Source organism: Euleptes europaea, chromosome 6, assembly GCF_029931775.1.
Source record: "Euleptes europaea isolate rEulEur1 chromosome 6, rEulEur1.hap1, whole genome shotgun sequence".
Taxonomy (NCBI): Eukaryota; Metazoa; Chordata; class Lepidosauria; order Squamata; family Sphaerodactylidae; genus Euleptes; species Euleptes europaea.
Window position 1 is genome coordinate 24,136,387 of NC_079317.1, and position 121,896 is coordinate 24,258,282.

Consider the following 121,896-nt stretch of genomic DNA (forward strand, 5'->3'; position numbering starts at 1 on the left):
CAGCCCTGCCTATACTAAACTAAGGGAATCACTACAAACCTCAACCATGGAAAAAAAATTACAGGACATGCTAACTAAACAAACAGAGGCAACAAATAAACAGTTTGAACAGATGTCTACACAGATGGCACAGTTGACTTCTATGATGACAAATCTTGGTCAAGCATCCCAAGCTATTAATCAGAAGTTGGATGTGGTTACAGGAGACTTGAAAGAAGTAAAAACTCAAATGACTGTCATGAAGACAGATATGCAAGCGATGGATGCATCAATTAAGAAAGTGATGGATGAGCATAAGGATACAAAGAAAAAATTAACAAGTCAAGAAAAACAGATTGAAACAATACAAACTGATCAGATGGCGGCAAAAAATCAAATGGCAATGATGGAGATGAGAGTGAGAGAGACTAACCTTCGTATACGCAACTTTCCAGACATGATGGGAGACAATAAAGAAACTGCATTACCAAATTTGGCCTACTTATTTCAGATAGATGAACAAGAATTAAAATAAGCCATTAACAGAGTATACAGGATACCATTACCTGCTAGAATGAGGAGATCTAAGCCAAGAGATTTGATGATAGTGTTTTATGACACTAGAGTTAAAGATAAGATAATGAAGATTCACTATGAAAATCCAGTGTCAGCAGGAGATTCCCCTCTCATATTACTGAAGGATATTCCAAGGCATCTACTTTCACAGAGGAACAACTACAAAGATTTTGTGTCTACATTGAAAGCTAATGGTATCAAATACCGTTGGATCATGCCACAAGGTTTGGCTTTTACCTACAAGAAAGTGAAAACGACAATTCTATCTCAAGCAGATGTGGGGAAATTTCTGAGAAAGTATAAAATGGACCTTAAAGAACTATCTGGGGAGAAGGAGGAAGAAGAAGAGGAAGAAGAAGAGGCACAAGGTGCAGAAGGAGGTACCAAATTATAGACTTTTTACTGTTAAAAATACTACATTATGGCAAAAGCAATTTCTTGGAATGTAAATGGACTGAATGAGAAAACTAAAAGGGCTAGAATTTTCAAATATCTACAGAAATATAAATACTCCCTAATTTGTCTACAAGAGACTCACATAGCTTCAAAGCATAAAAAATATTTGGAGAAACAGATGCTTGGACAAGCATTTATTGCCTCAGCTAAAACTAAAACAAAGGGAGTGGTAATTTATGCCCACCCCAGTCTTTGTCCAGAACTATTATACAAAGATAATGAAGGAAGAATTGTAATTATTAGAACTAAAATACTGGGACAAAGGACAATAGTGGTTGGAATTTATGCACCTAATGAAGGGAAAAAATCCTTCTATGAAAATCTACATGATTTGATAGCCCAACACGCAAAAGATCAAATCTTATTGATGGGCGATTTCAATGGAGTTATTCTCCCATCATTGGACAAAAAATCAAAAGCAAAAGACATCAATGACGGATGCTTACCTAAAACTTTTTTTACCATGGCTTCAGAATTAGAACTACAAGACATTTGGAGAACAATGAATACAACTGCTAAAGAATACACTTTTTATTCAGCGAGACACGATTCACACTCCAGAATCGATATGATATGGGCCAGTAAATCAATTTTCACTCAGTTACGTAAAATCCATATTTTACCCAGAACTTTTTCTGATCATAATCCTGTTACTTTTGATTGGAACAATAAACAAGCATTTAGATGGCGAATGAATGATAAACTTCTAAAAGACAACAAGATACATAAGGAATTACAGGTTTTAATGAAAGACTTTTTTGAAATTAATCTTAATGGGGAAACTTCTTTAAATACAGTTTGGGATGCATTCAAAGCTGTTCTGAGAGGCTTTATGATACAGAAACATTCGGCTTGGAAGAAGACTCAATTACAATTTACAAACAATTTACTTTGGAATTTACAAAATTTGGAACAGAAATTGGTAACGGTAACACAGGAAGAGGAGAAAAGAGAAATTCAAATAAAGATTTCTGCATCTAAACATCAATTAAATTTGGTAATAATGGAGGAAATGAATAAAAACTTGAAACTTGCTAAACAAAAGTATTTTGAATATGCAAATAAACCAGGAAAACTTTTAGCAACACAATTGAAGGACGCATTCCAAAAAAAGGTTATAACAAAAATCCAAACTGTTAAAGGACCAGTCTATTCAACTTCAGAAATTCAGAAAGAATTTGTTTCATTTTATTCTAAGTTATATCAGAAAGAAAATATTCCAAAACAGAAAATAGATAAATTTCTAAACTCAATACAGATGAAAGCTTTGTCAATGACCCAGAGAGAATGTATTGAAGCTCCAGTAACAAGGGAAGAAATACAAGAAGCAATACTGAGACAAAAAATGGATAAAACACCTGGACCAGATGGAATTACTGCACTATTTTACAGAACATTTAGTGAAAATTTAGTTGGATTTTTTGGCTTACTTTACAATGCAATTTTGGATGAGGGAACATCCCCGGAGACTTGGTCACATGCATTTATATCATTGATACCTAAAGAAGGAAGAGATCCAGAAAAAACATCCAATTATAGACCTATATCGCTGTTAAATGTGGATTACAAAATTTTTGCTTCGGTTTTGGCATGTAGGATAAAACAATTCATTAAGGATCTTATACACGAAGACCAAGCAGGTTTCATACCAGGAAGGCAAATAAAAGACAATGTAAGAATTTTACTAGATTCACTGGAATATTATGACCAGAATATCCAACAAACTGCGGCTTTTGTATTTTTGGATGCAGAAAAAGCCTTTGATATGGTCTCCTGGAACTTTTTGAAACGGATTTTGGATAAATTGAATTTTGGAGATCGTTTTCAGAAAGGTATATCGGCTATTTATACCTCCCAACAGGCTAAAATTTTGGTTAATGAATCAATGTCAGATAATTGCCAAATCACGAAAGGGACCAGACAGGGATGTCCCTTGTCTCCACTTTTATTTTTGTTGGTGTTGGAACCGCTATGTGTGAAACTAAGAAGTATGGAGGACATCCGCGGGTTAAGAATTAAAAAACATGAATTTAAGTTGAGAGCATTCGCGGATGACCTACTGTTAATTTTGGAGAACCCAACACAGTCAATGAATATACTTCGGGAGACTTTGGACGATTTTGGGAAAATATCAGGCTTTAAAGTGAATCAAGAAAAAACAAAGATAATATTTAAAAATCTACCGGAAACACAGCAACAGGAATTTATATCATATACTGGTTGGGAGAAAGCCAACAAAGTTAAATACCTGGGAATTTGGATTACTGCAAAGAATAAAGATTTGATAACCAACAATTACCTCAAGTTATGGGGTAAGATTAAAACTGATATGATTATATGGTCAAATAAAAAATTGTCACTAATGGGACGTATTTCAACGATTCAAATGAATGTTTTACCGAGGATGCTCTTCTTATTCCAAAATTTGCCAATAATATCACACACTAAATATTTTGATACTTGGAGGAAAGACATTTCAAACTTCATCTGGCAAGGGAAAAAACCAAGGACTGCATATAAATATTTGGTGGATCTAAAAACTAGAGGAGGTTTAGCACTGCCTAATTTTCAACTCTACGCTGAAGCGGTAGCTTTAGTATGGCTAAAAGACTGGATGAATTTGTCAAATATACGTTTGCTAGACCTGGAAGGTTATAATAACTTAAGTGGATGGCATGGCTATTTGTGGTATGATAAAATTAAGTTACAAGCAACATTTCGTAATCATATAATCAGGTCCTCTTTATTTCGTATCTGGATGAGATATAAACACATCTTGGAACCAGAAACACCGATGTGGATATCGCCTCAAGAAATGCTAACATTGCGCCCACTTAGACCAGACAAATTTATTACTTATCAAGATCTAATTAATTGGGACGGAAAGAAATGCTCACTAAAAGACTTTAAACTTCTTAAGGATGATTTACAATGGCTCCAATACTACCAAATTAAATCAGTTTTTGTACAAGATGCTAAAAAAGGTTTTTCTAAAGAAAAATCTTCTTTTCAAAGGATTTTACTAGATAATAATACAAAACTGATTTCTAAAATGTATAATCTCCTTTTAACAATATATTGTGAGCAGGATACGATTAAACCAACTATGATCGATTGGGCTCAAAATGTGGGACATGATATTGCTTTAAATAAATGGGAACGACTATGGTCCAAAGATCTAAAAGGAATAAAAGCACAGTCAGTGCGAGAAAACATTTATAAAATGATGTATAGATGGTATTTAACACCTAAGAAAATTGCAAAGATTTATAAAACAATGTCCCCTATCTGTTGGAAATGTAACAAAGAAATTGGTTCCTTTTATCACATGTGGTGGACCTGTGACAAAGCTAAAGACTTTTGGGACATGATCTATAATGAATTGAGACTAATACTACAAAAGAATATACCCAAAACATCAGAAATGATGTTATTGAGTATGATTCCAGACGACTTATCAACACAAAGAACCTTTTCGATTTATGCCACAACAGCTGCGAGACTGCTTTATGCAGCGAAATGGAAAGGGTTAGAAATTCCTGAGAAAAAAAGACTGGATTGTTAAAATGTTTGAAGTGGCAGAAATGGCAAAACTCACAGCTATTCTAAATGAAGAAAATGACGCTCGGTTTCTGGGGGAATGGGGGGCGTGGATGCATTATTGTGAATATGAGTTAAAATTGGGAAGAATGGAAGAATATTTTCTAATCTGATCCAGAGGATTATTTTTGGTCTTTTTTATAATGAATAAGCATAATTATATTTACTAACAGATTATGGTTTTTTTTCATATATAGTATTGATAGTTTATTAAGATTAGATTAACTACGACGGGATGAACTTTTTATTAAGAGGAAGATAGAGGTGAAGGGGAAGTCAAAAATTTTCCATTTCTTTTTTTTTTTCTTTATTATATGTTATGGAATTATAACAACTTTAGGTTAGAATTGAAACTTTATATTGTCATAGATGTTGTTTAATGCAATGGACATTTTTTAGTATAAAACCCAATAAAATTTATATATATATAAAAAAAAAAAAAAAACACTGTTGGCTTCCCTCAAAACACCCTAGATGTTACACATGAGGGAGAACTTCCAAACTCACTTTAAGAAAACTAAGGCAACTTAAGGATGATGTGAGCCCGTATGCAAACTTTTATTACTTACTGAAACTCCAAGTCCTTCAAACTTGTTTGGCTGCTTTTCCTGAGAAGGAATTTGCGTTTAATTTCACTTTGGATGTGATTCTGATAGCAATTCAAATGAAACAATATGCTCCAATGGATAAAAAGATGGGCTTGGATCCAGCAGTGCACAAGCAGAAATGTAGAATGCCCAGAAATTGCTTGCACATAGGATTATCACCTCTGGAGGAGAGGGACTTCAGTGGGGTATAGGGCCATTGAGTCCACTCTCCAAAGCTGCAATTTCCTCCAGGGGATCTCTTGTAGTCTGGAGATCTGTTGTAACTCTAAGACATCTCCAATCTCCACCTGGAAGTTGACAACCTTACGCACACAGCCTCTTGCATGAGTGGAAAATAATTCAGGGTACATTGTATGTAAATTAGTGCAAAGGGCTACTGTGAGGGGTTTTTCTATACTTCAGCTTGAGCTAAGACCCTAGCGCATGCAGAAATCTTCTGGTGGCTCCAAACCATTGACTGAATCCTGAAGACCTAGCTGTCAATCCCATCTCTGCTATGAACTAACTGGCTGTAATCCAGTGATGGAGTGTGCCCCAGAACAAATTTATGGAAACCACTCCTCCAAGATATTTTCGGTGGGTTCAGATGATGATGTGGATCACCTGATACAAAGCCAGAAGGATGGGGAAATGGACTAAAGTAACCTTGTATTCTGCCTGCTACATACTTCCCTCACCAAATAGGTGGTCAGAATTTTCAAGAGCTGTATCCTTTGGGGAATCTCTTTTCTGTCAACTTCGTGTAATGCATTTAAAGCATTTCTTCCTGCCTGTGTACTGGAGCTGCATCAGGTGAATTGGGTAGCCATAAGCAAGTCAAAATAATGATGGAGTGCATCTGGATTGGGATAGGAACAGCCCAGCCCACTAGGGTTTGTAGGGTCTTCTCTTTACAGCTCAATTTTTAGTCCATTTGAAGATCTACAATTCCCATAATCCCATAATGCCTTGGATGCAGTGAATATGTGTTAAGACCATGGGAAACCTTCCTGAAATGTATGACCCTGCTGCGTGCATCCTGCTACTTGAGCCCCGCCTCCCTTCTGAGGTGCATGCTGGGCCCAGCAGGTTCTGAGGCCATTTCTGGTGTGTCTCTGGGTGCGGCCTCACCCCTATTCCTTTCTCTGTGGCCCCTGGCTGGACTGTCTGACTTGGTGGTGTGTGGGTGAGGTGCCCACCACCAGAGTTCCGCCTGCCCTGAAGGTTCATTCAGAGTGGATGATAGCGGGGTCGCCACCCCCAGACAATTTTCAAGGCAGCTATTAGATGACCCTGGTGGTCCCTTCCAACTTTATGATTCTACTGCAAACTCGACATTTTGTCTCCGGCAAACTTCACTATGTCAGATTGCTTCCCTCAACATTTCTTCCACAGGAAAGAAATACAAACAGATATTTCAATATTTGACAGTCAATGCAAATATTATTTTTACTGAATGTCTTTGACATGGATTCTTTTTAATAGAAAAATCTATTTGATTTTCGTAGGCTGTTTGCTTGAAATGAAAAATGTCAAAATACCTTTGCCATTTCTTTTCAAGCATTCTATGTACACATGAACAGTTTTTTTCTTACACACACACACACACACACACACAGATCCACTTGTAGATTTAAGGTCAGCTGGTTGGTGCTTCCTACACTAGCCAACAAAATTAGCCTAGACCCGTGTTGGCGAACCTATGGCACGGGTGCCACTTCCGGCACGCGTAGCCCTTTCTGCCGGCACTCACGGTTCCTCCAAGCCGCTGGCCTTTCCGGCTCTGCCCCACCCCGGATGGGGGAGGCTGTAGCCCAGGGGTGGGGAACCTCCGACATCATTGGCAGTGGCCCCCGGACTCTCCCACAGAAGCTGCCGTCATTGCCGCCGCTGGAGCGTGCGCGGCCAGCCAGGCGGGTGGGAGAGCGGGGAACAGAAGCTGAGCGCTCACACTCGGCATGGCCGGCGGCTTCTCCGGCGCCCTCTGGGCCTGTGCGGGCGGAGGGGCATGGCTGGTCGGTGGGTGTGAAGGAGGCGCCCTCTGCCCCACCCTGCTCGCCTCTCACAAGCCTGCCGCCGCGCCCCACCAAGTGGCAAATCCAAGGCAAAACCTTCCATGTATAAATGGCCTCTTTCTTTTTCTGTCTCCCTTTGTCCTTTTCTTTCTCTCCCTTGCTCCATTTCTTTCTCCCTTTCTCTCTCTTTTTCTTTCTTTCTCTCCCTCCCTTCCTTCCCTTTCCCCCTCCCTTCCCTTCTTTCCTTCCTTCCTTCCTTCCTTCTTTCCCTCCAGCAGCTTCTCCGGCACCCTCTGGGTCTGTGCTGGCGGAGGGGCGTGCAGTCCTATTCCACCTTTGAAGTGCCCACAAGCTATCCTCCAAACACCTTTCCATTTGTCTTGATATGTAGAGAGAAAACACTAAGGAACTAGTTGCCAATCTCCAGGTACTAGCTGGAGATCTACTATTACAGGTGATCTCCAACCAATAGAGATCAGTTCCCCTGGAAAAAATTGCCACTTTGGCAATTGGACTCTATGGCACTGAAGTCCTTCCCCAAACCCCGCCCTCCTCAGGCGCCACCCCAAAAACCTCCCACTCATGGCGAAGAGGAACTTGGTAACCCTAGCCTCTCCCTCTGGGCCCCCTCTGGGGGTGGTATTCAGGTTACATTGCCGCATTGGCACTCGGCGATAAATAAGTGGGGTTTTGGTTGCAGTTTTGGCACTCGGTCTCTAAAAGGTTCGCCATCACTGGCCTAGACCTATTTCATTTATCGGCTTAATTGTTTCATATATGACACACTTGACCATTAGTCAAGCTATTTTTGAATTTTGTATTCCTTTGCAATATTGAGATTTTAAAAATTATATATATATATTAAGCATGCTTATTTTACTCTCTTTAAATTTGCCAGGTATCTTCATGCATAATAGCAATCTCAGTTTTATCTGTATTATCCTCTTTATTTATTCTATTTTTCCCCTCCTCTATTTTTATTATGTAAAATAAATAAATATAATTTACAAAAATAGCTGGACCAGAGAACACAGTTATGCTTGATCAGCAATATTTGTGCCACTGTATGGTTTTTGGCTTGGATAATCAAATAAGGAATACTAAAGACTGATAGTACTCATAAACATGGGCTCCATGGCCTATTATCTTCAATATATCTTTAACCCAGGATCAACTATAATGTATATTTTGAACAAACTTCTGTCTTGGACTCTGAATCAAGTTTTTTTTTTTTTGTGCCTCTAAATAACGCTGAAGGACTACATCATATATCCTGCAAAGCAAATCAGCAATGACATAACTCTTATGTGACCATCCTCTGAAGGCATGAATGTAACAGGAGCTATTTCTACCATCTTAAGAAAAGCTGACTCTGCAAATATAAGAAACCAAAAACATATCACTAAGGTCTTGAGTCTGGCTGCTGGCATCTTGTGTCATGGTTACTTGTAGGGATTTTAATTCAATTGATTGATGAAACTCTCTTTCTCATGACACACACACACACACCTACCCACTGTCATATCTGAAAAATCCCTTCAGTTTCATAAGTAGCACTGAGAGCTTCTGTTTGAGAAACAGGAGCTGAAGAGCCTCTTGAGTTCATTGAACAATCGGTCTTTAAAAAAACACACTGTCTGTACTAGTAGTAATGAGGCGTAGTGGTTAAGGTGTCGGACTAACCCCTGTCACACCATGGAAGCCTGCTGGGTGACCTTGGGCCAGGCACACACTCTCAGCCCTGACCCTGGCTAGTATCTGGATGGGAGTCTTCCAAGGAATACCAGGGACATGACGCGAAGGCAGGCAATGGCAAACCACCTCCAAGCGTCTCTTGCCTTGAAAACCCCACCAGAGGTCACCGTATGTCAGCTGTGACTTGAAGGGGGGGGGAACCCCAAAACTGAATAGCAAAGAATTCCATAAGTCTTTTTCATGGGCCTTGCCTGATGCCGATCAGTTTCATCGGACAACCTCAAGTCCTTATGTTTCAAATAATTTCAAGGTACATCATGCACATTTACACCTTCTTCAACCCCCTTGTGCAAAGGACGCACAAGCACAGATTAGCACTAGTATTAAAAGCTGTAATGGGAAGGATAGATCCTGTTTATAATGCTGTAACTCAGCTGAGAGTTTTTGATGAGTGTTATTAATTATTGAATAATTTCATGTATTATTCAAGCTTTCTCTGCCATTTAAAGTATCATTAAAAACACATCTTTAAGTAGTGGAATCAATCAGCTACCATGCTGTGGGTTTGCTTCCAATATACCGGGTGTCCTACATGGCCAGAGAAGGAATTTTACTGCCTGTAAAAATTTTGCTCAGTGTTTTCCCAATATCCGTTACCATTTGATCAGCTCTCAGAACAACAGATACACATCCACTTTACGACTTCTAGATAGCTCCACTGATGTTGCCTCATGGTCTCCTTTCCACCCCCTTTTGCCCATAAAACAATGACTAATAAGGTCCTGCTCTGACCTGGATGGCCCAGGCTAGGCTGATCTTGTCAGATCTCAGAAGCTAAGCAGGGTCAGCCCTGGTTAGTATTCGGATGGGAGACCACCAAAGAATACCAGGGTTGCTGTGCAGAGGAAGGCACTGGCAAACCACCTCTGATAGTCTCTTGCCATGAAAACCCCAAAATGGGGTCGCCATAAGTCAGCTGTGACTTGACGGCATTTTACACACACACACACACAATAAGGTCTTACACTAATAAGGCCTTACTGCATTCTAGGCAATAGGGATGCTTCAGGCATATCCCAATGCCTTTCAGCCATAGGACAAGCTACTTGGGAGAATCTTGGCGCATCCCACTGTAAAATGGCATTGATGCTCATATATTAGCAGTGAGAGGGGGGTTGATGCTGAGGGTGGAAAGTGCTGCTAAGTCAAAACCAATTGATGGCTACCCCATAGGGTTTTCAAGTCACGAGATGAACAGAAGTTTTTTTGCCATTGCCTACCTCTACATAGTGATCCTGGATTTCCTTGGTGGTCTCCTGTCCAAGCACTAACCAGGGCCAACCCTGCTTGGCTTTCCAGATCTCATGAGATTGGTCTAGCATCCCTTCCAAAGTCTATGAAGTAGTGGTTCCATCTGAGTGGTAGATGGTCTGTGATGGGATCTTTCCACCATTTTTAGCACAGAAACAGTAGCAACGTGAGGCCCATATTTAAAACAGAGCTACAAGGAGGGAGAGGGACTTTATTCTTTCACTGTGACATGGGTTCACTAATTAAAACCAACTACCCACCCCCGGCTGAAATTAGCCTTGGAAGGAAAAGGGTGTGTACCCATCTTCTTTGCCTCCAAGACTAATGCCAGTACAGGGTAGGGGTAGGAATGTCTAGTTCCATTTTTAAAATGCTGAGCAAATGATCTGATTGTGGATCTCATGCCTTCTTAACCTAGTTAGGTTCTAGATAGCAATATTATGTGAATCAGTGTCAAGTATTGCATCTAAAAACTGATTTCAGGGTAAATGGTGTACTTATCTACATAGTCCTTAAAGAAATGTCAAATCATAACATGCAAGTCAAACCAAATAGTCCCAGATTTGGCTGCCAAATTCCACTTCAACTTTCATGCAGCATTTTTTCAATGGATTAAATGGGTTTTGACAGTCCAGTCTGGAGTGTTCACTTGCATGTAATTATTTGGCATTTCTCAATGGACTGGCGGTGCAATCCTAAACCAAGTTATGCTCTTCTAAGTCCCTGGAAGTCAATGGGCTTAGAACAGTGTTGTTGTGTCAGAGGCTAGTTTCTTGCCTGAGGCAAGGGCTCTTTCTAATGGATTTGTCTGATCAAAGGAAGCTCAACAAGGCAAGGTGCCGTGGTAACACAAAGATACTTTAATTGCAGAAAAGAAAACAAACTACAGTATATATAAAGAAGGTTCCTAATATCTCTTTAGTCTCTGGGGGCTTCTTACAGGAGCACTGGTTTCCAGCAGCTCCAGATTTCCAAGTCATAATTAAGCCCTCTTGCTACCATTTCTGCTTTCTCTTTTATAGCCGGTTTAGGTGCAACCTCTTAGCATGGTTATCACCTGGCAGGCATGCTAAGTCAGGTTCTTGTGCTTGTACCTGACATCCCATTATTATGAATGGAAATGATCCTGCACCCACTTGGATGGATATAGCTGTCAATATGCTCTGAGCTCAGATAAGGTTCCCTGACAACACCACTCCCTACTCCTTCTCAAGGGGTTCTTCAATGATGGCGTAACTCTTTTTAGAACTGCGATTTGATTTCTACAACCTATTTTGGATTGTTTGGCATCTCTAGCATTGTATCAACACTTGGTGAATTAAACCCATCCCTTCAGTACAATGGGTTGCATTATACTACTGTGCTCAGTTCAGGGAGGTGCATTCCATTGGCACAGGGCACACTCCACAGTGGGCCAGCTTCCTGATGGCAAGACACAGCTTGGGTTGGTGAAATGTACCGTTCTCTCCAAGCAGAGAGTAAGGTTTAAATCTTGCCAAGTGATTCCCCCCCCCCCCATTGAGCAGGTTCTTAAGTCTTTCCACGGCAATCAGTGGGACTATATATCAGGTTTTCTTATCCTACCCTTCCTGCACAGCACTCAGAGAGATTTAAACCTTACTTCAATATTTGGATAAGGGTTATTTACTTTTCAAAGTGTCTTCAGACACAAATATATTATTAAAGAAAGTGGATTAGACTTAATATGTGTGTGTTGTTTGATTAACTCTCTCTGTATTTCTATTGGGATTATCACCGTTGAAGGCACTGCTCTGCCTCTCTTGTGGAACACGGACAATTTGGGGACTCCCTGATCAAGCTGTTTCTCTTTCATTTACTTGACTCTTCAGTCCTGCCTGAAGCAGGTCTCTCAGCATAATCAACCAATGTAGTACTATTCCTTATCTTGCTGAGAAAAAATAAAGTGCTAAATCATCACAGTCTGTCTATGGAACACCGAAATATGATTCTGTCAGCTTCCATTATTGAGTTAACTTGAAAATCTGTCTCCACGCACTCTCGTCTAATTCTTTTCTCTAAGCACCCAGCTGCCAAGGAAAAATTCATCTATGCTTTCTTAAGGACTAACGCACCCGAAATGTGGAATTTCCTGGGAATTGTGTTCTACTGGTCTATTGTAGCAGCCATTGGCTATTCCAAACCAAGGATTGACATGAAATACAAGAACTATTTTTAAAGTTCGTGTTTTATAACATACCCTCACAAGAAGTAAAAAGAACATAAGAAGAGCCCTGCAGGATCAGACCAGTGGTCTATCTTTTCAGGCATCCTGTATCACACAGTGGCCAACCAATTTCCCCAAAGCACCATCAAAACAAGGCATAAAAGCCAAGGTCTTCCCTAAATGCTGCCTCATAGTACTGCTGTTCAGAGGTTTACTGTCTCTGGATATGGAAATTCTCTTTTAGTCGCCTTGGCTAGTAGCCATTGATGGACCTCTCCCTTATTAATTTGTCACCTTTTGAAATCATCCATGCTAGTGACCATTACTATATCCAAAGGCAGTGAATTCCACAATTTAATCACTCACTGAGTAAAGAAGTGGCCCTACCACCTGCCTCGATGTGATCACCTGGTTGCCTGCAGGGTGCAACCACACAGAGGAAGTGGCTGCATCTATACCCCTTCCCCATGACCAGCAGCACTGCTTTCCATCTGCTGCTGATCACAGGGAGGGAGAGCTCACATGGTTACTTCCTCTGCATGATTGCCTCTGCAGATGACCAGGTGATCACATGGAGGAAGGGGTTGGAGCCAGCACGTTCATGCCCACTCTCTCTTCCCGTACATTCAGTGGACATGTCTGGTTGTTGTCTGTACTGGGTTTGAGTGTCCTTAGGCCAGTCTTTCAGTCTAGCCTACTTTGCTTCTTTGGTGTCCCCACTATGGGAAAAAGTGAGATATTTGTATATAAAGTGCTGTCACGTCACAGCAGACTTGATGATGATGACCCCTTATGCGGTTTTCAAGACAAGAGTCTAACAGAGGTGGTTTGCCAGTGCCTTCCTCTACATAGCAACCCTGATATTCCTTGGTGGTCTCCCATCTAACCAGGGCTGATCCTACTTACCTTCTGAGATCTGATGAGATCAGACTATACCATGCTGCCTTCCCTCCCAAGTGAGATGTAAATACATATAAATAAAAAAAATGAAATCCTAGTTAAAGCACCAAACAGGCATACAAAAATAACTATTTATTCAAACCATAAAACACAATTCAACAGAAGCAGGTGGAAAATTTCACGTACGTTTTAATCTGTAAATTCCCTATGGAAAAACAGCAACCTTTAATAGTATCTTCTACCTGTCTGGCATGGATCTTCTCAGCAAGGTCTTGTTCTTTTTGCTGGTGGCCCTGTTTTGTGGAATGGCCTGTCAGAGGATGTCTGTTCAGTACCCTTATTTATGGTCTTTTACTCTGCCTCGTGGCTCAGAGTGTTAAGCTGCAGTACTGCAGTCAAAAGCTCTGCTCACGACCTGAGTTCGATCCCGACGGAAGTTGGTTTCAGGTAGCTGGCTCAAGGTTGACTCAGCCTTCCATCCTTCTGAGGTCGGTAAAATGAGTACCCAGCTTGCTGGGGGTAAAGGGAAGATGACTGGGGAAGACACTGGCAAACCACCCCGTAAACAAAATCTGCCTAGGAAACGTCGGGATGTGACGTCACCCCTTGGGTCAGGAATGACCCGGTGCTTGCACAGGGGACCTTTACCTTTTTACAGAATAGTAAGAACATATGAGAACATATAAACTAGCAGTTTCATATATGGAGATCCAGTCTTTCAGGTATGTAGGTCCAAGTTAATGAAGGATTTAAAAAGTAAGGATCATCACTGACAACTTATAAATATCACCAGTCCTATCTAAGATCCCTTGGAAAACATTGGGAGTTTATTGGTTGCTGGATCAGGACAGAAAAGAAATTATTGCTACCAGATGTGTATGGACAAGGAAATCAATTTGCATACATTATCTTCTCGTAATCCTTGCCAACAGCTGCTTAACTCTGCTGAGGACTGCACTGTCAGTATGTTTAAAGCCAGCATTGGCTTCAGCTGGAGTGAGAATCAAGTTGCTGGTTACCAATGTTCTGGAGATGTTGGTAAGGCATTGGTGTCCTCTGGATACTGGAGACCATTTCTGTAGGTGTGTTAGCTGATTCAAGCAGCCTCTTAGCCCAGCCTAGCCTGATCTCAACAGAATTTGGAAGCTAAGCAAGGTTGGCCATGATTAGTACTTGGAAAGAGACCACAAAAGGAGGATGTGGTTGTTTTGCAGAGGAAGGCATTCTGGTTCTATCAGGTTCCAAAATCTTCTTGCAAGGAAGTCCCATCTCTCCTGTGTAGAAAATGGGGCCCAAGAATAATAGTGAAGGCACAGTGGGGAGGGGCTGTGATAGAGCATCAGCTTGGCATGCAGAAGGGCCCAGGTTCAATCCCCAGCATCTCCAGTTAAAGGGACTAGGCAAGTAGGTGATGTGAAAGTTATCTGCCTGAGACCTTGGAGAGCCGCTGTTGGTCTGAGTAGACAGTACTGACTTTGATGGACTGATGGTCTGATTCAGTATAAGGCAGCTTCATGTGTATTCATGTGAAATATGTGTCCGTTATCCAGTTACACAAAGGATGAGAAGGCACAATTTTCCCACCCAGTCCTGGAATGCTTTTGTGACTCTCTATATACAAGTCCTGTGCATTGTGAGGGAGCATCTTCCTTCTCTCCCAAGGGACTCATGAAGCTACTCCATGATCCCAGTACAGATAAGGATTTTGTATAAAGACTCAGCACCTCTCCTCAGCCTTCAACCAACCTGCTCCTGTGTGCTCATAAGATTACCATTCAGAATGACAAATGCATTGTTATTTGTAACCTAAACCAGTTTTTAATTTGCCAAACGCATCACAACCTGCATTTGTTAAAGCTTGTCACTAACAATTGCATTTTACAGATTAAAAAACAACAACTGAAGCTTAGAGATGGTGACCCCAATCCAGAGTTCCTGCTGAGCATGAGCATTTTTTCCTCTAAACAGATGGTCAGCACTGTCAGCTTGGACCACGGCCGCTTTCCTATGTCAGGAGGGAAGTCTGGAATCATTACACCACCTCTTAAATAGAAATAGCAACAGCATCCCCAGCTTCAAGCATTTGTTCAACAGGACGCATATTATCAAGAAGCACCGGGCAAGAATCCTGGGGAAGCTGAAGGTTGGATTCTCCTCCCCTCTCTAAACTCTTTGGTGCATATGAACCCACAGCTCTTATGACATTAAGTCACTGTAAACCCTGAAAGAAGGAATAAGTGCTGTAGTTTTTGACTTGCCCTAAAGCTCATCTCTCATTCTGTTAGGAATCAAGAACGATGTACACAGAAAGTACAATTTATTATTTTTGTACTGTGACCAAGTGCAGAAATACCTTCAGGAAATCACCAGAAAGCTTGAAAAGCAGTGCTTCTCTTGGCTTCGTAAGATTATAATTGAATCAACCACAATCTATTAAGTGCTGTGTGTCGGTAGCTGAGTGTGTGTGTAGGGGGAGAGGAATTCTACTTTTACAGCATCAAAAGAGATAGATAGATAGATAGATAGATAGATAGATAGATAGATAGATGGATAGATAGATGGATAGACAGACAGACAGACAGACAGATAGAAAATCAACACTTATAATCAGGTTATCATAGTAGCTGTGCCTCTTTAATTATTCTGTCCTCACACCAAAATGTTTGCTCAGAAGCACGTTTGTATATTTGACTAAACCGATTCCTTTTGTAATTCTATTCCATTCCATTACTCTGCACTGCGAATATTTGTCTTATTTTATTACCATCAGTTATATGGCACTTCAAGTGTCCAAATTGCTTTACAGTTATGGATTGCATTCCTGCATTCACGCTGAGCCTGACACAGTATTAAAACCTTTATCCTTACACCAAGCGAGCTTCAAGGCAACAGCAAAACAGTGATCAAATTGTGTGTGTGTCTTAGTGCTATTATTAGCACCAGCCCTATTCAGCACTAATTACATAATAGCTAGTCCCCAAAGGGTAGCTGACTCCAGGGGGGACAGCTATTCCCCTGCTCATCCTTCTTTCCTTAACTAGGGGGTCCTTTGCTACAGTGGCTGGCTTGGCTAATCCACTCACCCTTTTCGCATTATTGGCTTAAGCCTACACAGGGAGCAGAATGAATTAACAATGTTCTGAGGAGGTAGAATGGACTGCACCACTTCAGAAGGCAAGTAGGGAACTGTTAAATGTTACCACGTGTAAAAAAAAAAATCTAAAAGATAGAAGAGGAGCTATAAATATTCTCCCTGATGTTCTTGATTTTGTTTTGCTTATTAGCAGGAGGTGTTTTTGTGTGGAGAAGCCTTAAAAATGGTATCCTCCACCTTCAACCGGAAGTGGTATAGTCCATTCTACCACCTCAGGATTCCACCACCTCATTCTGCTCCTGCGTTTGCTGCTCTGAGAACTTCCCCTGCCCACCCTTTTTCTCATAAAGAGTTCCTGCTGTCACCTTTGCCGCTGTTCTACAGAGAGTGGGCGTTTTCTTTTTCTTTCTTTTTTTTCAAAAGGGCACATGTCTGCATACAGCGCCAAAGTTCAGAGTACATATTTTAATTTAAAATAATCAGAGAATAACTGGGTGGCATTGGGGAGTGGAATATAGCTCATCACTAGTGAGTCATTGTAGAAAGGGTGATGGTAGAAGTACAAGCAGGTAACAGGGGGGGAAAGGCTGGATTTTGCACTGTTACCAACCCGGTAATGAACACTTGAAGTCAGACCACTGGCTCATGAAGGTCCTTATTGTCAGCTCTGAAGGGCAGCAGCTCTCCTGAAGTTTTAGGTGGGTTTTTCACATCACCTACTACCTGATCCTTTTCAAATGGAAATGCCAGGGATTGAACTCGAGACCTTCTGCGTGCCAAGCAAATTCACTGTCACTGAGTCACAGTAACTAGATTGCACACTACCATCAACAATCCCTTTTTATGATGAACAATCTGTATTTTCTGGTACTTCTGATCCTAGTTGGTTCACATTTTTGTTGTTTTGGGAACGATTATGGTAGCATGAGTTGGTACCGTAGTCATTCTTCTGGGTTCACCTGCCTCCCGAAGATCTGACTCTGAGGGGGGATTCATCTTGTCTCAAATACCCATGCAGGTAAATACAAGTGCATAAATAGTAAGCCACTGTACCGTATCTGCCATGCCACATACAGCAAGTGCTCAGATATGTTTTGAACTGTTTGTCGCTTATTGGCCTACTGAAGAAGCCTACCTTGGCATTATCTGCTAAACCTCGGAGCTGGAAGGAGAACCATTCAAGCATGAACACTTGTTCTGACAGGAAAATTGTGGGTCCAAGATTGGTGTGGCAATCCTCCTTAAAATTCCCACCTCTCCTCCAGGTCTCTGAACCAATCTTTTTGATTTTGGCTTCGTGAAAATCCAATCAGAGCCCAGGGAACTCTGCTGCATGGGAGGGGGGGGGGACAAAATTTCAGCTTAAGCGGGGGGGATGAAATTTCTTCCCCTTTGGGTAGGGATTTCATGGCTCTGGAAAGGTGCTTCAGTTTAGCCAGGCTTTTATTTGGCTTTTAGTTAGGGTTTGGGGACTGGCTTAGGGAAGAAAGCTGATTTTTATGTGACAAATCAGCATCCTCTTAAGGGCCCGTCATGTATAGGCTCAGTGAAAAGGTGCTCTGTGTGAGAAAAGAGCAGCCTTGAACCTGCTGAGGTAATCGGACAAGAGCGAGGGGATCAAATCACCCTTCAGGGTTCACTTACTGCACATGAGAGCCAGTTTTACTATATATATTGAAGTCATCCACAGGGAATATTTAGCTTAATAAATACTTTATTTCCTGTTAAATAAATCTTTGTTGTTCGTCTGTGTCTTGTCTGTTGAGTTAAATATCCAAGGGAAAGTGATCTCTTTTTACCTCACATATAAATACAGCCTTGGTCTAGCAGGCTTCCAAATAAAGAGACCATTAGGGATTACACAGTTTACATGCTACTAGGGCTGTCAATTCGGTTCGGCCCGAACTGAAAATCAACCGAATTTCCCCTGATTCGGTGCTTTTCTGTTCGGACGGATCCGAACTCAAAACTGGCGGGCAACCGGGGGGGGGGGGGCGAATTCAGCGAGTTCGGGAGTTCGCGAATAAATTTGGCAAATTCGGCCGTCAGTAAGCAGCATAACTGTCAGTAAGCAGCATTCTCCTCCCCCGGCCAATCGGTGGGCAAGCTGGGTCTTCTTCTGGCCAATCAGTCAGGATTGAGTACTGGAGGAATCAGCTGATGTGCGGCCCGGCCAGGAAGAGAGAGAGAGAGAGCGAAATCCTCGTGTGTGTGTGTGTGGGGTGCTTGTGCACATTCGCTCCTTTCTGTGGCTGCAGGGGGCGCATTTTTTGGGGTACAGACACAAAAGTTTCACTGGAACTTCAGATGAACCTTCTTAAGGTACCCCCCAAGTTTTGTAAACATTGGGTCAGGGGGTCCCGAGATATGGGCTCCCCCCTTTTTCTTTCCATGGCTGCAGGGGGTGCATTTTTGGGGGTACAGATCCCAAACTTTAAGCGGAGTTTCAGACCAGTGTTCTTAAGATACCCCCCAAGTTTTGTGAACATTGGGTCAGGGGGTCTCGAGATATGGGCTCTCCCCCTTTTCCCTCCCCCCCTTTTCCATTTATGTGGCTGCAGGGGGCGCTTTTTTGGGGATATAGCCCCCAAACTTTTAGCATAGCTTCAGTGAATTATTCTTAAGATACTACCCAAGTTTTGTAAAGATGGGGTTCAGTGGGGGCAGAAATATCGCCTCCCCCCCTTTTCTCTTTCCATGGCTGCAGGGGGCGCATTTTTGGGGGTGCAGATCCCAATCTGAGCAGAGTTTCAGACCAGTGTTCTTAAGATACCCCCCAAGTTTTGTGAACATTGGGTCAGGGGGTCCCGAGATATGGGCTCCCCCCTTTTCTTTCCATGGCTGCAGGGGGCGCATTTTTGGGGGTGCAGATCCCAAACTGAGCAGAGTTTCAGACCAGTGTTCTTAAGATACCCCCCAAGTTTTTTAAACATTGGGTCAGGGGGTCTCGAGATATGGGCTCTCCCCCTTTTTCCTCCCCCCTTTTTCCATTTATGTGGCTGCAGGGGGCGCTTTTTTGGGGATATAGCCCCCAAACATTTAGCATAGCTTCAGTGAATTATTCTTAAGATACTACCCAAGTTTTGTAAAGATGGGTTTAGTGGGGGCAGAAATATCGCCTCCCCCCTTTTCTCTTTCCATGGCTGCAGGGGGCGCATTTTTGGGGGTGCAGATCCCAAACTTTGAGCGGAGTTTCAGACCAGTGTTCTTAAGATACCCCCCAAGTTTTGTGAACATTGGGTCAGGGGGTCCCGAGATATGGGCTTTCCCCTTTCCCCTTTTCCCTATTGGGATGAATGGAGCAGCCGATCCTGTGAGCATCTCCTCTCCAGAGCAAAACGTTCTGTGCCTAATTGGAATCATCTTGGATTACAGCCCCTCCTGATGGAACAGAAGACAGCCACAGTAAGACCCCTTTGGGGGCTTTAATCTATAATTTTTCTCCTGTGTATGTGTGTGTGTGGGGGGGAAAGCAGAGTCTGTGTGTGTGTGGGGAGGGAGCAGTTTCTGTGGGTGGGGGGAAGCCAAAGGGGGCTTTCGTCGGTTCTGCCTGGGGTGTGTGTTCCCCCTCGAGTCTCTCGCTCCCTGGTTTGAGGGGGGAAGTTTCAGTTGTGTGTTGCAAAGGTGTTGTTTAACAAGGTTGTGTTTGCAGTTGTTTTGCTAATTTCTCCGCTGTTGTCGGGGCTGGGAGCTTTGTGCGTGGGCGACAAGCTCTGCTGAGAGATGCACATTAAGGGTGGGGGGGACCCCTTTCAGGGCCCATATCTCAGCCCCCCCTGACCCAATCTTTACAAAACTTGGGGAGTCTTTCAATAAACGTCCTTTGAAGCTCTGCCAAACGTTTGGGACCTCTAAGCCCAAAAATGACCCCCCAGAGCCGCGGAAAGGCGCGGTTGTGTTTTTAATGGCTTTATTCGGCAGAACTTGTTTCTGAACTTTGAATTCCCGCCGAATTGAACGGATCCGAAGTGGGGGAGTTCGGACTTCGGCACGTACCGAACCCACAAGGGCTAAATTCGGCCGAATCCGAACTGTACCGAATTTGTTTTTTGTTGACAGCCCTACATGCTACCAATACTGTATTCAAACCTTGTGTCCCCCTTTTTATTCGATTGTGGGCAACTGGGGTTTAAAGAATCTATAGGAGATGCTAGAGTGAGGGACTGGGTATTCTTCAGTCCAGAAGGCAGTTGCCTCAGAGCCTCTACCCCCCACCCCCATAGCGGCCACAATAAGGATGTTTAAATTGTTTATTTACAAACATATGAACAGGAAGGAAGGAAGGAAGGAAGGAAGGAAGGGAGGGAGGGAGGGAGGGAGGGAGGGAGGGAGGGAGGGGCTTAGCCTGTGGGCCAAACTAGATGATAATGTGTCCTTGAGTCTGCCACAGGGATGCAGCACCATTCTAAAGGTTGTGTTTTAATTTTTCAAAATGCCACAGGGGCCCAATTCTGCTAGGCATCGTGTCTAGCTCCTGTCTCTCCCCCACACACACACACACCCTATTTTCAAGAGCCAAAATGGCCAAGTGGCAGACATGGGGTCATGGTATCATCTAGTTGGGCTCTCTTCCCTGTTAGTCCACGGTTCTATCTCTCCTTGTTTTGTTTTCCAATCCTTCATCTCCTCTAGGGCCGCCAACCTCCAGGTACTAGCTGGAGGTCTTCTGCTATTACAACTGATCTCCAGCCGATAGAGATCAGTTCACCTGGAGAAAATGGCCACTTTGGCAATTGGACTCTATAGCATTGAAGTCCCCCCTCCCCAAGCCCCCCTCCTCAGGCTCCCAAAAACCTCCCACCAGTGGTGAAGAGGGACCTAGCAACCCTAATCTCCTCATATCCAATCTGTACTCAGGACCTTTTCTTGAATTTCCAACATACTTCAATTCTCAGTAGCTCAAAAGTCAATATAGTTGTGCATATTGCAACCAAGTTATGTTTTACTAGTATATCTTTAACCAAAAAAAATCATTCTTTTAGCAAATTCAAGAAGGAAAGCCATGCTTGTTCTGTTGAGGAAAAAACAAACAAGAATCCCGTGGCAACTTTAAGAGTCTATTAGTTTGCAGTCTGTTAAATTTTTAAAGTGCTACAAGTTTCCTGCCTTAGCTTTTACATCAGTGGCGGTGACAGCATATTGTACACAGTTAAAGGTTTTCAACAGCGTACGATAGTGAAGAAATTTGTGAGGTAATTTTTGGTATAAGGATAGGAGTATTACACACATGTCGCTATTTTTTTCCTGTCAAATGTTTGGGGATTAGCAGCCACATTACAAATATACAACAGAACTACATCAGTTCACACCTGAAGGAACTGCACTACAGATGTAATGGAAACTCTAAAAATAACTATAAATATGCTTTTAAAAATGGGGCAGCACTTGAGAAGAAAAAAAAACCAGAAATGCAGTAGCTTTGGAGAAATATTGTCTTGATTCCTGGGAATAAATTAATGAGAGAACTACATCAATATGGTGGGAAAGGTTACTGTGAAAGCACACCCGTTTTGTAAGTTAAAATCAATGTTATTCTCAGTGTAGAGATAAAGAACTGATGCTGGCTTTGATGCCAGTTCCACAGGCAGTTTTAGGCACAGGACATCTGGGGCAGCTGTCCCAGGCCCCATTCTGGGGGGGGGGGCATTGTCGTGAAATGATCGTAATGGTGGCAGCTTCCCTCAGGTGACACATGGCGATCCCCTACCCTGCCTGAGACTGAGGAAATGGAGGGAGACAATCAGCTGGATGTTGGGGTAGGGGACACAAGCTAGCAGCCTGAGTTGAGTAAGGAAAGAGAAGGTATTTGCCCAGCCAAGCCCCACACAGCTGGCTGGACAGGTAGGTGGGGTGGTTCTTGAGTCCCTCCCACAATAATTCTGAGGCCCCATTCTCTACTTCCATCTGGGCACCAAAGAATCACTAAGACCACTTTGGACAGCTTTTCCAGATCAGAGTTATGTACTCAACACACTGAATTATATACATTCTCTTCCTTTGGAAAACTCAAAACAGATTACTATGCTGGGGGAGGGTGGGATATTATTATTATTATTATTAATAATAATAATAATAGTTACTGTTACTACTACTACTACTACTTGGGGCTGTCAATTTGTCTAATGTGGCAGACTGGAGGAATCACCTGCTGCCATTATGGTGTGATCCAGAGGGAAGCCGGGATGCTCAATCTCCCACCAGTTCAACTTATGGTCTGTTCACCATTTGCAATCAGCACAGGCAAATGTTTAACAAATAATTTGGTTATTTTTGAACAGTTCACATACATTTGATCATGCAAACAATGATTGCATGTATGTTACCACATATTGCTTCCCCATAGCTTCCCTCTGCCCCCCATCTGCTATGACCAGACTCCTGTCTGCAGTTTGTCATATTCTTTGTCACAACAAAACATACTACACTACTGTTCGTCATAGTGCACGAAATATTAACACTTCACATTGACTTACAGTTGTGTAGTGTTTCAATGTCCCTTATTGCTGCCTGACGCATTGACTTTTAATTACAAAAGTGGGTGAACTATGCAGATCTAGATCAATTTGCATGCACACATTCTTGCACTGCCTCATAGGGATTGTAGTTGATTGTCCTACGCACACCTCCATCTACCACAGTCTCACTGTTAAAACTTGTTTTAACAAGTTTAAGATGTGTGATCCCCATGTTTACTGAATGTGCATATTTTGCATTTCAGTAGTTTCCAACCAAAAATCCAGTGGTCAGTTTGCATGTAGAGAAGCCATATATGCATGAAAATACATTACCCCTGTTCAAATATTCCAATGCATCACAGGTTGCGTGCACTCCAGATATGTAGAGTTGCTGGAATATTAGTACACATTGATGTAGTATCTGAAAAGGGTTGTGTGGAGAAATGCCTATATCCTAGAAATCACAACAATATTCCAAAAGTTGCAGTTGTACTCTGACTATGAACTGGAGCCTGAATGCAAACTCGTAGCAGGCAAAAAGTAGAGAGGAATAAGTCATCAAACTCCAATTACACAGCACTTCAGTGCTTATAGATCCAGCTCTGCCTGGATGGAGGCAAAGGGCTGACCATCTAACACCATGCTAGAATGTCACACCTAAAGAACAAAAGCAAAAGGGCTGTGCATGTGTGTATTGTGTGGGTTAGGTGCCATCAAGTTGCTTCTGACTTATGGCAACCCTATGAATCAACAACCTCCAAAATAGCTTATCGTTAACAGCCTTGCTTAGGTTTTGCTAGCAGAGGGGGGAGGCTTCCTTGATTAAATCAATGCATCTCATGTTGGGCCTTCCTCTTTTCCTGCTGCCTTCAACTTTTCCTAGCACTATTGTGTTTTCCATTGAGTCTTGTCTTCTCATAATGTGACCAAAGTATGATAACCTCAATTAAGTCATTTTAGCTTCTAGGGAGAGTTCAGGCTTGATTTGATCTAGCAACTTATGATTTGGCTTTTTGGTAATCCATGGTAACTGTAAAACTCATTTCCAAATGGGTAGATGGTATTTTTTTTTCCTTTGAGGGCAGGAAGATTAGGAGGAAGACAAGGATTATAAATTCTCAGGTCAAAAGGAAGAAACTCTCTTGCTCTTATTCTTACACCGACTTACACTGACTCCAGCCTCTATCCTTTACCTAGAGACTCTATCTTGACCATGTGTTGAGGGATAATGGGAAGTGGTCTCAAACTCTGAAAACCAAGATAATGGAGGATTTTTTTTAATGCTGCAACTTTAAGAGCTACGAGCCTATACTAATTTAACATAGTTTAGGACTAGTATAGTGTTAATATTAGAGGACTGCATGTTTTCACTTTTTCTTTATATCTTTGCTCAGCCTGATGTGTGTACAGACCATGTGTACTCTTTTTATTTGTGTATTAAATGTCCTTATATTTTGAATACTCAAAACTCAATACTCAAAACCTTTGAAGGCAGTGCTGATACAGAGTGCTAGATGTACAAATCCATCTAGTAGAAGATAATGTTTCAGATTTGTTGGAGGCAGCAGTTACTACACAGAGAGAAGTTGCTATCCTCCTGGGAGTATAGGAAAGGGTCATCTCACCAGGTGGAAACCCAGGCAGCCACAGAGCTTTTACAAGCTCTGGACCAAAGAGGGAGCAGGCCTTGTAAGACTGTTCCTTCACAGGCTGTATTTGCACTGCGTCTTCATGGAGACCATGATCACAGACACAACATAAATCTCAATCCAGGTTTATGTTTCAGATTCAAACTGCGATCCTACACACGTTTACTTGACAGCAAGCACCACGAAGTCAGTGGTATTTGGTTCCAAGTAAGCGTAACCAGGATTTGGCTACACAGTTTGTATGTTTAATGTCAGCAGAGAATGTGACATGAAAACTGCTACTCCAGCTGTCAACATAGCAAGCTATTTGTTAGCATCTGTAAAATGAGATAAATTTAACTTACAGTAGCAGCCACCGCTAACACAAGACAGCCTTCCCGGCAATTTGCTCATTAACAAGCTGGCTAAAAGCTCAGCTTGTTTTCCTTTTCTACATTTGCTCTGTTCAGTGTTTGTAATGAGGCAAGACTGGTGACACTTTAACAACAAAAGACTGCTATTCACTTCCCAGCAAACCCTGTTAAATGCTCCAGCATTTGCAGCATTACAGAACAGCCATGCAAACCAGTGTCACAAAGTCGCTTTTCAGAAAACAAAGGAAAGCTCATGGGAGGTTGGGGAGAGAAGAGAGTCAAGGATAGGAATAGTTTCCATTCATCAATAGGGCCAATTTTTTTGGCAAGTCAGCCACAGATCAGGTCCAAAGTATGGGACAGTGTCACTCTCTAGCACATATGATAGTGCCTGGTGTAGTAGTTAAAATATCAGACTAAACCAGAAAAGGTTGAGGGGCAAATATATAAGTAAAAATCAAATCCACTCTTCAAAATCAGTATACGCCAGTGTGGTGTAGTGGTTAAGAGCAGTGGACTCTGATCTAGAGAACCGCGTTTGATTCCCCACTCCTCCACATGAGTGACGGAGGCTAATCGGGTGAACTGGATTTGTTTCTCTACTCCTACACATGAAGCCAGCTGAGTGACCTTGGGCTAGTCACAGCTCTCCTTAAGCTCTCTCAGCCCCACCTACCTCACAGGGTGTATGTTGTGGGGTGGGGAAGGGAAGGTGAATGTAAGCTGGTTTGATTCTTCCTTAAGTGGTAGAGAAAGTCGGCATATAAAAACCAACTCTTCTTCTTCTAATATAAACAAAGCATCCTTTAATAAACGAACAAAATATCTATCACCTGTGGAATATTCCTGTTATAAACATTCGAAGACCAAACACATTTTGACATATTGTGTTTGGTACAAAGTAGATGAGATGGAGGGGGAAAGGAATGCCTGATCTTGTCAGATCTCGGAAGCTAAGCAGGGGTGGTCTTGGAAGGGAGGCCACCAAGGAAGAACCTGCAGAGGAAGGCAATGGCAAACCACCTCTGCTTTTCACTTGCCTTGAAAGCCTCCTGCAGGGGTTGCCATATGTTGACCATGACTTGACAGCACTTTACACATACACAGGAGATGGGCATCCCCTAGTTTGCCCCGAGACTACGGATGCCAACCTCCAGGTGGGAACTGGAAATCCCTTGTAATTACAGTTCATCTCCAGACCACACAGTAGTCTATACTGAGTGGCCCTTTGTGAGTATTCCCTTTACAAAGCTTTTCTTAGACAATGGTTCCTTTATAAAAGATATGAAAAAGCCATAAACACAATACACAAAAAGTTAAAATATCAAAACTGCAAATAAATTGCCAATATCTTACTGAAGCATGTTCAACCAGTCATTATAGGCTTATTTCTAGATAGGATTATTTCCAAAGATCATAGCATTATCATTCCACTAAATATCAGCGGGGAAAATATGTGTTGGCAAAAACTAGTTTGCAATTTCCATTTAGTAATAACTCAATTAGGTTATTGGTAAGGAGATATATCTCCAGATTTACAAGAACCATGTGCGTGTATTGCAAATCTCTAAAAAGCCTGCATTTTTTTTAAAGCTTACATAAGCCAAATCACACTGGAAGCAGACTCTGAAAACCCCCGGTTTCTGGCATTCTTGAGGCACTTTCCAGGGCTGGTTCCCTTTGGAGGTCAGAGCACTGGAGAATTCCTTATGGCATTTTGCAGTATTTACTTTACACAGGAACTCCTGCAGCGCCGTGAATAGGGTTGCCAATCTCCAGGCAGTAGCCGGAGATCTCCTGCTTTTAGAACTGATCTCCAGCCGATAGAGATCAGTTCACCTGGAGAAAATGGCCGCTTTGGCAATTGGACTCTATGGCATTGAAGTCCCTCCCCTCCTCAAACTCCACCCTCCTCAGGCCCCACCCCAAAATCTCCAGGTATTTCCCAACCCGGAGCTGGCAACCCTAGCCGCAAACCTGTTCCCTTACATAAGAATCTCAGAGAGAAAGTGAGAACTGGTATCTTCCTGGTGCTTCAGTCAACTTAACAGTCATATCGGCATGTTACTTTCTGAATCTAAACTGCTCTTTGTTTACACACACCACTGCCCCCTCCCTTTAGGGGATCCTTCCTTCTGTCTCCACGGGGTGCTTAGACAAAGACCTAACAAGGAAGGACCTCTGAGGAAACATCTACAATTACTTAAGATGAACAAACATTTATCTTGCCATAGGCTTTGGCTCCTCACCAGGCCAGGCATGCCACCTTGGCCACAGATTAGGCCTATTTATGGGCAGCCACACTTCAAGCTCACAACATGGCTATTTCATTGGCCCCTGCTTCCATCCCATCCAAGGAACAGCACTGGGGAATTGTGGTTCTGTAACCAATAAAACTGTAGCCATTTTGTTTCCCATATCTGTTGTACTGTGTTTTATTTCTGCGGTCATTTCTGAAGTGGAACTACTTATGCCCCTAGGACTGCAACCAAGTGTGGCATAAACTAGCTCTGTACTGTCCCGGAATGGAGAGAATTCCACTGATCCAGCTCTCTTTCTTTTCATTTTCTCAGAACTCAGGTTAGAAGCAAATCTGCTGCCACCTTCTTATTTAGATGCCAAATATCTTGTTATCCATCCTGAGAGAGTTTATGGCTGGGGTGAGATTTATCCTGCATATTTACCAGTTCCCGCAGTCCCAGGCTCCCTTATTCTTCAGAGTTCTATTTTGCTAAAATGACGCTTGAGGCACAGAATTGGGATATGCTTTTAAATGCATTGCTGGGATCCATTTGTCCACATTAAGAGAACAAAATGGGGATGGGAGAGGGGATATTCTTTATAATGCAGACTGGACAACATGAACGATTGTTCACAAGACACTTAAGAGTGTGCAAACTCGATTACAGCATTCATCTTTCTTTAACCTTACAACTTTATGAAGCAGGGCATTACTATATTATTTTCTTTTCCCAGATAGCATTGAGAGAATGGCTTTGCCAGCAAGGGATTCGAACTCTGCTCTCTCTTGTGGCTATAAGCATTTTGGCACTCTGGGCAAAATATTAAAATGACACAACTCTATATAGCCATAGAGGAGAGACTCAGATAGTAAGCCTAAGCATGTATACTCAGACATAAGCCCCATTTTATTATGCGGTAGGGCTGTATTACAGTGGTAGAACATCTGCTTTACATGCAGAAGGTCCCAGGTTCAATCCCCGGCATCTCCAGTTAAAAGGGTCAGATAGTGATGTGAAAGATCTCCGCCTGAGACCCTGGAGAGCTGCTGCCAGTCAGAGTACACAAAATTGAACCTGATGGGCCAGTGGTCTGACTCAGTAGAAGGCAGCTTCATGTATGTTCATGTGTTTGCAGCCTCAGGGGCCTACTTGTGTAAAATTCGGGCAGCTGCCAAACTCCAGAGATAGCTGAAGGGGTCACTGAGCCAAGTGTTGGGCCCAACCAAATCTCAGGAGACCAACAGGGAAGTTGGATTCAGGTGCATGGAAGATCGTGGTCAGGGGGAATCCTAGCACAGCTTGTTGTGGCTCCCTTTGACATACTTCATATACAGTCTCAACCGGAGCCTCTAGATCCCGCAATCTATTTCATCCCCTTTTTATACCCCACCCCTTTACCTGTTACCTGACTCGCCTTTATTCTGTACACGTCAGACTTCCAGATTTCTTTTCAGTTTTGCTATTTCAAGCCACATGTGTGGAAACGCAATGCTGCAGTGGGAAAGTGCAATAGCAAAAAAATGTTTTAAAAAGTCATACCAGCTAGGCTTCTTGAACTTAGCCATTATAGTGAAATAGAATCTCCATGGAGAGAAGCAGTCTACCAGATGCCAGGGACAAACAGCAAGGAAAGGCTATCACCTTCCTGTCTGGCTTATAAATGGTCAGAAGCACTTTTCTGGCCTGGATCCAGCGAGGCACCCCCTAGGCCCCTTCCACCCTGGGCTGCCGGCCTAAACACCCACCTGGCAATCCTGGGTGGCGAGAAAGGCCGGCCGGATTGTAATCTGCCTTCCCAGCAGGGAGGAAGCAAAAGGGCCAGCGTCACAATGCCCAGTGGAGCGGTTCTCCCCATCTCAAATGTCATCCACTGAGACTGGGGGTGGTGGGGAAGGAGTCAGAAAACCTCCTGCCTAGAGGCATTGACACGATGGGCTCGCTAGATGGGCATGAAAAATCACTGCAGAAGCAGGAGGTGGGGGGGGGGGAGAGAGAGATTAAATTCACAGGCGAGCCAGGGAGCCTTTCTGGCTTGACTCAAATACTCTTTCCACTTCTCCCCCCCCCCCCCCCGGTAGTTTTGCAAGTGCAGCTCTTCTGGTCCTCTCCAGCCGCGTCGGCCTCCTCTTCCTCCCTCCCCACTCTTCCCCATGAGTTCAAATCCTCCCCCCCCCCCCGCCCCGGTCGCCGCTGCTCGGAGGCTCCGCAGGATGATCGACAGCTGAGGATCTGATGCTCAGGCGAGCGGTGCGAAGGGACCGGGGAGGGAGCCCCGACCAAGGCTACTTTTCGCAGGAGGAAGGGCAGCGCTGCGCGGACCGGAGCGCGCTTCGGGAGAGGTTCGCGGCCGGGGGAGGAGGAGTTGCTTTCGCTCCGGTTCCTTGCTCGGCACTTCTTCTTTTTTTTCACCACCCCCCCCCCCGGCCTCGGGGAAAGCGGCGTCTCTGTCGTCGCCGTTGCAGAGGAGCCAGGGAGGAAGCGGACTTGGCATCCCCCTTTGGGGAGGCTCGGAGCCCCGGGGGCGGGCTGGCACTCCGGCCCCCCTGGCGCGCCTGCCCTCCTCCCAGCAGATCCCCTTCTCTTTGGGGGGGGGGGAACCCAGCCCTCTCCCTCCGAGGCTGGGATCCCTACGAGAAGGCTGGCTTGGCCCCACCGCGCCTCGGGTCGCAGGGGGACCTCTTCCCAGCACGGAGTCTCGCCGCTCCCCCGGGAGGAGGAGCAGCAGGAGGGGGACTTGGGCCGGATTCGCCCGCGGGGAGCGGCCAGCTCGGCCACGGAGGCTGCCGCAAACTTTTCTTAAAAAATTACCACCCGCTCCCAGCAGCTTTCCGTTCCGGCATGCTTAGGAAGGCAGCGCCGGCCACGGCCTCTTTCTGCTGAGACGCGTCCCTGCCTCCCCCTACGGGTAAGACGCCCCCCCCTCTCCCGCCGTCAAATGAGACTTTATAGTTTTGGGGGGTTTTCCAACACCCCTCGCTGCAACCGCGGCGGCAGTAAACTGGGTTCGGGCCGGCTCGGAATAGCGCGCGGTCGTTCTTGGCTCTGCAGCGCCGGCGCCCACCCGCACCTTCAGCCCGGGGGTCTCGGGGGAGGAGGAGGGGGGGCTAGGCTCGTCTCCAACATTTAGGAAAGACAAGGTTTTGTAAATATATATATATATATATATATATATATATATATATATATATATATATATATATACACACACACACACACACACACACATATATATATATATACACACACACACACACACATATATATATATATGTATATATATATGTATATATTTACAAAACCTTGTCTTTCCTAAATGTTTCTTTCCTATATATATATATATTTGTGTGTGTGTGTGTGTGTATGTGTGTATATATATATATATGTATATATGTGTGTGTGTGTGTGTGTGTGTATATATATTAATATATATATGTTGTAAGTGCGTGGAGGGGGAGCTTGTTTGTTTCGTTTGTGGGGAGGCAGCTGCCGCGCTGAGCTCTTTCTCCCCCCACTCCCATCAGATCCAAGCCGGGCTCACGGTTTCGGGGAGGGGAGGCACCGGCGTCCTGGGAATGGGGTGCGATCCGGTGCCACTGCTGTCCGATTTCTCTCCCTCTCTCCCTCAGTTACCCAGGTTGCGAGGAGAAGGAGCCCCCCCTGCGCTCGGAGGAGTGATGCTCATCCGAGAAGTCTTGCTATTCCTCCACTGCTTCTGGCCTTCTTTGCTGCTGCACTGGACCCTCCATCCCATCTGGGGCTTCATTCAGGTAACACCTTGCCCCCCCTCCCTCCGTCCCTCCCTTTTGCCAGGACTCCTTCCCCCGCAGGACTCCTTCCTGCCCGCGTACCATCTGCTCTTCTCAGGAGAAGCAGAAGAGAAATAGTTTTCTACCGCAGAAGTTCTTGCCCTTCTGTTATTATTCTTGGTTACAAGCAGGACGTAGACCCAGGGCCGGTGCTCCCATTAAGGCGAACTAGGGGCAGACCTCAGAGGGCCGCAGAACTGGCCTGAGGGGCACCCATTTTAAACAGATTAGTTTCTTAGAAAAAAACGTAACTGTCAATTTTTATTTTTTTATTTTAAGGTAAGTACCACAAGAGTGCTATTGGAAATAAATAATTATAACGTCTTATCAAAAGTTTTGTAGGAATGCACCAGCTTTTATTTTTTTCTACAAGACATCTGTTTTTGAAAATTGGTTAGCAATGGGGGGGGGCACAAGTAGTTAGCCTTGCCTAGGGCGCAAAAAAGACTGGCACCGGCGCTGCCGGCTCAGGCACCAGCAACTTTTGCAATGGACGACTTCACTTCTGGAGGGAAGCAGGCTGACCCTGCAGACAGCCCAGAAGGGAAGTGAGTCAAGTGTTGCTGTTGGAGAGTGTAAAATGGGATCACACCCTGGAGGGGTCTGCCTGCTCAAGTGAACGCAGCAGCTGCTGCTGCAGTAGTGGCTTGACTTGAGATGCTCAGTGTGGAAAGGGGAGATGTAGTGACCTGGAAGCAGTGATTGCGGGTTTGGGGATACAGCGTATTAAAAAATGAAGAACTGCTCGTTTCTGTGTTCGGGCTGCTTGGTGTTGCTTATGATGTTGCAGAAATAGGAACTGGATGATGTAGGACTGTATCTCAAGAGTCCACGTGGCATAGTCGATAGCGTCTCAGACCAGCGAAATCTGAGTTTAAATCCCCATCTCTAGAATGGAAGCTGTCTGGGTGACCTGGGAAGCTCTCTGAGGGCCTGTCAGAAACCCTCAGCCTGACCCGTCTCACAGGGTGGTTGTTGTGAGAAAATGGAGAAGGGGAGAATGATGTTCTAAGCAGCTTTGAGTTCCGGCTGGGGAGAAAAGCAGGAAATAAATAAATATGTAAATGCATCGAGGTTTGGTTTGTATAGCTCTGATCTTTAGTTCTCACTTTGGCGGTTCTGTTTCTCTGCTATGTGTAGGCATTGCCTTCATATCCATAGCATGAAATCAGTTGAGTACCACAGCTCCTGCTGCCATAGTTATTATCTGTGGCACAAACTATATATGACAAAGGCAGGCCCATGTTTTTAAATGTGCATCTTCTTGATTAATGTGTAAAACCGGCGGAGGCGGGGAGAGAGAAAGTGTAATTTAAAAGGCCAAATGGAGGTGTGTACAAGGGTGTGTGGAACTCTCTTACTTTATAGTTGTTTCTTCTGGCGCTTTACTCCATACTCTGATTTGGTATCAGAAGCGAGCACAATTGGCAGGGGGGGAAACACATACAAACCTTGGCGTGAACTGCAGGGGGGCGGGGAAGTCACAGGTAGAAGAAGAGTTGGTTTTTATATCCCGACTTTCTCTACCACTTAAGGAAGAATCAAACCGGCTTACAAGCACTTACCCTTCCCCTCCCCACAACAGACACCCTGTGATCTTTTATGAAGGGACATTACCTGCGGTCACCCCCACCCCACCGACTGCTTCGGGGCTTCCCTTTGATTATGCAGGCGTTTTGCCACCGTCAGAGGTTGCCTCTCTCTCCCCCACCATTTTGCCCGCATTTTCCAGATGCTGCTTTAGCCCGAATATTGAAAATGTGGGGAAAATGCAGGGGGAGAGTGAGGCAACCTCTGAGGGTAACGTCCCTGCATAAAAGGCCTGTGAGGTAGGTGAGGCTGAGAGAGCTGTAAGAGAGCTGTGACTAGCCCAAGGTCAGCCAGCTGGCTACATGTGTAGGAGTGGGGAAACCAACCCGGTTTACCAGATTAGTGTCCACTGCTCCAAACCACCACTTTTAACCACTACACCACACTGGTGGAGGGAAGATCCTTCGCCCCCTGCTTGTATGCCCCTTTGCAATTTGAATTAATATCCATCACCTTTGATGTGAGCAGAATAGGGCAGATCTGGGTGCAAAGATGCTCTCAAGTGTAATTTGGGGCCTGCACTGCCACAGCCCTTTTTCACCTTTTGAAAATGTATTTGAGTATTGAAACCGGTGCTTTTCTCTTTAATGGGGACCCAAAGCCCCTCATTCTCTGCACCTCCATTTTATCCTCACAACAGCGTCATGAGTTGGACTATGCTGAGAGAGAAAGAGAGAGGGTGAAAGGCCCAAGGTCACCCAGCAGCGTTCCGTGGCAGAGTGGAGATCTGAATCCTGGTCTACCAAATCCAACACAATATACTGGGGCTGTGCTGCAGTCCCATGCAGCTGCTCACTTGGAAGTTTAATTTTCTTGACTTATGTGATCTGTTTTTGGTTCAGAAATCAGGTTTTTAAAAACAAAAAAGCTAGAAGAGAGAAGGCGTTTTGGGAATATGGTTTAGGCTGAAAGAACTAGCTCTTACTACTTTTGAGGGTGGGGAGCATTTGCTGTCCAAGTTCAGCTGTGCTTGCTGAGAAATAATAAATACTATGAAATAATTTCGGTACTATTTACTGTCAAGTTAGGATGCAGAGCCTTGCTGCTTAAGTGAGAACTTGATTATGGTTTCTAAATGTCTAAAAGGCTCCCATAAAGAACCCACTGGAGGGCAGGAGAAGAAGCACTGGGAACAAAACAAAGTAGATTTAGGATGGCTCTCAGGAAGATTCCTTCCATATCAGCTGTGAAGTGAGGGGCCCAGGGAGCAACCTTCCCTAGGAGAGATGTTTTGCACAAGGATGGCTTTAGAAAATCTTGCCACTGGAGACTGTTGGTTTAGGATGATGTGTAATATTCTTTTGTGGTCCAGAACAGTTTAGAGGTTTTAAGATTTTCTTGTTCAGACACAATGTGCGGTTTAGAGTTTCAAATATTGCACCAATGGAATCCCTCATCTTTGCTTGTTTCTGTTTTCCTGTCAAGCTGACTGCTAGTGGCTGTGGAAGGTGGCTTTTTCGCTTGCCGATCAATATGTTGCATTGAAAACTACTTCATGTTTCCATGATAGAAGAGCCTGGTTTTATGTTACGTACGGGGTGTAGGCGGAGGATTGTCCATGAGTCCTTAGAAGTGTCCTTCTCCTTGTATACTTTGGAGACCTAAGTGGAGAAATCTCACAATTGGAACAAAAATCCTGGTACGATTGCATTCTACACCGTACAGTTCTACAGTTCTTTTTATAAACAGATATTCCATTTATGAGTCAAGTGCAGATTAACACAGTGCCAGTATTCCAGACCCCAGAGACCTAACAAACCAACCTGGCACTTTGGGGAGGCAGCATTTTGTGATGCATGAATTAGTAAACAGTGAGCAGCGACAGATGTGTTTTTATGATCATTTGGTGTGCTCAGTATATGTGTGTGTGATGTCCCTTCATGTATCTTGTATTTTTACATGCAAATATGTTTGTTAGAAATTTCTCCTTTGGAAAGGATGGTTTCTCAAATAGAATGTGAGCCACATTATCTATAGCTGTAGCTGCCTTATTAATGACAATCCAAGTTGTTCATGCTCTAAAGAATTCGAGCCTTTACCATTCCATTCAAATAGTCAGCACTGTTGAGCTTGGTGCCTATGAAATCCAGCTTTTCCATACAGGGCAGGACGTCATTCTTTTCTAATGCACTGGCGTCAAAGTCCAACGACTGTATGTAGGCAAAGCAAGAGCTCTCCAATAGCCTAATGTTGTTAGCAATTTGGCATTGTGTCTGTTGCTACTATGAAACCACTGGATGCAGGTGGAATCTGCTTTGCCATCTCTCAGACTCCTGATTTGCGGTGCAAGGTAGTAATATATGGAGAACCAGTGATCATTCTGCAGATACATCCAGGGGTAATAAATAGTGAACTGAGCCTAGAAGCTAAAATGACTAAACTGAGTCTGTCGTACTTTGGGCATATTATGAGAAGACGAGTCACTGTAAAAGACAATCATGCTAGGAAAAGTTGAAGGCAGCAGGAAAAGAGGAGGACCCAACAAGAGATGGATTGACTCTATAAAGGGAGCCACAGCCCTCAATTTGCAAGATCTGAGCAAGGCTGTCAAAGATAGGACACTCTGGAGGACATTGATTCATAGGGTCGCCATGAGTTGAAAACGACTTGACGGCACTTAACACACACACTCACACACACACACACACACACACACACACACACACACACACACACACAATAAATAGTGTAAGCTGCAATTGTACTACTGTTAAATCTGTGTGACGTCAGTGGTATTTCTGCTGTCTAATGTTGTGCAAGAATGCACCTCCAGTAAATAAGGCTGGGTTCTTCCAATCCAGGCGACTGCAGTGAGTAAAAGCCCTAATCAAATGTACCTTTTTGATAACTGTGCTTATAACTTGGGTGTCGAAGGGAGTAATTGATAACCTGAGTACTGTACGTACAAAAGGGGGGAAATGCTGCCCTTTCCCTCTGAGCTAAACTTGGCAGGATCCACATTTTGTTGTTGAGGCTTTCTTGGCTTAACTTTCTTTTTGTGCCTCTTGCCTTAAAGATCTGCCAGCCATCCAACTGCAAAATCGGGATCTCATTCTGCCGCCCGCCTCGTTCTGGAATCTGGGTGGCTAAACTAGCTTGTGTAATTGAAACTGTGTACGTTTAAAAGCAAATGTAATTATGTGAAAAGAGCTGCGTTTTGAAACCTACACCCTCCAATCAATCAGTCGGTCGCCATGACTTACATAAGCACCCTTTATGCAAGCTTTGTAGGTGATATATGTGAAAGTCAATAACACATTAAATTAGATGGTTGAATTGCATAATTTTATAGCACAGGAAACTACATTAATCTGCCAGGGGGTATTATATATTTGCCCTTTGGTCCTCAAAATGTGTAGTATTTACACATGCCTCAAAGTATATAGAAGTGTTGTAAATGGTTGTTAATAAGACAGAAGGTGGGCCTTTCTGTGCATTATACCTTGAGAAGATTTGTTTTGCATCTTCCATATACAGTGCTAGCAACCAGCATTATCCAGATGAAAGCCACTGTTACATGCATAATTGACTGTGTTGCCAACTGGCCTGGAGAAAATTTCCTGCCCCTTTAATAGAGGCTTAAGATGCAGAAATGGGGACTTAAAGCTTGTCTTGGCATGGAGATAAATATATCCTGGTAGATAACATCCCGTTATGAGACATTTTATTCCAGGACAGTTGGCAACCCTCAGTAGGCTCTCAAGACAAACCACCCGTGCAAGCGGATTAAGCAAAACTAGTTGCTAAATGACGTCAGCCACCGTGCTGCCTTCAAATGAGATGTTTATTTATTTAAAACATTTGTTAGCTGCATTTTTGCTTTGCAGAAGTCCAGGTGGCTTACAAATATAAATAAAACAATGATTATAAATAGCACACAAAAGACCACAATTTAAAATCTACAATGAGGACTGCCAATAAATAAAAACTTAACGCAGTCCTAAATAAAACTGTCTTCTGAAGATCTTCCTGAAGATCGAAAGTGAGGGGGCCAGGCACACCTCCCTGGGGAGGTTGTCCCATAATGGTGGGGCTGCCACTGAAAAGGCCTTCTCTCATGTGCCCACCAGACAAGCTTCTGTGATTGGTGGGACAGCCAGGAGGGCGTCTCCCTGTGATCTTAATTCCCAGGCAGGAATATATGGGAGAAGATGGTGCTTGAGCTGCCCTTGTCCCAAACCAAAACCTTTTTTGCTGAGATCCATGTTACAGATTCTGCCAGGTTCTGTGTGGCCATTGGGAGGGAGAGGGGGGAGCCTAAAAAATTTCACAACAGAGGATTTCAGCTGGTGCTGTTTATCCTGTTCCAGTCCTGCTACACCAACAGAAACCACATCTGCCAAACCTCTCATTTTTAAGCAACTATTGGAGGAACAAGCACTTTCTCCTCCTGGCAAGCTCAGTCTATGATTGTCATATCATCAATGGTGGCTAGAAATGTGATCCCAGAAACCATCAGGGAAAGTCTTCTGTCTGTTCAGTAAGGGGAGTTCCATGTCTTGTTTTGGGATGCCTCATGGACAGGTGGTGAGGGGCTACAGCTCCTTGCTGGGCAGGTGCTACAAGAGGAATAACAGGGAGCAGGAAAGGAGAAAGCTGACTCTCATTTGCTATGGCAAAAAATAATTGGCTACCAAGGCCAGCCACAATGTGTGGAAACTCTCTGCCCTTGATTACAGCCAATCATAGAATCATAGAGTTGGAAGGGTCCACCAGGGTCATCTAGTCCAACCCCCTTCACAATGCAGGAAAATCACAACTACCTCCCCCACACACACCCCAGTGACCCCTACTCCATGCCCAGAAGATGGCCAAGATGCCCTCCCTCTCATGAACTGCCTAAGTTCATAGAATCAGCATTGCTGACAGATGGCCATCTAGCCTCTTCTTAAAAAACCTCCATGGAAGGAGAACTTACCACCTCCCGAGGAAGCCTGTTCCACTGAGGAACCGCTCTAACTTAGAATTTTTTTCCTAATGTCTAGACAGAAACTCTTTTGATTTAATTTCAACCCGTTGGTTCTGGTCCGACCTTCTGGGGCAACAGAAAACAACTCGGCACTCTCCTCTGTATGGCAGCCCTTCAAGTCCTTGAAGATGGTTATCATATCCCCTATCAGTCTTCTCCTTTTCAGGCTAAACATACCCACTCCTTCAACCTTTCCTCATAGGACTTGGTCTCCAGACCCCTCACCATCTTTGTTGCCTTCGTGGTCTAATGCTTATGACAGATATGTTGCCATCTGTGTTTTGTTGAACTGACCCATTCCAAAGAGAGGTAAAACAGAAAAATACACCTAATCACAGCAATGAAGGGCATGTTTATTTGTTTGTTTATTTATATACATATGTACATTTTGTTTGTTTATTCTCAACGTGGCCAAATCTGTGGATTCTTAAATCCAGAGACTGGAGCTGTGAATAGACAAAACAGATCTTTTTACAAATCTGAAAAACACCCTGGGTTTGCAGAAAAATTGGATATTTTTTTTTAAAAATAGGGCTCCCCAAATAATAGAAGCAGCACCGGCAACTTTAAGAAACAAATGCCCTCAGTGGATGTTGCTAGGCAACCATGCAAACCTTTAAGCCTTGATTTCTGTTACTAAAAATCTGGGTGAGGGAGCAGGGCCCTTTCCGGGTCTGTTTTGGCCTTTGAGAGAGGACTAATTGGGGCCAGGCCTGGCAGCAGCCACTGGAGAACTTGCTGCCACATGACTTGTCTGAGGACAGTTCAGGCTGGGCTGTGAGACTTAAAAACCATCTCTGGCACTCCTGCCTTGTAGGATCTGAGGGTGGGCATAAAAATGGGATTGAAGGTATGGGGCCAGAATAGGGTTGCCAACCTCCAGGTGATGGCTGGAGATCTCCTGCTATTACAACCGATCTCCAGCCAATAGAGATCAGTTCACCTGGAGGAAATGGCCGCTTTGCCAATTGAACTCTATGGCACTTAAGTCACTGCCCTCCCCAAACCCTGCCCTCCTCAGGCTTTGCCCAAAAACCTCCTGGCAGTGGCGAAGAGGGACCTGGCAACCCTAGGCTAGAAGATTCCAGGAAAAGCCATTGCTGGTTTCATCACCCCCAACTCCATAGTTCTTCACAGCTTTGTCTGCTTCTGCCCTTCTCATCTAACTTCTCCCACTGTTCCTTGTCTTCTGTGATGTAGGAACATGTTTTAATCACAAGTGTCTGTCAGTTTTATGCCACGTGGTCTGTCACGAAAATCTTGAGAATTGTAGACCAATCAGGAGAATTCTCAGTTCGAGTCCCCATATGCTCTACACCTCTCCATCCACCCCATTCCTTTTACACAGGATGATAGTTCCTAGGATTTCATGGGAAAGGCTAGGTGCACGTAGGAAGGGGAATGAGGAGGGCGAGCGCTGAGATGGACCTCTCGCTTTTAGATCATGAGTGGAGGATACTTGAGAACCCTCCTCTGTGTTCAAAGATTCTAGGCAAATAGAAAACCAGGACAGCATGCAAAGAGAATTGGTAGAACATTTGTTCTTGCTGTGTTTGTTTTCTCTGTGTGTGGAATTTATGGGGCAGAAGGAAGCTGGAATCCCCCCCACACACACACACACTGTGTGAAGGGATGCAGTCTATTCTTGCCACCCCAACATTCTGCCATCTCATTGCCCCACCCAGTTTAGGCATGCCCTCTGTCTTATCTTCTTGTCAGTCTGATTTTGCAATCAAAGAATGATTCTTTCTGTTGTAAATTATGGAAAGCTTTTTGAGCAGGTAATGCCTTTTCTTGTTGGAATCAACATGTTTTGCACCGCCATAAAGGTGCTCTCTCTCCTGCCAAGATTTAGTGTACTTTTCTTCACTCTTTCAAGAAAATAGCCGCCTAATGATAACTCAAATATGGTCAGTTATCAATTATCTATTCAAAATAATTCTCAGGGAGAATGAATGCTATTGGTTTGAGTAAATACCCTCTCAGATGGATGGTAGGTATCCCTACTACCAGGAGCCAAAGTGGTAGCTTGCATTGGGCCTGCTTTTATCATAATTCCACTAGAGCACAAAAGTCCTGTAACTGCTTCCCGGTTTCCTTCACACCTGCCCCAAAGCGTTTCTCCCCTGCTCCAATAGAGCCGATTACATTTTGCGTTGTACCTTTGTATCCTGACTCCCTTCTTTGCAACACCACTCCTACCTTCTGACTGGGATATAAGGGCTCAGGGATCCCCATTCTTACTTGTATCCAATAGCGGGAGCTTTGATTCTCAAATGCTTATACCCTAGAAATCTTGTTGGTCTTGTTAAAGGTGCTTCTGAACTCGAATCTCACTCTTTACTTCTGTAATTTCGCATCAGGAAGAGTAGAAATGCTACCGTGGAACTGTCTGTAACTGTTCTTGCTCAAATACAGGCAGAAGAGAATATGCATCTGGCTCAGTATGTCTTTTTTGGCAGCGACATCAGGATGAAAAGTAGCTGCCTCTCTCCTTCAGTTCTGAGTTATTCGTAGTGGCACATCTGAGCATTGAAGCAAAAAAAAAAATAGAATTCTTTTTGTGTTAATTAAAGTAAGGTATCATCACTCTTAGCTGTAATTGTTGGCTGATCTACACAGATAACCTTTATGTTTTTTCTCACTTTTGAATTATTTGACTAAATTTTTCTACCCAAGTCTGTTAATGTCAAGGGAGTCTTAAGTATTTTCTTTGTGGTAAGGTACAGAGATTCTTAATGGCTTATGATATCATGAAAAGAAGAGTGGTTTTGTGCTGCTCATCCCACCCAAGGGAGAAAATCCTGATTCTGCACACAGTGAATAGGAATCCGTCCTAAGGAGTTAGCCATCAGGTGCAAGGGTTTTATGGAGATTATCCTTGAGATCGATGTATCATTTAAAAAACCCACAAATATAAAGTTGTCTTGTCAGACGGCCTCACAGGCTGGACCCAAAGAATTGCCATTGGAGATCAGTTATCATCAGTGTGGGACCTATCCTGTGGGATTCCACAGGGCACAATCCTATCCCCCGTACTCTTCAATCTTTATGTAAAGCCCTTAGGCCAGATCATTTGTAGATTTGGGGTTGGATCAATATGCAAATGATCAATATGCAAATTATATAATTTGCATATTGATCATTTGCATATTGATATTATATATATATAATTTGCCTGGCTGTTGTGGTTAAATGGCTAAGAGGGAACAATTTGAAACGAAACCATGAAAAGACGAGTAATGCTGGTGGGGAAGGTAGAGGTCTTGAATGACATGCTTCCCACTTTCAGTTGGGTTCAGCTGACCTTTGCCGACTCAGTTAAGAGCCTTGGGGTTATACTGGACCCAACATTACTGCTAGAGAAGCAAGATAATGCAGTTGCAAAAAAGGCTTTCTTCTTTTAACTCAGCCTAGCTCAAAAAATGGCCCCTTACCTTGATGCAACTGATCTGGCCATCTGAATCCATGCCACAAAGACTTTGAGACTAGACTACTGTACATTGGTCTCCCCTCAAAATCAATTTGGAAACTCCAGTTGGTGCAGAATGCCTCAGCTCGGCTATTATCAGGAGCTAGATGGCGTGTGCATATCACTCCCATTCTACAGTCACACCACTGGCTGCCCATCAGTTACCAGGCTCAATTTAAAGTATTGGCTCTCACATACAAAGCTCTTCATGGCCTTGGACCACATCTGTGAGACCATCTCTCCCCCTATGCTCCACCATGACAGCTTTGCTCATCCAAGCCAGGCCTTCTGCAGGTGCCAATCTGTAAATGGGCAAAGTCAACAACTGCCCATACATGTGCTTTCTCCGTTGTAGCCCCCACACTTGTGGAATGGCCTGCCTGAAAAGGTCAAGAAGGCTCCCATTCTCCTGGCTTTCTGCAAACTATGCAAAACAGAATTATTCAAGAGGTCTTTTCTATGCATGTAATAGGGTAGCACTGTTACAAACGGCTTCACAAAGTTATTTGGATAAATTATTGGTGGGGACTGTGGTCTGTACCACTGTGTATCGTATGCTAAAACTAGGATCTTATTATGGAATTTTGCATCATTTAATGTTTCATGTTAACACTTGTGCTTTGTCCTGTTTTTAGACTTTGGGTTGGATCTGCAACCCAAATCCTATTTCATTGTTTATTGAATGCCCCATCTTGTTGATTGTATTGACTCACTCTGTGTAATCCGCCTTGAGATCCAATGGGAAAGGCAGACTATAAATAACATAAACAAATAAATGTAAATAAATGTATGCCCTTTTTAACTTGCTTGTTTCTTTCTTATAAGTTGCTTTGGCACCTCAGGATCTTCTCAGGGGTTCTTCCTGGTTGAATCGTCCTTTGGAAATGTCTGCTTGGCCACAGTATGGGCCCATGGTGGCAGCTCCAGCATTATGGAGTGCTTTCCCCAAGGAGGTATGGAGTGCCCACATATGAAGCAGCCTTATACTGAATCAAACCACTGGTCCATCAAGGACATCATTGTCTACTTGGATTGGCAACGCCTCTCCAGGGTCTCAGGCAGAGGTCTTTCACCTCACCACCTACATGAGCCTTTTAGCCGGAGATGCCAGGGATTGAACCTGAGACCTTCTGCATGCAAAGCAGAGGCTCTTCTACTGACCCATTACCCCTCCCTGCCCTTGTGCTGTCTGTCTTCTGTAAGAAATGTAAGGCCACTTTTGTAGGTGAACATGGAGTTCATTTTAGTCAGGAGGGTATTATTTTGACAGAAGGTTGTATGGCTGTGTTTTTGTCTGTTTTTTTATTTGTCCTGTGGATCAGGTTCTTTCCTAAGCTGTTGAGGAAAACTGCATTCCAAAGTGTTTATATCCCTGGCCCTGTGCCATCTTGGATTTATGGGAGCCAAAGATATAATTAAACAGCAAATCTGAGATATAGCCCTTCAAGTAGAGGGAGCGTAGACGCAGACTTATCTGGTGGTAGGGAACCATGGAAAAAACTTTGTTCCAGCAGACTATATTTTTTAGAATTCCTTAAATACCAAAGAGCCTTCTCCTTGGCCCACTTTAATGCTTTCCCATCAGCTCTTTTGGAAGGGAGATACACATGTATCCCTTACTGTCAATATATTTGCCCTCTGCCAATTGGACACAGTCAAAACAGTCAACCATTTGTTATTGCATTGCTGTTTGCATAGGGACATTCAGTATCTATACATAAGTCCAATCTTATTCCATTTTCCAGGCAGACCCGATTACTTTTATATATTCCTTCCTCCTTTAAAGTGACAAAATTTTGTGTCTTGGCATTCAACAAGGTAGCAGCTGGTCAATTCAGCCTATTATGTAGTTTTGAAATGTTATTGTATGTAGAGAGGGGGAGAGGGGGAGAGAGGGGGGGTGCAGGCTCTTTCCTAAGCTGCCTTGAAGCTACCGTGATCATTGGAAGGGCAGCATATAAGTATATACATAAATAAACTAAGGGTGGAGCATTTGACAATAATGTTGTTTAGTTGTGGAGATGATCATGGATTAAGGCAGGGGTGGGGAACCTTTTTTCCTCCAAGGGCCATTTGGATATTTATAACATCATTGACGGGCCATATAAAATTATCAACTTAAAAATTAGCCGACCAAGCCCCAAACAGGCAGCTGCTCCAGATGACCCCCTCAGCTCGGGCAAGCAGGCAGGCATCTAACTGGTGGCACAGTCGCCTACCTGGTGGCACAGGATGGTTTGTTGCACCAGCCCAGGCATAGCCGTCCAGCCACTCGCTGAAGTTGCTCCTGCTCCGCATGGTCAGGGCCAGGTTCTACAGCCGGCTCCTGCTACCTCCACCTGCAGGGATGAAATGAGGACACACTGGCTAAGAACTGGGGGCCCCACGCATTCTGGCCCTGCCCCCTTTAACCCCTCCATTGTTGCCACTTCCACCCCCAGCCCGCTTGTAGTACAGAGGGAATAAGTTTCTCCATGGCCTGGGTAGGAAAGGGTTAATACAGTTTATTGGGTGGTCCTAGCAGCTTCATAGCTAACAACTCTTCTGCTAGGGAGAAAAAAGGTTCCTCTTCCTGGCAAAATAAACTCACATCCACCTTGAATAGAGGCTATTCCTGTCCGCGGAAGGGGTTGGATTGCCAGTCTTAGATTCTTCTGAGCTAGAGTTCTGCCAGGACCCATAAAGGGCCAGACCAAATTATTTCGTGGGCCTTAAACATCCCCCGGGCCTGACGTTCTCCACCCCTGGATTAAGGGTTAAGAACCATCAGAAGTGTGCATTGAGGCTTCAGTTCTGGCTCAAAACGTTTTGGATGAATCTGCCACAGTGATGATGAAATGAAGCTGTCAGAATTCTGATTTGAATGCCACAGTGTGGATGAGCTCTTGGAGATAGAGTGTGTGGTGGAAAGATCCGTCAAGTTGCAGCCGACTTACGGCAATGCCATATGGTTTTCAAGGCAAGAGTACTTAACATAAATATACAGATACAAAACAGGTGTCAGATTAAAGTACAGAACACATAACTTTGCAGACAAACTGCAGTTTTGTCAATTGGTGTCCCCTCCCTCCACTAAAGGCACAGTAACTTGAAAAAAGGCAAATCCCCCCCAAAAAAACGAGCTAGACACAGATGTGTCTCTCTTCCTATCTTGATTCCTCCCCACCACTTTGAGTGAGCTGCTGTAAAAAGTTTGTAGATCGGAATTGCCAGAGCACCTGCTTCACTTAGCAAAACAAGTGTTCTGTCCTAAAGCTGTTGTTGTTGCTATTTATTAGACTTCTATCTCACCTTTCCCATCCAAGGCCAGGCTCAAGGCAACATTGTTTATTTTATATTAAGACCAACCTTCCCTTTAAGAACCCAGCCCCACATGCACGCATGCCCCACCCCTTTATTCTCACAACAACTCTGTGAGATAGGTTACTATCCCAAGATACCCACTGAGCGTTACGGCAGAGTGGGGATTTAAACTTCAGTCTGCCTGATCCTCATCTAGCCCCTCTTACTGTGTTATGGACTTTTCGAGAACATTCATGCCTGCTAGGTACTAACAGCATGTGGATAACCATGTTTTACTGAATGTACTAGGACAGTAGGGTTGCCAACCTCCAGGTGGTGGAGGAAAAAAGACACCTCTGTACAAATATCCAGAGGATAAGAAAATCAGTACAGGAGCGAATATTATTAGAAATCAACAAATTCTTATTGTGAATCAACAAATTCTTATTGTGAATCAACAAATTCTTATTGTGAATCAACAAATTCTTATTGTGCCAGGTGGTGGCAGGAGATCTCCTGCTATTACAACTGATCTCCAGCCGATAGAGATCAATTTACCTGGAGAAAATGGCCGCTTTGGCAGTTGGACTCTATGGCATTGAAGTCCCTCTCCTCTCCAAACCCCACCTTCTTAAGCTCTGCCCCCAAAACCTCCTGCCGGTGGTGAACAGGGACCTGGCAACCCTATAGGACAGGGGTGTCAAACATAAGGCCCAAGAGCCTGATCTGGTCCCTTGAGCACTCTTATCCGGCCAATGAATGAGCCAAGGCAGCCACCCCCTCACCACCTCCCTGGTTATCAGCGTTCATTTGCTGCAAGGAAGTGCTTAGGGATAGAAATGGTTGTGTGAGCTATTGATGGAGAATGGAGCAAAAATGTGAGGAGAAGGCAGTAGGAGGCTGTGTGAGTGAATGTGTTGTGGACATGGTGTGTATGTGGATGGGATCTGAATGGCATATGCTCACAGTGTGTGTGATATGAATAGGCACAGAGAAGATATTTGCAAACAAAGCAATTGCATCAATGAATGCTTGTAGGATTCGGCTTCTTTTAATAATGGCAGCTATTCAATAGGACCAGATCGAAGGTTCCTTGCTGAATCGTAGAGGCTTCTGACTTATAAGTGGAATGAAGTGAGAACAAAACCAAATTCTCGTCTCATTGGGCACTATGAATTGTAACAAGGTGTTACTGTCACACTGCTTGGCAGAAGCTGCCTTGAACCCACAAGAAGACATTAAATCTGTCACACACACTTATCTTATTTGCACAGGATTGAAAATATGCCATTGAGACTATTCACGCAGATTGAAGAGTAATCGCCTGCTGTCACGCACATACCGAGATAAACTTCAGCTGCGAAGTGCGCAGATGGATTATTGCGTGTCTCCCTGCTTTCCTCCTCACACAAGCACACCTGCTTGCCAATGTGCTGTAAAAATGTGTTGCTGAAATGATAGTTGGTGCTTGGAAGATGACGTGTTAAGATAATGCGGAGCATAAATGACATGACTCACTCAATGGGGGCAGAACAGGGACCCCCGGAGTGGCGCTCCTTTTTCTGCTCATGGCATACTAGTGTGTGTGTGAGGTGGGTTAATCTGTAAGGGGGTTGATTTGTGTAGATATAGCAAGGATTGTGTCTTTTTTAGGCTCCTCCTTATCTGCAGTTGCATGTTGCTGTTTCACTTAAGCTGGGTCTACACATGGAGCTGCCTTGGGAATGAGGTAGTAGGCTGCTTCAAACTACAGGCAGGAATGCTTCTTTGAAATGTTCTCCCTGCACACAAGAAGTCACTCCACAAAGGAAACTAACTCATTTGGGAGAAACACTGTGGCCCAGCACTTTCCCTGCTATGCCCCGATTTTCTCTACCTTTAAGGAGTCTCAAACCAGCTTACAATCGCCTTCCCTTCCATTCCTCACACTGGACACCTTGTGAGGTAGGTAGGGCTGAGAGAGTTCAGAGAGAACTGTGACTAACCCAAGGTCACCCAGCAGGCTTCATGTGTAGGAGTGGGGAAACCAACCCAGTTCTCCAGATTAGAGACCACTGCTTAACCGCTACATCATGCTGGCATTGTAGAGAAAAATGTTCTGTCCTAGCCCTTTACATGTTGTGCTGTTTTCCCCTCTTATTAATGTAGGGGAATTTTGAACAATGTAATCCTTCCACTACAGTCTGGAGTGTACAGTTTGGCCTATCACCTCGGTTCCCTTCCACCTCATTCTGCTTCATGTGTAGACCCGGCCTCTGGGAGGGTAAAGGGACAAAAGTTCACAGCCATTTCCTCCCCTGTCAGGAACTGACACTAAAAAGACCGACAATACTTTCCAGGCAGCAAAGTCCAGAAATACCCCCCCCCCCAAAAAAAAATGTTTGTGAACAACCTTACACAAAGAAGTCTTTTTTGGTGCAAGAAGCTAAATGAAAACTAGTCTGATATCAGTCTAGCCCTTACAAGGCAAAATGAACTGGAAAATTTGTGACAGACCTATATTTAGCCAGATCTTTCATTGGAGGGCAAAGCTTTGTTGCCTTCTAATCTGCCAAGCAGAAAGGCAGCTTGTACATTCACTACTAGAGAAAGAAAGAAAAAAAGCAATTACACGTCGTGTGAGTCATCATACTTTGTGAGAGCAACAGACTTTCCCCACATTTCCTAATAATATCAGATGTTCAGTTTTGTTTTAAGACGCTCATTTCTTAAACAGTCTTTCCCCCTGTGAAAATATTAATGGGAGCCTTTTCATGTTTGTGGGACAAAACATAGTATTTTGATGTAACTTGGAACCTTTTCAAGGTCTTACACTAGTAGCGCCGAATACTAATTGTTCCAGTTGCCCTCAGTTCCAGCACCTCTTTCAAGCACCGTTTGGTGCTATTTTCCTATGTTCTATACTTCAGCTTACCAAAACCCACACTGTGTCCATCATCCCTCCAATTTCATAGAATGTTACACTATGAAACCTTGGGCTATTTAATATTTGGTGTTTTCATCTAACTCCCTTAAGACTGGATTGGTTGCCCTTAGAACAACAATGTTGGCTAACAATTATTAGAATGAGTTATTTTTGGCTTCTCCTTAGCCTTGTGAACCCAAATGAGCTATTACAAAGAGAAATTTAAGTATGCCTGTATGGGCAAGCAGATTTGTTGTTAGAATTTGCAACAACAGACCCAATTCGATGAATGAGGACCAGTGTAGACATAACACTGCCAGTCTTGCAACCAAGATTAAGGCATTGGGAGCTAACTGCAGGCCCACATACTCCCTCCTTTTCCTGCCTCCCCTCTTCTCTATGAATTTTCCTTTCCTAATGGTTCACAGTTCCATCTGCAGTGATGCATACCATGTATAACACTAACCAAGGTGCTCAATCAAGATGTGGAACCCAGATTCAAAGCGAATTTGTAAACCCTGGTTAAGAGGGAGTCTGCATAGTGCAGAACTGCACCACTTGTGACTGGCCAACCTGAACATAGCCCACTGGCCATACACGATGACCTACCATGGACCTGATAATCATCCTGTTTTTCTGCCTATCTGAGGACTGCTGAGCACCTTTCGGTTCGATCTGTCAGCCAGTTACAGATTCACCTAAGAATTATAGGATCCAGACCACACTTTACCAATTTGTCAACAAGAATATTATGTGGAACCTTATCAAAAGCCTTGTTGAAATCAAGATAAGCTATGTCTACAGCATTCTCCTGATCCAGCAAGGTAGTAACTTTCTCAAAAAGAGAGATAAAGTTAGTCTGACATGACTTGTTCATGCTGATGTCATGTTGATATCACTTCTGGATTTTAGCCGGAAGAAACATTGGCATGCTGACTGCATCTCCCTTCTCACACTCATTTAAGCAGCAGTGGAAGCTAGGAGGTGGCAGCAGGAGATTGCCTTCCATATCACGTCAATTGCCAGCCCTACTGTTAAGAATGTCCTGTTGGCTGTTTTCTGGCATCACCACCCTTATCAAGGCATCAGTAACTTCCCATGTGATGTTAGGAATGGGATTTCCATTTCTTCCACCTTTGAAATATTGGTGAACTTTCTGTGGAGAATAGTGGTGGAATATGCAGAGAGTGTCTTGTCTGGGGGAAGAGCAATGGGAAAAGTAGTCAGGGTCTAGGGATTAATCTTGCCTGTGTAACTTGCACCAGCTTCAAGGTGGGGCCTGAAATGCTCTGAAATTACACCTGATATATCCAGACTACCGAGAACAGTCATCCTGGAGGAAATGGTAGCTTTGGAGAGTGGGCTCTATGGCATCATATCCTCACTGGGCTCCCTTCCCTCTCCAAACTTCACTCTCTGGAGTCACTGTCTCCAAATAGCCAGGAATTTCCCACCAGATTTGCCAATTCTAGCTTTTCATACTGTTATCAGGCACTTTTTAAATAGCAACTAATAAAATACAACTTTTGATAGCTTGGATTTTTGAAACACATCGTTATTTACTGTACATCGTCCCCCTGGAACTGTACATTTTGTGTCTGGTTGCATGTTTTAAAAGGCCATGAGAGGGAGGATTCATATTGAAGAAAGCATGAGGGATGATGGGGGAGTATACAAGCATGTAGCTCGTTCTTGATCACTTAGTGATGATTTATCACAAAATATTACTGCCTCTGGTGGCTCTTGTGGGCATTTCTGGTTATTTATTTTTTCCCTTGGTCTTCCTTCAAGAAGCTCAAAGAAGCACACATGATCCCCCACCCTTTCTCCATTTTTATCCTTACAACAATCTTGTGCTACAGCTTAGACCGAAAACGTGACTGGCTCAACACTCATGAGTAGGGTTGTACATATCAATATACCCAAACCGAAAATAAACCCAAAATTAGCTGTTTCTGCAATATTCGGGTTTTGGTTTTACTGAACACCAAAACCTGGGGATTTCCCTAAGCCGAATAGGTGATTCCCAAAGAAGCCGAATAATTATTGTAAGGTCTGAGTTCACCTGTCAAATCCCAATCAGCAGATGACCAGACAGAGTTGTCTAAGAAGCAGTTTATTTGGGAAGCATAAGGTGTATAGTAGCAACTTACAGGAAAAGGTACGAGGACTCAAGTGGGGGGAAGTGGGCAGGTTGAAACATATACATCAGAAAGGCACTGTTGGATACCAGGTTGAGCCTGGTTCCCATGATAGATTACAGTTATCGCGCCGGGGCCAGTCTTCTGGAAGCGTAAAACGAGGGGGGGGGGGAGAATGGAATTTGGATTTTGCTATTCGCCTTTGCTCAGATGCATGCTGTGTGCTTTCTCCCATTTTTCTATTGTTTTTTTGACTGGTTTTGCTAGGGCCCCATAGTTGGGGGCCTTTTGAGGTCAGGGTTGTGTAATCAGAGCCATCTTGGTCTGGCAAACCATTCAGTGGGTTGATCTGGATCAAGCATAAGAGTTTTTTAAAAGACGGGGCTCACCAAGTCTCGCCCCGAGAGATATACCCTCCAACTAAAAAACCGGCTTCAACAGCTGCTCACACCACCAGGCTTCCAAAGGAGACTCCCTCTCCCACGTGGATGAGCAATCTCCTCCAGACAGCCCCTGTGGTCAAGACTTCAGATGATATCACCCCCCTTCCCGAAAACCTGCTTTCAAACTGAAGGTCGCCCTGAGTAGAGGCTTCATTTCCCCACACTGTGACAATCTCTTGAAATCAGATTTTTGATGACCACAATAAAGGACTGTTCACAGGATGTCATTTGCCACCAAAAGAAATGTTTTCTGTTACTTATCTTTCTTGCATTTAAGCCCTTTTCCTCAGTTTGGAAGCTAATTTGCATGGACATCATGCTATCCGTCCCAGATATGAAGGGAGCCCCCAGACTTTTAGGCGCCAGCCTGCCAGTCAGCTCTTTCTGCCAGTCCTCGACAGTCCTGAATTTCTGAACCTGAAAACCGATGGACAGCTTGGCTCGCAAACGCCTGGTGGATGGGGGTGACCCCTTTGTGGGCCCATAAAGTTGGACCTCCTGTCCCAACACTCACCAAACTTTGGTGTCCATCTAAGGAGAGTCCCTTGCAGCTATGCTGCAAATTTGGGGACTCTAACTCCAAAAATGCCCCCACAGAAGCTTTGAAAAATTCCCCATAGATTATAATGGGCCTGAATTTTTCGGTAAACCCAGAACATTTACCGTTATGGGAATTTGGTTTATTCTAGGTTCCCCCCCACCAAAACAACAACAACAACCAGGCCTAATAAACCCAAACCCGAAATTTAATTTTTTTTTTTTTTTTTTTTTTTTTGCATAACCCTATTTATGAGTCACCAGAGTGAGCTTCATAGCAGAGTGGGAATTTGAACCTGGATCCACCCAGCCACAGTCTAAGATTCTTAACCACTACACCATACTGGATTACTGTTGTGTGTTTTGGGGTTTGTTTGTTTTTAAAGTATCAAAGCTTCATGCCTGAAAATTGTCACTTTTAAAAAATTGCCTTATTTTATCCCCCAAACGATTTAATGTTTTTACATTGTAACCCCTTTTTGGATTATTATATATTACTATATTTGCATTTTTAGGGGGGGAAACCACAGTAAGCCTCTCTGAATTAATAAAGTAGAGCAGGATCTAAATCTAATGAGTCAATAATATGCACATAGCATCACATCTTAATTGGTCCTTGGTGTTCAAGGAGATTTCAGAAGTCCCTGCAAACTTTTTGATACATTCTGCAATAGCTTTTAAAAAATTATTGCTTAAGCAGAAGAGGAATGTTGGCATACTTTATGTGGATAAATCATAGATGTTGACCAGCTATTTAAAATACTGTTGTATGTGTGTGCGTGCAATATTTGGAAGTCCTTTTCAGTTCATCTAGGCATAGGTTTTTCCATTCTCTTACCTCTCCCCTGCACGTTATCCTTAGATATTTGAGGTACAATGTGCTTTCTTCAAGGCATGAGAAAGAATTCTTTCATTTCTGCATCTAAATATGGGATGATGTGCATTGTATTTACATATAAGGAGTGGATTTGTTAGCTTCCTCCTTTTTTCAACTTGATGAGATGGGTGTACATACTATGGAAGTAATTTTGATGCTGTTAGCAAGAAGGTAAAAGAAAATGCACTGTTTCCTTTTCAAAGGATTAACATTATATAATAATCACATGAATGTTAAACTAAAATGACCTTGGAGGTCACCGCTAATACCGTTCCTTAAGTGTGAGTAAAGAAAAAAATGTCCTTATTGAGAATAGAAATTAATTTCATACCTAAATTTAATAACATAATAATGGGCTGCCTTGGGATAAATTTCAACATGTGCATAAATGATTTTAGTTACAGGGTATAATCCAGAATAATTTAAGTGTGCCTGAAGCCTACTGAAATCATGGAGACTGAGGTAGTCCTTAAGATGTATTGATTTCAGTGGGTTTAAGCATGCTTAATGCCTTTTAGATCACATCCATTGCCGTATTCCTGGGAACTGGAAGCACAATAAAAATTTACATGTCTACTGCTGCAGTCCTTGTAGAGATCCCTTTTCTCTCCTTCTGTCAAATCACACACATACCACACACAATTTGTTTCATTTCCTTATTTTAGAAAGAGGGATTTCATACTGCAAATACCCCTGAGGATCTCTTTTAAGTTATTCCAGTCTGCGATGTAACATTGGTTGATTTCTTAATGGCAGGAACATAACATAGGTTTATGTGTACTCTTTACTTGTCCATTCTCTCTCAGATGTGGATTTCTCTCTTAAACATGGTTAAGTGTTCCAGTTAGGGTTGCCAACCTCCAGGTACTAGCTACAGATCTCCTGCTATTACAACTGATCTCCAGCTGATAGAGATCAGTTCACCTGGAGAAAATGGCCACTTTGGCAATTGGACTCTATGGCATTGAAGTCCCTCCCCTCTTCAGGCTCCGCCCCAAAAACCTCCTGCCGGCTACAAAGAGGGACCTGGCAACCCTAGTTCCGGTTGCACTGCAGTAACATTATAAAGAGAGCAAGACTGCAGATCAACATGGCTTCCCACCTGAAACATTAGCTGTTATTACTACAGGATTTGAAACTAGATTGAAATTGTAGTTAAGAGAGGAAAAACCATGTTGCGTCTTGAGGATACCAGTAGAAGTCATGGTAGTATAGCTAAGGAAGTCAAGCTTATGTTGAAACCTTCAAAAGACTTAATTCAACATGTCTTTTGCCATGGAATGAAAGTTCTTTTGTGGCAAGAAAAAAATGATATATATAAAGCTGTCTTATACAAAGACTGCTGGACCACCTGCCTCAGTATTGCCTACTCTGATAGGCAGCAGCTCTCCATATCCAGAAACTGAAAATGGTATTTCCTAACACTTGCTGCTTGAGATCTTTTAGCTAGAGATGCCAACGGTTGAATGTGGCTTCTTTGGCATGGAAAGCATGCATTTTCTACCCCTGTCTCTTCCTTTCTTCCTAAGAAAACTAAGATGGTGACGTCCGTTTCCATTAAGGGAAGATGTTCGTAGCAGGACCATGTTTGTCCAGAGTGCAATGGAATTACTGTTGTTGTTGTTATGTATAACTGAAAAGGGTTGCCAAATCTGGGTCAGGAAATTCCTGGAGATTTTGGGGCTGGAGTCTGAGTAGAGGAGGGGAACTCTGTCCTTCAGTGTTACTCCTCTGAAGATGCCTGCCATAGCTGCTGGTGAAACGTCAGGAAAGAAAATACCAAGACCACGGTTACACAGCCCGGATAACCTACAAGAACCAATACAATGAAGCTGTTATTTTATTTTGTCTACAGATCTGTCACTGAACTGAGGGAACTTTAGTCATTTAATCATATGCATTGCAGTTTATTGATAAATTTATTTAATATGTGTACATTTGCAAATGCATACAAAATTTGGAAGGACAAAAGTATTTTTTTGTTTTGTTTTTAGATTATGTATGCATGTGTCACACATGTGTCTTTGAAGAGGCATTCCATCCTGGGTGAGAAAAGAAGAATGCCTCTTCTAAGAAGGTACCTGCCATCTGCAGTTTTTGTAGATACTTGAATTAAAAATAATCCACGGTATTTTTTAAAATCCTGCTTGAGTCATTCAAGCCACATATTTAATCAATCAAAATATTTTAAATCAATTAATCTAACCAAAGAAGTGAGCATACCTCACAGTCCATTTTGCTTATGCTGCACCTTCAATCCAGAGTTTCATAAACAGAAAAGACAGGTCTTATGTAATGTGAATTTGACAAGGGGAAGACAAGAGAGGGAATGAGAAGGATAGAAAAGGGATGAATATGAGCAAATATGGTTTTGTATACTTTAGCTTGCTTATATGTGGGGATAAAGGTTACGGGGATGATCTAAAAGCTTTCATTGAAGAGCTGGGTTTTAAAAAAGGATAGGAAGGCTGAGTGAAATGGCATCACATACAGATTCAAGAACCAGATTCCTAAATGGGAATTCATAAGGGGAATGGGCAAAGAAATTAAAGAGAGCAGGAGATTGGGGGGGGGGGGGCGGAGATGGAAGACCAAAGGCAAGGGCTTCATGGAAAATAAGGGGGAAAGAAACAGTTTGGCTACTGGAGAAAGCTTCATAGATAAAGATGCGAAGTTTGTACTTGACATGGAAGAGGGTGGAATGCTAGTGTAGGTATTTGGGAAGGATATCTCTCAGTCTGCCCACAGAGATTGTGCGTGAAAAGAGGGATGAATCACCTTTGCTATCAGATACTGAAGGTATTTGTTAATGTTTTTTAAACCTGGTACTTGCATTCACTAAATTATTTTTACTTTTTTTTCATTTGCAGATTGCTCAGGGTGAACCTCAAAAGTCATGCTTCAAGCCTGTAACAGAGAAAGTTACAGACAGTTGCCAACAGATCTGTCAATGTAGACCACCTCCCTTACCACCACCACCACCACCTCCTCCACCGCCAAGGTTGCTTGGGGTCTCGCCATGTAAGTAGAGAATGCTAGTACTTTTTTAAAGGAAAAATAGGGGAAGCTAATTTAACTTAACTTGCATTTTCCATTGGAAAATGGGATAAATGTTCTAACTAAAGATAGAAAGTGTTTTCACTTATCGGACAGGGATTTCTACAGAGGAGCCAGGCAAATTCCGTCTGTGTTTGAAACCGTATGGTTCCTTTCTCAAAGCAACTCATTAACACTGGATCCCCAGAGAAGATAATTTCCTATGTTGCCTTATGATTTACATTCGCATGTTTTAAATATTTTATAATTCAGTATTTGGATGGATTTATAGTGTTCTCCAGCAAGATCACCTCTACAGTAGAAGAAAAAACAAGGATGATTGGGCTTTTCCTGGGAAAGTATAAACAGCAGTATCAGTTTACATCAGCACAGTGTGCCCCAGTTATTCTTGTATAAAGAATGTCGTCTTCTTCCTATGTCCTGACATGGATGGCCCAGGCTAGCTCGATCTCGGAAGCGAAGCAGGATCGAACTGGGTTAGTACTTGGATGGGAGACCACCAAAGAAGTCCAGGGTCGCTACACAGAGGCAGGAACTGGCAAACCACCGTTGTTCATCTCTTACCTTGAAAACCCTACAGAATCGCCAGAAGTCAGCTGTGACTTGACGGCACTTTTCATCACCTTCTTCCTAGGCTTACACAGAGTGAGCAGTTAAAGAAGGCTGTAAAAATTCCGTGCTCTTCTGGCTCCACTGACTCATTAGCTCATGTGCTCTTGCAATGCCATTTCTCTGAGGACCTTAGAGCACGATATCTCTCTCCTCTTTTAATACATAAATCCAATCCGGTGTCTGATATAATTCCTTTTTATTAAGTGTTAGGGATCCTAAGGCTACATTGGCAGTGGCAAAATTTATTTCAGTCCCTATATCCCTCAAACATTAGATTAAAAACTATGCTGCTCAAGATCAATGGCTCAAGGAGCTTCTAAGGGATAAAGGAAAGGAAAGGCTGTAAATATCGACATAACCTAAGAAACATAGATCTTGAAATGTATGTTACAGGCTGTGTGGAGATATTCTGTCTGGTGGTGTAGTATTAGGTTTCTGTGGCACCCCTTGAGGCTGGACCAGCCCTTGATTGTGATTCATAATTGTAGAAAGATGAGGATTTGATGTTGGATAGATTGGAGGTGTTTACTACAGGAGGAGTTGCATGGAAGAGAAAGGCTTCTATGGGGGAACATGTATCATTCAGTCCTTTTTTATCCAATCCTTCCTCCAAGTAATCAGAATGGCTTACATGTCCCCCTTTTTTCATTGTGTCCTCACAACACCCTGGTGAGGTAGATTAGGATGAGAGAAAGCAGGGGGTGAATGTTGGGGACATATTTAAGGCAGCTGACTAAGATCTGGGTTGAGTTGCTCTTCCTTCTCTTTTAGAGGTATTCAGCCTGGGTGTGGCTAGAGGTACAAGCTTTTGGCCTGAGCCACAGGGCAAAATCCAAAGGATGTTTAGCCTGTGGCTCATTGCCTGTGGCCCTGAAGTGAGCTGGACAAGTGGAACTAGGACCAGACCAAGATTTGGAGTTTTGTCTTTTTATCCTGTTTATTTATTTAAATTGTATTTTGCATTTTGCAAGCCACTTTTGGTGCCATCCTTAGCAGAGTTACACCCTTCTAAACCCATTGGTGATTTAAAAGGGTATAAGTCTGCCATAGTATATTGGTGGTTTAAAAGGGTATAAATCATGCCATAGTATTCCTTGTTACTATGTATGGATGTGAAAGCTGGACAATGAAGAAAGCTGATAGGAGGAAAGTAGGTTCCTTTGAAATGTGGTGTTGGAGGAGAGTGTTACGGATACCGTGGACTGCCAAAAAAATCAGTGGGTTATAGATCAAATCAAGCCTGAATTTACCCTAAAAGCTAAAATGACTATACTGAGGCTATTGTACTTTGGTCACATTATGAGAAGACAAGAGTCACTGGAAAAGACAACCATGCTGGGAAAAGTTTAGGGCAGCAGGAAAAGAGGAAGACCCAACAAGAGATGGATTGACTCTATAAAGGAAGCCATGGCTCTTAATTTGCAAGACCTGAGCAAGGCTGTAAAAGATAGGATATTTTGGAGGACATTGAGTCATGGGGTCACCATGAGTTGGAAGCGACTTGATGGCACTTAACACTCACATATTAGTTGAATGCTCGATCTCAAGCACTTTGAATCACACAGAAAGACAAGGCTGGACAGAGATGTAGGAGACATGAATAGAAATTCCTTTTCCCATAATGTCCTGACATGCAACCTCTAGGTGCTCATATATGCATGCTGAAGTGGATGGGTGGGGAAAATAAGGACACATTTGTATGGGGGTTGCTGAGCCCACATCAAGAAGAAGAATCCCTTTATCTATAATAAAAATTATTTTTTAAAAAAGAAGAGGAATCCCTTTAAATGTCTATAAAAATGCTGCTTCATTCTCTGGATTGTCCACACTGCCTCTGATCTAAATAGGAGTCTTCTATTAACATAAGTACTCCATCTGCGAACAGAAAGCTATTCAGTAAAGGTGTCCCTCCATAAATGAAAGGGGGCCCCCCACAAACAGAGGGGCATCTTTGGATCCAACCCATAGAGAGAAGAAAAAAAGATGATTCAAAAGGCAGTCCCCTGCTGGAGGGTGGGTTTAAAGGTTCATCTTGAAATTGAAGACTACTGATTTAGAGAATCCAAACCAAACTGTACACCCACCCTTTAAAGGCAAAGAAATTCATACTTGCCACAATCATGCTGCAGTCTTGCATGATTGTACTTGCTACAATCATGAGTCCGAAGCGACGGCACTTTACGCACACACAGGTCTGCTTAGGATGACACTGTTTGAGTCCCCATTAGGGGGAAAAGTGCAGAAGAAATACTTAAGAGAATGAGTGGTTCCAGCACCCGGCGAGTTTCATGGCTGAGTGGGGATTTGAACCCCAGGCTCTCACCAGGTTCTCGTCTGACGCTAGTCAGGGTCTCCTGCTTTGGTTTATCCTGGGCCTGCTACTCTTGCTCCTTCTCAGTGGAGCAGTGGGAACAAAATGGGGAGGGGGGAACTCATGTCACAACCGTGACATCTAGGGCTATTGAAAAAAAAATCGGTAAAATTCAGATCTGGCAAAATTTGGCCCGTTTTTATTAGGGAAATGCCAAAGTCCGAACTTCCCCGATTCGGATCCGTGGAATTCAGCATGAAATTCGGAGTTCGCGAAGAAATTCGGCCATTTAAAGCCATTAAAAACACATTCTCACCTTTCCACTACTCCGGGAGGGCATGTTTGGAGATAGAGGTCCCAAAGTTTCAGTGTAGCTTGGAGGGACCCTTCTTGCAAGAACCCCAATGTTTTGTGAAGGTTGGGTCAGGGGGTCTGGAGTTATGGGGCCCAGAAGGGGTCCCCCCATCTGCCCATTGGAATAAAGCCATTAAAAACACATTTGCGCCTTTCCGCGGCTCCGGAGGGGGGGCATTTTTAAAGGTAGAGGTCCCAAACTTTCAGTGTAGCTTGGAGGGACCCTTCTTGCAAGAACCCCCACGTTTTGTGAAGATTGGGTCAGGGGGTCCAGAGTTATGGGGCCCAGAAGGGGTCCCCCCATCTGCCCATTGGAATAAAGCCATTAAAAACACATTCGCGCCTTTCTGCGGCTCTGGGGGGGGGGACATTTTTGGAGATAGAGGTCCCAACCTTTCAGTGTAGTTGGAGGGACCCTTCTTGCAAGAACCCCCAAGTTTTGTAAAGATTGGGTCCGGGGGTCCGGAGTTATGGGGTCCTCCCCATCCGATGTAATTACGCCGAAAGTGCATCCAGCAACGCTCAAAGCGTAAGTAAACAGCGTAACTAGCATGGGTAATGTGTCTTTTCATTTCAACACAGCCAAAGTGCATCTCATAAGGCTTCTAGCGTAAGTGTGACCTGCGCAAATTCCGTATCTTCGGGATTGATACTCATGCTGCTGGATTCAAATCTTCCACAGCAACAATCACACTCGCAAAGAGGCAATCACCCCCCCCCCCAGGACAGGTAATCTTCCCAAATCACACTCCACAGAGGCAATCAAGCCCCCCCAGCAGAACAGCCCCCCCCAACCAGAAGACGCAAATTCCTAACAAAGGAGAAGAACGGGCCAGACAGAGAGAGACTCACTGACATGGGATGTACTAAAACGAATGACAGGCTAGCCCATCAGAAACAACAGGAGCGGCTGCACAGCCCATTGGAAACAATAGGAGCCAGCCAGAGAGAGACTCCTGACCCACAGTTAACTCCAGACGAAGTTGGCAACCGGTGAAAACACCAGAAAGCACAGTCCCACACAGAGGCAATCAAGCCCACCCCCCAGCAGAACAGGTAAACCCACCCCCCTTTGGCTTCCTCCCACCTCTCTCTCTCACACACACTCACAGACAGAATCTCCCCCCCCACACACACATACACACACACAGGAAAAAAGTTATAGAGAAAAGCCCCTAAATGGGTCAAACTGTGGATGTCTTCTCTTCCATCAGGAGCAGGGACTGGGAGTCAGGACTCAGGAGTAATCCAATAAGATTCTAGCAGAAGCTCTGTGGCTGAAGCTCTGTGGCTTTACCATAGTTTTGGGTGAATTCTACAGCACCATGTCAGTCTCAGGTTTGCACTAAAAGTGATGTTGCATCATTGGCATGGTACCGTTTGTTGTGACTCCACTCCTCCAGTCTCTCAGGGGTTACCAGTTCTGGGCTTTCAACACTATCTTGCAACATGGGCACAAATATTTTAAATACATAGTTGATTTAGAGTAAACCTGAAGAGTAACAATAGATGCATTACCCTTAGGTTCCATTCAGCTATAATGACAACTTGTGTCTTTAAGAGAATGAGTTCTGCATACTCCTCCTACCTCCTCTCACCACATATGGCTTAGAGACTGAAGCTGCCAGAGGAGAAGGCTGCTTGTTGAAGGGAAACGTAGAGTGCTCTCCAACATGATAACCTCCACACTAAACAAGACCTTCTGCCAGGTCACTCTTTGCCACTGGTGGGAGATTTTTGGGACGGAGCCTGAAAAGGATGGGTTCGGGGAGGGGAGGGACTTCAATGCCATGGAGTCCAGTTGCCGAAGCGGCCACTTTCTCCAGGTGAACTGGTCTCTATCAGCTGGAGATCAGTTGTAATAGCAGGAGATCGCCAGCTAATACCTGGAGGTTGGCAACCTTATTTTCAATCCCGCTCTTATTTGCTTTCCCTGCCAAATGCAAGCTTCTGTACTTACTTTGCCATGATACCCACTTTCCATGGGTTAGACTCTCCTGCCAGTCTAGGAAGGAGGCTCCAGTAGTTCTGCTGGCAAGTAGGGTTGCCAGGTCCCTCTTTGCCACCGGCGCGAGGGTTTTGGGGCGGAGCCTGAGGAGGGCGGGATTTGGGGAGGGGAGGAACTTCAAAGCCATAAAGTCCATTTGCCAAAGCAGCCATTTTCTCCAGGTGAACGGATCTCTAGCAGCTGGAGAACAGTTATTGTAATAGCAGGAGATCTCCAGCTAGTACCAGGAGGTTGGCAACCCTACCAGTGACTCCCAGCTGACTCAGGCTTTCTAGTTCTGCCTTCCAGCTCTTTTGCTAGCCTTCGCTTCAGCCAGTGGGAGGCAGGAGGCAAGGCAGTTGCAGATGTTCCAAACACTGGAGCCAGCAGCTGAGCTTCAGGGCTGACTGCTTAAAGAAAGCAGTAGGGGCAAGTTCCTCTTGCTGAACTGGAACCTCACCCTTGGGTAATGGATACGTTGGGAATGATGCATTTATGCAGCTGCCTTGGCAAGACATACTGTGAAATATCAATAAAACTCCCCCCCCCTTTTTTGTAATGTTTGTAAACCCTCTCAACTTTGTGGGAATAGCAGAGCTTCAAAGATTGAGTTACAAACTATACAGTGTAACAAAATAATACATTTATTGCAAGGTGTACACAGTAAAATTGTTACAAACACAAGCCCTGGAATACAGGCTGCATATAAAAATTTCTTATGCACAGTTGATACGCAAACAATGTAAATGACCAATGCTTGACCAGACACGTTTCGGCCTGAGTAGGCCTTCCTCAGTGGTCATAAATACATAAAGTTGTTTTTTAAAAAACACATCCGGAAATAAATCTTATGAAACATTTCTATCTAATATTTTGTATGGCTTGATGTAAATTCTTAACCCACATTGTGGGTCTGGCCACATGGACAGTTGCTCACACAATCTGATGCATAATGAACAGCGCACATCAACCTGTGTGCACATCAACCTATGAGGAATCTGAATTAGCACTGGGAACTGCCCTCATTTTGTTAGGATGGTTGTGACAAGTGGCTTCATAATTCCAAATCTGAAAGTATCCCTTTCAGGGCTGGGAAATTTGTAAATTACATGCACACAAAAATAGAAGAAGAAGTGCATGCCTCTGATCCAGTGGGTTCTGGCTCTGGAAACCTTACAGCACAATTAGTTTTTTTAGATGCTACAAGACTCCGTTATTTTGGCTGTGGCCGCTGTCCCTGTGGTATTGCTAGTGCTAGAAGCATATGCTTCTGTAGACTAGAGCCCTCTTCATCCGTCTCTGTGCAAGAGGATAAATAGACACATTTTAAAAAATGGCAGTGTTCAGCATCGCAGTGGAGAATGTGTCATTTCCCCAGGACTCAGCCGTTGACCTCCAAGTCATCATACTTCAGCTAAAAGATTTCAAAGGGACGCTCCAGTATGAACCTGCTGAGCAAGAATTAATCGGAAAATCTGTGTATATGGAATTCAGATGAACCTGATTCTATCTTTCCAACTATGGAAAGTATTTATTTATTCATTTAGAATCTGCCTTCCTCACTAAGACTAAGTATGGATTACATGGCTTCCAACAATGTGAACAAATAGTGCAGGAGATCCCACTAGCAATGCAATAGGACTAAGTAATTACCACCTCGGGAGGTGGTAAGCTCTCCTTCCCTGGAGGTTTTTAAGAAGAGGTTAGATGGCCATCTGTCAGCAATGCAGATTCTATTACCTTAGGCAGTTTATGAGAGGGAGGCCATCTTGGCCATCTTCTGGGCATGGAGTAAGGGTCACTGGGGTGGGTGGGGGGAGGTAGTTGTGAATTTCCTGCATTGTGCAGGGGGTTGGACTAGATGACCCTGGTGGTCCCTTCCAACTCTATGATTCTAATAATTATAATAATTAAATGCCATCAAATTGCAATTGATTTATGGCGACCCCTCATGGGGTTTTCAAGGCAAGAGAAGAGCAAAGATGGTTGGTCAGTGCCTGCTTCTGCATAGCAACGGTCATCTTCCTCAGTGGTGTCTCTTCCAAATACTGACCATGACCAACCCTGCTTAGCTTCAGAGCTCTGACAAGCTTGGGCTAGTCTGGGCTATTTAGACCACTGCCAATAGGACTAGGATAACAAAATTAGGAACAATGCAAAAAAGTATCAGATATGATATATCAATCTGTGCAGAATATGGAGCTACGAGAGTAGAAAACCATGCAATAACAGAAGAATAATACCTACAACACAGAGATAATATGTAGCATATAAAATGGCACAGACTACAGTCCTGTTTTCATTATAAAAGCACATTCCTGAACCATTCCGTTATAGTGCCCTATTACCTTTCCAAAAATGCGCTCCTGAACATGTCTATTTTATACAGTTTGTGGAACAATTAGGGTTGCCAGGTCCCTCTTCACCTCTGGTGGGAGGTTTTTGGGGTGGAGCCTGTGGAGGGCAGGGTTTTGGGAAAGGAGGGACTTCAATGCCATAGAGACCAATTGTCAAAGCAGCCACTTTCTCCAGGTGAACTGATCTCTATCAGCTGGAAATCAGTTGTAATAGCAGGAGATCTCCAGCTAGTACCTGGAGGTTCTAATAAATATAGGTTAGCCTGCTGTATAGTATGTTGGAAAACAAATAACAGCAGTAATCAGAAAGTCACAATAACCAAACATTAAGTTGCTTTGTTTACTAGATAACCATTCACCATTACTCATGTAATACAAAGTGTATATGCTAAATCTTAACAGTTGACACCATATAAAATGAGGTAAGTATGACCACAAACCACAAGTACTAGCATTTTTTTAAAAAGACCCCAAGAAAGTTCATACGGAGCGAGTCGTTCTGTCAATTCACAAGCAGTCTTAGTGGCGAAGTGTGTTCAATGCACCAATACTTCAAACACAAGTTTCTTCAGGTTGGGTAGGAGGTTGGCAACCCTAGGAACAGTGGACACATGGGAGCCTTCCTGAGAGAGGCCATTCTGCGAGGTAGGGGCACAACAGAGAATGCCCATGTACAGGCTGTTATCAATCTTACCCATTTGCAGTGCGGCACCTTCAGAAGGCTTTGCTGAGATGAGCGAAGCTGTCATGGTGGAGCATAGCAGGGGAGGCAGACCTGTAGATTTGTGGGTGCAAAGCCATTAAGGGCTTTATAGGTTATAACCAGTACCTTTAATTGAAACCGGAAACTGATAGGTAGCCAATGGAGTGACTGGCAAAATGGGTTAATATGCGTCTTCTGCCTAGTTCCCGGTAGTCACCACGCTGTGGCATTCTGTACCAAATGGTGAATGTCTGCATTTGTGTCTGTTTGCCTACACTCACACACAAGCCGAAGAATGGAGCTGGTGCAGAGGAGAGCGACGAGGATGATCAGGGGAGACCAAGCCCTATGAGGAAAGGCTGAGGGAGTTGGGAATGTTTAGTCTGGAGAAGAGGAGGTTGAGGGGGAACATGGTTGCTCTCTTTAAGTATTTGAAGGGCTGTCACTTAGAAGAGGGCAGGGAGCTGTTCCTGTTGACAGCAGAGGATAGGACTTGCAATTGTGGGTTTAAATTGCGGGGGGAAAGGAACCAGCTAGATATTAGGAAAACGTTTTTTTAAAGTAAGAACTGTTCAACAGTGGAATCGGCTACCTAGGGAAGTGGCGAGCTCCCCCTCACTGGCAGTCTTTAAGCAGAGGCTGGACAAACACTTGTCAGGGATGCTCTATAGACTGATCCTGCATTGAGCAGGGGATTGGACTAGATGGACTGTATGGCCCCTTCCAACTCTATGATTCTACATATGGTGTGTGTGATAAAGTAGACTTTTTTTAATCCTGAAAGCTTATGCTATGTTATATTTGTTGGTCTTTAAGGTGTCACAGAATTCATCCCTGTTTAAGCCACAACCAAGTAATGTAGCTTTCCACCCAGAACTGGAAAAATACATGCTATTCTTCTATTGAAGGCACATGCCCTGTTCTTGCCTTAAGGTCAAGCTAGATGAAAAACAGATGTGATTCAGCTATGGTAACTGGGGAAAGAGAGGGCTAGCCCTTCTCCCATACCGTATTTCCAATGCAAATCATATGTTTTCTTGTACAAGCCAAAGAGTGACTATGGTGGTGGTAGGATTTGCATTAGGGGAAATGTCACAGGATGAAAAGGTTGACTGTCACCGCCATAGCACTGTAGCCCTGATTTGACTCTGGAGATATTTTGGCTACTTGCATTTCCTCTTAGATGGGACCTGAGTGGAACCACCTGCAGATATTCCTATTTGTGCACATGGGAACTCTGATGCTTACAAGGCGCTGCAGTGCATACAACAGCTGTGTGCATGCATCCCCACTGTGCAAATACAGCTGTTCCTTACACTTTTGTGAACATGGAAGCCCATGCTCTGAAGAAATTCTGTTTGTGTGTGTCTGTGCGTGCGTGCACAAATGCATTGTGGTAATAATTATTGTTATTAATAATCATTCCTAGATTCTTTGATTTAAATTCTTTGTGACATCAAAGAGGTCTGTGGGTGTCCTCACGTTTCTCACTGGGAGGTGCCTGCCAGGTCAGAAATGGCACCAAATAACTAAGAACCCTCGCACAAAAGAATCTTGTTATTTCAGAAAATTGCAAAGTTGCCTGTGGCTCTGCAATTGAGTTACTTGGAGAGGGAGCCTGTGCTGTTTGTTCCTACTAGTGCTGAAACAAATACCACTTTATAATCATTGTGGGAATGCAATATTTATGATGCTGCAAATATTAATATATTCTAGTGTTGTCATTCAACCTATTTGTTGCTCAGGCTTTTATTTCCTGAAGTCTAGGGTCATTCTTATTTTCCAAATTAAAAAGGGAGATCAATTCTTGGGTTCAAGGGTTGCAGACAGGCTGCTATTGAGTCTGTGGAGAAATATACGTAGCAGGGTTTGTACTGCAGAGAATGGACGACACCTATTTTCCTTTCCTTTCCTTTTGTTTTCTTTTTCATGGTTTTTCCAGTATCTCCTATTCGTCTGTATCTGTGCCACACCACAGGGGTGTAAAACAAGGAACAAAATAACAGTATTTTGTGCATCATTTGGCAGAGATACTGTTATATTGATAGCTTTTTCAAAACAAATCATCTCTAATGTCAGCACTTAGGAGGTCAGGGTATTGAACCACCTTTTATAATTGGTTCTAATACCCATCTGATTATACCAGATCACTGCTTCCCTTCCTCCCTCCCCTTCCCCCGCTAGTTCTTTCTTCTCCACTCTTCTCCACTAGATGTAATGTGCATAGAGAACTGCACAGAAGCAGAAGATGCTTCCAACTCACTTCGAAGTCATTAGAGTTGTACATGTTGAATGGAACTGTGCACATGGGTGGACATCACCTGGTACTAAACTAAAAAGGGCAGCGCTGGTCATTTAAAGCATTGCGTGAGCTTTCAGACAATTAAAGAAAACTTAGCTGATTAGCCATATGATTTTTGAGTCCAATGAGTCCATTGACTGATTAAATCAGCGTGCATTTGCATATGAATACACAGCAACTCTAAAGAAAACTGTTAGTTGTTTTAAAGGGATGGTCACACATTGTCAGGCCATGTTGTATAAAAGGCATTCTTCCTTCTGTGGGTCATTGGGGAAATGTTCCTTCATCACAGTTTTTGTAAGCATTTGTCTTAAAAGTAATTTATACCACTTTTAAAAAAATCTGCTTAACTGGGACACCTTTTAAAATCATTTAGAGGGGACAAACAGTGGTTCAGTGATAGATTATCTGCTGTGCTCACAGGAGGTCCCAGATTCAATACCTGCCATTTCCAGCTGAAAGGATTAGGATGTGATCATTTTAGGATGTGAAGGAATTGTGGAGAGCTGCTGCCAGTTGATGTAGACATGTCAGGCAGCTTCATGTATTCATGTGTAACTAACCAACATGATTTTTAAAAATTATTGATTTCTTACAACAATCAGTATAAAACAATTAAAAAGAGCAGCATAATCACAGTAAGATCCATAGCTCAAAGATATTGATCTCTGAAGATGGGGTGGGATAAAAGTATTTCTGTTTGTCACTGACGAGAGGCAAGTGAGGCAGAAAGGGCATCATTAGAGAAGAACGTCCACAATCTGGGGCTACTACAGAAAGATGTGACATAGAACAGTGCCCCCCAAGTGAACTTAATGCTCAGGGAGGATTCATGAGGGATGGAGGTGATCCTTAAAGCATGCTGGATCCAGACCAGGGGGGACGCTCTATCACTCTCCCCAAAACTCTATGGAAACAATAGAATTTTGAAGGCAAGTGAGTTTTGCCCCAGAAGTGATGTCATAACACAGATGACAATCACCGCCCCCTGTATCCACCACCCAACATCTCCTGCTAGTTGCCGGAGGGACCTGGCAATCCTAGCTTCCAGGGAATCCAGGAGCACCCTAGAGTGCAAATCCAATCCATAACAAGGAGTGTGAATCCATCTGGAACAGGTATATTTCCATCTATCCAGACCTCTGGGCTCTACTATTATCATCTCTGCCTTGCCTCATTGGAATTTAGTTTTGGTCACCCATTCCACCAGTGGGTTCAAGCACTTGATCATGGAAGTCACATCCACATCAGGCTTCAAAAAGGAATAATACAGCAGAATGTACCATCAGTGTACATGGTACTGTTACTGATGTAACATGGTACTGTTACTGATGGTAACTCTGATCTTTGGAGGACCATGTCTGGTGGCTTTGTGCATATGTTAAATAGGATGGGAAACAAAAAAGAACCCCTGCCAAGTCGAAAAGTAGGGATCCAGTAGACAAAGTGGAGCTGACTGCTTTGAGAACATTTTTATAGCTTATCTTCTTGATTCAGTAGCTTGTCATAGATCTAACTTTACCCACCAGATGGGCATTATCAGTGGTGAAATATATCTGGCAGCTGACCCTCCTGGTCCCATGTTTGAGTATGGAATCATAAAAACCATGAGTCAGTTATGTGTCATGGATCTAACAATCCCCTACACACTATTTTATCATCAAGGAACAGCAGGTTTACTATATGTTTTCCTGGGGAACAATTATGTAGCCAAATAGACTGTGCTTCAAGATAGAGGGGGGAACCTTGTGTGCCAAATCTGTGTAAGTAGATACAGTAGGCCCAGACCTGGATAGCCCAGGCTAGCCTAATCTTGTCAGATCTCAGAAGCTAAGCAGGGTTGAACCTGGCAAGTATTTGGATGGGAGACCTCCAAGGAATACCAGGGTCGTGACGTGGAGGCAGGCAATGGCAAACCACCTCTGAACGTCTCTTGCCTTGAAAACCCCACCAGGGGTCACCATACGTCAGATGTGAATTGATGGCAAAAAAGAAGAAGATACAGTAGATTTCTTCTGGGGGAGCAGCGTGTGTTCCAGCGGCGCTGAAAGAAAAATATGTTCTTCAAGTGTGCAATTTCTTGGTGGTGGAAAATGCCGTCAAGTTGCAACCAACTTATGGTGACCCCATATACAGATGAACAGAGATGGTTTACCATTGCCTACCTCTGCATAGAAGTTTGGCTTCCCATCTAAGTACTACCCAAGTCTAACCCTGCTTCATTTCTGAGATCCGATGAGATTGGGCTAGCCTGGGCTATCCAGGTCAGGGTGTGCCATTTCTTAAACTGGTGCAAAGCATACAGTCAGGACCACAGCTTCAGGATTTAACTGCATCTGAAATAATGTGTGAATGGAAGCCATGTAAAGTAGAGCCTGGTTTGTTGAGTGCCTCTTCTTTGTTGGTACATTTTTAGCTCTTTCAAGTTCGGTGAGCTCAAGGCCGCCCCTAGCTCTCTCTTAATACAATCAAGTTGTTACAGTCCAAAGGGAGTTACATCATTGATCAGGATTCCTGCTCTTCAGGCTATAATTGTACTGTTTTGTTTTCTTTTTTCAAAAGGAAATCTTTTTCTCTCCAGAACTCCAAGGTTTTGGGTCTCAGCCATGATAATGGACCCTAATTTGTTAGTGATTTGTACTTGAGCAAGTGCCAATGTTAAAAACAAAAATAACGATAAAAGCAAAAGCAATGGTATGAGGGTAACCGTTTGGCAATGATGTCAGCACAAAGTGTGCAGTTTGATTTGTGGAATTTGAAATGTTTGTACAGATGGCATCGAAGGAAACTTAAATAGCTCGGTCATTTCAAGGCCAGTGTAATGCATTTCTTTGAGGAGCCTGAGGCAGCCATTACTATCCATTTGTGGGCTATAGCTCTGAAGGAGGGAGGCAGGGCAGAGGTTTCTCTTTGGCTCAGTCATCATCTTCATGTCATAGCAGCTCTGCCCTCTTTCATCTTTCTCCAGGGGCTTGATAGCTCCTGAGCTAGAGTGACTGGCTTGAAATCACACTGGGATCTTAATGGCAGAGTGTGGAGTTTAACCCTGGCCAACCCTCCCTCACAATCAGATAGTCTAACCACTAGTTCCTTGACATTGTGTCCCACATTACTCCAGCTTTTATTGCATGCCCACTTCCTACATTCACCTCTGGTTGGTCTCCAGATGCCTACAAATCACATCCTATGGCGTTGTCTGTTGGATGTCCCACTCTGTTGATTGTGTTGACTTCTTCTGTGTTATCTGCCTAGAAACCCAGAGAGAAAGGCAGACTATTAATAAAGTAAATAAATAAATAAATTCTGTCAGCTCACTGCTTCTCGTGTCCCTGAGTTCATGTGGGGTTTTGCTCAAGTGCTGCTTTCTCTTGAGTCACTCCTCCCACCAACTTCATACCTGTTCCATAGGGCCCACCCCTACTTGTTTTCGATATTGGTTTTCCCTACCATTTTTCCAGTTCCTTTAGCCACATTGTTACTCAGGCAACCTCTGTGCATGCTCAGGATTCCTGTTCTTTTATCCCCTTCCTGCCAACAACATACATTCACCAGAGCTTTTCCTCCCAGCATCACTTCTTCTCTTACAGTCATTCTTCAGGTTCTTGTTTTTCAGTCCATTGCCTACTCTGTCTCTTTCTTCCAGCCACCTTGATTCTGGATTCCTTGCCCTTAAGCGTACTTGCTTTCTGGGACCTTTTTTCCCCTTGAACTTTGCAGCCCATGTGTCATCTATTTTGTCCTTGTCCATAAAAAAATGATTTTCTAAATAAATAAACCTGAGACTTCAAGATTGGCAGTTGCTGTCCCTGCCTGTTGGTTGTGCTTCTGTGATGTCACAAAATTGTTGACATCATAATCTTCACTACTACAAGATGGTGCGTTCCAATAAATAATTGTGCCATGGAACAGTTTGTCTTGGAACCTGCTAGAGGGGGCAGCTGAGTCAAGGTGACAAGGGATGAATTTCTATGGCTAATTGCTAAATTAAAAACTGACAAGTCATTGTGTCCAGATGGCATACTCCTGAGGTTTCTAAGGAACTCAAATGTAAAATTGTTGATAATGTGTAATGTTGCTAAAATTAGCCTACCTACTGTTGGACTGGAAATTGGCAAAAAAAAAAAAATTAAGCAAATTACAAGTCAATTGGCCTAATGCTTGTTCTGGGCAGAAATAGTGATTCAAGATATATCAAGCACATAGAGGAACAAACTCTACTGAGGAAGTATCAGTATGGCTTTTGCACTTCATTAACCTTTTGGAGACTTTTGAAAGTATTGATAAGCATAAGAGTGACCTGGGGACATTATATACTTGGACTTCCAAAGCACTTTTGATTAAAGTTCCTCACTAAAGGCTCCTGGGTACATTTACCACTGGGTAAAGTGGATTGGCCCTGACCTGGATAGCCCAATTTCATCACTTCTTGGAAAGCTAAGCAGGATCAGCTCTGGTTAGTTCTCAGGTGGGCAACCTCCAAGGAAGACCAGGGTTGCTATGCAGAGGCAGGCAATGGCAAACCACTTCTGTACATCTCTTGCCTTGAAATCCTACAGGGTCACCTTAAGTCAGCAGCAACTTGATGGCAAAGAGCATTGATTGATTCTCTCATGGTTTAGTAAGTGGTTACTAAGGAAACAGATGGCAGGAGTAAATAGTTCCCACAATGTAGAGAGTAAAGCAATGGGGTCTACCAGGGACCTGTATTAGAACTGATGCTATTTAGTTTGCTTGTAAATGATGTGGAATTGCAGGGCAAACACTGAAGTGACCAAATTTGTGAATGACAACACATTTTTCATGGTCGTGAAAAATGAAATGGGTTGTGAGGAGCTCTTGGAAGGATCTCTCTAAATTATGTTAAAGAGAAACAGTATGGCAAATAAGGTTCAGTATAAATAAATGTAAAGAGCATACTGGGGCAACCCCCTTTCCCAACTTTACATATATATATTGATGGGAGTCTGAAGTTGTAGTGACTCATCAGGAAAGAGATCTTTGATGTTGTGACTGATTATTGAATGAATAGGTTTACACTGTGTGTGATAATGGAGAAAAAGACAAATTATGTGCTAGGGATTAATAGGGAAAGGACTGAAAACACAACAACCAGTATTTAAATACTCTTGTATAGATTGACACTGTGGCCATATTTGGAATAAATATAGCTGAAGATAGGGAGAAGACAAATCTTTGGTTGGTTAGTGTGTGGGAAAGAGAGAAGGAAACTAGGTAAGGTGAAGGTATGGGGGCTGCCTGGAGGAGGGAAAGAGGAAATAGTTTGGGAAAGGATATACTGGGAGAAAATGAGGTTCTGGTTCCTTCCCACGTCCTTGCAGATTCCCCACCATGTAGTTGGGCCTGGCCTGGCAGCTGGCACCACACAACTAGGCCATAATTTTCCCAGGTTGAGGTTGCCAGGGGAATGGAAAGCTGCAAACGTGGGGGGTGGGGGTGCAGATAAAGGTACATTGGCTGGTGGGTGGAAAGGAGAGAAAGAAGCAGGAAAAGGGTAGAGGCTATGGTGGCTTTCAGGTAAGGGAAAGAGAAAATAGCGGGGAATGGGAAAATAAGATGCCCTGTGAAACTCCTTATGGGTACTCAACTTCTAAAGCCTAATCTTAACCTCTTCTCATAATTTTATTAAAGCTAGGGTGAAAAAGTTGCATATACATAAATATGGAGGATGGCCCTGGCAGTCATCACCATGACAAAAAGCCTGTTCCTAACCTAACTTTCCCCCTATTTCTCATCATTCCATTACTGCTGTAAAAATCTCTGTTTAATTGAATATTGGAGCTTGTGTTGAAAGCAACTGGTTAAGAAATGAACCAGTCTCTCACCTCTCAGTGATATAAAGTCAACGTGTAAACAAGCAATTACAAAATTGTGTATGCATTTGTATTCCATACTGCAGAACATCTGATGTAGCTTCTTCTACAGAGGATTGTTGAGAGACATTGCTAAAAATACCAGGCTCAGCAACGAATTTGTCAAGCCCTGAATTAGAAGATCCTTGAGAATGGCTGGAAAAGACCATTCTCTGTCTGAGGTCCCAAAGAGCCTCTGCCAGTCAGAGTAGACAATACTGAGCAAGATAAACCAATGGCATAAGGCAGTTTCATATGATTCATTAATGTATGTCTTCTAGCAAACTAGTGTACCATGGGAACCTTGGGTCCATACCTTTGGAAGTCTTAAGAATTTGCTAGTCGTGTGGTATCAGCAGGTCTGTTCTGCAGAGAGAATACTCATGCCTTTAAATAAAAGAGCTTTTGGGACATCTGTTTGAGGCTTGGCACAGCTGGAGAAAAAAAAACCTCTGATTGTATTCATTCTTCCAAAACCCTTGGGCAGTTCAGTGTGCCTTGACCTCGTTGAGTTTATTGATGTAACCGGTTTTAAGCAAGAAAAATAGAGATTATTTGAGGAGACTCGATGTTGTTCTTGCTTTCGTATTAATCCATCTTTTGAATGTACTAAGCAGTCTGCAAGCAAAGTATAGGAAGCTTTTAGTGGGACCAATCATGATTGATGCATTTCAGCGCTTTTATGTATTTTTCTATATTCTGGGCCAAAACTCTTGGCAGAGAGAAAGACTAGACTGAAGAAATTCAGTGGTAGAATAACACACTCTGTTCAGTCTTCTAATCAGATGGCACCTCAACCTCAGTGTGGTTCCTTACATTTCTGACAATTTGTAAAGAGGCCTTCCATCTAACATTTGATAATACTTTGATAATATATGAGTAAAAGTACTTTGAGTAAACAGCTATTCAGTGTTCTATAAAATGGAATTGAGGGTTGATTTGTTATAAGGATGATTCCCTAGCTGCTTTTTAGTACACACTCAATGTGTCACTGTGGTCTCATTGCATTACCAGAATCTGAATGAGGAATTACCAGTGCTCAATAGTGGGTTATTGGGTAAAATTACTGTGCCTACCCCTACTGACAGTTCTCTTCTTCTCTCAACTCCCTGCCTTCTCAACAAGATAGTAGGTGATCTGTGATTTTTTTTTAAAAAAGAAAAACTTATCAGTAGCGGTACAGAGCCCTAACTCAGATCAAGACCAGAGAGGAGGATAAGGAAAGAGAGTTCACTTTTTATCCAGTCACAGATCTCTTGTCAACTGATAGACTTGTGCCCTCTCTTTCATCCTCTTCAAACCTTGTTTCTCTCCAGCAACTGCCTATTCTGTACTTCAGTCCCTTTTTTAGAGGACAGGCTCCCTTCATCTCCCACCCTTCCTGAGGCTAAGTGCGACCTGACACTCCCAGCTCAGGAAGGGTGGGAGATGAAGGGAGCTATTAAACTCAGCTATGTTTTTCAGTCCATAATGTCACTACAGCTCGTCATGTCCCTAGACTTTTTGTCTCAGCCGTGTACAAGTCGATCTTTTCTAGTGTTATATTTTCCTTCAAATCCTTCTCTTCCTATTTCTCTTTCCGTGTTCCTTCTCCCTCACTCCATTGTCCTCCCTTAGGCCTTGGTTCCAAGCCCACTACCAGCTCTGGTTTCAGCCCTCAGTGATCTGTTTTACCTACTGGGCCTTCTTTTAGGGATGTCAACCTCCAGATAGAGTCTGGAGATCTTCCAGTATTGCAACTGGTCTCCAGACTATAGAGATCAGTTCCCCTAGAGAAAATGGCTGCTTTGTAGGGTAGACTCTAAGGCATTATACCTTGCTGAGATACACCCCCCCCACCTCAAACTTTTCCCTCTCCAGGCTCTACCCCTAAAATCTCCAGAAATTTCCCAACCCAGAATGGGCAACCCTACTTTCTTCCCTTCTGTTTTCACTTCCTGCAAACATCATACAGCCCTCTCCTGCCCTCAGTCAAGGGCAAGGCTTTTTGAAACTCCACAGGTTCTCTTCACAGAATCTGCAACATTTATCAGTATTCCTTCATTTGGCTTTTCCCTTTATGTTCATTAACTAGAATGTTCATGAGTATTCCGGTGTATTCCAGCAGTTTCACCAAATGTCCAGGATGGATTCATGAATGACTGGAAGAATACCAATGGCAGCAGCCAGTTTTGATCATATTCTATGTATGACATGGAAATTGTGACTTGGAAACCATTTAAAGATTGTGATACACAGTTTGTGTGATTAGGACAGCTTGCCACCTGGCCAGATATGAAAGGAATCAGCCTCAGAGACAGTAGTTTTGGGATCTGCTTGGATTCACGCTGGCTAAGTATTTATTTTGTTTTGTTTCTCCAAGCTGCTTGATAACAGCACTTTGTGCCCTTGTTACCCAGGCAAACTCTCTTTTGTGAACAGTAAGGGTTGTTTTTTTTTCCCTCCAACGCTGTCAGTCTGGCACTTTCTGCAAGCCTAACATTTATCTTTTAAAACGGTGAGTGCAACTCCATGTATCATTCATTATATTTATTTTTAGATCCTGCCGTGGGGGCTTATGCTGACAAAAATGGAACTAAGGGAAATAAAACCAGTACACTTTTTAAAAAAATGACTCCAGATTTGTGGCAACATTGTAGCGCTGTATTTCCGCACAATGGGAAGCAGAGGAGGCAAAGCTAACATTGTGCTTAGTTGACTGAATCCTATAGATTTATGCCTTCCCAGTTCTCTCCTCTCTATGTTGTGGAATGAATGCTACCTATAGTTTGTTGGGACAGACAATACTTTGCATTGATTCACACTTGAGAAAGGATATATGTTCTTTAATAGTTTGTGGCTGGCATAGCTTTCTGTGTGGTCATCTGTATGCCTGCGTGCAACAAACAGAATGGTACTCCTTTATGTAATGGATGCTGTGTACCAGAATGATTGTTACTACTCTGAACAACTGAGGCAAAAATGAAGAGGTTCTCTTCAACTTCAGTTTGCTGTTATTGAATTGTTTGTAGAATCAAGAAAATATAAGGATGTGAGGAAATCCAAGTTAGATTGGATTACTACAGCACACTATCTCTGCCAGCAACCTGGAAACAGCAGCAGGGCAGTTCTGATTATTATAAGGAATAGAGAATATATTACACTGGCTCTTGGTCTGCTGTGCTGATTACAAGTATGTTTCTGAGCCTGGTTCAAATGCTGGTGCTTACAATCTGGTGTTTGCAATTGTGGTATAGTGATTAAGAGCGGCAGACTCTAATCTGGAGAACCAGGTACGGTTAAGAGACTGGGAGTGTTTCATGTGCATCAGCAATGGGGCCGGGCACAGAGAAATGGGAAGGGCATTCTAGAAATGTATTTATTTATTTACTTATTTTGTAGTCTGCCTTTCTCATGGAGGGGGGCTACCACTGAAAAAACCCTTCATCATCACCTGTAGTTCTTCTGCACAAAAGAACATAAAGCAGGGCCTGAGATGATTACTACAATGTCCATGGAGGAGTGTTTGGGAATAGATGGTCCATCAAATCACCTGGTCCTTTGCAGATCAAAACAAGGACCTTGAACAGGCAACTGGTAAAGATCTTCAATACTGATATAATAATTTATTATTAGGTCTATGACCGCAGTCTTTGACCAAGGGAGGAGGAAAGGAAGGGAGGAGAAGACGAGGGAGGATAGGAAGCATAATACATAGTAAACATAATAAGGATAATACAATCTTAAGTTCACAATCTAAAAATTAGGTGTCAGCCCAATAAGTAAAAATCCTACCTAAAATAAACTAGGGGCGGAGCGAACTGACTAAAAATTGCCAGAGGTAGGCATTGAGAGTTCTTTCTTCTTAAGAGCAGCCACTCTGGCCAAACAGCGGGCAACATTCGATGTGGCTGCACCATTAGTTGAGTCGCCAAGCAAAAAAGGCAACACCCAGGCATGTAGAGGGAGGTTCAAGCTGGTGAGGATTGGAGCAATAAGAGCATCTCTATCTTGAGACCAGCGAGGACAGCGGCGCATCAGATGGTCCAACGTTTCAATATTGCCCGTGTTACATGGGCAGAGACGGTCCGGAAAAGGTATCCCGGTATATCTGCCCAACATGACCATTGGATGGAAAGGCATTTAAACGAGCTAAAAGGAGAGCCCGACGATGTGAGAAGATTGAAACCGTAAAGTGGAACTCTGGAAGCTTCTCTGGTGGGGGGAGTCCCAAGACCAGACCGGAGCAAGTACGTCTGGCCCTCCCAACCATACTGGCCCAGTCTAACTCCTTCAATCTCTTCAAGATTGCCACTAAATGAGATGGAACCAGGTTGTCAGAGGGAGCAGAGATTGGGAGTCCCAGTACTTTTAGTTTTTCTGCTAGCAGATTCAGCCAGGGGTTGGGGGCTGGGTCCTTAAAAGTAAGATGGAGAAACTCTGCCTGGGACGGGAGATTGTCGTCAGGCAACTTAAACCTAAGTTTAATTGCTCTCCTCCACGCACGTGCCTCAAGCGAGGGTTGGGCCAATTCCATACGGAGGGCAGGCCCAGCAACACACCTCGGAGTTCCAGTAATTCTCCTGAAAAAATTGTTCAAAAGGCAATCTAGTTTCTCATCCACGCCAGAAATCCAAATGTCTGCTCCATACAGAATCTGGGAAACCACCTTAGCTTTGAAGACATCAATGGCAGACGGGATGTGCTTGGCCCCCTTGGTTCGAAAAAAAAACTCTCTACCATGACAGTGGTGGATCTTGCTGTCTTCTTCACATGGTCCAGATGGGCAGACCAAGATAGGTTGTAACTGAAGACAATGCCCAAGTAGCGGAAGGTGGAAACCCATTCGAGTTGTCTGTTTTTGACCTTGAAAAACTGGGAGCTTCTTCTCATGGTGGCAGAAAAGCGAAGCACCTTTGAATTGGCTCAATACTGATAAAATACACAGTCTATAGAATAAAGGTAAAGGTTCCCTGTGCAAGCACCAGTCATTCCTGACCCATGGGGTGACGTCACATCCCAACTTTTACAAGGCAGACTATACAAGGCTCAAGGTTGACTCAGCCTTCCATCCTTCCGAGGTCGGTCAAATGAGTACCCAGCTTGCTGGGGGTAAAGGGAAGATGACTGGGGAAGGCACTGGCAAACCACCCCATAAATAAAGTCTGCCTAGTAAACGTTGGGATGTGACGTCACCCCATGGGTGAGGAATGACCCAGTGCTGGCACAGGAGACTACCATTACCTTTATGGTTATAATGTTGTAACTCATCCTGAGCCAGGTTTTGCTGGGGAGGGTGAGTCAAAAGTAAAATATATAAATAAATAAACAAACAAATAAAATAATATAAGACAGCTTCATTTGTTCAACTCAAAGCCTGTGTTTGCTTAGAGTGCTACAGCAGTCAAATTGAGGATTTATATTAAGGGAAATGTTCCAAAACCTTTGATCCTGGAGCTTAGGTAAGGTTATTGTCTGGAAGCATATTTTACTTAATTCCTAAATATAGATAAAATGAGTTATATCAACTTTCAGAACAATGAGCAGGCATCCTTCTTGAGGTTACAAGATAGCCCAATGAATTGCTGTCTACTGGTATTCCAACCTCCTTTTGCTCAGTGCTTTCTGTTGAATGATGATGCTTATGGGATTCCTCTGTACATCACAGTCTGTCTCTGGGAATCTTGTGATGATGCCACTGTCCAATATTGGCAGAAAGCTTTGGTGAGCAGTGGGCAGCATAGTGGATGAATCCAATGTGGTCATTTTTTTTGAGACATAATTAATCTTTTCTGCTTGTGTGCCCTGGTACACAGCTTGGAGATCATGGATTTCTGGTTTCAAGCAAAGCTACTGTTCACAAACTGGAGGGAAAGGCAAGAGATCTGTGCAGTTCTGCTGACAGGCAAACGCCCCTGTCAATTTCTTCATCTGCTGACTCATTTTTTCTTTTCTTGATCTTTCTCTGACCTCTTTTTCTTGGAACCAATCAGTTGGCAGCTGAGTGGAATAAATCTGAATATTACTGTGAAAGGCCCTTTCTACCTACTGAGGGAACCCACACAGCCTCCTATGATTTTGGGGAACCAGGTTTGTTTTAAACTATAAACTTTCCCCTCCGTTACCAGGTGTTCTTAAGGTAGCAAGTGTATAGGAATGGGTTCACTGCTGTGAGGTCAGTTTTCTGGTGCACAAGTAGAATACAGAGATCACTAAGGCAGGATTAGTACATAAACAACAAAGAAGGTTCATTTTTTACAGGTTGGTTTCAAAGGAACGGATCAGCAGCACAGGTCTCCAGGTAGACAAAGGACAAACCTGGCCAAGGCACATAAATTTAAACTAGTTATGGCTTTCAGAGAGTAGTTAGAGTTTTCTTTAATGCTTTCAGGCACAAGCAGGCTTTTGCTGACCAGCCCCTAGGTTGGATCCTCTCTCTCACACAGGATTGCCTCCACACCAGCCTGCCCTTTCCCAAGCGTCAGAATAACAGCCCAATCCTAATTGAGGGGGGCAAAATGGGATAGGAGCCAGAATGACCCCAGTGCCAGGGGTCAGTGGCACTAACACAGGGGTCAGTGGCACTAACACCGGCAATGGGCCCCTTATGCTGGCTATGGGGAGCTGTGGGCGCCAGCGCAGCCTCACCGACAGTGTTTTCCCAGTGCAAAGGCTCGCACCAGCATCAAAGGGGGTGTTCCCGGGGCATTCCCAGGGGTGGCTCCCTAAGCCCTTTCAGCCTAGGAATGCCCATTTTTGCAGATGCCAAGTTACGGCTGCAGAAAGGCAGGCGTAGCCCCCACAGAACTCAATGGAGAGTTGCATGGGGTTTTCTTGAGAAAGGCATTTTCAGCTAGCTGCATTTGGCAGCAAGCCGCTCAGGAGGCTGCACGGTTATGCCGTCCCCAGGCACTTCTCAACTACCACCCCTTAGGATTGCGCTCTTAATGGTATAAGGTCTGCTCATTAACAGAGACAGGCTTAACTATCAGGTGCTTTCTAGTTATGCGACCCCCGAGCATGTAAACAGCAAACCTGGAGCTCAGTCACGGGGGAAAGGGGAAGCCGCGAGGCTTGGGAACGGGGGGGGGGGGGATATTTTGCAGGGTGGGGTTGTGGCTCAGTGGTAGAGCCTCTGCTTGGCAGGCAGAAGGTCCCAGATTCGATCCCTGGCATCTCCAGCTAAAGGGACCAGGCAAGTAGGTCATGTGAAAGACCTCTACCTGAGACCCTGGAGAGCTGCTGCCGGTCTGTGTAGACCATACTGACTTTGATGGACCAAGGGTCTGATTCAGTATAAGGCAGCTTCATGTGTGCTCTCTCCGAGAGATAGAGCTAAATCGCTCTGCCATAGAACTCAACTCCCGCTCTCCCGTGCTTCCCTCCAACACTCCACCCCCTTTCTCCAAGATGACTGGATGCTGAAACCGCACTCCCATTGGCTCAGCTGAGTGGCTGTTTTTCACTTCAGGGGCAGGGCAGCCTCCTGTCCATCACAATTACATAATAACATTTTTTCTTAAATAGCTCAGACAGTAGAGAGAAGACAGGTAAGAGAAGCTTATTTGGAAGCAATAGGAAGCCATGGGACTTATTTCCAAGTAAATGTATCTATACCCCAGTCCTTTGCACGTTTACATGGTAGAAAGTCCGATTGTGTTCAGTGAAGCTTACTCCCACATTAAATGGTAAAGGTAAAGGTCCCCTGTGCAAGCACCAGGTCATTCCTCACCCATGGGGTGACGTCACATCCCAACGTTTACTAGGCAGACTTTGTTTATGGGGTGGTTTGCCAGTGCCTTCCCCAGTCATCTTCCCTTTACCCCCAGCAAGCTGGGTACTCATTTTACCAACCTCGGAAGGATGGAAGGCTGAGTCAACCTTGAGCCGGCTACCTGAAACCGACTTCCATTGGGATCAAACTCAGGTCGTGAGCAGAGCTTTTGACTTGCAAACATAGGATGAAAGTAGTAATAAAAATTATGAAGTAATTGTGGCCTGCCACTTCATAAAGTAGGCCTCAGCCTGCTTTGTATGTAATTTTCTTTCTTTTTTTAAAGGGCTGTGCAACAGAGATACACACACTCAATTTTTTTAAAAAATGTTCTGCAGTTTAGGTTGAGATTCTCTAAAGCAGTGGTTCCAAAACTTTTTGAGTCATGGAGCACTTTTCAGAAGAGAAATTCGTCATGGAGCTCTAATTTTCACCTAGCACCTATATACTAAATCGAACGACAGTAGTATTTTTCTTTCCAGTCTCTTCACGGAGCACTAGGAGATGTTTCGCGGAGCACCAAGTGCTCTGTGGAGCACAGTTTGGGAAGGATCTCAAAGGAACAGGAAACCGTTTGGAAATATTAAAATCTTACAATGGTTTATTTTGGGTGGTTGGCTAGAGCAACAAAATATAACTGACCTGCTGAGCTGCAAACATGTGACTAGAAGTGGAAGAATCTGAGTTATAACTAGGGTTGCCAACCTCCAGGTGGTAAGGAATCAAAATAATGCACTTGTATAGCTAACAATAAAAGCTCAGACTCAAACTGAAATGCAATTAGGTCTATTCAAAGGAACAACCTTAATTATAAGAATAAATACGTGCTCAAAGAGCAAAAGACAAAAATCAAACAAAATTCACAGTTACAGTATCCCAAAGGTAAGTATAAGTATACAATTTCTCTAAAAGGTAAGTCGAGGTATAATAGGCCAAAAGTCCAAACATCCAACTGGTAAGTATGCACAGGCAACGGAGTAGTTATAAACCGCAATGGGCTTCCGGTAAAGTCCCCATTTCATATTCTTTTTTCAAGCTTCAAATGTTTCCGTGTGCCAATAACCTAAAAGCCAAAAGGGGGAATGCAAAACCACCAATAATATATACTAAAATTCCTGTTACAGTCAATTAATTAATATATCAATTCATATTATATACATACCCTTATGGGAAAAGAAGCATGTAAGCTTGCAATTAAATATGGACAGCTTTGGTAAAGCATCTAAAGTGACTTATGCTGGGTTACATTAATATAACATTCTCTTAATTCCACAGGTGTCATCAGTTTGCAGTCAAGCTGGAGGTTACCGTATATACAGAAAAATAAGCGCCATAACATTTTACAAAAAGCTAGAAAGGTCCATAAAGGAGTTTAAACCATTTGGAATAATAGTATCAAATAAAAAGATAAAGCTAGACTCTTGTTGTGACAATATCCTATCCATATCCTGGTTCTGAAAAGGTCTACCATGGTACTGCCATATCACAAAAAACTGCATTTCTGAGTCAGAATGTTTGAGATCCCTATAGTGCTCCGTGAGCGGAGCCTCCAAATTTAAATTTCTAATTCTAGACCTATGCTCCCCGATAAAGTACTTTTACATTAAGACATTTCAGTAATTGCAATAGTAAGTGTGTTATTTATTTGATCCGTTGCCCATGTGGTCTTTTGTACGTGGGGAAAACGAAGAGGGCTATTAAACTCCATATCGGGGAGCATAGGTCTAGAATTAGAAATTTAAATTTGGAGGCTCCGCTCACGGAGCACTATAGGGATCTCAAACATTCTGACTCAGAAATGCAGTTTTTTGTGATATGGCAGTACCATGGTAGACCTTTTCAGAACCAGGATATGGATAGGATATTGTCACAACAAGAGTCTCACTTTATCTTTTTATTTGATACTATTATTCCAAATGGTTTAAACTCCTTTATGGACCTTTCTAGCTTTTTGTAAAATGTTATGGCGCTTATTTTTCTGTATATACGGTAACCTCCAGCTTGACTGCAAACTGATGACACCTGTGGAATTAAGAGAATGTTATATTAATGTAACCCAGCATAAATCACTTTAGACGCTTTACCAAAGCTGTCCATATTTAATTGCAAGCTTACAAGCTTCTTTTCCCATAAGGGTATGTATATAATATGAATTGATATATTAATTAATTGACTGTAACAGGAATTTTAGTATATATTATTGGTGGTTTTGCATTTTCCCTTTTGGCTTTTAGGTTATTGGCACACGGAAACATTTGAAGCTTGAAAAAAGAATATGAAATGGGGACTTTACCGGAAGCCCATTGCGGTTTATAACTACTCTGTTGCCTGTGCATACTTACCAGTTGGATGTTCGGACTTTTGGCCTATTATACCTCGACTTACCTTTTAGAGAAATTGTATACTTATACTTACCTTTGGGATACTGTAACTGTGAATTTTGTTTGATTTTTGTCTTTTGCTCCTTGAGCACGTATTTATTCTTATAATTAAGGTTGTTCCTTTGAATAGACCTAATTGCATTTCAGTTTGAGTCTGAGCTTTTATTGTTAGCTATACAAGTGCATTATTTTGATTCCTTGCCTTCCTTGTGTACTTGGAGCCAGTTTTTGATTACTCAACCTCCAGGTGGTGGCTGGAGAGCTCCTGCTATTACAACTGATCTCCAGGTGACAGAGATCAGCTCCCCTGGAGAAAATGGCCACTTTGGAAGGTGGAATCTATGGCATTATACCCCAATGAAGTCTCTCCCCTCCTAATAGCCTCCACCCCCAAAATCTCCAGGCATTTCCTGACCTGGAACTGGCAAGCCTAGTTATAACTTACTGGTAGAGGGGCTCCAGATGCGTGAAACGCTGGAGGACCAGCTTGTGTGTGTGTTTGTGGGGAGGTGACTAGACGGTGATGAGAGGGAGAAGAGAGAAAAGAAGAACAAGGGAAGGGGGTTCTTGTAGGTTATCCGGGCTGTGTAACCGTGGTCTTGGAAGGGGGCTTTGGAAAATGCTTCTGAACCTGCTTGACTGAAAAAGTCGCTTCACCTCACCATCCTGTTGTTCCTCATAGTATACAGGCAAAGAGAGACAGGAAGTTTGGTGCCTTTCCTCTCTGCGCTTGTGCACTAGCAGCAGATCCTTCCAAAAAGCCATGAAAAACAGCAGCTCTTCAATAGCTCACAACCCACCTGACGGTCCCTAACTGTGTTTTGAAGACCATTACTGTAGATGGTCAGCTCTGTGCGTCAGTGCTCTAACCAGACCAGCAGGTGTGATTTTGAACACCTGAACAGGCTATTGTTTCCCTTGCTGACTACAGCCCAACACAAAATTAAGCCAATATAAATCCCCTGATTCAGCTAGTCTTAAGTGCACATAGGTGGTGGATGTAGTTGTCCTGTTTTAATAGTTGCCTTGGGCTTTGCAAGTTATGTCCTCAGTCCAAGCACCTGTGAAAAACTTCAGATTCTGACACACCTGAGGAAGGGCAGCATGCCATTATCAGCATATCTCCTCTTGCTGTAAGATTTGATGTAATTTACCATGTTGTCCATGGCTGATCAAGCATTGCCGGATGCATTTCTAAGGGTCAGGAGCTGTGAAGCGAAGCTGATATGGTGACATTCTGGATATGCCAAGAAGTCACTGAAGTGCAATCATGAATACAGTATGAGACATTTTATAGATATATATTTGAAATGCATCTTCACTGATACCAGTGTTAAAAGCTTAATTTTGTAATGTTTTTGGTGAAATTCAGAGCTGAAACATTTTGGTGTCTCAGACTGTTGTATGTTCAAATGGGGCCTTATCTTTTAAACTTGCCTTGTAAAAGTATTTAATAAGTTGGTATTGGAGGAGAGTGTTATGGATACCATGGACGGCCAAAAAAACAACAACACACAGTGGGTTATAGATCAAATCAAGCCGAAACTGACCCTAGAAGCTAAATTGACTAAACTGAGGCTATCATATTTTTGTCACATTATGAGAAGACAAGAGTCACTGGAGAAGACAATCATGATAGGAAAAGTTGAGGGCAGCAGGAAAAGAGAAAGACCCAACAAGAGATGGGTGGACTCAATAAAGGAAGCCACAGCCCTCAATTTGCAAGATCTGAGCAAGGCTGTCAAAGTTAGGACATTTTGGAGGACTTTCTTTCATAGAGTCGCCATGAGTTGGAAGCAACTTGACGGCACTTAACACACACACACACATACACACACACACATACAATGACAAATGAAAACAAAATAAATACTACCAATACTACTACTTTCAGAGGAAAGCCAGCTCTGCCTTTTGTACAAAGTGTGGTAAGTGCAGAGCTTAATTGTCAGTCCAAATAGGTGCAGCTTCAGTAGTAAAGATTTATACAATCTGAAGAGAAACCAGAGTATAGATGAGAGGGTGATCTGTCTGCGATATCTGTCACCCCATTGATCGCCAGGGTTGATTCGGCTGATCTGGCTGGCTAGGCTGGTGTCCCCTCCCTCCCTCCCTGCTCCACGTGCTTCCCTCCCGAATCTGCATGCTCGGTGGAAAAGGACAACCATCCCAGATAGAAGGAGCGTACCATTCTTTGGTCAAGGGTATACAATAGCTGCTAGAACTTCCAAACAAGCTCAAGGTCCATTTGTTGGAGAACATAGAGTAGTCAAGCTTCCAGCTTCAGTAGTATTTTTGTTAGTCGTATCCCCCATGCTTTCACTTTTATGTTTAAAAAAACTATTTAAAAATCTTGTTAAAAATAAGGTTGCCAATCATTTTGCCTTGAAATGTTCCTCTGCATCTTAAATTAGTGTGTGGTGTAGCGCGCTTTGAGGTGTGACTTCTACTTTCCCTTCTCTCCTCATCTCAGGAAAGGCTGTACTTGTCAAACATTTCCATGTCATACATAGAAGCATTCTCTTCCCCCCCTTTCAATTAGGTGTTCTTTTTCTTTTAATGAAAGCCTGCTTCTGACATTTTTGCTTACGGAACAGTTTCCATCCCCACATGCCCTTTCAGTGGCTAAAAACCAAAGGAGAAGAAAGTAGGGGGTGGGAGGGGTCGAATGAAACCATTTGGTCTGAAAGAGTAGTGCTGAAAGGCCTCTCTGTGCTTGTCCTTATGGACCTCCAGATACTGCAGCCTCACATGTCAAAAATTCTCCTGGTGTGTTCTCCGCTGGACTGACTCGGTTCTGTAAGATTTGATGTAATTTACCATTTTGGTAGTTAGGTGGTACGTTTGGTGGTTTTGGTGTGGGGTGTGGAGGGGGAGCTTCCCTGCGATCTCCGATCATGGAGGTCGCAGGGTAGGGGGAGCCAAGTTCTGGGCTGAACCCCAGGGGTTAGTTCCCCTCCTCTGCATCCTCCATGATCAGAGATGGCAGGGGAGAGGGATCTAAGCCCTGGGCTGCAGCGCAGTCTTGTGTGGTTGCACCCAGGTGGGCAAGTGTCCCTGGGCAGCCAGCCCCCCACCTGTTTGTTTTTGTTTGTTTGTGCAATTTCAGCAATAAAACACTAAATATATAAATATTTTAGTATTTTATCACTGAAATAGCACTAGCAAACAAACAAAAAAACAGGCGGGGTGGCTAACCAGGACAAGATTTCCCTGCAGTTTTCTATTCAACATTGGTTGGGGTGATGTTTGTTCAGACCCTATGCTTTGGCTGTAAAATGGCTACTTGCTCTGGAGCTGACGGAAGCTGGCCAGTGGTGGTGGTGACGTATTTCACAAAACAGGCACTACAGCCAATTACAAAGTAGCATTTTCAGGGGGCAGGGACTAAGACACACCACATTTTCGCTGGTGATTTCCATATTACACAAATTTACTCCAAGTACTCCTGGAATTTCTTTGGGGCAAAAAGCCCCTATGCATAGAGTTTTGAAAAATTGGATGAGAACAGAGTGCATCAAGAGAACGTTGAACCCAAGGTAAAATGCCCATGAATAAATGGCCCTAGTTTATATGCTGCTTGGGCTTTAAAGGCTTGGGTTTCAGTACTGTGGTTTTTTATTGTAAGATGCCTTGAGCAGGACTCTGGAGAGATGGCATGGTCTAAATAAATAAATGGAATCAATCCAGTATTCTACATATGGCTTTTCTTTTACTCACAGAGGCTGACACTGAACCTTTTTGTGAGCCCCCATCCCATGTTATAGAATAACCCCTTGATGTAAGTCAGATTCTGACCCTCTTGCCCTTCAGAAAACCTGTAAAACCTGGCTGTTCCAGAGGGTCTTCCGCTGATCTTTACTGTTTCTGGATTGTGAGATGTTGTTAACTATTACACCTGTTGTTAATAAGACTGTAAATTGTAGTTGTGAGAGGATTAATGTTTCTAGTTGATTTTATTATAGCCAATTTTAGTCCATTATTGTTGCATCATGAACCATAGATATTGTTTTATTTTTAATTCATGTTGTTAACAGAAAACTCACTGTTCAAAATTCTGAATATTATAGTTGAACAACAGTGAAGCCTCCAGAGGTCAAATGTTGTTTGATCATCCTGTGAGAGATCCTCCAGGATTTCTGTGTCTTGCTAGGCCTTCCCAGTGGGCTAATATGTCTGTCGTGGCAGGAAAATGGGAAAGGTTTGTTCCTTAATAATCGTGAGGGCCCCAACATATTCTCTATCCACTGCCCCTAGTAATGTGCCTCTCAATCACTGATAGAGCAGGCAGAGAATCCTGCACTGCAGTTCTTTTACCAAATAAAGGATAGCTAGAAATTCCAGGCAGGCTTCCAGGTATCCAAACAAATTTCAAGCCAAGCTTGCAAACAAACCCGAGCCTAAAAATACAAGTTAACATTCAGAGAAATTGAATTAAATGGATGTGTTCACTTGGAGATACAAACCAGATAGGAGTAGGGCATTAGAGCCCCCTGCTGACTTTATTGGACCAGGCTTGTTCTGTGTGGTCCCCTTTGGCTGTGTTAAAAAGATTCATGTTGCCAATAAGATTGCAGAGAAGGTTTCGTAGATTCCCTTTATGATGGGATCATTAGTAGGATGCAGGCTTAAAAATTCTACTCTACTTTATTGGGTTAGAGAATGATCATTGTTAATCAAACCCAACTAGCTACAGTGGTAGGTAACTGGATGGTGGGTCAACTAGTTGGATGTTATTGAGGCACTCAAGGGAGGTAGAGATTTTTCTTAGAAGTAACATTTGTACCTCTGAATCTTGGATGGTCAATGCTTGAGAGGGGATGTTCAGCTAGATGGGCCTTTGGCTGACTAAAGATGGTACTTTCTGTTCCTTAAGTTCATCGCCTGCAGCTCCCTTCTATAACTGGGGCGTACCTTCTAATATTCTGAGACAGTTTTGATGTTGGTTAAGGTATTAGCATCAATAGCTTTAAAAGGGGATTAGACAGGTTCATGGAGGATAGGTCTGTCAATGACTACTAGTCATGATGATTAAAAGACATCTTTGCATCCGGAAGCAGTAAGACTTTGAACACCAATGCTAGAAGGCAACGACAGGGGAAGACCTTGGCCTCTGTACTCTGTTTTGTTGGTCCTTCTGGGCAACTGGTTGGCTGCTGTGTGAAGCAGGATGCCAGAGTAGATTGTATGTATGTATGTATGTATGTATGTATGTATGCATGCATGCAGGCATGCAGGCATGTATGCATTTATTTATTTAAAAATTATATGTTGCCTTTCCACTCAAGTAGAGTCCCAATGTGGCAAACATCAAAACATTTCAACATTAAAACAGCATATAAAATAAAGTATATATAAAATAATTCAGTAAAAACATAAAGACGCAACCAGGGAGAAGGGGCAATCACAGTTATTGGGGGTATGCCGTACATAACAAAAAAAAGTCTTCACCCGCTGCTGAAAGAAAACAATAGAGGGAGACAGATGAATCTCCCTGGAGAGGGAGTTTCACAGTTTTGGCACCACGACTGAGAATGCACCTTCTTGGGATTGCCTCAGATGGCAGGGGCACCCAAAGCAGGACCTTCAAAGATGACTGGACAGGTAGGTTCATGTGAGAGAAGGTGGTCCTTAAGGTATGCTGGCCCAAAGCTGTATACGGTTTAAAGGTCAATACCAGCACTTTGAATTTGAACCAGATGCTCCACCACCGAGCCATGGAGAAAGGGTGGTAAATAACAGAGCATGAGAGGCAGTGGTTGAAATTGAAGGTTTTAATGCCTTGCATGGTGGCAAATCTATATTTAAAATGGGTATCTGAGTTTTAACGGAGGGTACCCTTATGAAACATTCAAGGGGTGGCCGGGCTCTTCTGTTGACAATATGATAACACTGCGCTTGAGCTCTATAAATAGCTTCTGTTTTCTGAGACATGATTAGCAATCTGTGTTCAGTCACAAATGTGGGAGATGGAATGGCCTTGCACTATTACCAGAAGTGCTGCCACCCATGGTCAACATTTGTCTCCTTGGAGCCAAATTAAAGAAATGAAGCTATTAGGAAATACAGCTGTAGAACTTTGCCTCTGGGGCTTGGATGTCTGCTAACTCATGAAGATGTTTAGCGGGAGAGGACTGTGGTGCAATATGTAAAGTGTTTGACTCAGGCAGGGGAGACCTGAATTCAAATCCTTGCTCACTCACTGGGCTCTAGCCTTTCGCCTGGCGAGGGGGATGCAGGTGCTAAAGGGAAAACAAGGAAACGCACAGCCCCACATGCACAGAAAACATCCCTGTTATCGCCCCAATAGGACACAGGGGAAAGACACTTGAACCTTGGGTTCCTTCTCCTTGAACAGAAACCATGGGTTTAAATTCCACCACTAGCAACAATGTAAAGCTCACCTTTTGGTTAGCAACAGGCCAATGAGCAGCAAAACAGAAGAAGGAGGCCAGACTAGAACCCACACCTCAGACACTTAAGAGCAGTCTTGTAACCTCACACCCCATTCATTAGACAGGAGGAAGGCACAGCATAGAGCATTAGGAATGCCCCAGCAGCCGTGGGGTTGAAACCAGCCATATACACCAGGGCAGAGAGCATTGTGGAGAAAGGCATGGCACACCATTCAAGCCTTGCATGGGGTTGGCTGCTAAATATCCCTGGAAGGAGTCCAAGGTACAGGTGAGGCTTTGCACCATTAAACATAAGCACTTTGGCAGATTGCTAACAACCTGGAGGGGAAAAGTCCGGTCTCTTTCATAGAGGCTGAAGGTGTGGAAATGAGCAGTTGAAACTTTTCATGGCATGGGGGTGAGTAACTGCCTGGTACATAACATCTATTAAGAGGGCAGGGCTTTTTGTTTTTCCAGGCTGTTGGCAACCCAACTTGGATGGGCCAGCCACAGCTGCTTGGCTGCCATATGGGGAGGGGCTGTGGCTCAGTGGTAGAGCATCTGCTTGGCATGCAGAAGGTCCCAGGTTCAATCCCCGGCATCTCCAGTTAAAGGGACCAGACAAGTAGGTGATGTGAAAGACCTCTGCCTGAGACCCTGGAGAGCTGCTGCCGGTCTGAGTAGACAATACTGACTTTGATGGACCAAGGGTCTGGTTCAGTATAAGGCAGCTTCATGTATTCATGTGCTTGCTACACACTCTATCGATACTGGCATCTTGGCCGTGGTTTATAGAGCAGCTGCATGCTTAGCTGGGATCTTCCAAACTACACGTTATGTCTACCCGTTCAGAAGCGCCCCAAGGGCCAATTCCGCTCAGGACCAAGGTGTGGTAGGAGATGTGGCTCCTGCCTTCCCCCTGCACCATTTTCCTGACTCAAAACAAGCCTGGGGGCATTATTTGCCCTTGGGGGAGGGCTGCACATGCACTGGATGCTCGCACGTAGTGTCCTGCTACAAGTCTCAGTAGCAGTCACATGGTAGATGTAATGTGTAGTTTGGCCCTTTAAGCTCTGCCTTGGCGTGGGCGCACAGCAGGAGGTACAAGGCAGGTTATTTTCACTCTCCCTGAATTCCAGTGAGGCCAGGGTTGACACTGGCATAACATTATGCAGGGCTGGGATCCAAGATGGAAAGACCTAGGATACTGAATGAGCCACATCCTGCCCCCAACATGCCCCTAATGCCTCCCAATTCTGTGCCAGTTCTGGGGTTAAACCAGACTGGTGCTGGCATTATGCTGGCATGCCTTGGAGCTATGTTGGCGTTTCTCAGCATTATGCTAGTGTATGGGTTAGTTGTTATCCTAAACTATGTAGAAACAGGATTTGGACTGGGGGGGGGTGTTGTTTTTTCGACAGAAACTTTTGTTTGGATGCAGTGCTTAGACCTGACAACCGGGAAAAGGTCCCTCATCAAACTGAGTTTTCAGATGGGGAGGGGGGGTTTCTCTCCCCTGACCACTTTTAAACTTATTCTCCACCCAAGGTTACTACGATAGTGACCCTGCCTCTGATTACAGACTCTGCCAGTTCTAGATTGATTTCCCCTAATTTAGTTTAGAAGCTGGACATAGCAGCGTGTCATTAAGTTTGTGAAAGCTAATGGCTGCATCTGATGGGCAGCCACCAAGGGATCGTGACTGCCAGCAACGATGAGCCATTTTCATTTCTGGTCCCAACTCAGAGCCAGTGCGGCAGAAGCAGAAGGGGGTCATCGGGCACCCAGTCTTTCCCTCTGTGACAGTGCCCTAAGGGGCAGGAGACCACAGTATTTTATTGCCCGGTGCATAAAGTCTTTGGTCATGTCCAAAGCCCTAAATTTCTGGTGAATTGAGCTTCTTATTGGGTCACAAACCGTGTGTGTGTGTAAAGAGCTGTCAACTCGCAGCCAATCCTACATCAGCCCTAAAAAAGGATATTGCAGAGCTTGAGAAGGTGAAGAAAAGAGCAACCCAAATGATCAGGGGACTAGAGCAACTACCCTATGAGGAGTGGTTAAAACGCTTCGGGCTATTTAGCCTGGAAAGAAGGTGGTTAAGGGGAGACATGATAGAGGTCTATAAAATTATGAATGGTTTGGAGAGAGTGGACAGGGACAAGCTTTTCTCCCTCTCTCATAATACTAGAATGCGGGGTCATCTGCTGAAGCTGGAGGGTGAGAGATTCAAAACTGATAAAAGGAAGTATTTCTTTACACAACACATAGTTAAATTGTGGAACTCCCTGCCCCAGGATGTGGTGATGGCTGCCAACTTGGGAGGCTTTAAAAGGGGAGTGGACATATTCATGGAAGAGAGGAGTATTCATGGCTACTAGTCAAAATGGATACTAGTCATGATGCATACCTTTTCTCTCTAGGATCAGAGGAGCATGCAGAATATATTAGGTGCTGTGAAACACAGGCAGGATGAGGCTGCTGCAGTTGTCTTGTTTGTGGGCTTCCTAGAGGCACCTGGTTGGCCACTGTGTGAACAGACTGCTGGACTTGATGGGCCTTGGTCTGATCCAGCATGGCTTTTCTTATGTTCTTATGTTCTTAACCCACTAAGGTTTTCAAGGCAAGAGATGAACAGAGGTGGTTTGCCATTGCCTGCCTTTGCGTAGTGATACCAGTCTCATGTTATGGTCTCCCATCCACGTACTAAGCAGGGCCAACCCTGATTAGCTTCTGAGACCTGATGAGCTCAGGCTAGCCTGGGTCATCCAGGTCAGGGCTGACAAACCCTACTGTCTGGTGAAACACAACTGAGTGTGGGTTGTTGTTGTTTTTTCTTCCCCATTGTCTTTTGCAGCTCCCACACCTCCCACTTGTCCCACTGCAGAGACCTGGTGGCCAAGCCCAGTTCTAATTATTGCAGCATGCTGCACCACACCAGTGTTCCTCTTTCTAGTTTTCATCATTTGCTACAAAGCCATAAAAAGGTAAGACTCTTGTCTCTCTGTTTATGCCTGTATTCCGTATAGGGTTGCCAGGTCCCTCTTCCCCACCGGTGGGAGGTTTTTGGGGCAGTGCCTGAGGAGGGCGGGGTTTGGGGAGGGGAGGGAATTCAATGCCATAGAGTCCAATTGCCATTTTCTCCAGGTGATCTGATCTCTATCAGCTGGAGATCAGTTGTAATAGCAGGAGATCTCCAGCTACTACCTGGAGGTTGGCAACCCTAATTCCGTATCACAGTGCATTGTGGATCAGAGCTGCGAGAAAAGTCATTTTATAGATAAACATAGGGTTGTCCAATCAAAATCTATCCTACAGAATGATATTTAAAAATCATATTGTTGTGGATCCTTAAAAAAAAAAAAGACAGCCAAATAGCTGGTGTACAAAAAAGACTCCCAGTGGCTGAGCCATGACCCTTGCTGCTGCTGCTCCAGCAAATTCCTTCCTTCCTTCCTTCCTTCCTTCCTTCCTTCCTTCCTTCCTTCCTTCCTTCCTTCCTTCCTTCCTTCCTTCCTTCCTTCCTTCCTTCCTTCCTTCCTTCCTTCCTTCCTTACCATTTGTAGTGACTTATCTGCCTTGGGCTCCACTGTTTGTTCTTCTCCCACTACCAGAACAGGCTCTTCCTTGCATGCCAGGTTACGGGGCTGCCGAGAGCCAGCATGGGCCCTCAGGCAACGATTCCATGGCTCCCTCCCCCCACAAGTGACCCTGATCCAAACCAAATATCATAACAAAACAAATCACTTCGCTGGCTGCTAAGACACATCTGTAATAATAAAAGGATCTGCATGTCCATCTGTCTGTCCATTTGTGGCAGTCATGACTCATCAGAAAATGAAACCAGAAATCTCAAAATTGGCCACCAGCTTTAGGATGATCATGGGAGTTCCAGGGCCAAAAGTGAAAGGAATATCCTGGCCCAGGTTATCTCCGGACACACACACCCAAATTTGCAATGGAATCTAAGCTCATGTAGTGGTTAAAGTGTTGGACTAGGATCTGGGAAACCCAAGTTCAAATTCCCACTCTGCCATGGAAGCTTCCTGGGTGTCTGTGGGCCCAATACCCCCTCTCAGACTAAGCTACCTCAGGATTGTTGTGAGGATAAAATGGAGGAGAACAATGTAAGCTGCTTTGGGTCCCCCTTGGGGAGAAAGGTGGAATATAATAAAAGTAATATAATTAAATATAATTAAAATAAATGTTCAAACTTCTGTTCCTCACCACATACCACACTAGGAAGTTCTCCCAGGCAAATGCCTTTGAAGTTGTCTTATGCCACCAAACTATAGGGCAATCTAGGTCAGTATCGCCTGTTCTTACTGGCAAAAGCTCTTCCGGGACTCAATCAAATAAAAATCTTTCCCTACTCTTCCTACCTGAAACCTGGTCTTCACATGTAGAAGGTAGAATGCTGAAGTGACAGGATTCTCATTTTGCATTCTTCTCCATGTAAAATATACAACTTCCTGACAAATGGAAAACTTTCTCACAAGGGAGGAAGGCGAGGAGTTTGTAGAGAACTTTTACATGTTGGTTTTCTGTCTGCAATGAGTTTGTAAAGTAGAGGAGCATTCAAACAAGTGACCATCCTGCTGCAATGGGACAGGCCATTCTAAGGGCGGAAACGCAAGGTCGCTTTAGCCTCCTTTATTCCCTGTTTCAGCCAGGATTCAGCCAGGATCGAAAGCTTGCATTTTTTTTTACCAGTACTCCCCAAAATTTCCAGTTTTTCCATCAGAAAAATTGAAAAAAGGGCCTTGGAAAAAATGGGTCATTTTTATCCCAAAATTTTCCATTTTTTTCTGGAATGTGAGCTTTAAGCTTCCATTCCATGACCGAGCATAGGGGAAAAGGACTGGCAAAAATGATAAAGGCACATACAACTCCTGTTCCCCAGTAACCCAGCATGATCCCACCTGTTTCGACAATCCATGGGAAAAGGAGGAAAGAAGGGGTCTGTTATGCTTTGGGTTTGCATCTGCAGTGTACTAGGTCACACCCTTTCTTTCCATGGTTCTGTTTTATTCAGGGTTTAATTACTGTAATGATGGTTTTGTTGTTCTCGTATGAAGCCTTAAGGGTGTTGGGCGGGTAGGAGATAAGTGGGATAAATGAATGAGTAAAATAAAGGTTCTTGCGGATTAACTCTGAGGTAGTTTTTATGGTGAAGCAGTACAGCAATACAGCTTTTCATGTATCATATAGGTACATTAGAACTTTTTAAATTGTTCTGATTGATCAGTCCAAATGCCTCTGTTCAAGAAGACGTCAGCCTCCTATTTTTTGGCCCCAATTTGTTGGCTCATGGCTATAGCCTAGTCTTCATGAAATTGTCTCCTTTTTAAAAGCTAAAAACAAATTAGGGGCCCAGCAAAACAAGAAAACATAGAAAAAGCAAAATGAATGAGGAGCAAAGTTATTTAGCAGAGAAATCTCAATGCCCATTGCAACTTACTGAACTACATTAGAAGAGTTTTGACACATCTGGAGAAACATCTTCCCTATGCATGCACTAGAAGGAAATGTATGGAAAGATTTGAAATAGCTAACTACTGAAGAAATCACCCTGATAAAGATAATTGAAACACAGTGGAAACTGGGAATTTTCTACAGAATGGTTTTGCATTGGGGTGTGCGTTCAGATATTCCTCCACTGACGAAGGCATCTAATGAAAGGAGCTTTTACTCTTGAAAGCTTATGCCCTGAAAATCTTACTGGTCTCTGAGATGCTACTGGACTTGAATCTAGCTGTTCTATTGCAGACCAACGTAGCTACCCTCTGAAACTATCACCCAATGAAATGATGTCCAGATTTTTGCTGTTTCGTTTTGGCTTGGAAAATACAATGGCCAAAACACTCCCGAAATTTCAGAATTGCCAAAAATTTGTCACAAATGTTTCGGCTTCGGGTATCTTACAGGCTGGCAGGGAAGGGAGGGAAGCCAGTTGGAGCCCCGCAGTGACAGCCAACCTGGCTGTGGGCTTTCCGCTCTCTCTCACAGTCAGCAGAGGCAGCAGAAGCAGTGAAAGAGGAGGGACAGAGAGAGAATGAGCACGCCAAGGCGTGGCCACCAAATACTGTTGTTGGCTCTTTAAGCTCTATTTTCACTAGTGGGAGACCTGACATCGAGTCTGGTTGCCAGATCTACTGCCCACTGAAAAAAGATAATAGTAGACCTAATATGCCCTGACCTGGGTAGCCTCAGGCTAGCCTGATCTTGTCAGATCTCAGAAGCTAAGCAGGGTTGGATCTGGCTAGTATTTGGATGGGAGACCTCCAATGAATACAAGGGTTATGATGCGGAGGTAATGGCAAACCACCTCTGAACATCTCTTGCCTTGAAAATCCTATGGGTCACCGTAAGTCAGCTGTGGCTTGAAGAGGGGCGGGGGGAGACCGGATGTTCCCAGCCCTGAAAAAAGTTAACCTGTTTTGGTTAATCTGTTTTGATTCTGAAAATGGTATTAGTACTCCTGAAATTTCAGGACTATGGTAATTATGCCCATTCTGAAATACCAAAACAGATTATTTAAAAACTGTTTTTGGAAGTTCACCTCCCTATTTTGCACCTTTTCGCCTTTGCCTTTGGTCCACCCCCTCTAGAGCTATCTAAACTAATGGCATCACCCCATCTTGTGGCGTCCAACTGCATAACTCAACTATGCATTCTATGAAAAAACACATGTTTTGCAATCCTACTGCCCATCATCTTTTTTGGATTTCTCTGTGTTCTACTAATACAAGAAGAGAGATTCTCTTTATTCATTCTCTCTACAGTTTTTGTAATTTTATTATCTAAGATGATAATAGTAATAATACAGCAGTGATGGTGATGGCCTACCTCACAGAGTTGTCGTAATGTCGAAAATAGCAAGGGCTGAAAAAGCTTTTTGGAAATTATCAATTTATTCATTAATTTAAATATTTTTACCCTGCTTTTCTCTTGCATTGCAGAACTCAAAGCACCTTACATGATACCCACCCATCACAATATAAAACCATAATACACAAAAAACAGTCTTCAAGATAGAAATGTGAAGGCCGGGGACCCCCCCCCCCCCAAAAAAAAACAAATTAATAAAAGGGGGATATTCTCCCATTGGAAATTTTGGAGAGTTCTGAAATATTTTCTCCTCTTAAACAAATGAATGCCTTTTAAGACATTACCCAAAATGTGTAGTATAAACATTTTTATGGAAGACAACTTAAACAGAGAATAATGTGTATGCAGCAGTGAAAGTAGATTCCTTTGAAATGTGGCATTGGAGGAGAGTGTTACGGATACTGTGGACTGCCAAAAAAATCAGTGGGTTATAGATCAAATCAAGCCTGAACTGACCCTAGAAGCTAAAATGACTAAACTGAGGCTGACGTATTTTGGTCACATTATGAGAAGACAAGAGTCACTGGAAAAGACAATCATGCTAGGAAAAGAGGAAGAGCCAACAAGAGATTGATGGACTCAATAAAGGAAGCCACAGCCCTCAATTCGCAAGATCTGAGCAAGGCTGTCAAAGATAGGACATTTTGGAGGACGTTGATTCATAGGGTCACCATGAGTTGGAAGCGACTTGACAGCACTTAACACACACACACAGCAGATTTTGTTCACAATGAACGTGCTATAATGTGTACAGTGATAATACACCATTGAAGAGTTACCTTAAAACAGAGTGTTTTCAATGTTATATCATTTAACTCAGTATCCAAATATGCTGATAGTCCTATTGTGATCATATGGAACTTTTTGGTTCAAATTATACACTTTCCTTGTTTTACTGTAAAAGTAGTTTTCCATTTGCAGCTTTTATTTTCACACACACACACACACACACCGCGCCTCTCAGGAAGCAAAAACATGCTTGGGCTGAGCTAACATAGGCTGCAGCAGTTTGCCACTTTTACTCTCAAGTATTAGATATATCTACAATTTTGCTTGAAGAAAACTAAGAAAAACTGACACCAAAAATAGTACATTTGAATGTGCATTATGCATTTTAAGCCGTTAAAGCTGTAAAATAGATTTAAGTTTGCAGGTATTGCATATATATCAGTCCCCACCCCCAATTTTTAAAAGTTCAGTTTGGGAAAAACATACTGTCCAGTGGCAGTGTAGAAGTCATAATCAGACCCCCCCCCCCCCCGCGCCCCATAGCATTCACAAACTTTCCTCACTCCTCCTTTCCCAATGATTCTTTGAGTTGCCATCGAGAGAATGAATGGTCTGTAAGAGCCAAACTAAAAAAAAATGACAGAGAACTTGTGGCCACCACGAGTACTCCACTTTAAAGTGATTTTAAAATACTACAAGGGCCCAATCCTGATAGAGCCTGCGGAATGGCGCTCTTCCCCCCCCCCCTTTCCTTTCTTTTCCTTCTGTTTTACATGCTGATGGATTCTGGATTATATAATCCTCTGTAACAACTGATCTTTTTTGGTTTTAGCAATTTGTCCCGACTTCTTGGTAATGTTCTTCTACTTGGTCTTTGCATTGAGAAGATAATTCAGAACAGATTTGGGTCTAAGAAAAGTCCCAAATGAAAATAAATCCGGTGCAATCCGAGATCTGCAAAGAAATGAGTTACTGAGATAATAATTCCTTGGCCAGTGGATTGGTATATCTCTCCAAACGTACTCAGAGGAGACAGCAACAGATGCGTAAATTCTTTTGGTGCCAAGGGATCACTGGAAAAACATAATCTTAGTGAGTGCATCTGATTACTGTGCTAGCCTTCAGTAAACATGGTCTCAGATCTAGCTTAATGTCACAGAAAAGGCATTTCTGTTGCCTTCACCAAAACTGTTATAGCTTCATGGGGGTTTTATGTAAATGTAGCTCAGCATGCCTTCTGGACAAGAAGAGGAAGGGTGTGGCGCAGTGGTGAAGATGAAGAGTGTCAAAGAAGCTGACAATCACCTTTCCTTCCCCTTCTCACCCAAGGTCACCCAGCAGGCTTCATGTGGAGGATAGCCCAGTTTGCCGGGAGAAGGCAGGGTTCAATTAAAAATTATTATTATTATTATTATTATCATCACTTCCTGATGTCACAGCTATACTGAAGTTATGGTTGATTGGTATTTTTTGGATCCAAATATCATGTAGCATAATATCATGTTTATCTTGGTATTCCCAGGTATTCAGGTCCCAAATACCGGTTTGGTATTCGTATCTGGTTTTGCTTTGTTTTTTGCAATTCTGAGATTATTTGGCTCCATTATTCCCTATGGAGAATTTTTTAGGGGGTGGGGTGGAGGGGCTGTTTTTAAAGCAAATGGTGCTTTATATGCCTGTCCACCAAACAACTCCCAGAGCATGTTGGACATTGTCTTTTCTCACATCTTATTGTCTTTTCTCAAATCCTGTCCGAACTCCAGTTGAGGTGGAATTTTGTGAATTTACACAGACAGATGAGTCAGCTGATAGTCATATTTGTGATCACACAACCAACCATTACTTCAGTATAGCTCTCACATCAGGAAGTATTAACGACAACAACAATAAATTAATTTTTATTTGAACCCTGCCCTTCCCCTAGGGTTGCCAGGTGGGTGATATTTGTCACTTTGGAGCTGGGGTCATATGCATGTTCAGTCGCACAAATGCGATGACGGCACTTCCGGTTTTACTTCCAGAAGTGCCATATCACCACGGCTGTTTTAAACAAAATTTGGGGGTTTGAGTGTTAAATTGGCCGCGGCGATGCGGCGTTTCCAGAAGGAAAACCAGAAGTGCTGTCATCTCGAGCGCGCGCCCACGCATGCACACGGTCGCTACAGCCCTGCCCCTCACAACCTTCCGCTGATTGGGAGGGGGGACCTGGCAACCCTACCTCCCCTGGCAGCCAGTCTCAGAGTGGCTAGCATCATTTAAGTATAAATAATATACCAAATACAATACAATTTAACAATCTAAAATCACCACTCAGCTAATGATATCATCCTGATGGCACCTAACTACTCCACTTCAGGGAGGATGTTATTTCCAGGTGGCCAGATCTGATGAAGGGAGCTTTGACTTGCAAAAGCTTGTACCCCAGAAATCTTGTTGGTCTCTAAGATGTCCCTGGACTCAAATCTAGCACTTATGCTGCAGACCAACATGGCTACCCTCTGAAACTATTCAATTTCTGTATCCTTTCTACAGTTTAAGTACTTAGTTCAGAGAGGGCCATGGAAATTTTTTAGGAGAAGCCAGAAGTTTGTTGAGAACTAAACACTAGAGTTAAAACAACAAGGGGACATAACGTTCTTTTTTAAAAAAAAAAAAATTGCTAAGTTGGTGCAATTCTTATTGTTAAAGGATATTTAGGATGAAAGCAAATGGAGCGAAACCTTTTATGTTGTTCTGTAATGAGGCTGTGTCCAGAGATATTTAAAGGAGAGCAGACCTCTGTTTTCCAAATTTCTGTCCCCTTTAATCATGCGTTGATTAGTATTGTGAGGGAGACACTCAAGACTAATTTCATATTAGTTTGCAAAAAAAAAAGAGGTCTTTTAAGTATCACCGGTATATCCAAACATTAAAGATGACTTTTCCAGCAGTCTGTTTTACCTAGGGAAGTGACTTCTTGCCCCTACTCAATTTGTAGTGGAATTGATCAAAGGATTTGCTGACAGAATTCTATTGCTGAATTCTATTGTCAGCAGGAGAACACAGGCTAATGGTCTCTCCCCACAGAGGCAGAGAACATTCAGTAGCTTTTGCAGAGCCTCCGTGTGTATCTCTGGGCACCGAGGAAAGCTATCTTCAGTTCCTCAGAGAGGTCTTTATCTTCAGACGATAGTTTAAAATAACACAATTGCCTTGCAGAGAAAATCATAGGATGGGGTTGACGTTGTAAAATAGTTCAAACCTGAAAAAAATAAAAATAAATCACGGTTCCTATGAATCTCCTTTACATTGTCAATCTGGTGCATCTAGCATAGTCACAGGGCCAGCCCTCCCATTAGGCAGAGTGAGGAAGCCTCCTCGGGAATCAGATTTCGGGAGCAATGGAAGCATTTAAAATTCTCAGTTGTTTAATTTTTAAAAATTCAACATAATTCGGGATCCACTTTTAGACTCCCTTTAAACTTCTGCCAGGGCTTTGACTCTTTCAGTCTATTCTGTTTTGCAGGATTGTTGTAAATGCTAAGTGAAGGAAGAATCATGTATACAGCTCTGAACTCCTTCGAGAAAGGGTGGGATAACATTGTAGTGGATAGATACAATATCTGCACAACAATGGCTGTAGCAGAAGTTCTTGTCACAGAAGCCAGACATGGCTATGTCAGCTTATGAGTCCTGTGGAAAACTAGCACTGGGAAGAAAGGGCTGAGTGAATCTCAGATAGTTCAGCTCATCACTAGGGTTGCTGATAGAGATCAGTTCACCTGGAGAAAATGGCCGCTTTAGCATTTGGATTCTATGGCATTGAAGTCCCTCCCCTCCCCAAACCCTGCCCTCCTTAGGCTTCACCCCAAAAATCTCCAGGTATTTCCCAACCCGGAGTTGGCAACCCTACTTATCACAAACTGGCCTATATTGCTCATCTGCCCCATCTGAGTGGGATAATACGGAGTCAGAAGCTAAATAACATCTCCACGCTGACTGACAATTTTCAGCTCCTACACTCCTCTTATATTCTCAGTCTCATATATAGACACAGCTGCAGTTCCATGTATTTCAAGGTCGTATGGGCCTCTTCCCTAAGAAAGGAAAAATCCAGTTGCTTCTTAAAAGCTAACAACATTTATTTCAATATTTAGTTTCTTCCAATTTATTTAAAACATTTCAATGCTTCCTTTCCACCCAATTCAGAAGGAGCGCCAAATGAAACAAAAATGGTCTTAATCCATTGGCAGAAGATAATAATAGAGAGAAACGGAAGAATCTCTCTGAAAAGGGTGTTCCAAAGTTTTGACGCCACAGCCTTTCTAGAGTTGCCATCTATCTGCCTCAGAAGGTGGGGGCATCTGATGCAGGGCCTCTAAAGATGGCTAGAGGGGTCAGGTAGATTCATATGGGAGTAGGCAGTCCATAAGGTATGCTGGCCCTAAGCCATATAGGGGTTTAAATACCAGAATTTTGAACTGGGCCTGAAAGCATATCAGGAGCCAGTGTAGATGGAGCAAGACTGGAGTCATATGGTTCCTATGACCTACTCTAGACAGTGTTTCTGACTGCAGCATTCTGTACAAACTATAGCTTCTGGACAGTCTTCAAGGGCAGCCACATGTAGTGCATAGTGCAGTAATCTAATCTCGATGTTAACAGGGCATACTTCACAGTTGCACTGTAATTGTGCACAGGGCTTTTATGGTTTGCCCTTCTATGTCTGTTCAATTTAATCTTAAAATAAGCGGAATATATATTTCATTAAATATCTTCTTAATGGTATTCTCTTGGTTTTAGGATTGATGAAAATTCGTGCATTTGAGAGATGGTTATTAAGGGATGTCGAAGCACCATTTCATCCCTGTCCTTGGAACCATATTAAAATATTTCCTTTGTACAGAGATGAACTTCCATTTCATTTCAAACTATTTTGTAAGAAAAGTTTAATGAATTGCTACACAGCAAAATACTATGTATAGGAAATGGATGGAATGCATTTTAAGGAGCTGCCTACACTGTATCTCCAGACATGGAGTGAGTATTATGGATTTGATGACCATTCTGCTGTCACCTGTACTAACTGTAGGGCATGTACTGGAGTGGCAAGAAAAACAAAATATAATCAAATTGGTAGGAAGAATAGAGTTTCCAGGTCCCTCTTCTCCTCTGGTGGAAGGCTGTTGTCCAAAAGCGTGTGTGTGCGCATGCGCCAATGCGCGCATGTCACTTCCAGTTTAGAACCAGAAGTGCCGCCTCGTAAAAGGCCTTTACCTCTTAGTTTGAGTGGTAAAGCGGCCCTTTACCACTCAAACTAAGAGGTATAAGGCCCCTAGTGAGGCGGAACTTCTGGTTCTAAACAGGAAGTGGCATGCATGGTATGCATGCGCATGTGCATGTTTGCCCGCCGACCCTCAGGTGGTCGGCGGGCAGAAGGGTAAATTGCCAGGGGTTTGCCCGCCACCAGCGGGCACCTGGAAACCCTAAGGAAGAAGGAATGAGATGGATAACAGGATAGGGAAGAAAAGTAAACAAGCAAAAAAGAAGCAGCTTCGTAGCCTTATTTCAAAAGACCCCCCCATGAAAGCTAAATTAAAAATTTACAAATACACTGCTGTTTTTCTAGAATGTACAGTTTGTTTATAATTGTACACTATATTAAGAACATAAGAAAGGCCCTACTGGATCAGACCAAGGCCCATCAAGTCCAGCAGTCTGTTCACACAGTGGCCAACCAGGTGCCTCTAGGAAGCCACCAACAAGACGACTGCAGCAGCACCATCCTGCCTGTGTTCCACAGCACCCAATATAATAGGCATGCTCCTCTGATACTAGAGAGAATAGGTATGCAGCATGACTAGTATCCATTTTAACGAATAGCCCTTTCCTCCATGAATATGTACACTATAAAATACAAAGCCCTGACCTGGATGGCCCAGGCTCGTCAGATCTTGGAAACTAAGCAGGGTCAGTCCTGATTTGTACGTGGATGGGAGACCACCAAAGAACTCCAGAATTGCTCCGCAGAGCCAACAATCTCAAAACCACCTTTGTGCATCTCTTGCCTTGAAAACTCCATGAGGTTGTCATAAGTCGGCTGTGACTTGATGGCATTTTTCACTACCATAATGCATATCACTTTCAAAAATGTGGAGAATTATTTTTTTTAAAAAAAACTTTATACTCTGCAGATATTCAGAAAAGTGGGGTTGAACAAAGAGAATGAAAACAAATACATTTGATTGTATTTTTAAAGAATACATGAATAGAAATAAAATCTAAATGATATCATTCATCATCGTCAAAGCTTCTGATAAGTGGATTGTGTTTTGTGGCCCTCCTCCTCCAGTACTGTTCTCATTTGGCAAGGACTGAAACCTCAACTAACAATAACAGACTTCTGTTTTTGAAAATGTGCATTACCTGTCATTGTCTAACCTGTCATTGTTCAGGAAAGCCAGCGTGGTGTGGTGGTTTGGAGCAGTGGATTCTGATCTGGAGAACTGGGTTTGATTCCTCACTCCTCCACATGAGCGGCGGACTCTAATCTGGTGAACTGGATTTGTTTCCCCACTCCTCCACATGAAGCCAGCTGGGTGACCTTGGGCTACCCACAGCTCTCTTAATGCTCTCTCAGCCCCACCTACCTCCCAGGGTGTCTGTTGTGGGGAGGGCAAGGGAAGGTGATTGTAAGCCGGTTTGATTCTTCCTTAAGTGGTAGAGAAAGTCGGCATATAAAAACCAACTCTTCTTCACTCATCGTAAACCCTCCACCCTGTTTCTACTGAAGTATACCATATTTTATGTCTTTGCTTTCTTGAAATTAATTTTTAGGACCTGAGCAGAGTTTGCAACCAGGGTGTTCAAAGTAGATTTGCAACTCCGGATTATGAGGGAAACTAATTACATTAACTATGCTTAATACCAGTAATGCTACACCATGCTTAAAACAAACTGTGGAAGGAAAGGGGGAATTAGTGTGGGAGAGGGGAGTAAGAAGGAAGACCTCAGCTTGCTCCTAGTCTCACTATGGCTAGGGATCAGGAATGTTTCTTCTCCTGTTGACCTGGACTACTACTGGAACTGTGACACCCTGATAACCATGAATGCTTCATCCCTTATATCCAGATGCCACTGAAGACATGGTTCCCATCCCCAGCACAGGGGACATTATTTGGGACCACAACAGGAGGGAGGAGACAAGAAAGTAATGCAATGTTGGCAGAAATCCTGCTGTGCTGAATCCAGCCTCCAGTTGTTCAGACAGGAAGCAGCTGCCCCACATTAAAGCCCTCCACAGCCTGGCACCCACTTACTTAAAGGACATTCATGAGGCAAACCAAGCTGAGGCTGTGGCAAAGGGTGGGGATTTAACCCTTTCACCTGCACCATATTCCCAATCTGGATTCAATCCCAGAGGGCAGGTATTCAGATACCCATATAGTTCTCATATATCTTCCCTGTAGGGCAAATAGCAGTTTCTGTGACGGAGAATCACCTTTGAGAAAATGATACTGAGCAAAAGTTGGCTCCCCATCTCTATTGACTCCTGTCCTCCCCACAAGCTGTTATTTATGCCTGAAAATACCGAGGAAGATCCATTTATGGATGTCTCAACAGCCCATCTAGTTGGGCCCAAGAGTCTCACCCCTTTAATTTTTAATCAATTAAATAGAAGTGAGTGTTTTGTTTTTAGGGTTGCCAACCTTCAGGTAGTAGCTGGAGATCTCCCGCTATTACAATTGATCACCAGTCAATAGAGATCAGTTCCCCTGGAGAAAATGGCCGCTTTGGCAATTGGACTCTATAGCATTGAAGTCCCTCCCCAAACGCTGCCCTCCTCAGGCTCCACGCCCAAAACCTCCCACCAGTGGAGAAGAGAGACCTGGCAACCCTATTTGTTTATGCTATCAGGTCACAGCTGACTTATGGCGACTCCATGAGGTTTTCAAGGGAAGAGACATTTCAGAGGTGGTTTGCCATTGCCTGCCTCTGTGTAGCGGGCCTGGACTTCTTTGGTGGTCTCCCATCAAAATACTGACCAGGGCCAACTCTGCTTAGCTTCCGAGATGTAACAAGATCAGGCTAGCCTGGGCTATCCAGATAAGGGAGAAATGAAGTAACTGGCTAAAGTGGATGGTGCTGTATCTGGTGTGTTGTTTCCTTGCCACGCCCCACAGCTCATCTATCATTCCTGTACCTATTTTTAAAGAAAGAAGGTTACATTCACCAAATATTGCGGTCACCTAATACCCTTGTTGTGGATTTATGGAGGTGTGCAAAGGATCAACAACCTAAAATAAGATCCTTTTTTCACCCAACAAGCCTTTTCTCTCATGGTTTGAGCGAAAAGCTTCTGAAATATTGCTCGTTGATAATGAACCTGTTTATCCTCTTCCCCTCCCCTCTTCTCTTCTTTAAAAAAAATATATTCCTGTGCTTCATCAAAGGAAACCGCTGAAAAAAGAAGAGAATGGAACAAGTCGAGCTGAATATGCAATGACCGCCTCCCAAAATAACAAGACAGTTGACGTGAACAATGCGGTGGTATAATTTCTGAGACTGTCCCCCCTTGAGTAGAAAATGTTAAAAGCACACACGGCGTCAGCAAGGTGGGTGAAAAGCAGCACGGAGAGAAGGCCTGTGGCCAAGGACTTCATTTCAGAAACAGGCACGCATCAGTTATTCCAAGAAGAAAAGCAGACGACCCTTCTGCAGCCTGCTGATTGTCACAAAGGGAGGGATAAACTTGCCGGTTGGGACTCCTCTGAGAAATGCCTCACAAAGGCGTAATCACTGCATGCCGCATCTGTTGAAAGCAACATCATGATGCCCCCCCAGTTTTCCTCCCCCACTTTTCTCTTTATTTATTTATTTATTTGGGAGAGACTGTCCATAAAAGCGCTGCTTTAATCAGATCCTTTTTATGGTGACGGTGGTCTGTCGGAGGCAGCAAAGTGTCGTAACCCAGTCTGAAGATGCCGAGCTTCACCTGCATGGTTCTGCATTTTTGATTTGCCTTTCCAAACCATCAGCCTTTCCATTCTTAATTACGATTGTATTATTAAAGTGGAAAGTTTCTCTTACTCCACAAAGCATCTCCCCTCTCCCCCTGCTCCCAAATACTGCATGATCTCATGAAGTATACATCCACACGTGCAGCCTGGTCGCTATGCAATTTCCACGGCTGAAGACTTTTCAGGCGGAAAGAAGTCGCACTATGATCTTCAGCGATTAGCTTTGCTAATAAAGGAGAAAATTATTATAGGTAATAACATTTAAAGGTGCTTTGATTACTGTTAATCCATAATCGGTCTTATTTACCTTTTTGTTACCACATAGTATTATTATTTTTTTGTATGTCCTAAGTTTTAAAAGTTTTGGTTTTCTATTCCTTGGTTGCAATTCTACATAATTTAACATATGTATTTCCATCATACAGATCTGTAAGCAGGATCTCTCTAGAGTGGCTTTAAATATTTTGGGTTGAACATGGAGGAAGACTAGCCACAATGGAAACTGAAGGTCTCCTTATTCTGCTTGCCAGCTCAGATTTCCTGATGGTTCCCCCATTTTCTGAGTAACTCCTCTAAGGGACCTCTTCTGAAGAAAGGACTCTCTGCTTTAGGGAGAAAGCTGTGCTAGCTCAGTCCTCTCTCTTGACAAGGGACTGCCAACTGTGCCAAATTATACGTGGTAGCTCTGTGTTGTTCCACTTTGTGATAAGGGACGATGTAAAGCTGAATCTGCCAAACTCATTTTTGCGTGGTGTCTTACTAGGTTCGGTCACCTTAATTTCTTACAATAAAGGCCACTGTTTAGTTGCTGGTATTTGCCCAGACCTGGATTAAGCTGCTCAGATAATTATTTTGTCATTGCTTCTGTATTCCTTCATTCCTAGCGAAAACACCTCTAGCTTCCTGTTGTGCTGTCAAGCTTCAGTGATCCTCTGTCTTTGTGTATTCAAGCAGTCCAAACAAGCCATTGTGCTGTCGTTGCATAGAATCACTGCATCTTGGCAATACAGCCCTTTAGTGCTGAGAAGCTACTGTTCTAGTTCATTTTATACAAGGCTAGTCCCAAACAACAGTATCAGGGTCAAGACTCCAATGAACTACACCCCAGTCCAAAACCCCACAGCTGCATCCATTCATATTCAACGTAAGAATGAGATCTGGAGTTCTTCTGAGAGCCTGTTTACCCTTATTTTCAGTAGGGAAAGTCAATGAGGTAGGAGCAAGTATTGAGCTCATGCGGGCTCACCTCCTGCCCCTTATCTGTACGTGGATAGTAATGTGCCACATTGACCTGTCTGTATATGGAGATCGCCTCACCTTGAAATCTGTAGGTTTGATCCCGACTATCTTTTCCAGTGCCCTCACCTGGATAGCCCCAGGCTAGCCTGATCTTGTCAGATCTCAAAAGCTAAGCAGGGTTGACCCTGTCAAGTATTTGGATGGGAGACCTCCAAGGAACACCAGGGTCCTGACACAGAAGCTGGCAATGGCAAACCGCCTCTGAAGTCTCTTGCCTTGAAAACCCCACCAGGGGTCATCATAAGTCAGATCTTTTCTAATTCCCCCTTCCTGCTGCAGAGTCGTCGTCCCCCCCCCCCCCGTGCCCCAATATCATTCCTCAGGGTTCCCTTATCTTCCAGGAACAGCATTTCATGACAGCAGGGAGGCAGGAAAGTTCTATTCTGCTGGTAGAAAATGTAGTCTGGATCCAACCCTATTTCTCCAGAACTTGCTGAGAAGATAGAGGGAGGGAAGGCAGGCAAAAGCTAGATGTTACTCCCATTGAATTTATCTGTTGGAAAGCAATGTTTGGCTGGGCTCTGCAACCCCATCTCCATAAAATACTTGAGGTATTAAGTTTTGATATTTGGGTCATATCCCCCCCCCCCATAAAATCAATGTTTGTTACTGAATGGTAGCGTATGCGTAAATATATGTGTCCTCTAAGAGACCAAAAAAAAATCCTATTTTATCTTAACAGAGTTATTCATTTACTCAGCCTTCTAACCTTTCTTCTCTGTCTAGGAATACAGTCTATTAAATGTCAAGACTTTTCTTAAGGTGTAGTGAAAGAGTGTTGGCAACTGTTTGCTCTAAGAACATAAATAATTTCCTTTCTGTTCATTTGGTGCGTTCTTGCATAAAAGCGATTGACATTTTTGTCAGCTTTGACAAAAACATGCTTAAATCAAAATCCACTGTCTCATATATTTATAATTGCACTTTTCCTTCAGTGCAGCAATGAATGTTTCTGGCTTGGTTCCCCCCACCAAACATTGTAATGTTATTTGGTGTAATCATTTCCCCCACATGTTTTCTGTTATATTGGCCTACAGGTAGAATGTAGCGCAGGCCCAGATATACTGTCCTTTGGGGGGTGGGGGATCATATTTTTTGTTAGTTATGTGACAAATCCAGAGGAGTAGCTGTCTATTGCGGAGGGGCGGGGGGAAACCTGGGATCTTTGTGGCATTATAAAGACTAACAAATTGTATTCTAGCATTAGCTACTGTATCTGGTTCGCAGCCTCCCTGTAAGTCCAAATTTTCTTGGTAAGGTGACCCATTTAAAATCAGAGCCTGCACAAATCAGTAAAACTGTTGGGACTCATTGGCACAGGCTTTGAGACACTCTTTTGGATTGGTACCTACAATTTGGGAAATTCTGGATTGTCTCATGCATGAGGTGAGCCTTCATTTGGTAGCTGTTTATATATGAACTTATGAAGAAAAAAAAGCTGTAGATGGCAAGGTCAAAAGGCTCACTGCATCCATTTGACCAAGTGGACTCCACAGAACCTGTTAATGATTAATCGGAATTGGTCCCAACCAGGGCCCAAGCCAAAGTCATGACTGTCTCAGTTGCTTTGTATCCACGCTAGACTGTACAGCCATGGTTTCCCCATACAGGACTGGTTCCTTTACTTTTGCCTCTCTCATGCTGAAGCATATAGGCCTTTCAGGAGGGGATGGTGAGTAAAGGAAGAAACCAGGAGCTGTATCCTATGATTCTGTCCTGCGAACACTGGTCAAAGAGCCTTCCGCCAACAGAAAAGGTATGTTCCGCTCAAGCAGATTTCTGTGCTGGAGGAAGACTCCGTTGTTTGCGGAACACAATCATAGGATGCGATCCCATGAGGGCATCCTCATTCACTTCTGGCAGTGCAGTCAGCGTGGTGTAGTGGTTAAGGGTGGTGGTTAGGAGCGGCGGACTCTAATCTGGAGAACTGGGTTTCATTCCCCTGTCCTCCACATGAGTGGTAGACTCTAATCTGGTGAACTGGATTTGTTTCCCAACTCCTCCACATGAAGCCAGTTGGGTGACCTTGGGCTAGTCACAGCTCTTTTAGAGCTCTCTCAGCCCCACCTACCTCCCAGGGTGTCTGTTGTAGGGAGGGGAAGGGAAGGTGATTGTAAGCCGGTTTGATTCTTCCTTAAGTGGCAGAGAAAGTCGACATATAAAAACCAACTCTTCTTCTTCAGTCTTGTGAAACTATGAAGCTGCCTCATACAGAGTTAAATCATTGGCCTGTCTAGCCCTGCACCATCTTCACCAGCTGGCTGCAGCTCCCCAAGATCTTAATCAGAGATCTTTCCCAGTATTATTGCCTGTCATCTTCTTTTCCCCCCTCAAAAAAAAACGAACTGCTTTCTGCTTTCATTTATAGACATGTAGTTCACCCCATTCAAACAAGGTATGGTTACAACAAGTAATAATCAACTGTGCCCATTTTTTGTTTCTGCTGGGAGAATAAATAGGAATGCAGTTGATCTTAGTACCTTCAGCATGCGCTCTGCCACTAAGCTATGGCAAACCTCGTCAGCATGGAAATGGTAACGTTTGTTATGGCTTCACTGGGGGAATTTGGCTGTCAGTATTACTTTCATATATCTAATAGTAAAGGGAGTGGTCTGGGTCAGTCACAAAAGCAGAGAAAGCCAGGTCAACCACAGATAAGTAGGGGGTTTACATTCTTAAGAGGACTCTCTAGTTATGCAGGAAAAGAAGTCTTTCTAAATTAATCAAAAGAAAACCAAAAAAAAAGGTTGAGGAGCGACTTTGCTTCAGTGGCATGGAATACTGAGGGCAGTTTACAGATAGTTAAAGAAGAAACCCATGGCACAGAGTGGTAAACTGCAGTACTGCAGTCCAAGCTCTGTTCATGACCTGAGTTCGATCCCGACGGAAGTTGGTTTCAGCTAGCCGGCTCAAGGTTGACTCAGCCTTCCATCCTTCCAAGGTCGGTCAAATGAGTACCCAGCTTGCTGGGGGTAAAGGGAAGATGACTGGGGAAGGCACTGGCAAACCACCCCATAAACAAAGTCTGCCTAGTAAATGTCGGGATGTGACGTCACCCCATGGGTCAGGAATGACCTGGTGCTTGCACAGGGGACCTTTACCTTTACCTAAAGAAGAAACAGGGGAAGTCCCAGGAGTTTATGTAATCTGGGGGAGGGGGGAGGTTAGGTTATGGGATTTCCAGACTCTTCGCTTCCTCTCCTCCAATTCTTCACAGACCCAAATTTGTTCCCTCTAATAGCAAATGTCATGGTTGAGTACCTATAACAGAAACAGCAAAAGAGATCCACCCACAAACATCAGAGACGTTTCTACAGGGAGGGGCTGTGGCTCAGTGGTAGAGCATCTGCTTGGCATGCCAAAGGTCCCTGGTTCAATCCCCGGCATCCCCAGTTAAAGGGACTAGGCAAGTAGGTGATGTGAAAGACCTCTACCTGAGACCCTGGAGAGCTGCTGCCAGTCTGAGTAGACAATACTGACTTTGATGGACCAAGGGTTTGATTCAGTATAAGGCAGCTTCATGTACATACTTGACAGATTGCCTAGATATACAAAAAAAAGTTTGTAAATAAGGCCCAATGAAAACTGAGCAGACTCAATACCCTTGGAATGTTGACAGAAGTTGATTGTCCGCAAATGGGGAGGGGCTGTGACTCAGTGGCAGAGCATTTGCTTGGCATGCAGTAGGTCCCAGGTCCGATCCCTGGCATCTCCAGTTAAAAGGATCCGGTAGTAGGTGATGTGAAAGACCTCAGCTTGAGACCCTGGAGAGCCTCTGCCAGTCTGAGTAGACAGTACTGACAGTGATGGACTGATGGTCTTATTCAGTTCAAATGAAGAAAAAATGCAAAACAGAGATGGGGTGATTGGTCTGCTGAAGCTCTTAAATGCTCCCAGTGTCCTGGAGGGGGAGATTTTCCAATTATTTATCCCCTCCCAGGATCCCTCATTGACTTCCAGTGTGTAAGCTAGAATCCAAACTTACTCTTAACTTCTGCCTACTAATGGAACATGGAAGAAAGCCTGGAGTATGTTCCTCAAGTTTGGCCCGGTTGCTGTGTAACCTCCATTCCTTAAAAGGAGAGAGTTTTACAGCATCCTTGTACAACTACCATTGAATTAATAGACGTTTGACAGCAGCGGTGCTGGTCATTTCTGCTCTATATTTTTCTGAGATGATGGTCTTATTATTTTTTTAAAAGCCCCTACTTTTAAAGTAACTTGAATTCTACAAAATAATATTATTTATAAAGAGTTAATTTGTTATTGTTACAATATCCTTATTATATTTGTTTTACTGTCCTCGTATTACCACTGTGCTTATTCAGAACTGCTTAGCAAATCCTGTAGATGTTGATGAGCGGTTCTGAACTGCCACCAGTCATACTTCCGTTTTACTTGTTGACTTTATTGAAATTACAGGCAAAGGAACCCAGAAAGGCTATGCTTATGCAGTATGCAGAAGCCTATTTCTTATTAGTATTTTGGCTACCCCTCAAACATCTCTCTGTGTGTTGTTGTTGTTTTTAATGCATACACTGTTCTGCAGGCATAGTAGCGCATAGGGTGAGGCAAGGTGAGCATTCTAGCACTAGTGTCAGGGTTCTGCAGATATCCAGCACAGTTAAGCCCTGCTGGCTCAGGTCTTACACTTAACATCCTCCTCATATCTGTCCAATGGTATCCAGTGGGTTTTTTTTAATGCTGGGGGTGGAGGGACTTTGTGGCTAAACCCTGCAAGACACCATTTTGGCTGAAGCAGCACAAAGCGACATTTGCAGTGTTGCATCTAAAACAAGCCCTTATCACTATACCTGGTCCTGCGCATGAACAATACAAAGAAGAACATAAGAAAAGCCCTGCTGGATCAGTCCAAGGCCCATCAAGTCCAGCCGTCTGTTCACACAGTGGCCAGCCAGGCTGCAGGAAGCTCTCAGGATTGATCTACGTATTCTGAAGAATTGTGGTGTAGTCCTCTTTGGGATGTACCATTTCAGAGTGCTGGTGGACATCAAATGTTTGAATACTTGTTACATGTGAAAAAAAAACTGCTGTCTGTACCCCTGGAAAATAACTATGTCAGATTTCTAATATGGCTTGCTGCTATGCACATGGAGATTTTCCTTCATTTGAGAACACTCAAATCATGCAGTTTTCCCCACCAGTTTTCCAAAGTAGTACAGTCTCAGGAGGGCAATACCACATTGTTCTGAACATGTAGCACACCCCTCAGTTTTCAGAACAGATGTGGGGCAAATGAAGGAGGTGTGTCACCTTAAGGAGGTGGGCTCTAACAGTTTTGTGATGTATACCGAATTTTGTCTGAAATTGTAGATACTTGCAAACAAGCTGTAAAAGGGGCATCCGTCCCTTCTAATCCAGTTAATTAAATACAAACAGAATATACAAGTCTTGACAGATAAAAGCATCCTCACAATAGGGACTCATTACACTAAGAACTGGTAATTCAAGATAGCGGTTTACAGAGATTTAGAGTTTAATTTTTTTATTCTGTAAAATAAGATGCTGAAAGATTCTGCATACCTCGGGGCATGCAATGAGCAAAGCTTCTCCATTGGCTATATCCTAACCTAGCTCTACTTAAATCTAGCTGCTTGTGTACCTCAGTTTGACCCAAAGAGCTATGATTTTTGTCAGTTTGCAACTTCTGTGTCACAACCAGAGATTTTATGGTATAGAGATACACATAGAGGACATGATCTAGGCAAAGTTAAGCACTTGTTGAGTCCTGATAATTTCAATGGCAGAGTGAAGCACATGTATAAATTCTCTCCTGTGACATTAATGGGAGTGTTCAACTTTGGCTGGACCATAGCCATATATTATATATGTATGGCCCGGGATCCCCATTGCTTCTTAGCACATTGCATTTTGTTTTGGACCATGCAAGATGGGAGTGAAACTGTGTTTTTTGCATGGTGTCCTTATCCCCATTTTGTACTCACTTTGCACAGGTATATGCAAGCGTCTGAGGCAATGGAGAACCGGGACTGTTATAAATATATTTTTCTATATCTTTATGACCTGCCCTGCATCTCTAAAGACAAAATCTATGATTTTTAAACTGCAAAAGATAGCGTGTTTTAACAAACAAACAAACTCTAATGCATGAATGTAAATAATCTTAAAATCTGCCTTCTTGACTGTGTACCACATGTGCAGATTAAAACTGCTATTGTTCATAGAGAATCTGTACCGGTGGTTAAATGACTAAAGGGGATGACCGTGATCCAGAGACTTTCCTTAGGGACGCTTCATGCAACACCCGGGTGTCTGCTTTTTGAAGAGGGAGCTCAGAAATTTCAATGCTCTTGGAGCTCGTTTTGTAGCCTGGATCATGGACCTGGATCCCCCTGGATCATGGCCAGCTACAATCTCAAAAATCAATGTTGTCATGTTTCTAAGACAAGCCATTAATATATATTTAGCATTTAAGGATATTGCTCAATACATATGTTCTGTACCAAAAAAAAAAGTGTTGCATATACAGATTGTGCAGTACCCTAATTAAAAAAAGGCACCATAATTTTATTTTAAATAAAAATGTACTTATTAAAAAAAAAACCACCTCTTTCTCGCTTTATTTGCTTAGCTGTTGGGTTCTTTGAAATGTGTTTGCAGTCCTAGTTTGGAGATCAAAGTCAAATTTAGTTTGACGGTTTGGATATAGCAGCAAACTAGAGTTTGTGCCAATCAAAGGCAGTGATTGACTTGGTGCGTGTGAAAGGGAGACAGGAGGGAGCACTTGAACACAGGGCTTGTTCATATTGTTCCAGACCCCTCAGTAGCAGTCTGATCCTTCGTTGAGTGATTCTAGAGGTTGTTAAAAACTGAATGGATCAGAATATTAGGAGGTTCCCTGACTGACCCTTGACCAGTCACTCTCAGGGTATCCTACCTCTTAGGGTTGTAAAGATATAATGGAGGTTGGGAGAACAATGTTGTATGCTGCTTTGGTTTCAGGGCATAAATATTTAAATAAATAAACCGTACAGAGCCAGTATAGTTTATTGGCTGGAGGGTTAAGCTAGGATCTGGAGGGCCTGAGTTCAAGTTCCCATACCACCAAGAAGCTCTCTGAGTGGTCTTGGCCCGATCGTGCTCTCTTAGCTGAAACTCCTTCACAAGATTGTTGTGAGGATAAAATGGAGGTGGGGAAAGCATGGGTACCACCTGACCCACTTGGACACAGGGTGGGGTTAAAAATATACTAAGCAGATCCATAAACCCCTTGCTTCAGAAGGTCACATTTTCCTGTGCTCTTGTGAAGTATACAGCCCTCCCCCAAAATAGTTAGCTTTCAATGGACTGCTTTTTTGCAATTCAAAATTCAATGCATTCATGAACAGGCCTTTGGATCTCGGCCCAACTCTTCAATTACAGTCTCTTTGCCCCCTCTGCCCATTGGAAAAATAACCCCAAATTTTACCCCCCTCTGTTTTGAATGGCAGAAATTTGGCATCATTTCCCCTCTCTTCTGTCACTCTTAAGAAACGCTTTCACCATTTAAGATTTTTGTGTAACTCCATCTTGTAAAAAGCAAAAAAGGAGAATGGCGCGGGGTGGGTAGGGGGGAAGAGCGTCAGTATGGGAAGACACATCTGAGTGACTGAGCCTGTGAGCCAGAGACAGCCTTTTGCATTTTTGACTTACAATTTGAAGGTAATTCAATTAGACATTTCAAGCCATTTAAACATTTGCGCATTGTCCAGCACCAAAGCATGAACTGTTCAGCGGCAAATGAGACTTGACAGCCTTAGCAAGCCTTAGCAAAATCCCAGTGTTTAAAACCTTAGGAACAGAGATTTTACTTTATCAGTACCTCCTGAGGGCAAATGTACATTCACACACAATGGACTGCAAGCGTTCCCCTGGGCTTTTATTTACCAGTTAGCCAGCTCATACCTCCTTTGAAGTCCTTCGTTGAAGTGTTTCGTGAATCCGGTTTTGAGCCAGATTCAAATCACAGCACACCTGACCATCCGAATGTCTAGCATTCCTTCTTGAATCATGAGGGCTGTCACCTGATTGGAGAAGTCACCGCTGACTGTCGTTGATTAATCTGCATAAATTTTCATAGGAAAGCTTCCCAAGGCAAAAAGAGAGAGAGAGAGAGAGAGCATGCTTTCTTCGCTTTGGGATGGCGCATACAGCATGCATCATCTACCCTGTCGTAAAAAAGGGAATGACTTTTTGAAGAGGGTGCTTGAAGAAGAAGAAGAGTTGGTTTTTATATGCCGATTTTCTCTACCTTTTAAGGAGAATCAGACCGGCTTGCAATCTCTTTTCCTTCCTCTCCCCACAACAGACACCTTGTGAGGTAGGTGGGGCTGAGAGAGTTCTAAGAGAGCTGTGACTAGCCCAAGGTCATCCAGCAGGCTTCATGTGTAGGAGTGGGGAAACCAACCCGGTTCTCCAGATTAGAGTCCGCCACTCTTAACCACTACACCACAATTGTAAACACCAGATTGTAAGCACCAGTATTTGAACCAGGCTCAGAAACATACTTGCAGCCAGCACAGTTGACCAAGAGCCAGCGTAATATATTCTCTATTCCTTATTATAACCAGAACTGCACTGCTGCCATTTCCAGGTTGCCTGCAGAGATAGTCCTATAAAGAGTGTGCTGTAGTAATCCAAACTGCTAACTTGGATTTCCTCACACCGCTCTTAACCATTACGCCATGCTTGCCACCTGAGCCATTTAGAACTATTTGGATCAAATATCATGATTTTTTAAAAAACCAAAAATCTGATTAAAAGGGGCAGTCTGATTAAATGGGGCCCTTTTCAGTGGATAAAAAAATTAAAAGATGCCAATCCATTAATCAAGCATTGCAAACTTCATAACTGTTAAAAGTCCTCTTTCTTCTTTCACCATACCGAGACAGAGATTTAATTTGGGATTGCCGGCTCTGACTGGCCATGGAGGGGTCTCTTTCCCAGCTCTACTACCCCAAATCCTTTTCCAACTAGAGGTGCTAGAGATTGAAGCTGGGACATTCTGTGTGGAAAATATGTGCTCTGCCATTGAGCTACGGCCCCGTCCCACAGTCCACTCCAAAACCGACCTTTGATGCTTATGTATATCTTTAAATATTTACATACTGCCTTGCCGCAAACTGCTTGAGGCAGCTTACAATAAAATCAACCAATAAAAGACCATCATTAAAATCTACAGACGTCAGCAGAAAAGCTATGATCAGCAACAGTTAGTCATTACAGGATGCAGTCAGTTGAACATTTGTCCAAGCAGGTGTGTTTTTACCTGCTGCTGAAAGGCAAGCTGGGACCGGTCGGTGGGTTGCCACCTTTTAACAGGAGTTCATTCCAGAGATGGGGGAGAGAAAGAACCGAAAAAGGTTCTCTCTTTTCTGGCAACCCTTCCCTTGGAGGAGGGGTACAAAGGAGAGGCTGCCATGTAGGGTTGCCAGCTCTGGGTTGGGAAATACCTGGAGATTTTGGGGACATAGCCTGAGGAGGGTGGGGTTTGGGAAGGGGAAGGTCTTCAATGCCATGGAGTCCAATTGCCAAAGTAGCCATTTTCTCCAGGTGAACTGATCTCTATCACTTGGAGATCAATTATATAAGCGGGAGATCTCCAGCCACCACCTAGAGGGTAAGCACTCAAAAATCAACACCTCTGTACCTATACCTAAGGTTAGAAAATTAGTACAGAAACAGGCTGATAACAATGCCTAATAACAATGGTGTATTGGATATAACAACGTGCTACCAAGCAAATATACAACAAAAAGTCTTTTAGTCCAGGTACAGTAACAATCAATCCGAGGACGATGTCTTCAAATGAAGAAAAGTAGAAAGGGATATGATCGTTTCAATTCTTCCTCAGTCCCATTTAAATATTGATGTCAGATATGTGCTTATTTCAATATAAGCTTCTGTAGCTTCAATGATTTCCATAAACTTTTAACTTTTAAATATTACCCTTTTAGGGATCAAATAGCAACCAAATATATATATTTTAGCTTCTCTATTTCAACATCAGGATATCCATTAGCTTGTATCCCATTTGGGAACGTGGTAACTGTGAACTTGTCTATGCAACCTTGTTTTAATGGATTTCCTGATGTTGAAATAGAGAAGCTAAAAAAATATATTTTGTTGCTATTTGATCCCTAAAAGGGTAATATTTAAAAGTTAAAAGTTTATGTGTGTGTGAAGTGCTGGCAAGTCACCATCGACTTATGGCAACCCTGGTAGGGTTTTCAAAGCAAGAGACAAACAGAGATGGTTTGCCATTGCCTTCCTTTGCACAACAACCCTGGCATTCCTTGGTGTTCTCCCATCCACGTTGTAACCCTGCTTGGCTTCGGAGATCTGAGGAGATCAGGCTAGACTAGGCTATCCACGTCAGGACTGAACAAAATTTTGTGTGTGTGTTAAGTCCCGTCAAATCGCTTCCGACTCATGGCGACCCTATAAATCAATGTCCTCCAAAATGTCCTCTCTTTGACAGCCTTGCTCAGATCTTGCAAACTGTGGCTTCCTTTATAGAGTCAATCCATCTCTTGTTGGGTCTTCCTCTTTTCCTGCTGCCCTCAACTTTTCCTAGCATGACTGTCTTTTCCAGTGACTCTGGTCTTCTCATAATGTGACCAAAATTACACCCTTCTAAATTATTCTTAGTTTGAGCTATCCCCTCAGTAGATGCAGAAACACTCTACCGCTCCATTACACCAACAAAGGAGAGTCAAAATATTGTCGAAGGCTTTCACAGTCAGAGTTCATCGGTTCTTGTAGGTTATCTGGGCTGTGTGACCGTGGTCTTGGTATTTTCTTTCCTGACATTTCGCCAGCAGCTGTGGCAGGCATCTTCAGAGGAGTAACACTGAAGGACAGTGTCAGAGACACTGTCAGAGACACTGTCCTTCAGTGTTACTCCTCGGAAGATGCCTGCCACAGCTGCTGGCAAAACGTCAGGAAAGAAAATACCAAGACCACGGTCACACAGCCCGGATAACCGACAAGAACCAAAGGAGAGTGGGTTTACTGGCCCCATCAACCAACTGGGGCTCCTTGTCCTGGACCTTTTCTAACTCTTCTTTCATCAGGGGTTACACCAAGCTCTTATCCCTATCTGCCATTCATGCATGCAGCCTGAAGTGTAAACACTTTTCTGCTGACTATAAACTGTCCCATAGTCTGCAAGGCTATTCAACAGTCTGACGACGCTCTGAAGGTATTTGCCTCAAATATGACAAAGTGTGTCATTTGCTCAAGCTGTCTGGCCCCATGCCATGGAGAAGAATCATCCGGGATGCCGAAAAAAGCCAACTCATCTATTTTGATGGTTGCAGTCTATCAGCATTAGCTGGGAAAGAATGGCCTTTTATCAAATAAAGAAGGCTAGCTGAGGGAAACAACCTGGCATTCTGTGAAATTCTAAAAAGCTGGAAGACATTTAGCATCTTTGCAGCAGGTTATGTTTCCTGTGACTTATGGCTAAACAAAACCGTGGCATTCTAGGTTCCTTTCTCCCTTAATTGCCGACACATCGTTTCCAACTATTAGTCTGTACCTGGACTTCCAAACTAGAGAGAAAAGTTCTTTTTTTATTTTTTTATTTCAACTATTACACAAAGACAACAATACATATATCTACGATACATAAACACTCCATATTTGTATGTGTTTCTCAATATCCAACATCTCCAAAGTCATAATAATGCTACATTCTAGAATATTGTTTCCCCCCACCTACCAAAGTGATCATATCACATATAGTAATTTATACTAGAATTCATTCGCCAACCATCACTATTTTCGTCAACCATCACTGACCAAAAAAAATGACATCATGTCAGCCCCCAACTTTCTTTTTTCAAAAGTGATGCTCAGGTTAAGGACCCCTTGTCCAGGGCTGGATCCACAACGAGGGGGCCAAAATCGGCTGCAGAGGCTGGGGGTGCCGTAGCCTCCCATCCTGTCAGCCAGCCACTCCTCCCTGCCTTCCCTGCTGCCCCCCGACTGTCACACTGCCTAGGAACCAGATGGGACATCCCTCCTTACCTCCTCAATCCCTCATCCTTCTTTAAAAGCAGTGTGGCCAGCCACACATACCAGTCCCCCCTCATTTGAGCCAGTGTGTTGTAGTGGTTCAGAGAGGTGGGCTCTTATCTGGAGAACCAGATTTGATTCCCCACTCCTCCACATGAGCGGCGGACTCTTATCTGGTGAACCGGGTTAGTTTCCCCACTCCTACATATGAAGCCAGTTGGGTGACCTTGGGCAAGTCACAGTTCTCTCCAAACTCTCTCAGCCCCACCTATCTCACAAGGTGGGGGGATGGGAAGGCAATTGTAAGCTGCTTTGAGACTCCTTATGGTAGAGAAAAGAAGGGTATAAAAACCAACTCTTCTTCTTCTTCTCTCCTCCTCCTCCTCGTCTTAGTGTGGCACGCTGCATATGCCCTTTTAGGGCTTCCTGAACTCTCATGAGCGTCCTTCTCGCAAGAGTTCTGCCATCATTTATAGTTGCCTGTGGCCAGGGCAATCCAAATGTTGGCTGATCTGTTCAAGTCTTTTGAGAGTTCAAAAATCGATATGCACACCCCTATTAAGAACATAACAAAAGCCCTGCTGGATCAAACCAAGGCCCATCAAGTCCAGCAGTCTGTTCACACAGTGGCCAACCAGGTGCCTCTAGGAAGCCCCCAAACAAGACAACTGCAGCAGCACCATCCTGCCTATGTTTCACAGCACCTAATATAATAGGCATGCTCCTCTGATACTGGAGAGAATAGGTGTGCATCATGACTAGTATGCATTTTAACTAGTAGCCATGAATAGCCCTTTCCTCCATGAATATGTCCACTCCCCTCTTAAAGCCTTGCAAGTTGGCAGCCATCACCACATCCTGGGGCAGGGAGTACCACAATTTAACTATGTGTGAAAAAATACTTCCTTTTATCTGTTTTGAATCTCTCACCCTCCAGCTTTAGCAGATGACCCCGTGTTCTAGTATTATGGGAGAGGGAAAAAAACCTCTCCCTGTCCACTCTCTCCAAACCATGCATAATTTTATAGACCTCTATCATGTCTCCCCTCAGCTGCCTTCTTTCCAAGCTAAACAGCCCTAAGCATCTTAACCCCTGCTCGTAGGGCAGTTGTTCTAGTCCAGGGGTCTCAAAACTGCGGCTCCAGAGCCGCATGCGGCTCTTTGGCCCGTTGAGTGTGGCTCTCCGAACTTGGTTCAGAGCCCCTGCTCTTGCGCCCGCTCGCGCCGGCAGCCGATCTGCGGAGCCGGCGTGCCTGAGAGAGAGAGTGGGTGCTCTGTCTCTCTCTCTCCCCCCCCCGCCATGGAGAATGGCCGGGTCCCCCTTGCCCTCAATGGTTGGGAGGCTAAAGCCTCCCCTCTAGCCGCGCAATTTCTGGGCGGGCGGCTCGGCGGTTCCTGGCCCCCACGCCTATCATCTGTTGGGCGGGGCGGGCTTCTTTTGGTAGACCTGGCCTCCGGCTGAGTCCCATTGGGAGGCCATGTCTACCCACTGGCTTTCTTGATAGTAGACCTGGACTCCGAGGAGGGGGAAAAAGTCCCCCTTCAGAGGCCAGGTCTACCTATTGGCTTCTATGGGCCTCCGGAGGCCAGGTCTACTGCCAAGAAAGCCAATGGGTAGACCTGGCCTTCCAATGGGACTCAGCCGGAGGCCAGATCTACCAATAGGCTTTTATGGCAGTAGACCAGGCCTCCAGACGAGGACTCCAGGTGGGGAGGGGGAAATGGCAGGGACTTACAATTTAATTTTTATCAATAAATAAGATCACTATTAAGTATGATATCAAGTTTTATTCCGTGTACCTATAATTTAATTAAAGTTTATTAAGTTAATAAACAGTGTACCTACCTATATAGTTTAAGTTTAAGAAATTTGGCTCTCAAAAGAAATCTCAATCGTTGTACTGTTGATATTTGGCTCTTTTGACTAATGAGTTTGCCGACCCCTGTTCTAGTCCCCTAATCATTTTGGTTGCTCTTTTCTGCACCTTCTCAAGCTCTGTAATATCCTTTTTTAGGTGTGGTGACCAGAACTGTACACAGTATTCCAAGTGTGGTCTCACCATAGATTTGTACAAGGGCAGTATGATATCAGCAGTTTTATTCTTTATTCCTCGTCTAATTATGGCCAGCATGGAATTTGCCTTTTTTACAGCAGCCGCACACTGCTGTATTGGCAACCTTAGGCAGGCCATAGGAATGTACTCACATACTGTCCCAAACACCCAGTGACTCATTTAAATTGAGCTGCTATGTGTGCAATCTAGGTTGCTGGCAACCCTGTGCTGGCAACCAAGGGGAGAGTCTGGCAAACTGAGCTACCAGGATTGCTTTATCAAGGAGAAGAGAATAGTGTGGATGGAATTTTAATGTCTTCATCCACTGCCATTTTCTCCCTGGAACATAGGGTTGCCAACCTCCAGGTACTAGCTGTCAATCTACTGCTATTACAACCGATCTCCAGCCAATAAAGATCAGTTCACCTGGAGAAAATGGCAGCTTTGGCAACTGGACTCTATGGCAATGAAGTCCCTCCCCTCCCCAAACCCTGCCCTCCTCAGGCTCCGCCCCAAAAACCTCCCACCAGTGGCAAAGAGGGACCTGGCAACCCTTTTGGAACAGTTCCACACCTCAGGAGCTGCTTTTACCTGGAGAAAATTACAGATACCTCTTTTTTTTCTTCCTGCAGAGGTAAAAACAGCTCAGGGAGGTTTTTTTCCAGTGAGAAAATGGCAGGGAAGGAAAGATTTGAAGTTTCTCTCTTTACTCGCGCTAGTCACCTCCATGATAAAGCAATTCTGGCATCTCAATTTGAAAATTTTAAAAAGCCATTTAAAATAAATGTGGAAGCAATCATAACATGCAGCTCAGCCTCATGCATGGAGAAGGAATCATTCGTTTTGCTGAATAATCATTTAATGTAGGGGTCAATTTTTAAAAACATGTTATTCATATTATCCATTACTTCCTAATCATTGGAAATTAGACACTTGGAAATGATATAAAAAGAAATTGCTGCTCACTATAATTGATTTACAGTATAATACACAGTGCTGGTGGTTTGCTGTGTTGGCTGTTTCCTAAGATTCTTGGGGCAGTCCTTGTTTCTTATTTGTTGGCCTGAAAAAAAATTACAAAATTAGCAACTGGATCAGACCAAGTTCCATCTTGCTAGTCCATTTATTAAAAAATGTTTCTCCCTGTTCCCTGGGAAATGGCACTTCTCTCAGCCAATCTTGCCCTGTGACTGATCCGATGTGTTGGCCTTGGCCAACCACACAGTCTTTCTAGGATGGGAGGGAAATATTCAACGGCAGCTGTCCCATATGTTGGCGATTTTGCACCATGTATGTACTGCGCTCACTGATCCTCGTGTCTTCAGAGAGACACCTTGCTTGGATTACATGACGGCCAGATGGATACTTCCTGGACTGTGCTTAGGGTTGCCAGGTCCCTCTTCACCACCGGCGGGAGATTTTTGGGGCGGAGCCTGAGGAGGGTGGGGTTTAGGAGAGGAGGGGCTTCAGCAATTCAGTTAAATTGCCAAAGCGGCCACTTTTCTCCAGGTGATCTGATCTCTATCGGCTGGAGATCAGTTGAATTAGCAGGAGATCTCCTGCTACTACCTGGCAGTTGGCAACCCTAACTGTGCTTCTTAACAAACTGGTCTGATTCATTTATTATTACTATGATATCAGCCTTTCCTCAATAGTTGGAGAGAGACTGCAGAGAGTCCATGGTTCGATGAAGAAGAGGGAAGAGAATGGGCGAAAGCGCATGGTTGCTTTAGCCTCCTTTATTCCCTGTTTCAGCCAGGATTCAGCCAGGATCTAACGCATGCATTTCGCCGAACGTGCATTCAATCCTGGCTGAATCCTGGCTGAAACGGGGAATAAAGGAGGCTAAAGCGACCATGCGTTTAGAAAGAAGGGGGTCCCTAAGTAATTACATAACAAAGAGAATTCAGCAGAACAAGCAAGAGGAAGGATAAAGGAAAGTGATCTCTACTGACCCCTCTGAATAGGGTTTCTAGCTCTGGGTTGGGAAATACATGGAGATTTTGGGGGCAGAGCCTGAGGAGGGCGGGGTTTAGAGAAAGGAGGGACTTCAATGCCATAGAGTCCAATTGCCAAAGCGGCCATTTTCTGATGAACTGATCTCTATCGGCTGGAGATCAGTTGTAATAGCAGGAGATCTCCAGCCACCACCTGGAGGCTGGCAACCGTACCTCTGAAGTACAGTCCTTCACTTCCAACATATCCAGTGCAGCTTCATCAATCAAGTGCTTACAGGAAGTATGCAAGCAGGACATGAAGCCAACATGGAGGTTCAATTTGGCCATCATGGCTACACTGAGAGACCTCATCCCCCTAGCTTATAGTCGTCATCATATCCAATGGCAGTGAGTTCCACAAGTTATTTAATCTTTGAAGGCACTTCTTTTCGTCTGTCCTGAACACACTGCCCACCTACTTCACCCACTTTTGGTGCCTGAGTTCTAGAATTTGGGGAGAAAGAGGAAAAAGTTCTCTCTCTTTGCTTTCTTTACCCCATGCATAATTTTATGAACACCCATCACACAATCTTTTCCCTTAACTAAAAAACCCAAATTCTTCAGCCTGTCCTAGTTAGGAAGGTGCTCTAACCCCTTGATCCCTTTAGTTGCCACTTTCTCCATCTTTTCCATCTCCACAATGTACCTTTTGAGATACAGGAACCACTGCTATGTGGCTAAACCAT

At 43.5% G+C, this 121,896-nt stretch overlaps 1 protein-coding gene across 2 annotated transcripts; it reads left to right on the forward strand.

The window, feature by feature from the left end:
- The first annotated feature begins 30,664 nt into the window (after positions 1–30,664).
- On the forward strand, positions 30,665–104,523 carry PRIMA1 (proline rich membrane anchor 1). Of its 2 annotated transcripts, XR_008933367.1 has the most exons (5): positions 30,665–30,865; positions 53,991–54,141; positions 90,057–90,186; positions 103,252–103,413; positions 104,244–104,523. XR_008933367.1 is itself a non-coding variant. In XM_056851665.1 (4 exons), the coding sequence occupies exons 1-4, from the start codon at positions 30,671–30,673 to the stop codon at positions 103,352–103,354; spliced, it is 579 nt and encodes a 192-aa protein (XP_056707643.1). In that variant the 5' UTR covers positions 30,665–30,670; the 3' UTR covers positions 103,355–103,632. The 2 variants fall into 2 exon arrangements, 1 of the variants encoding a protein (XP_056707643.1); XM_056851665.1 differs by lacking the exon at positions 104,244–104,523 and having other exon boundaries at positions 103,252–103,632.
- Positions 104,524–121,896: the final 17,373 nt, after the last annotated feature.

Coding starts and splice junctions, on each gene's coding strand:
- PRIMA1 (XM_056851665.1), top strand. CDS start 30,671: ATGGGGTGCGATCCGGTGCCACTGCTGTCCGATTTCTCTCCCTCTCTC. Junction 54,142..90,056: donor GTTGCTTGGGGTCTCGCCAT/GTAAGTAGAGAA, acceptor TGTCTTTTGCAG/CTCCCACACCTCCCACTTGT. Junction 90,187..103,251: donor TGCTACAAAGCCATAAAAAG/GTAAGACTCTTG, acceptor GCTTCATCAAAG/GAAACCGCTGAAAAAAGAAG.